The sequence below is a fragment of the Arctopsyche grandis genome, chromosome 8 (assembly GCF_051622035.1).
Source record: "Arctopsyche grandis isolate Sample6627 chromosome 8, ASM5162203v2, whole genome shotgun sequence".
In the NCBI taxonomy this organism is placed as follows: Eukaryota; Metazoa; Arthropoda; class Insecta; order Trichoptera; family Hydropsychidae; genus Arctopsyche; species Arctopsyche grandis.
Window position 1 is genome coordinate 6,723,870 of NC_135362.1, and position 103,693 is coordinate 6,827,562.

Here is a 103,693-nt window from a genome sequence, read left to right on the forward strand (position 1 = left end):
ATATATATACACAAACAACTAAAAATAATAATTATTATTATTATATATCGTTTATCGTCTTGAATTCATTCTATGTTTACAAGGTTTTTGTTTTTCGTAATATTCTTTCTCGATTATGATTTTCAAGTTATGAATTCTATAAGTCCTCACCAGATAGAGTTTCAAAATTTGTCATATATATATGTGTATGTAATTACATTTGCAATAACAAATTTCATGAAATACAATAAATTTTATATGGTGGTTATAATTGAGCGTAAATTACTGCCAAGTGGTACGCGAGTCAATATATGTACATAGTTAAGTTAAGAAAATTGAATACACGTTTTATTACATCGAAAAGTTGTGCCTGAGGAGGCGATATATTACATATAAAGAGAAGACTTACGTTGAAGGTTGATGGGCGGGAAGATGGGCGCCCTGTGCGAGTCGAGAGTGCGCGCGCAGTGCGGCGCAGCGTGCGCAGGCGCATGCGCAGCGGCATGCGCAGGAGGCGCATACGGACGCGAATATCTGTACTGCGCCTGCGCACACGACGCCAACTCGCCATATCCACATCCGGCGAGCTCGCCGCCCTCCAGGCCCGGGCTCAGCACCCCGTATCCGTACTCCATGCCCCACGGCGCGCCGTCCTCGGCCGCCGCGCCCCCAGCGCCGCCCCACCCGTAAATGGTTGCAGCTTCACGACTTCACCGCACGTCTTCACCGCTACTTCACCGTCGGCATTGCCTCGCGAAACCGGCCAAAACCAAACAACAAAACAAACCAAAAGCACTGAGTGTCATTCGCGGCCAGTGCGGTGCATGGCGGGTGGGCGGCCTCATCGGCGGCAAATCGAATCATACAATTAATCGATTTGAGACGGAGAGAGAGAGGGGCGACAAGACGGTGGGTAATTGAATAAGCGCGCGCAATATCGGATTAGCGATGTGGCGCGCGACTTCCGTGCAGGTCCGCGCACCAACCCGACTCGCAATCAAATGATAACACTAATTCAATAAGGGCTAGCGCCGAGGGGCGCCAGGCGGGGCTCCGTTGGCCAATCGGCGCGCGCCGTTCGCTCACCACTCCCCCCATTGGACCGGGGGTGGATCCTCCCCCGGCCGAAACCTCCCCTACCCGAAGGCTTTCACACGCCGACTGAGCGTTCACCATTGCACTACTGCCTCGCACTGACGCTTCTTTCTCCGAACTTACCCATACTGACGTTCAAATCTTTTTTCATTTTTATATTTGATTTTTAAATGCTTTTTATTATTACTAAATTATGTTCACAACACATCTTGAATCTATTGCTGCGTAGGGGTGGGTGGAGGATCCAAGTAAAAGGCCAACAGTCGTTTCACAGCATTTATTGATGATTAAGGAGATACACGCAGTATCACTGCTAAGTCCAGAATGCCCTGATATCGCCTACGTACCACCTTATAAAGGGTAGATCTCTCAGGACGCCTAATCTGTTTACCTGTTGTATATTCACGTATTCGGATATGTGTTTCCACGACATTAGGTCTTCCCGTACCGATTCTGAGAAATAACTAATAACGGTCATTGTTTAGCCAAAATGCACTTAGAGTCCAGATATAATATTTGGAAGTAAGTGCATGCATTTAGTTAATCCGATAACAGATATCCGTTGGTCTAAGTGCAATTCGCTCAATCCGCGGCGTACGTAACACTATTTTAATAGCTACTGATCTACTGATCATTTTTATTTTACTTTTTTAATTTAATTATGTTAGCAATCATCTTATATGTATATGCGAAAATTCTTAATGGTTTTAGTTAAAATAATTATGTTTTTTTATTATCAATTTATGTAATTAATAAACTGTCAATTTTCCAAACAAAACAAATAAAAATAAATATTTGCAGTGGCGGACTGGGACTGAAATCAGTGCATGCCAGGAGTCAAAGGGGGCCCCACCCAGGGTTAAAAAAATTTGTCCCCCCCCCCATATAACAAAATTTTCTTCTTTCCATCACGCTAAAAATCAAGGGAAAAAAAAAAAAATTTTCAATAATGGGAATAAACAAATTTAGGTACAAGAAAAATGGCAAAAACAAAATAGATCCATAAATTACATTGTATATTTCGTTTTAGCCCTTGCTGTACCGCCGTTGTCTTCTGACAACCAGATCGTACTTTATTGTGTATATGTATGTACATACATATGTATATTTATTTTATTTTCCTATTTATGTATGTGTGCAGTGGCGGACTGGGACTGAAATCAGTGCATGCCAGGAGTCAAAGGGGGCCCCACCCAGGGTTAAAAAAATTTGTCCCCCCCCCCCCCATATAACAAAATTTTCTTCTTTCCATCACGCTAAAAATCAAGGGCAAAAAATAAATAAAATTTTCAAAAATGGGAATAAACAAATTTAGGTACAAGAAAAATGGCAAAAGCAAAATAGATCCATAAATTACATTGTATATTTCGTTTTAACCCTTGTCCTAGGTAAATAGAATTCATCATTAAATAATGCGGCATAAAAGCGGCTTTTACTTTCGGTAAAAAAACAATAAAGGACGTCATTTCAGATTTTTCTTGGGGGGAGAGGGTCAGGCAAAGATTGGTCAAACTGAATTTTTTTTCAAAAAATCTTTTTTATATCGGAATAAAAATGGAAAATATTATTTGCATACACCTTATGGAGTTATAAAATATGAAAAAAATAAGGTTATTTTTAAAAAAATAATTATAAAAAAATATTATGTAAAAAGAGAAGAAAGCGCCGCAGGCGAAAATTTTTTTCCAAAAATCTTCACATGGTCAACAAAAATCGACCATCAAACTGAGTCACTAAAAAACTATCAATTAACTTAATTTCTACCGACTTTCTACTTTCTTTTCACTTTATCTACGTACATACGTACATCCACTTTAATTATGTCTGCTCTTCACGATTTTATGTATAATTCCTTGTATCAATGTGATGAAAATATAATAAAAAAAATCATTAAATTTAATTAACCAGAAGTGGGATGTATATCGTAAGAAATTTGTTTTGTTGAAATACCCAAACTTTAGGTCCCAAAGTGCAATATCCTATAAATTTTAACACACGTGAAATAGTTAAAAAGTTATTTAATTTTACTGAGGGCCCATATTTTCTAACAGATAGTGGGGCCCACATGCCATCGGGCATGGTCGCTTGTATGGCCAGTCCGCCACTGAATATATGTATATAAAAATGAATGTATGTGTGTGTGTGTCTCGAATAGGCTCCTAACTGAACCGATTACGGTTGAACTTTCAGCATTTGTTGTATGCATGTTCGGGAAGATTACTGTGAAAAAAAAGGGAAAACACGGGAAAAACGGGAATGGGTGTCATTGCAACCATTGATGTATAATACACATAGATGGGCCCTGACGTGTGATTTTGGTCGGAGATCTTGTCCTCACTAACTGAGGGGTGCGGGGGGTTGAACTAGCGGGGAAGTTGGGTTTTTTCCCTACGATGTAGTGGTACCTACCTACCTACTAAGAGAAACTGTGCATGCGCCATGTATTTTGCATGCGCCAAAAGGGAGACCAGTATAGCACGTGAGGGCGGATCTAGTGTATTATACATCAATGCATTGCAACGCTATAATTTCAAATGTTTTCGCGTCGCGACCAACATGTTCGCTGCCTGCGTTTTCCCGACAAATGGGAACGAGAACGGGATAGGGAACGGGAACGGGAATTGCATGCGTTATTGTGACGTTGCAACGTTTGCCGAGTTCAGCTAGTTGTATTATATTATTTTAATGTTAAGGTAAAAGTTGGAATTCTCGACAGGGCGGATCCTCTAGGCTCGGGAGCGAGGCTCGGTCGACCGAATTCATTTAATTTTTAAATTCTGAAAGAAATTCTAATACATAAAAACAAAATATCGGAGCAGTGGAGCACTATATATTTTCGTGCTCCGGCTCCGCTCCTGCTCCGTGCAAAAACTCGTTGCTCCGCGCTCCTGCTCCACGCTCCGATCCAGATCTCTGATACAAAATATTGTGAGCAGACTCTTGTTCTACTATTTGGTGACCACAACCAAATAGTAGTCTGAGCATATTCAAAACTTAAAAGACGTTTTGATGAAATTTATGGGCATTTTTTTTATCAAAATCCACCCAAAATTTTGAAAGAAAACATTCTTTTCACATGAGGACAGATATAATAAGGGAACTCGGCTAAAATAAACAGTCATCTCTAAATTCACATGTTAAAATTTGATAGTTTTTTGACATATAGGTATATTCAAATATGTATATTATAGGTTTTATATGGTTTTAGCATTGCCAAAAGCAAATTTTGCTATTGACACACATACACGGGTTTGAAAAATAAAAGATGTTGAAGAGGATGCAGTATTTTTATTTTTAAATGCTTTTTATTATTACTAAATTATGTTCACAATACATATTATGTATATCTATTTTAATAGCTACTGATCTACTGATCATTTTCTATTTTACAATTTTAATTTAATTTTGTTAGTAATCATAGTATTATATTATTCTAATGTTAATGTACAGCATAATAGGAAAAAGATCTCAAAAACTATGTACAAGAGGATGCATTATGGAAGTTCTTATAAAATATAATAAAAAAACATCATAATTTCAACAAGTATTAGGAATATTAGGATACATCTTTTTAAGTAACGAAAAAAGTGGGAGAAGGGCACATGTGTACCTATGTACATATTTTAAAACATTTACTTTGTTGTGTTTTTTTTTATTTATTTTATTTACAAATTTGCCATAGTGACTTTACAGATTAACTCCAAGTCGTCACTATTGGCTACATAAAAAGAAAATTAATTATTATTATATTATATCATTATTATATATTAATTAAAAAACAAATATGGATAAAACAAATATAAAATATAAAACAAATATAAAAATATAATATATTGTTATACATATTTTAAAAAGTGTAATTTTTAAATTAAAAAATGTAATTTAGTATATATATTATAAATATTGTACACATATTATATGACATACATATGTCATACTAACTCATTTTTTTTTTATTTTTCCTTCGGGGGTTTAGAATAAACATAATGTTTTTGAAGAAAGTTTGATGTTAATACATTTTTTTTTGTTTGCTTATTCTATTTACATATGTGTTTGCACATACACGTATGTACGTCCCCAAAGAAAATAATGAAATCATAGTATGTAAATACTTACGTATATACATACATATATATTTCAAAATTTTTAATGTACTTTAATTTTTGTATTTCATTTTATTGTCAGCTAAAAAAAATCATTTTTATGTCATCGGAAATCATCAAACACTATAAAGAAATTTTTAAAATTCTCGTTAAAAAATATTTATATTATGAAAATGTACGATATATTTTCACAACTCTACTTAAAAATTTTCTTCAGATAAAACGTGTCTATCCTACAAACGCAGATTTTTTTACACAACCGTCGATTTATAATATATTAAATTGATATTTGAATGTTAGTCATTTATATTAAACTAAATGACTAACCCACAAATAAGTTTTCTAATATAATTTCATAAATTTAAAGTGATTTTACTCCGATGGGGTCTACTTACCTTCTAGAAAGAAATAAAGGAAAAGTGATCCAAGAAACTTTAGAAATTTAAAAGTAAAGTATTTGTATGGAAAACCGACGAAATTTGATTCAAATATCATCACTTCAATTAGAATTTGAATCATGAAATTAAAATTAGTTAAAATACCGATAGAATATTGATAGAAAAAAAAAGAATTTTCCGATTCCAATTGGATTCTTATACATTTTCTTAAAGTTTTCCACTTAATAAAAATATATTTATTTAATCTACTTTAAACACACCGATATCCAAATTCCGTCAAAACTAATATTCACCTTTTACTTACATATATGAGTCAGATAATTGCTTATAAATTAAAATTAAGACCTCTAAGCATATAGAGTATTATTACAATAGTGTGGAATCTATTGTCGATTTGGGTATCACTTTTGATCCTCAGCTCACCTTTCACAACCATATCAAAAAAGTCGCTGACGTTTCCTTTCGTCGACTTGGATTTGTTTTGAGATATGCAAGATTATTCTCCAATCCTTTGTCTTCTCGCTTGCTTTTCAATTCGCTTGTGAGAAGTAAGCTAGAGTATAATGCGATTGTGTGGAATCCGCATGAAGCAAATTACTCTCTGATGATTGAGAAAGTGCAAAAAGCATTTCTTCGTTTCCTATATAGGAAAGAATATGGGTATTACCCATATCTCTACCCCACTCCTTTCCTTTTGGGCATGCTTGGGTATAATTCCCTTGAACTTCGGAGAAACTTCTCATTAATTCGTTTCGTTCTCCTGCTCTTACGTGGTAATACGTCATGCCCGTTGTTGCTGGAGCAGTTGGGGCTTTATGTCCCTATTCACTATGTGCGTGGTAGACATCATCATTTGCTGGCTGTACCTCCTGCCCGCACAGTCCTTTTTCGAATGGCTCCTATTCCAAGAGCTATCCGACTTCTTAATGAAATCGTTGCTGCCGAGACTGAATGTGATATTTTCCACCTTAGTGAGCGTAAATTGTCGGAAATTACTCTAACCCATTTATCTGGTAGTCTGCGCTCATCATTGTTTTCATGATTGATTGTGATTTATGAGTGAAATTTTGATTAACTCTCTTCCATTTGGGCCTTACAGGGATGTTTTGTATTTGTAGTTGTTTCTTACATATTTATTGAAACTGGCTGTAGGTGCAAGGCATTCCTTATGCTATATTTTATTTGATATTTTTACTTTATCTGTTATTATAAATGCTATTTTTTATGTATGTAGATGTATTTATGTTTATGTTTAATTGTTATTTTGTTTTTTTTCTTTTTTGTGTTATATTTTTTGACCATTGTGGCGCTTTAGGAATTCCTGTTATGCCACAATGGTCTGTTTAAAATAAATAAATAAATAAATAAATAATAATAAACTACAATAGAAATACCGTCGAAATTCATTTCATTCATTTTTTATGAAACTTATGAATCAACTTCAAGGCCATGTCCTTTCTTTTGCAAAATCGATGTAGTACTTATATATTTACTATTTTTTTTATTCGAATACACAAAAAGAGACTTCACCTTAAAAAAATGTATGGGATGGGCATCACAGTCGCCAATGTGGAATGGGATGGGATTGGCAATACATTATGGCGCAGGTGGCTTGTCACTCAGCGGTGACAGCAAACCACCACCTCACACACCCCCATACCAATATTACGCCAGATGACATCTGGAAAAACAATTTATTCAATATCTTCGATTGCTCATTATTCTTTATTCGGCAATGTATCAACGATTCAAAACCCATTCCAGACTTTTTTACCCAATGAGACATATAATTTTGCATTTTTGATGTAGTGGAAGGAGGGGTGGGGGTCTCCCACAGAACGCGGGACACCTTAATGGTGATTGTAGCTTGCATTAAAAATTAATGTTGGGAATTGAACCGAACGTCGGTTGACACAATCCCTAGGGATGCAGAGCTCGCTCGGTGGGAAACGAACGATTTTAAAAACCCACAATTTTACAATTCGCGTATTGAACCACGATACAGTTGTAGCTACGCTCATAAATCAGTTTGTTGTGAAATACAAGGTTCATAGTTTGTATCCCAATTAAAATTCAAAAATTTATTCGCCTTTATGTACGACTTTTGTTTTGTACTGAGGCTACTGGAAAATTTCTGATATTATTTTAATCCAACTTTACGTCCGTTGTGTTTTATTCTGAATAGAACCACAAATTCTAAGAAATGGACTATGCCCGGAATTTCTCGATGGATCATTTTAAAAATTTCCTTTGGAATTTATTTAAATTTTTATTGGTCTGTACATATTTATTTGTTCGGTAACTTCATTTTATTTGGTCAGTAAAAATATGATCAGTAAGTAAAAAAAAAATCACCCAAAAATGGGAACGGGAACAGGAACGAGAACGGGAATTCCATGCATATCATTCAATCGATTGCGATGAAACTTACATGAGTTATCGTGTGCATGCCCGCGATGGTTTCTGTAAAAGAAATCGCCTAAAAACGGGAACGGGAACGGAAATTGCATGCGTTATTATGGCATTTGCGTAAAAGTTACTGACCGTTTATTGAAATAATGTGACCATTTTTTAACTTAGTAAAACAGTTCAAAACATGATGTATTGTATTTGCTTAGGAAATTAATTGATTTATGTATCTCTGATTCTTTCTATTCCTTCTAGAAGTTAACTGAAAAGAACCACGAAAATCCATAGCCAGATATTTTAAGTCAATAAACTGGGCTTATGAGCAGCAACAGCATCAATACACCAAGAAATTGGGTAAATCATTTTCGGACTAATTATAATATGTACATACATATGTATATCAACGGTCTCCGAGACGAGCCAGTTAATGTTAAATTACAGAAAACACAAATATCGGAAGGCAAAGATCAAAAATCGAAAGATCTTTAGTCGAAAGATCAAAATAAAAGGGTGCATGGTAAGCGGTACATACTCACTTAATTTGCGCGAGCAGGGTACAACAGGAACAAGAGGAACAGGCTTTTCCTCCCGTATTCTGCGCGCGCACATTAATACGGGAGGAAAAGCCTGTTCCTCTTGTTCCTGTTGTATCCTGCTTGCGCAAATTAAGTGAGTATGTACCGTTTACCATGCACCCGTTTTTTTTTTGATCTTTCGACTTAAGATCTTTCGATTTTCGATCTTTTCCTTCCGATATTTGTGTTTTCTGTAATTTAAAATTCTGGACCCCGTATATCAAACTTATATTAAATTCTAAAATAGTTTCAAAAGAAAAGTCTCGATCTATTGTAATATTGTATGTACACATATAAAGCAACAAGATATCACTAGAAAATATTGTGAGGTAAACAATGTGGTTGTATAAAAATAAAATAATAAGAAATTTAATATTAAATAATAAATCCAACGATAAGTACCTTACATTCCGAGGAATTTGTGCAAGTGCATTATTTTGCTATCGATCACGTAAATAATGCAGTCGAGCACGTTCTAAATCAAATTGCGAGAAAACCATAGGGGGTGAAATCTATGGGAGGAAGAGCAAAAATCGGTCAAATGGGTCTCGCAGGACACCAGCGCGTGGGAACATTGTCTGACCCCACTACACAACAATATCATATTTAGGGGGGGAGTCGAGACTGCAAGTGCACCGTCAAACTGAACAATGACATGTACCAAATGTGTGTAATGTTTTTATGGGAAATAATTAAACATCATGGTTTTTATTAGGTTCGATTTTATTGTACTGTGTGCTCTTTTTCAAAGTAGGCGCTCTTAGACAGCGCAGTGGTTCGAAACTGGCAATACGTGAGCCATTTTATTTTGCTATAGCGTACAAATAAATTATAAATATTAAATCGATGCATAATTTCAATTGTTGAGTAGTTGCTTGCTTTCAGCTACATTATTATTTCAGACAGAAAACTATTTTTAAAATATTTTTGCGTAGGGGTGGGTGGGTTTAGGATCCAAATTAAAGACCAAAGTCGCTATGTCCACTATGTAAATCCACAGTTTTCAACTTAAGAACGACAAATTTGATAAACTATCAAACAGTTGCTATCGCATGGTACCCCAACTAAAACCGTAGTCAGATCAAAGTCTTTAGATCAAAGGTCAATGGGCAAATAGTATGGGAGGAAAACCCACGGCGGACAGAAATTAAATTGTGAGTGTATCATGGTAAGTGTCGCTTTCTTGTGGGTTGTGGGAATATTGAAAAACGAGCGAAAAAATATTGCAACGAGCGAGACGCGACCCTATACTTGCACGTGAGAGAGAGGGAGCGAACGTATACCTGCCGATTTGATCACGCGGGACGTACATCAACTCGCCAAAACCCTTTACTTACTAAAGTTTTGTAAGCGTCGAATGGTAGCTACCCGTGGAGAAGAAACCAAAACAAACCCGGAAGAAAAAAAAACTGAGTATGGCCGCTTTAGTAGCTATTTAACAGAACGACAACTTATATTTAATAGTAGTATTCGATTTTTTGAATAAATATATTTTTGGTTCAAACTTTGTTCTCCCATGGATTCTAAATAAAATAACCATATATAATGTTAAGTGAATTTATACTCTTTCATTTCATATCATTTTCATTCATGTCCGCGACCGGGTTGGATTGCGCCCAATGACCTTTCATTCACCTGAACAATGCCGGGCAACACTGGCTAGTCTTCTTCTATCTATGTATCTATGTATGCACTTAATATTTTTGCGTAAGGGTGGGTTTAGGATGCAAATAAAATGCCAAAGTCACTTCACAACATTCATTTAACGACTCAGGAGGTTCACACGTAACCACCGCTTACTCTAGAATAATCTGATCTACCGTGTTTACCTCCTTATGTAGGACAAGTTGCCCATTACAGCTTCCCCGATCCAATAATGTTTCTATTGTCTAGGCATTTAAAGATCTACCCTAGCGAGTCCACTATTTACGCATGCTCTCGACCATGTTAATGCGAACAATGCAAGTGAAAGGCCACAGTCACAGCATGTATTCAAGAATTCAAGAGGTCCACACGGAACCACCGCTCACTCTAAAATAATCTGATCTACCGTGTGTACCTCGTTATAAAGGAAAAGTTGCTTCCGCGATCCATGAATGTATCTATTGTCTAGGCACGTAGTCTACCCTGGCGAGTATATTGCTTACGCACGCTCTCACCCGGGTCTGTGAGAACTCCAGCGTGTACTTTATTCGGACACTTACTGAGTCTCGTTAACCTAATCTGGGGTCCTCAACACAGTGAGGTGGGATACTCTCAACACAGTGAGGCCATTGGCCGATGGGATACGAGACCTCATTGACTGTTGTACATATAGGTACATATGTACATACATAGTTTATTCATACATCAAAGTTACGTTTTTGGCGCGAACGGGAGATCAGGCGATTAGCGATAGTAAATCAGTTCTAAAAACTGTTGATGGTTGGTTTTTTTTTATATTTACAAGGTTTATTTATTTACTTATATAATACATTAACAAGCAAACATACATATCATACATACATATCAGTGGTTAACGCGTAGTGTTTTAGATTATCTGGTCACGGGTTCTATTCCTGGCTTTGTTGCTGGTCAGACCTTGAATATGTGATTCCAAGATCGATTATTTCCTTTCAAAAGTTGCCAATCTATCTGATTTCGTTGGAATCGGTACCAAAATATTGGCAATCCTGTCCTATTTTCTGGCAAAACTTGAGTTTGTTGATATTTAAAAATGCTGCGAAATTTTGGCCATAGATGCCTCTATGATGATTGTGATGTTTGGTGATCGATGTTTGTTATTGGCCTTGAATAATACTTATGTACAATGTTGACCATAGGTGTCATGTTAATAAAAATGGGTCTACCTGTATTAATTAATAGTTTAATTAAATAATAATCATATATTGTATTTATATTTTTTTTTTCATAAAAATAACCAATAGTACGCTTATTTATAAGCTGAAATATCCTTGAACTGAATCTTATCGATACAATATTTTGATGAACTTCATCTTGTGTCCTACACGCTACCAACGATAGCAACGAGTTCAGGGACATTCGTCTCTCCAAAAAATACAAAAAATTAAGAATTCATTCGTAGTAAACATAAAAATAATGAAAAATGAAAAATAATATCCAAATATTCTTTTTTTTCTTTAACATGTCCCCAAATTTAAATCAAACCATTATATTAACCCTTTGACTGCTACAACAACGATAAATCGTTGTTTTGAAATCGGCGAAGATTGCTACGACGATCGTTGTTGACGTCATTAATTGTCGTATTTCAATACTTTCTTTGAGCCACCAGCGCATCAGTGGCACGAAACATTTTTTTTATATACGTATTTATATTTATTTTTCAACCAAGCTTTATAAATATTTATCAATTTTTTAAATAAAAGCTCTTCAATTTCGGGTTCATCATCAAAGTAAATTTCGGGTTCGTTGTCAATGTCATATAAGGAGTTATTACTTGGGAATTGATTATTGTCGATAAATTCATTTTCAGAATCAGTAGAGCTGCTGATTTGTCGAGTTCCTCGGCGAGGAGCTATTATTTCGCTTTCATCACTTTCACTGTCCGATATCATTTTGCAGAGTTAAAATAAATGGCAAAAAACAATAGAAATCCGCTTTCAATTATATAGGTCACGAGACGTCACGAATTCATGCAATCAATCAAATGCAACTGAAATGCATACAAAATGTTTATGATACATGTTGAAAAATTATTTGATTATTAGAAACTTCGCATCCTTGTGTGTCTCGCTCACACGTACACAATTAAAACCAAGAAAGAAAGAGAGAAAGACCGCTACCTGTTTCGAATATATCGCATGTTATAAGGATACATCGATATCTAAAAATAGATTATTGAAAAGAATAAAGCGTCGGAAAAAAATCGTCAAAACTTATTTAGTGTATATATGTAGGTATCTCTTTCGCACGCACGCATGTAAAAGCAAGACAGAAAGAGAGAGCACGAGTCCACGACTGCTTCTTAAAAACGTATATAAAGTATTATAAAAATTACGAGTGTTCGGCGAAGTAAGTATGTAAAAAAAAATATTATATTTTTTTTTTTTCAAAATAATTACAAAAGCATTTTTCGCTTGGACATTGAAAAACCTCGTAGCAGCCAAAGGGTTAAGAGGGCTGTACACCCGAAACCTTAATTTTGTTACCGTTCCTTTCTTCGATATATATATTGAGTGTATGTATATATTGAGTGAATGCGACAATATATATATATCAATATATATATTGAGTGAATGCTACAGTTGCGCTTCGATCAGATAAAACGTGTTTTAAATTGAAAAAATCGAGGGTTCGTATTCTACTATTTTCTCCTCCAAAACTGGACCAATTTTTAAAAAAAATTCATCATCGGTATGAGAAAGATATTTTCTGTGCATCTATCGACGTATTTTTTAAAAAATCGACCGTTAAATAACCACGCTAGACTCTTTTCGTGGGTGTAAAAAAAAGGCGATTTTATAGATGTTTGGCGGCTCCTAGCTCCTATAAAAAATAATTAATTAAAAAAATAAAACGATAGATGCACCCCATTGGTGGATATCCATAACATATTAAAAAATAATTTCTCTAGTGCCATAATTGAGGTAGGGAGAAGTAAAGTACGTTTGTATGGACAAGGCGCTGCTGTCCAGCCCTCTTAAGATTCCTCCAAAAGTACGAATCTTTTCAAGTACAACTACAACTTTCTACATTTAGTAAACAACCAAAATGATAGTGTCAGACTATAATCACGTAATATTACCTGAAAAATGAAAGCCCATCGACAGAACTAAAACTAGTTTATGACCACTGCTCGGAAGAAAGAACAGTAGGTATCTACGCGAATAGAGACGCCAAAGAAGAGGTAGGAGGGGGAGAGGGGGGGGTGGAAGTAAAGTCGAACCGGATAGGGATGTGACACTGGAGCCATCAAGGCGATTGGTTTCTCATGTTTAGAGACACTCGCCGCTCCTGCTACTAAACGTCAATGAATATGTCCCAAATAAATAAACGCTTTAAATATAAACACACTGGGTACTTACTTTGTAGTATACTTGATAGTATGATACATCGTCATTGCACTTGTCCCGTCGGTAATGCGAAATAATGGGTGGTGTATAATAACAGATCGGTCGGTTGCCGCAATCGTATGATTACATTAGCGTACCGGAGTGGGACACGTGTCCCGGCACGTAGCGGACACGTGCCGTCCCACTAGCGACACTTGTACTAGCTCGGATCAAAACGCGCGATTAACGCGTCGCGACAAACCCCCAAAGGGATTCTGTGACTCATCCCTAATGTTGTTATCATTTTTTTACTGTTGCTATTATTTGCGTATTTTCTTCCATTTGAAAGTGGGGGTTTGCATCGGTTTTGGAGACTTTTTTTATATTTCTCACAATTGAAATTCTCTCTCTTGATAGAGAAAACTTGAAATTTTGACTGATACGAATCAATGATCACGCTTTCATGATCTAGAAAAAATGTGTGTATAGTATTTTGGGGATTTTTTGAATACCGTTAGTCCTATCGAACTGAAACTCAGTATCTGTTTCTGAAATGCACATTCGATACAATGTTAATTTTTTAAGTTGACTGGAAATGGTACCCCCCTTGTACTTTTTTAAGTTTTTGAATTCAATTATCTCCCAAACTGCTCAATGAATCAGACTGAATTTTTTTTACATGTAATAGGAATTAAAATAAAGTTTAAGTTTATTATCAATTTTTATATAAAATTTGGTGAGCACCCGTCAACCGGAAGTGGCAGTTTACTCTTGATTTTTATTCCACTGTTTTTTTTTTCAAATAGTTGTAATTAAATATGAGTGCTATTCACGAGAAAATTCAAGCACAATCCTTGTATCAATATGAAAATAAAAAAATTATTAAATTTAATTAACTTGAAGTCGGATTTTTTCTTCTTAGAAAAGTCAAAAATGTTGTGACCACACCACTGAATCTTCTTCATATGTTATTAATATGTTTATAATATCTATAGTAATATTAATTAATTTTTTTTTTTAATCCGACAACCGGAAGTAGAACTTTTGTCCTGTGTAAGTTTCCGTACATTTTCGCTCAATTTGTATCGAAAATGCTGTTATGGCCGGTATGTGTGAACATGAATGATCATATTTCATTATCGAATGTAAAAATATACATACATATGTATGTAAGTACATACACGTACATATGCACGTGTATGTACATATGTTTCATTATAGAATTTTGTTTTTTATTCATATGTACTTCTTATATTCCTCAAATACATAAATTAAGTAATTGTTTTATCACATCCGCATTTTTTACAAGATATCGTAGACTTCGACTCACTATCTTCGAGAAGGATCATTACCATATGCAAATACTTCTTTGGAGTATTAAAGGGAAGTACATATTGACAACTCTTCGATTTTATCGGAGCTTATATTTTGGGCTCCTGAATGTCGTAGAGGTTTGCGTCATCGACAAATTTTCCAACAAATTGTTGTGAGAACGTTCCTTATAGTGATAGGTGAGCATTTAGACCTGTTTGATTGTCGTCGTGTTCATAAACTGGTCGAAATGTCGTTTATTTCTTGTCGATGAAGAGATCATAGTCGGGGTGCTTATTGACCGAGCGGAAAAGTCAAGGTAATTTATGTACATTATTTAATCTTTTTTTTACTAATTTAATATATTTTTTCAAACCTTGACCTCACTCCTAAATATTGAGAAAATTTAACCTTGAAAATTTAATTTCCATTATTCATTTCATTAAGCTAAATGGAATAATCCAAATACAATTAATAAACAAAAATATTCACATTGCATGCAAATTCACCCTCACGAGTTTAATTAATTAAACCGAGGAGAGAGTCGTATCAAGTTATGGCGGAGGTCTGCGTTCGCTTGATTTATTGTGGTCGTTTAATTATAATTCGAGGAATTCCTCCAAGATGGCTCCTTGATTGTCGCACACGGAGATGAGGAGGGAGAAGACGCACCCTTGCGAAAGGGAAAGTCGTGTGCGAGACGAGCAAATAACAATCTCGTAATTAATACACCTCAACAACAAAAACATTCAAACTACATATATATTACATCATATATACACAGGGCTTTTTTTTGAAAATTAAGTATTAAGCTTAAACTTCTACATACATACATATGTAGATATGAAATTTCAGTTCAATAAACCAAAAGGTTTTTGAGAAAAACATAAAAAACCTCGATTATCTAGAGTAAAAGTACTACTTCCGGTGTAGGAAAAAATATTGGGGTATAAAATTTATAATTTCTATTACATTTAAAAAAATTTCAGTCCGATTCAATTAGCGATTTGTAAGATAATTGAATTCGAAAACTTAAAAAAGAGGACACCTATAAGGGGAGGTACCATTTCCGGTCAACTTAAAAATTTGAAAAAAATTTACGTCGTATCGACAAGAATTTTAGTAACCGATACTAAGTTTCAGTTCGATAGGACTACGGGCCGGGCCGCACTATGCGACTTGCAAGCGACTTGGTTGAGGGCGACCAGACCAATGCATGCAGGTAGATGAGACATGCTACACCCGTCAACTTAATTGTCGCACACATTTTTTCGTGTCGCGCAACTAGTCGGCCAACGAAGTTGCACGGTGCGGCCCGGCCCTAACGGTGTTCAAAAAATCCCCAAAATAAACAGACACACACACACATACACATTTTTTCTAGATCATGAAAACGTGATCAGTGATCGATTCTGCGTTCAAATCAGTCAAAATCTCGAGTTCGAATTTTCGCATGATCACAAAACTTCATCTATTGTTACTACGTACATACATACATAGATAAAGTAAAAAATTCGACTGCGTGCGGATCGAAATTCGACCGACACATTTTCATTTAATAACTTAAGAGGGCTGGACACCAGTGCCTTGTCCATACAAACGTATTAGACTTCTCCCTTCCTCAATTATGGCACTAGAGAAATTATTTTTTAATATGCTATGGATATCCACCATTGGGTTGCATCTATCGTTTTATTTTTTTGATTAGTTATTTTTTATAGGAGCTAGGAGCCACCAAACATCAATAAAATCGCCTTTTTTTACACCCACGAAAAGAGTCCAGCGTGCTTATTTAACGGTCGATTTAAAAAAAAAAAGCGCATAGTTGCACAGAAAATATTTTTCTCATACTGATAATGATTTTTTTTTTAAATTGGTCCAGTTTCGGAGGAGAAAATAGGAGAATACGAAACCTCGATTCTGTCAATTTAAAATACGTTTTATTTGGTCGAAGCGCAACTGTTGCATTCACTCAATATATATATATATATATCATCATCATCATCATTTACAGCCATTCGCCATCCACTGCTGGATGAAGGCCTCTCCAACACGCTTCCACTCGTCTCTGTTTTGCGCAACACTCATCCATCTCATTCCGCACATTTTCCTAATTTCGTTCACCCATCTTCCTTGCGGTCTTCCTTTTACTCTTTTGCCTTCTCTCGGGTACCATTCAAGCACTTCTTTTGTCCACCTTTCGTCCATCCTCCTAGCTACGTGACCCGCCCATTGCCATTTCAATCTCTTCACTCTATCCACTATGTCCACTACCCTTGTCATATTTCTCACCCACGTGTTCCGCTTCCTGTCTTTCCTCGTTATGCCAAGCATACAGCGTTCCATACTTCTTTGAGTGCATTGGATTTTATTTTGCATCTTGGCGTTCAGTGTCCAAGTTTCACATCCATACGTCATCACTGGCAAAACGCATTGATCAAAGATCCTTTTCTTCAGGCAGAGTGGCATTTTTGATTTAAAAACAGCATTCATCCGTCCAAATGCACTCCACCCCAATTTCATACGTCTCTTTATCTCTTCATTTTTACTACCAGACATGTCAATTATTTGACCTAAATATAAATAATTATTTACTACTTCTACTGGTTTATCATCTAAGGGGATGCTATCAGGCATGCAATAACTATTGAACATTAGTTTAGTCTTATCTACGTTAATTTTTAATCCTACTTTTCTACTTTCCCTGTCCAGCTGTGTTAGTCTGATAAGTAGGTCAGCTGAATCACGAGCTACTAAAACTATATCGTCTGCGAACCGAAGGTGACTCAAAAAGCGACCATTGATGCTTACTCCGGCTGTATCCCAATCCAATTTCCTGAAAACTCCCTCAAGCACCGCATTGAATAACTTGGGCGAGATTGTATCTCCTTGTCTTACTCCTTTTCCTATGCTAAATCTATCTGTACCTGAAAAAATTTTAACTGAAGCTGTGGCATTCTTATATATTGTAGCTAACAGTCCCACATAGGGTTCCGGCACTCCCTGTGTTTTTAGAGCGTTAAGTACTGCATTATGACTAACTGTATCGAAGGCTTTCTCATAATCGACGAAACCTAGGCACAGTGGCCGTTGATATTCGTTGGCGCGCTCGATTAGTTCGCCAACTACTTGGAGGTGGTCCATTGTGCTGAAATTTGCCCTAAACCCTGCCTGCTCTATAGGTTGGTTCTCGTCGAGGATATTCTTCAGCCTTTCTGTAATAACCTTCGTGAAGAGCTTGTAGACCGCTGAAAGTAGACTAATGGGTCGGTAGTTCTTGATATCGCTTTTGTCGCCTTTTTTGTGTATTAAAATGATAGTTGCGTTATTCCATCCTTCTGGTATAGCTTGGTTCTGGATGCATTTGCTGAAAAGCCTAGCTAAGATATTAATTAGGGGGGGGCCGCCACATTTTAGTAAGTCGATGGGAATATTATCTTCCCCTGGGGTTTTACCATTCTTTGCAGTTTTTAGCGCGGCCTCTACTTCACTAGGCAATACTGCAGGAACCCTTTGGCCGTGTGTCGATTCCAGAGTGGGGAATTGGCCGTTGTCGTTCTCGTATAGTTTTGCATAGAACGTGTAAACTCTGTCTATGATTTCTTCTCTATTCCTAATTATTACTCCGCTCTCTGATCTGATTGCGATCATTTGGTTTTTGCCTAAGAAAAGATCCTGTTTGCACTTTTTCAGGCTACGGTTATTCTTAATGGTATTTTCTATTAGCTTGCTGTTAAAATCCCTGACATCCCTGACTATTCTCTTCTTAATTTCCTTATTTACTAGATTGTATTCTTGCTTATTATTATCCCTATCTAAATTCCTTTTATGCTTAATTAGGTTTTTTGTTTCCGCTGAAATTTTGCTTAATTTAATCTGTTTCCTGAAACCACCTAATTTCTTACCTGTTGAGGTTAGAACCGAACTAATTACAGTGTTCAATTCCTCGATGTCTGCTTCTGGGTTTAATTTCCCGTATCGATTTCCAAGTTCGAGTTCGAATTCCTTTTTCCTAGACCTTAGTTGAGCGAAATCTGGAGAGTTACTGCATCCTTTTATTAATTTCCTACGTTCGCAATTTATATTAATGGCCATCTTGGCACGGACTAATCTGTGATCGCTGCCTATATCTACTTTACTTAAAACACTAACGTCTTTAACGGAGTGCAGGGCATTTGTTAGGATGAAATCGATCTCGTTTCTGTCTCCTTTAGGACTCTCCCAAGTCCACTTATTGTTGGTGTTTTTCCTGAAAAATGAATTAGTGATGAAGAGCCTGTTGTGTTCTGCGAATTCTATGAGGCGATCGCCTCTGTCGTTTCTTTGGCCGGTACCAAAATTGCCTACTGCTCTTTCTGTGTTTGCCTTTTGTCCTATTTTTGCGTTAAAGTCGCCCATGATTATTTTAAAGTGGTGGCGGCTATTATCGTATGCGCCCTGTAGTTTTTCGTAGAAGTCTTCTATTTCCTCGTCTGGGTGGCTAGATGTGGGGGCGTACACTTGGAAGATTTGACAAGTGTACCTGCTCGAGATTCTTAATACTACATAGCATATACGTTCCGATATGTCGTTTATTTCTATAATATTTCTTTCTATTCTCTTATTGATAAGAAACCCTACTCCTCCTATTCTACCATTTGGTAGCCCTCTCCAGTAGAGACAGTTACCACTTTTTAGGATTATTTGGTTTTCCTGTTTTCGTCTTACTTCGCTAAGTCCTACTAAATCCCATTTGATACTTTCTAGTTCATTCTCTAATGCAAGCACACTTCCTTCACTCGATAACGTTCTTACATTGTACGTGGCTAAATACAGGTTTCTATTAGCTAAGCTATCATCCATCGTCACTCTTACCTTGTTGGAGGTTTGGATATTATTTTTCTCGCATTTATCCAAGATGTGTTGAGAAAAAGGCGGTACTTGAGAGAGATTTCCATTCAAGGAGTGAGTTCTTACCGCCATAAACTCTTCTCTGTGGTCAGCTTTGACATATAGTCATCCTAGGTATCACTTGGATCACTTATGAGTTATTACATGCCATTTAACAGGGTTACTTTGTAAGTGAAAGTAGTTAGTTATGATAATAATAGATTAGCAATTGTTATACTACTTTTTTACAGATCTTTATCGTGAGACGCCTCTTTGGAGACAACGGATTTATATATGTGAGTGCGGTTTGCAATTTAATATTTTAATAATAACTTTAGTAAAGTATATAAAATTACACGAATTACTTTAATATAATTTAAATATGAAAAAGAACTGATAGACAGTTGGGAAACACCGTTTCTGTTTGCTATTATTCTATTAAGTAAAGTTCGTTAAAGATTTTTGGCTGGAAGCAATTATGTGGAAGATTTATTGCTTCTGTGGGACCGACTTGGCTGGCGAAGGACCCTTTTTTTGTATTCAGGTAGGGAGATGTATCTCGTTTGACACCGATTTGACACAAAAATTAGCACAAAATTTTTCGAAATAACTGATATAAAACCGCTTTTTACGACCGATTTGCTGTTTATTTTTACACTTAAATTATACTAGGATGCAATTAGTAAAATAAGTGATTAGATGGTTAAGTTAAATTTCGTGCAATAGCCGGGTTTAAGCGAGTAATAGCGGGAGGAACGCAGAAGCACGTCCTCCTCACATGACACGAAAGACCGAACTCATATATATATATATATATATATATATATATATATATATATATATATATATATATATATATATATATATATATATATATATATATATATATATATATATATATATATATATATATATATATATATATATATATATATATATATATATGTATATATATATATATATATATATATATATATATATATATATATATATATATTGAGTGAATGCAACAGTTGCGCTTCGACCAAATAAAACGTATTTTAAATTGACAGAATCGAGGTTTCGTATTCTCCTATTTTCTCCTCCGAAACTGGACCAATTTTAAAAAAAAATCATTATCAGTATGAGAAAAATATTTTCTGTGCAACTATGCGCTTTTTTTTTTTAAATCGACCGTTAAATAAGCACGCTGGACTCTTTTCGTGTATAATATATATATATATATATATATATATATATATATATATATATATATATATATATATATATATATATATATATATATATATATATATATATATATATATTTATATTGTCGCATTCACTCAATATATGTTTATATACTCAATAGCCAGCAGTTTGGCTTAGTGGTAGCGTATATATTTAGCACCACTGAGGTCAAAGGTTCGAGTCCTCGCCACTGCTGGTTAGATTTGGCGGTTTTGTGACTCCAAATCGATCGTTTCTCTATCAGAGTTTGCCAATTGTATCTGATCATTGCTGAAACGGTTCCTGAAAATTGGTATTAGATCTAATCCTGTTGTCACAAAATTGGCCTGTGTATAATTTGTAATAATTATACACAGTAATCTGAAATCTATAGATATCTCTATAATTTCGTATTTATTATATGTATAAAAATTGTATACAAAAAAAAAATCTAAAAATAATCCATAGATGTCTCTATGATTATTATTTCTGATTAATTGTTATATGCTATATATTCTGATTGTATATGTATGTATTACTGTATTTCTGATTTCTGATTGTTTATGTATTCTGTATTTCGTTAACGTACATCCGTCGCATTGGAGCAAATCTGTTATGGCGAGTGTATATTGATTTGTAACAATAAAATAAAATTAAATATGTATATATCGAAGAAAGGAACGGCAACAAAATTAAGGTTTCGGGTGTACAGCCCTCTTAATATTCCAACACACATGCGATGATATTTCATCGGATAGGTACAAGACTAGTATATGATATGAGTACATTTTATATACGTTTACGTAGTTGTATGTAATAGTATATTATCTGGAAAATAAATAGTGTTTTCGCTTAAAAGCGTGCCCTTTGGTAATGAGCGAGGTAACATTTGAGAGGGTCCTCGTGCACAGAAGGTCCTCTGTTCAGCGTCAAACGGGAGTGTATTCGTCCCCGAAAATCCGTACAATTCCAAGATAGGAGGAGGACATTTGAAGTAAACAGTGGAACTAGCGGCGACCGTCCCTCGGATAACTTGATTAAGGCCCTCCCACGGCCCTCCCGCACCACCGACCAACCTACCAACCGACCTCTTGTTCTCTGACTTCTCTGCTTAATTTTGTTGCTTTATTCTGACGATCCCAGCTCTCTAAAAGCATTCGCATTGGACACTCTCTCTCTGTTTGTCTCTTTTATAAATTTAAATTCGTACGAATACATATAAATATATCGAAAAATGTAAACTTTACACACACCCATATTTATACTAGCCGAAATATTCGGCATTTTTTTAGGAAGAAAAACTTTTTGAAACCGGTGACCGTAAAAAAGTTGAAAATGTTCGTTTACCATGCATCATATGAAAAACGGTTTTTAACTGTGTTATAGAACACGTTTTTAAATCTGTTATAGTCGATCGAATTTATTGTGAGATTTACGAGAACCGAGCATGCTGTCGCATTCGTGGAATGTATGGTAACATTTTGAGGACGTATATATTATATATTAGTGTTTCTACCCGGCTGCAATGTCGTCATATAAACTTTGATTTGTTTTCGATACTCCCAACCATTATATTTCCATACATACTTTCATAGTTACGTAGTCTCTTTCGAAATTACACATATATTAGATTACAATTATAATTTCTTTATTTTTTTATCACTTCTTCTATAATATAACTATAAAATATTGTTACAATATAATTCAATGCAAGGTCTTTAATAATATTACTGTAAGTTTTGCTGTACATATCATGACGTTAACAATTACTTTTACCGTCGATAAAATATAAATTTCCATTAATATAAAATACTAGTGGTTTTACCCGGCATCGCTTGGTATTTGTAATGTAAACCGCTTAAACATGAATAATCTAATTGTAAACATTTTCTTAAATTTATTTGAATAGTTTTATTTTATATAAATTTATTTGAATACTTTTGTTTTTTTTTTTTATTAAATTGACTGTCACGAACAAACAAACATATATACTGTCTCTTTCAAAATTATATATATACCAGAATCCGGCGCCTGCGCTCCCGGAGCTTTCGCCCCCAGAAGCTTCGCCCTCGGTGGCTGAGCCCCTGGAGGCTTCGCCCTTGACGGCTGCGCCCCCAGAGACTTCGCCCCCGGGGACTTCGAATCCTTTGAATCGAAAAAAATCGAATCGGCGCCTATGAATCGAAATAAAAATAAAACGAACGAAGGTTACATAACATACATACATACGAATGAGATGGGCACCTCACATTGAGGCAGCGAAATGCAAGGCGATGCGGGGTATATCCTCAATATATCCAATATTTAATCGCCATAGTTCTTTATCAACGCTAAATAAAATAAAATTATATCGCGCGCTCATATTACCATTATTAACCTATGCTTCACCTGTATGGAATAACGCCTCGAATACTAACCTTTCCAAGCTCCAAGTAATACAAAATAAATCCCTAAAAATAATTTATAATACACCCATATATACTAACCTGAAAAAACTGCATGCCATATATAATATTCCGTTTGTTACAGACATTACTAACAAACTAACCAGTAGATTCTATGACAGAATCACTAATAACCGTTCTAACACACTTGTGAAGAGTCTCGGTGTTTACAACAAAATGTCTATACCCTTCAGGTATAAACACAGATTACCTAAACACAATCTGCTTTAAGTCATCGACTTTAGAGAGTCTTTAATTAATATTATGTATTAGATGTATTATGAACATTTATAAGGATTGTAAATAGGTTTTTGAGCTCTTTTTCCTATTATGCTTTAGATTAACATTAGAATAATATAATACTGTGATTAATAACCAAATTAAATTAAATTATAAAATAGAAAATGATCAGTAGATCAGTAGCTATTAAAATAGATATAAGATGTATTGTGAACATAATTTCGTAATCATAAAAAGCATTTAAAAATAAAAAATACATACATACATACATTTATACAAAGTCTCTTTCCAAATTATATATTAGATATACGTATTCCATAAATCATATATTTTTGTATTGGTGTTATTAAAAAAAAAAACCACATTACAACGTTGCTATAATTCCCGTTTCCGCTAATATTATAAATATTGCAACCCAGGGTAAGCACATATATGTACGTATGTACATTGAGGATGGGATGAACGAATGAGAATACTTAAACTTATGCCTGATAGTTTGTGCATGAACATACTAATTCGTTTGTCAAATTGTTCATTTATATACACACACTAAAACTGTCCAGATTGACTCGTGTATGAACAAACTAGTATAGCATGTTAATGAACGAACGAAATGTACACTTGGACTGTAACATAGTTTTTGTACTAAAACTTTATTATATGAATTAAATATTTAATTTAAAAATTCTCACTTAATTTCACAAAGACGTTGTAAATTACACCGAATAGCATTATCATTATCAGTGCGTATGGTAATCCAGTGGATAGCATTCAATTCACTTAAGAATAAGTTTATAGCGAATGTGGCAGCTGCGTCCGCCATCGTGATGGAGTGCTTTTCTCAATTTGATCGCAAAACGGAAAAGGGCGAGATTGAAAAAGCTCCATCCTTCAGGCTTCAGCCGCGTCATCTCTCACGCATCACGATATACCCACCTCCGTTAAGTATATAAAAGAATAAAGTAAAAAAAAAAAATAGAACATCGTACGCGAAAGGAAAAAAACCGCGCGTAATTCAATTTAACCGGGGTTTCCGGAAAAAAATATAAAATAAAATAAAGAAACAGAACAAGGCAGTGCCGAGGTATCTATGCGAAATTCAAATGACGTCTCGTTAAAGTGTATAAGAAGGGGGTTGAGTATAGGGGGGGGGGGGGGCAGGTGTAGAAAAGTTACCGCTGCGGTGGTCTAAATCCCCGTAGTACCTAGATACGACGCTGGACTTTAAATATGGCAAATTCAGAGAACGAGGGGTGAAGATACCGCGGTGGACAAGGGGCTAGAGGGGGAGGGTTGGCCGCTCATTAGTTCTTCAAACAGCCAGGGGGTGGATAGGAGGAGACGGGAATCAGCTCTTCCCTCTCATCCTCCCCTTCTTCCATGTTGGGGGATAGAAATATCCCGGTTGTCCTTCTCCATCGTGAGGCGACGCGTATCAAATTCACGTCCTGCCGCCGCCGGTGGCCATGGCCGAAAAATACCTAATGCGGCCCTGGACGAGCGGAATAAAACAAAAAAAGCACGAGGTTAAAGCTCGTTTGTCTCCTTCGTATTTTTTTTTTTTTTTTTGTTCAGAGGGATCGTTCGCACAAAAGGGTTCTGAATAAAAAACTGCAACTTTCAATACTCGGCTCTGTCGAAATGTGGAGGGTTCTGAAGAAAAGTGGTGTAAGTCTGTTTAAAAAATATATGTACATATGTTGAGATTGTTCGTAGCAATTCAGGCTTCTTTCATAGTAATATAAAGGTTTTGTATATATAATATATGTATATATAACATATATACATATATTAACCAGCAGCGTGGTCTAGTGGTGAATGTTGAATTATTTGGTACTTGATGTTACGAGTTCGATTCCCCGCTATGTCTCGCTGTTGGCCAGACCTTGATTTGTCTAGGTCGATCGTTTCTTATCAGAATTTGCCAATTTTTCTGATTTTCATTGAAACGATTCCTGTAAATTTGGCGTTTCCTTTCCAATTTTCTGTTGCGAACCTTTAGTTATTGTTATATCTTAGGATTCGCCATATTGCTCACCATAGATGTCTCTGTGGTTGTTTATCGAATATAAAATTCGTATTGTTACATGAAAGTTTTTCATCGTTATTTATCGTATTAATACGATGTTTGTAATATATGTATACTGACCATAGATGTCAGATATTTAGATTTACATGTATCTATGTAATAATTATGTGGACCAGGAAGGCGCATTTGGGGTTTACCTGTTAAGCCTTCCTGGTATATTTGTATATATGTATGTAAAAATAAAAATAAATAAATAAAAATAAATATAAACTCAATCAGATACGTACATACACGCAAACTTCGACCTGTACACCCACACGCCTTTGCTAAGAAAAAAAAAGATAAAGCTTTCACAAACGAGATTTACGTGCATTTAAAATAAGCAGTATTACGAGAAAAACAGTATATGTATAAGGTAAAATGAGAATATGCATTAAAAAGTATAGTCTGTATACAATCATACATACCAGTGGACTAGTGGTTAGCATATTATGCTTTCACGGGTTCGAGTCCCACTAGAGTCCCGCTGCTGGCCAGGTCTTGGTTTGTGACCCCAGGTCGATCGTTTCTCACCAGAGTTTGCCAATTTTTCTGATTTTCATTGAAACGGTTCCTGTAAAAAAAATTGCATCTCCTTTACTATCTATCTTGCTACTCTAAAGATATTCAGCGTTTTGAGGTTCGCCAATTAGATCATAAAATGCTGCAAACATTTTTCCAAAGATGTCACTGAGGATTTTTATATGAATTCTCATTGTATAAAATTCTAATTTATATTGATTATATTGTATCTGTTAAGTGCACTCGTTGCTTTGGAGCGATCTATAAAAGCGAGTGTTCATGTTCTATGAAATAAAATAAAATACATAGCTGCGTTGAAAAAATTAAATGAAATGAACAAAAATCACAGATAAATCTCAGATTCCCTCTTCGGTTTATGAATTCGCCAAAAAAAAAAATCGATTACAGTAAAAATTGTATGTGTGAGACACACACGGTAAAATTGAAGCTTATCAAATTCTAATCTCTAAGCTGCTCAACCGAATTGCCATAAACGTGGATTTGTTTAATCTAAAAAATGTTGAAGGATTGTTGAATTATATTTTGTATATTGTATATCGTCATATATATATGTGGGACATAACCTAGAAGAATTCATATAATGAATGATTAAGTTGGCACGAGTCGAATGAATGATGAGGTTGGTAACATGTAATTTAACGCTTAGATCGTTGTGGTTCTCCGAGTAGTAAACAATGTTTTGATTACCCAATGAGTCTCAATGTTTTGATTACCCAATATATATATATATATATATATATATATATATATAGCCTCGCTGTGATTTTATTTTTTATTCATATTTTGTTTTATTTTATTTTATTTTTTCTTTCTCTTTTGTACATTTTTATATACTATTTTAATTTTGCTCAGTGTAAACAAAGAATGGGATTTATGGATTTTATTTTTAATTTTTACACTTTTGTTATTTTTTTTTTCTCTCTGAATGATGTATTATTTTCCTTTTGTTACTTTTTTTATTATTTTATTTTACCATGTTTTCTGCTTTTGCTTTTTTCCTTTATTTACAGTTTACTTGTTTTTATATCATGTTTTTATATCTTTTTCAAATGTAGGCCATTGTGGCGCATTAGGTTCTTCCTGTAATGCCACAATGGTCCAAAACTATTAAATAAATAAATAAATAAATAAATAACGAATATATATATATATATATATATATATATATATATATATATATATATATGTATATTTTATTTTCCTATTTATGTATGTGTGTATATAATTAACCATAGTGACGCCCCAGAGTAAATGAGAAATGATGTGTCGGCTACGATTAGAATTTTACTGTTTGTCAAACATATATGAACGAGATGCACTGCATAAAAGCGCGTGGCGAGTTTTGTTTCACTTTTGGTGACGCTCGTGCTATATAAAGTTACTGTAAAAATGAAGTCCACAGCTACAGTTCTAGTTAGATTCTAGTTCCAGCTCCGACTACGACTTTGATCGTAGTTTTATCCCTTTGAGTGCTGACATCTTTTCTGTTGAAAGTCCGCCACGCTGAAAATTTCGCCAACATTTCCAACTAGAATTATTTAGAAATCCAAAATAGAAAGCAGGTATAAAAATTGAAACTAATCCAAACAAACCCTAGATAACTACCGCCGAGGATTTCGAGCTTTGTAAAAATGTGTTTAGACTCTCTAATATATCTTGCAACAATATAAAATAAACAAAAGAAGTCTATTAATGAATATATTTTTTCAAAAACTAGTTCCATCTTCATTGTTGTTAAAATGTGCTCACAATCTAAATTCCAAGCCTCAATCTAAAATACTCAGCAGTTAAGGATTTCCATCGGGCAATTCTGCTATGCTTATAAATTCAGAAATTCCGGTGTAAGTGAGTCTTTATAAACGTTGACAAATGAATGACAAGGATTACACGATCCATGTTCAATGCATTTTTTTTCAATGCTACCTTTAAAGGCTTAGCAGGTAATATTCTTGTTTACTTGGTACATGCAAAATTTACAACGCCTTTCGGCGTTTTGCAGGCCCATGGACTTGTCAGCAAAACGCCGATCGGCGTTGGTCAGCATTCAAAGGACTAATTTGAGATCTAACTGCAATGAAAGTGACTACAAAAACAATTTGGATTGATATAATTTATCAACAACGAAAGACAATCATATATATATACTCAGAGTCGGTCTCTGTGACGAGCCAGAATGTTAAATTACAGAACACGCAAATATCGGAAGGCAAAGATCGAAAATCGAAAGATCTTAAGTCGAAAGATCAAAAAAAAAGGGTGCATGGTAAACGGTACATACTCACTTAATTTGCGGGAGCAGGATACAACAGGAACAAGAGGAACAGGCTTTTCCTCCCGTATTAATGTGGGCGCGCAGAATACGGGAGGAAAAGCCTGTTCCTCTTGTTCCTGTTGTACCCTGCTCGCGCAAATTAAGTGAGTATGTACCGTTTACCATGCACCCTTTTTTTTTTTTGATCTTTCGATTTTCAATCTTTGCCTTCCGATATTTGTGTTTTCTGTAATTTAACATTCTGGCTCGTCACGTAGACCCACTCAGAATGTACACATGTGTCCCTAAGCTCACAGTGTACCAACCAATAAAATATGAAATTCCACCTGTGAAAAAAACCTAGTCTTTCTCTCTCTCTCTCTCTCTCTCTCTCTCTCTCTCTGTGAGAAAAATGGCGAAAGTTGTGCATAGTTTGAAGGACGATTTAAATGAAGGCGAGGTGAAGGGGGGCACCAATCCGATTAGGTTAATGTTCGCGCGTCCGTCAGCGCGGGCCGAACTGTCGGCGGGGGCGCAGCCCGTCGGGGGCCCCCTCGTACAAATGGGGGTCATTCCGATGACGACTTTGACAAAGCGGCCTCCCACCCCACTCCCACTCCCCACACCCCGCAACCCCACATCCACGGACTCGCATTAACCGTCATCCCGCCAAATCTTCCACTTAACCTTTTATGGGCCATCGCTCAACCTGTTGTTGGCCAAACTCGCCCGAACACGACACGCTCGCCTATCCCTCAAAATTAGCCTCACGAAAAATGGCGCAAAATGGGAAAACTTTTTTCATCTCCTTTTTTCAGTATAATAGTAATCGCATGTACCTATGTAGAAGACGTGTGCTGAAATGACTTTTTCCAGTTAAATAATTGGGGAGCATACGTTCCGTAGTATTCATAGAATAGACTGAATCTTAAATACTTAACAATTCCAAATGTACAAAATAGACTCATTTGGAAAATCATAAACCAGGCATTGTGAATTTGATTCATTTTTAAACTAAATGAATAGAGTATTTTACTATTTTTTTATACTTAGAACACTTAGATAGAGTAAGTCCGTTTACACGGAAAGGATGGATTAGACCGCGATTGTGCCGGGTACTAGGCTCAGTGTTGTATGGGTAATAGGATTATTAGTCACATTGCGGTGGTCACAAAGACAATTTTTGCCATTAAAATCGCGAATACGCAATATTTTGCACTCAAGTTCACGTTAGTATGATGGACCTTTCGGCTGCCAGATGTTCCGCTATAGAGATTTTAGTGACTTTGTGACCAGTGCTTTGTGACCGGTGGATTCATCTGAACGTGTGAAACATTGCATACCCACTCATACAACATAGCGACTAGTACTCGGCGCAGGCACGGTGCCGGTCTAATCCATCCTTCATACATATACATACATACTTCATACTGTAGGAATCTCGTCGTCGTCATCGTCATCGAAACCTTCGAGAATATTCCGCAACAACAAAATACATCGAGCGGAACAGCATCAAGCATTCCAGAAAATACTACGCCTCGACAAAAGTGCATTCCTTTCGTACGCATCAACAAACTAAATGCTCGTACGACCACTTCCACCAAGCATTCCAGAAAATTCGACGCCTCGACGAAAGCAAATTCCTTTCGTACGCATCAACAAACTAAATGCTCGTACGACCACTTCCACCAAGCATTCCAGAAAATTCGACGCCTCGACGAAAGCAAATTCCTTTCGTACGCATCAATAACCACTTCCACCAAGCATTCCAGAAACACTATAAAAGGAGGTACAACCCAAACAACGCCAGTCGACCCACAGCAGCAAGCGTCGACATACAGCTCCTGACCAGCCACCACTTCACTACACGGACTTGGAAGATCAACCAGCCGACCGAGCCAGCAACACACTGCCGTATTCAGAGACTTGCTGAACATAGCCGAATGCCGAGCCAGCGACACTCTACCGTATCCAGAGACTAGCCGGACATAGCCGAATGCCGAGCCAGCGACACTCTACCACATCCAGAGACCTCTGAACGACATACTTTTACCAACAATTAACCATACTTGTGTATACGTGTTACTACCAAATAAATACCACATTCAACATATAGTTGTATTAATACCGAACACAGACGAATCTGTCTACAATACATGGCGGACTGGTGGTGAAGAAGACCTTCACAATAAGACTAGTTCCCATAATACTTTTACATATTTTTAGGATATGTGACAAAAACAGGACATTTTTTTCAAAAGAATGTTTCTAAATACATACTTGGATTATTAAAAACGTTGATGAACATTAGAAAATCATCGATTTCAATATTTATAAACAGACCCAACCCAAGGATTGGGACAGGTCAGCTACCCAAAAAACTGGTAAACGGATTATTTCGCACATTACGACCGCACACACGAAAATCGTTGCCACGAAAATTGCGAATACGGAATATTTGACATTCGACTTTCGTTAGTATGATAGTTCACGTGAGTTACGGTTGGATTTTTTGGGTGCCAAATGTTCCGTGATAGAAATTTTAGTGACTTTTATGGGATCGTTTTGTGCGGTATAATCGCTGAACCAAAAAATCAGTACCGTACTGGTAAAACCAGTACATTTGTTATCTCTCTAACTCTGTGACGTTACTAAGAAAATTTTAAATCCTCAATGATGCTCTTGGTTATTACTAACTGATACCAATTTCTTATATTGCAATCCATTGGCATCAGCTTGTTGTTTTAGTTCACGTGCCCAAAAACTGTACGTTTATATTTGAAATGAAGAATTAACAAAAAGCTGTATATACAGTACATTGTGGCAACCCCGAGGTACTGGCCGTAAAACGATCGGTTGGCCAGCGTTTAGCTGGAAGCAACCATTCCCTTCCCGGCTGTCGAAATAAATAGTTGTGCATTACCAACACAGTGGTCTCACTCGCCTTATCCTCATATAAGCCCACTTTAGAGGTCAAAGAAGTTAGCCAATAAAGCCCTCTATATGAGGCCACCCCATCCCCCCCTCATTCCGAACGTATACAGTGTGAGAGACCCTTTCGTCGGAGAACGAGACGGCTGTCCGGCAATAGCACTAGAGCAACCGCACATTACTGTTCTATAAAAAAAAGGAACCTTACCCCCACAGCATCATAGTTCAAATAAATTTATAATAACTATAATTAACTAATATAATGAATTAATTTCGATAACATTTGAATTTCAATTGTTATAGCTTTACAAACAAATTTGCCGAATTGGCATCAAAACGAACTTTTTTAAATACGATCTAAAAACTACATATGTATAAACTAATAGCTTGCAAATGTTACATATATGCAAAACTCAAATTGGGATAATACTTCATCCAAGCTTACATATATATTTTTAAACTGATTTTGAAGTAAGTAATTAAACATGTGCTGATTTCTGAATATACAAAAAATTGGAAAATATGAAATGAATTCCCATCGCAAGTTTAATGACCTATAGCCCCATCTGCTGTAAGGTGACACATGGGTAAAACGCACATGCTGTCCTTTACACCCCTATTTCGTGCTGACAGTAGAGCATTTTACATGCCAGAAACATTGAAAAGAATGACGACATTTAAATTCAATTAACAATGACGACTGTATGAACGGATTTGGCGACTTTTCCGAAATTGTATTCAATAAATTCAGCCGTAACATAAGTTGCTACGACCAATCCGTTTTATTTTCTACAGTGGCAACATTTATAACCTCTCCAAACGTCAATGTGTTGAAGTTTCTCCGCAACTGTTGCAAACAAAACAAACTACGAAAGTTCGAATTACTTCAATTGAAACGTGACTTCTACTTATGTACAAGGTAATAATCTAAAAAATACACAGCCAAAACCTTATTTACATTTAAAATAATTACAAATAAAACCTATAAATGTATATAACCTATAAATGTTTACACCACAGAAAAATGGCAGGAAAAGACGATAAAAACTTGCCCATCACCGTAAAATTCACCGGTGGAGCTGAATTACTTTTCAATAACGTCAAAACACAAAAAGTGGAACTTCCACCAATGAGCGTTTGGAAAAAAGACCTCATCGGATGCAGTTGGAGTATCAAACACTTACTATCTTGGCTATGCGATAATCTTTTAACACAAAGACCTGAAATGTTCATACAAGAAGGATCAGTACGACCAGGAATCTTAGTACTAGTCAACGAAACCGATTGGGAACTCGTTGGCCAACTCGACTACAATCTACAACCGAACGATAGCATACTATTCATGTCTACATTACATGGAGGATAATAAACACTTATTTATAAATCGTTAAAACGAATGATTCCACTTGATTAATCGAAGTATGTAACGACTGATTATTTGTGATAAATATTTTATGTATATTTTGGATTTGATTCATCTTCATTATAAATATATACGGGAAAATAAAAGGCGATAAATGTGTGTAAAAATGTATTGATTACAAATAAGTTTATTCAATTGATTTTTTTTATATTATATATTTGTATTTCTAACAACAATTATTCCAAAAAATCTTACAACTATTGAATGCAAATTGGAAAATACGTCAGTCGACAAAGGATATGAGGTAAAACAACCTCGTAAAGGATGGATCAAACGCTACCGGATTACATATAATACTGAATTGATTCGACGTGTGAATGTATTTGATATTTGTAAGATGTAACATTGACGACAATTACCAATCCTTCAAAAGCTCATAATATACGCGCTACGAAACAAACAAAAAATTGCATCTATGCATAATTAAACGAGTCAAATAAAAACACGGAAATAACTATTGCATTACTTCTATCGTTATGAATAGTTCTAGTAAACATTTTATAAAAATAAATATTTACTAGCATGTAGTATGTTGTATATAATATTCAAAACCCACTACACATATAAAGGTAAGAACTTGTTTAAAAATATATAAACGAATATATAAAATATTAGATTTTTTGTAGTGAAATTCGATTTTAGATAATTGATCTTTTCAATATGTATAATTTTATCTCCTCGATGGTGTGCCCAACTCGAGTGTTTTCAAATTACAAAAAGGAACTTTCTTCCGACAAACCGAACCACCTTTGAAATAACCTTCGGGAATGCTCAATATAAGGCGATTCGTACTATTTAAACACAACACATTGACCATTTTTTTTCCTACTAATTTGCATCTTTTATTCTTCAACTCTAGCAACTCGCACTACAATCAAGTCTAATTGGCAACCACAAACACTATCCATAACACCTCTACCCTGCACAAATATCAACGGATATCGTGTGGCGAGTCACTAGGTTCGGAATTGACCCATCAATGTATTATTTAATCGGAGAGGAACAACCTAAATCTAATTAAATTAAATCATATTGTATAGGTATAATTGGAGTGTTGTTAATAGCTCCGTAGAAGAACTTCTAACATGGAATACGTTATCAAAAAAAGAAATATTTTCAAAAGCTCAACGAAGAAGCCAATGGATTCAATATAGTAAAATGCAATTTTAATACTTTTTGATTCAGTCTATGTTTTATACAACAAACGAGAGGCTAATTTATATGAAAGAAACAGCCGCAAGTTATTTAAAAAGTCCCAATATATGTTTTAATTCATCTTTATAGGAATGTTGACCTATAGAACAGCGATACACTCAAAAGCGCATCATAAACAAATCCGATTCCGTTGAAGATTTCATCTCTCACCATCATTGATGTATAATACACTAGATCCGCCCTTACGCTTTATACTGGTCTCCCTTTTGGCGCATGCAAAATACATGGGGCATGCACAGTTTCTCTCAGTAGGTAGGTAGGTACCGCTGCGTCGTAGGGAAAAAAACCTTTGTTTTTTCCAACTTCCCCGCTAGTTAAACCCCCCGCACCCCTCAGTTAGTGAAGACAAGATCTCCGACCAAAATCACACGTCAGGGCCCATCTATGTGTATTATATATCTATGCTCACCATTCTAAAATCATACTTTGGCATGTAAACGTTGATCGACGTCTATAATACGCTCTCGAATACACCTCTGCTATAAAATATATATATATATAGTATATAAGTAGAAACATACAAAAGTCATATCTAACGAAATAAATCAAGATTTTTCATTATCCACCTTGCACCTTCGTCATAAAATAAATTATGTTGATTACATTAACACTACACACTTAATTACTAAAGATGCCGAACATTAAAGAATATTCATTTTTTTATATAATTTTACAATAGCGCAAATGAACGGTAAGCCGTATTTATGGTATATGTATTTTAATAATCGATGAATATATGTATTTATTACGGGTGATATCTTTACGTACTTATTACATACAATATTGTATAGGGAACAGTGAAATTTTATAAATCCTAACATTATTTATCCATCGCTAAAATTTATATAAAAATTCGACACAGACTGTATGTAAATGTTGGCACTGAAAACTATATAAGAAATAAAAAAAAAACAGAAACATACATACATACATAATATAACTATTCTGAACGAATATATTTTCCTTTTGCTAATTTCTTGCAAGGAATTCATATAAATATCATCATATTGTAAATACTATAATTGTATTCAATATAAAACGTCAAGTTGTTGTTGAAATGGCGTGTTTAAACGCTCTCTGTCGGACTTTGGAATTCGCTGAGAGCGTGAATGGGACTCGGCTGTTTCTTTTGCGAACCTCGGCGTACTTTGGCACGCACTTCTTCCGGTTTCTCAGGTCTAACCAACGGCTTCTTCTCGGGCGCTTTCATCCTCCAAACAACGATCGGCGACTGAAATCATGCAAAGCATTACAAACAATTCGAAACTTCATAACCTAAAAAAAAACACTACACGCTAACAAAGAACTTTGCATAAATATTCCATCGGAATACTTACATACTGATTCTGAAATAATTCCAGAAGCAAAGTGTAAAATGTAAATGTTAGAATAAAAATACGAATTGTATGTATTTTTATTATCTCATTTATAGCACGACAAATACATACCACTATTGTTCCTTGTCGAGTATACTTCGTACTTGCAACGTACGAAGATTTAACTGTCAACACGACAGCATTCATTAAATTCTTAGCTGCTTGGATGAGAGACGTTGCACTGTCCAACTGAAAAAATTAACAACGTAAACATACGATACATTTATACTGAGTTATTGATCCATTTAAACACTCACCCCACTGACGATCAATTCTCCGCTAATATTTTGCACATCTGCCTTCACTTTAGAAGTGATGTTCATTTGATGACAGTATAGAGCAATACGTTGTAAATAAGCGAGCAAATCTTGTTTAGTAGATGATTCCGGGCACTGTTTTGAAACAAACAAAAATTGATCAACACTTTAATTTACACATACATACATCTTGAATTATAAATCAAAAAATCGTTAAACCTGTTCAGCAATCTCCCTGGTTAATTTATCCAACTTAGTACCGGCTTCTGAAATCTTCTTAGCTGCATTAATAACATCCATCGTAGTCTTCAACGGACCACGACCCCTAAAATAAAATTAAATTACAGCGAAACAGTAACAAAACAATAATTTAATATGGGTGCGTTTTAACTGTACATTGAGAAAAATGTTTTGTATATTAAAAAATTGTTTGTGCATTAAAAATTTGCATTATTTTCGTTGCATTAAGCAATCTCGTATCGTGCATCGAATAAAATATTTTGGCATTATAAAGTGACCTTTAAAAAATATGAAACGATCATTCGAAAAGATAGATTTTAGCATTAGAATAGATAAAAAAAAAGTGGCAACATTGCAGTCTTCCGCTATTGACAACTGTCAACTGTCAAAAGAGTTTACGTATGAATATGAATGATGATGTCAGGTTGTAGAGTCGTAGGTGTCGAAGGTTGCAAGCCGAAGAGTAAAAAAGAAGGAATCCAGTAGAAAGAAGCGTTGATCGTTGTCGGTTAATATTTTGGTCATTGTAATACACATTTAAATAGCAAACATCTGATTTTTATCAAATATTGACATTTCAATGATCAAAGCAAAGTTTCTAATGCAATCTGTATCCGTCATTTAGAAATGTACACAATTTTTTTGTAATATACAAATTTTTTAAATACACATTTATTTAATAAAATGGACGTTTAAATTGTTCCCATAATACACACAAAAATAGCTTACCTAGTAAAATCTGTCATCTCCATCATAATCATACACATGTGTTTAGCCAAGACGATTATATCGTTACCGGCATCGTCCCACTTGGCGACTTCGGAATCGAATGTCATCTTCTCCCGTCGGAACAGCTCGACCTGTTGCAAGATCTTCTGCTTGTCTTCATCGGTCATCTTACGCATAGCTTCCTGAAATTTCACACACACACACATTTAAGCCACCTTTTCATCACAATGAACCCAGTTTCAGAAGTAATTGTGAAATTATATACCCTAGCATTGGTAATTCCGCTGATATCCGGATATTCATCAACTCCCAGCTCTCCTGTATGTGCACTCGCTGAAACGGAATATATCATTGAAACAACTTGATACAGTTGAAAATTAAAATAAAATTCACAAGGCAAACACAACAAAGCACATGCTACGGCGATAATTTAATGTTAATGAACACTCGATACATACATTTAATTCCTACATGCAGATTATTAATTAAAATAATAATAAATTCATCAACAATTAGTATGAAAAATATTATATCAATTTGTATATACTAATTTGGATCACTAACATTTCAAAAAATAAATAAAATACTAGCACGGAAACGAATCAATTGATATAAAGTACCATCTACATATATTATACGTTACCATTATTCTAATTGTAGTTTATAAAAAAAAACCAATAGATGTCACTACTAAATAATATCGAACAAAATTTAAATTCAAATTTACTAAACAAAAACGACATTTAAAACCCGTACAAAAATATTATCGTAACCCATCTCGTATACAATTGATATTTATATCTAAATAATACTGTTAGTAAATATTAATTACATTAACAGGTTAGTGCAACATATGAAATTTCATTCAACATGTCGATTAGAAGTGTTAGTAATTTCGTTAGATCGGAAATTCTACAAAAATTCAGAACGACCATCCTCACATCTACTTCTCGTGTCGATGGTCATGTCTTCGACGGGCTCGAATTCGGTGTCAGTGTCCAGGTCTTCGCTGGTCTACGAGCAATACACATTGATACAAAATTAGACAACAACACATAAAGCCGTGCAGACATAAAAAAAAAATGGAAACCATTCAACAAAATTGACTCGTGCAATTCTTATAAATTATCGAAATGAAAAACAATGATCCCGATGAACGTTTCAGAGTGCTTTCCGAGTTTGATAATGAAACATTCAACATAATGAGCAACTAAAAAAGCGCAAGCGACACATATTATTATAAACATCGGCGTTGCTCTTACACTTGCTCCTAGTCTCCAGAGTGTAATGATCGTCCAACTCAACATCCTCCGGATCCAATTCCTCATCCTCCTATTTTATTATTATTGTAAAAAAGGGATTTAAACATAATTCATTACATTCCACGTTAACCATAGATCAATATAAATATTTTATTAATTTAAAACCATACCCTATTCATCAATACGGCACGCCTGATCTCCCTTACGGCATCGTACACCAAACGAGAAGCATCGATGAAATCATTTTCATCTACGTCAGACGGAGCACCGCTACCCAGGGCCTGAACGGCAACTTCGACACGAGCGGCAAACTTTCCCATAACTGAAATCAAAACGATACATATAAATATGACATTGGAAAAATACAAAATGTCTGCCTGTTTGCTTACATGACACATTCCCAAACCATTTCCCTTTCCGGGACCACATAAACATTGTTGAGATACAATATTTGTAGTAGACTACATATTTATCTAACAAAACAAATTTACAATACATGATATATAGACAGGACTAAAAACACTAAAATATCGCAACTCCTGAAGGACTATAATGATTGAAATAATACAGTGGTGTTCTTAATTAATGGAAATATGAGGAAATATGATATATCTTTTTTCCAAAGCTGTGGAGTCAAAATCGTAAAAGGTCGACCGACCCTAAATCTTATTAGTATTTTATTTAATTAATAGTATTTTATCAACTATAGTCTCCAAACTTATTAAGTAACTAATAAATTTAAATTTAATAATTGCTTTATATAATATCTCTATTCCGTCAATCTGTCTGTCTGAGATAACGCTCGCTGTACTATAATAGTCGTTTCGATTCGACATACATACATATGTACGTCACTGCTAAAACGTATACGAAAATATGTACATATAATAACAAAATAAAAAAGCTTCTATATATACTAATCGATGCCAATCTTTCCGCTCGGCTGAGAATTTACCGCCATCTATTGAAAATTTATTTAACTAATTAATTAATTTTTCTATTGGTGTTTTATATTGTTTACATGTAGGTAGGTAGGTAGTTATTACCTTTTTTTTCATATTAAAAAATTAAATATAAATATTAAATTAATTATATTTAAAAGTTATTTGAAAAAAATTCGACCGCATACCGATCGAACAGACACATTTCTTTAATTTTTTTTATTTAATAACTTAATATGCCAATACCCATGCAATGATATGTCATCGGGTACAACACTAGTTGCTTTATAAAAATCATGAATTAAAATTATATTATAAATAAAATTGTTGAATTGCACGTATTTTGATTTGTTGTGGCTTTTGTGAATGAAATTCATACACATATACTATTAATGTACTTACTTTTTATTTATACCTATTTAATTACCAATAATTCAACAAATTGAGTTAAATGTTAATTTTTATTGATTTTTTTAATTTCATTTAATTTTTCATATTTTGAAAATCGCTACTATTTTTATTACTAACAATTTTAAACGTTGGCAAGAATAGTCCATATTACTCAAATCATTCAAGTTGGAGTCAGAGTCTGATCAGAAACTGACTTCAACAGCACAAGGTTTTATTTACCTAGTTTCACTTTTTACATTGTTTTGGTCAAACCTCCTAAAATCGCTCTGAAACTTTGCCATTTTGCGAGGTTTGGCACCCCATAAAGATTTCAATCGTTTTCCTTCGATAGTGAAATATAATCTTCATAGACATGTTTATTTCTTTAATATCCAAATAGCCAATTAATACGAGACATACATGTTGTTTGTTCAGTTGGTTGTAAAAGCAATATAAAGGATTTGAAAATAGAATATTACAAAAAGCTATAGGTCAGGTTTAGTCGGATAATTAAAAAAAAAACATCTTCGAGCAGAGCATGAAGAAAAAGTTAACGACATTGCATAAGAATAAAAAAAGACGTGTAAAGATTTTGTCACCGATCGCCAAATTTAAATATTGCCCGTTTGTGATCATCTTACGCACGAATGATCGGTTATATAATGGATCAGAATATTTTTGAATACGAATGTAAAATTTGACTATCAATAGAAACTTGTCCACATAAATGTCCTACTGATTTATTCAGACGACGGCGCTCTTCCACACGTCGGAAAGAGACGAGAAAAAAATAAAAACGAAAGGGAATCTGACCTTTCGCTTTTCAATAGAAGATCCCTGCCGTCGATTGAATATTCATATATATATGTATATAAAAAAAAATGTTTAACAAAAACACCGTATGGATCAAAGTAAAACATAAATCTATCTAAAATGTACGATACATAACTTTCATATTTAAAAATGTTTTTTTTTTTTTTGATTAGTATGTATTGAAAAAAAATTGTATAAAATAATGAATTCTACACGTGTGTGTGTGTGATCTTACAATAAAAATTTCGTTTCCTCATACGCAGGTGGTATACTGTTGAATTTCTATGTAAATTTATATTCGGTAATATGTCAACTGGCCAACATCACACGAGTCAGTTGACCTGACACACAAAAACTTCAACATTTTAAAACCCCTCAGTTGAAAATTTTCATTAAAATTATTAATCGTACACATATATTTCGCAAGACGCGCAAAAATTGTTACATCACAGACACTGGCATTTATTCTGAGCGCCAGCTAATTTTTTATCGCGTTTAAAAATCGCTAATCTAAAATTCCGCAACGAGCATCTTCACATCCTCCGTACTAACTGTATTGAAAAAATATTAAATTACCTTTTTTTTCACACACACACACACACACATACAATCAATTTCGCTAGCTTATTAGTTCTCTATTCATAACATTCACGCGAAATCAAAACCATTATGAGTTTCATTCGAGGCTTATAGCTCAATTCCGATACGAACAGACGGCTATAATGCCAAACACTGTGTCATGTTTGCCATAATTTATTACTCTGCTACTATAAAATCTGCAAATGGACAATAAAATTACACACCCGAGACTATCATCGCTAGATTTGCATCATCAATGAAGAATATGATTTGCTATACAATACTATTATACTTTCCTGGGTGCAATTTCTTCACGGTGAACTAAAAGCATGGCGATAGTTTGCATCACATACTCTTATGCAAAATGTGTAATGAATATCACACACACACACACACACACACACACACACACACACACCGTTGCTTACCCGGGTGAACTTTACTGAAGGAAATGACCACAGCGCACTATTCATACTCTTCGAAGATGATTGCCTAATGAAAGTCATCGAGATGATTTCTTACAAAACCGCGTCTACGTTAAATGCTCACCATTCATCAATCAGACGGTCGGGGCAAATCTAAGAAGAAACTGTTAATTCATTAAACCATTTTTTTTTTTGCTCTCCTACTTTCTCAGACAATGGAGAGGTCTATTGTTATTTTATGGCGGCATCTCAGCCACCGAAGTTTGATAATGAATAAAGATCAGCGTTCGAAAAGTGCTTTTAGCACAAAAAATAGTTAACTATTGTCAATTTCTTAGAAAAACCATGCTTTTTGCTATCTTGGTTTGAACACTAATGCAGCGGTATATTTATATTTGAAAACCATACATCGACCACCGAAGACTAGTCATTATTTCTATTGTGAATTTACTCCAACTGGCTTATCTCTTTTAATATTTAGGAATTGAAACTGTATAAATGACCACGTGTACATTTCCGACACTAAATTAGGCAAAATTAATTATCTTTAAATCTTGGATGATTTGTGGACTTATATGTCTAGTGACAGTTCTCATATCACAAGATAAAGCCCGCCAACATTTCCAACTAAAATTATTTAGAAATTGTAACTAATCCAAACAAACCCTAGATAACTACCCCCGAGGATTTTGCGTTTTGTGAAGGTGTGCTTAGACTCTCTAATATATCTTGCAACAATATAAAATAAACAAAAGAAGTCTATTAATGAATGTATTTTTCCAAAACTAGCTCCATCTTCTTCATTGTTGTTCAAATGTAATTAATGCCCACAATCTAAATGCCAAGCCACAATCTAAATGCCAAGCCACAATCTGAAAAATACTCAGCAGTTAGAGATTTCCGTCGTGAAATTCTGCTATGGTTATAAATTCAGAAATTCCGGTGTAAACCAGTCTTTACAAAAATTGACATGGATTACACGACCCATGTTCAATGCATATTTGTTTCAATGCTACTTGGAAAGGCTTAGCGGGTAGTATTCTTGTTTACTTTGTACATGCTCAAAATACAACGCCTATCGGCATTTTTCAGCCCTATGGACTTGTTGGAAAAACGCCGATCGGCGTTGGTTTCAATTGGCATTCAAAGGGTAAATCGGGGATTTGACTTGGGAGATGATTACGCTGTAAAGACAAAAAGAATCCGCCGCTAACATTAATCTAGCGTACAAAGAATCGACAAAATAGACGATGGCGTAAATTAAATTGTACAAAAAGGTCACGGAGAAGACGCGACGTAGATAAGACGGTGAGAAAAAAATCACCGATGACAAAAAAGTGACGTAACGACGGACAGACAGATAGATAGGTGGGTAAACAGATGAGCCGGGCGCTAAATACGCAACGGTTGCGGCAAGTGGCCTCGTTATATGGCGCGCGTGCCCCGAACGACGCGCGCCGCCATTTTGGAGCGCGAAAACGCGGGAAAGCGCGTAATGGCGGCCGCGACTACGAATTTTCGGCAGCTACGACTACGACCCTATTCGAAAGCAATTACGGCCGATACCGATTATATTCCGGCGTGAACTTTACGACGGTCTACCTGTCGACCGGTCGGCCGTGACATTTAACAGGTAGCGCCCGAGACGCCCAAAGCCCCCCCGAGGATGTTTCACCATATTCTTCTCGGTCGTCTAATCCAGACGAGAAGGGCGTTGCGCAATCGCCTCATAGTCGTTTAGCCGCGTAATTGTAATAATGAGGTACATATAATATATATGTACTCCTCAAGTACCTGAGGCTCGGCCGTGCGAATCGAGTGATTTACAAGTTCGCGCGCTTCTGCATATTATGCCTTATTTATTACTAGCAGCAGTGATAGGCCCGATGAAATATCTTCGGATACATTATTAGAATTATATTTATTTTATAGGTCAATGGGCAAATAGTATGGAAGAAAAACCCACGGCGGACAGAAATGAAATTGTGAGGATATATAGATAAATGTCTCTAGTTTATCATGGTAAGGGTCGCTCTCTTGTGGGTTGTGGGAATATTGAAAAACGAGCGAAAAAATATTGCAACGAGCGAGACGCGACCCTATACTTGCGTGTGAGAGAGAGGGAGCGAACGTATACCTGCCGATTTGATCACGCGGGACGTACATCAACTCGCCAAAACCCTTTACTTACTAAAGTTTTGTAAGCGTCAAAGGGTAGCTACCCGTGGAGAAGAAACCAAAACAAACCCGGAAGAAAAAAAAATCTGAGTATGGCTGCTTTAGTAGCTATTTAACAGAACGACAACTTATATTTAATAGTATTCGATTTTTTGAATAAATATATTTTTGGTTCAAACTTTGTTCTCCCATAGATTCTAAATAAAATAACCATATATAATGTTAAGTGAATTTATACTCTTTCATTTCATATCATTTTCATTCATGTCCGCGACCGGGTCGGATTGCGCCCAATGACCTTTAAATTCACACGAAAAAACAACCTCTTAAAACTTAAAGGGATAACATTTTTGGCACGGCTGTAACATAAATTACACGACAAATGTCAATACGAAATTTAATGTCATATTAACACCTCTAAAATAGCTCGCACGACAGAATCGGCGTTCGCCTGGAAAATCAAACTTCAAACGGGTTGCCAGTAATCAGTTTTCACTGGGTAATCGTAATATCTTAGCAGCCAACACTTATTTATTTAAGGGTTAGGTTAGGTTAGGTTAAGTTAGGGTTGGTCGTATTCATTTAAGATTAGGTTGTTAGGGTCGGTATTTATTTTTGTTACTGGCATTAAATTTGACGTTTGAAAACCGAATATGTCGTGCGAGCTATTTTAGAAAGGGGCATTCTTATTATTTGTCGGACCGATAAATGGTACCCAAACTTAAAATCGGAAAATGTAATGCAGTTGCAGTCGATCCGATGTAGCGTCAGACTTACGAGTACCGAGCATGCTGTCGCATTCGTACAATGTTTTAATTTTACGTCCTTACAATGTTATTGGAAGGACGTAAAATATTTTTTTTGTTTTTAATTATTTCTTATTTAACTATATAATATGATTACAATATAATACAATGCAAGGTCTTTAGTAATATTACTGTAAGTTTTGCTGTCCATAACATGACGTTGACATTTACTTTTATCGTCTAAAACATATAAATTTCCATTAACATAAAATATATATGTATGTATTCCATAAATAAATTAATAGTATCAACAACTTGCTTATTTTATATTAATAAATGTAATTATTTTATATTAATATTTTATATGTAAATATTTCAAAATACGAAACAAGAAATCAAAATTAGCAAACAATATTTAAAATGTAATGCTCACAATCTAAATGCCAAGCCACAATCTAAAATCTCAATCTCAGCAGTTAGGGATTTCCATCGGGAAATTCTGCTATAGTTATAAATTCAGAAATTCCAGTGTAAACCAGTCTTTATAAACATTAACACGGATTACACGACCCATGTTCAATGCGTTTTTCTTCAATGCTACCTTTAAAGGCTTAGCAGGTAGTATTTTTGTTTACTTTGTACATGCTCAATATACAACGCCTATCACCGTTTTGCAGGCCCACGGCGTTGGTCAGCATTCAAAGGGTTGAGTGGATTAGCTTTAATAAATCAGCAACCAATAAATAAATCATATTTAACATATTCTTAGCATCACTTCGGCAATCGATGTTTATTCAAAAGGTAGAGGAAAAGCCAAGCTTGAGCAAAACGATCATAGTGCAGCAGCAAGGATCGAAACGAGTATGCCATTTTAATTTATGTATAGTTGCTCCAATAGCATGTGAAGATTTGTTTTAGGTAGATATTACGAAATTAGATGTACAACACCTGTTCAATAATAGTTCAATGCACTGTTTATACTTGCGTAGTAACCGCCTACTGATTAGAGGAATCGGTTGTATGTATGTAGCTATAGCATGAACCACCTACTCGCAGAAACATTTCCAATCAATGAAATACCATCGATCTGGCGCTTATGATGCTTACATTTCTATTAATTTATGCTAACCAGTACGTAACAGCATATTATCATTTAAATGCATATGCATACTTGTTTAAGTTTAAAACCTATGTAAGACTTTAACCCTTTTGAGTGCTGACGTCTTTTCTATTGGAAGCCCGCCACGCTAAAAATTTCGCCAATATTTCCAATTAGAATTATTTAGAAATACAATATAAAGATGTCTTTAGACTATTATATCTTGCAACAATATAAAATAAACAAAATAAGTCTATCAACGTATTTTTCAATCAAAACTAGTTCCATCTTCTTCATTGTTGTTATAATGTGATGCTCACAATCTAAATTCCAAGCCTTAATCTAAAGTACTCAGCAATTAGAGATTTAGCCAGCAATATGGCTTAACCTTTCCACCGCGTACGACTACTATACATGTCCTAGCGAACATGCCCTCAGCGCGTGAGACACGCATAGATGTCTTGGAAGTTCCAACCTGTATAAGAGCCGTCTATTGTGTTAAAATTTTATAACTTGGTTGAAAATATTACTAAATGTATACTTTACCAAATTCAATAGATGACAGTAGTCAAAAAAAATTCAATATAGGCTAAAATAATTTATAAAATATTACAACCTATATTTATAGTCAAAAACGCGATAGCAAAATCCGCAAAAAAGCAGCCGCGTACAGGGCATGTTCGCTAAATTTGGTGACGCGGGCAAAGGGTTAATGGTAGCGTGTATGTTTAGCACTAAGTGATCAGTGGGTTCGATCAGCCATACTGCTGGTTAGATTTGGGGGTATTTGTGACTCCAAATCGATCGTTTCTTATCAGAGTTTGCCAATTTTATCTGATCATTGTTTAAACGGTTCCTCAAAATTGGCAAAAAATCAACTTTCCTGTTGTCACAAATCTTCTGTATTTATTGTGTGTATAATTTGTAAAAATGATGTACAAAATCTAATCCATAAATGTCTCTATGGATTAATTCTGTACTTAATTAATTAATTAATTGTTATTTCGTGTTCTTCAGCTTCTGGAAATATAGTGATTTATGTGATTATCCAGGAAGGCGCACTGGGGTCTTCCTGTCAAGCCTTCCTGGTATATATCTATGTAAAAATAAAATAAATAATAAAAATTTCCATCGGGAAATTCTGCTATGGTTATAAATTAAGAAATTCCGTTGTAAACCGGTCTCTATAAACGTTGAACAATGAATGACACGAATTACACGACCCATGTTCAATGCATTTTTTTTTCAATGCTACCTGGAAAGGCTTAGTGGGTAGTTTTCTTGTTTACTTTCTACATGCTCAAAATAAAACGCCTATCGGCGGTTTTCAGGCTCTTAGACTTGTTGGCAGAACGTCGATCGACGTTGGTCTTCATTCAAAGGGTTAAAGTGGGTAAAAAACAGGGTAATTTGGCAATTTTTTTATTTGTTCAAATAAAAAAAATATGAGGAAAAACATAAAACAGAAGCAGCAATCGATAAAATATTTTACTGCTCGTTACTAATAATAACTAAGGTATGGCGATAAATTATGTTATGTTATAGAACTCGTGTCGAACGTTTTTTCATTACAATATACTATTGACATTCATAACTAGGATGTAAAGTCCTTGTAAATTTATTCAGTCAGAAAAAAAGTCTAATTACACGCTTTTTCCGGACAGCTCGAGACCCTCAAAATACATCGAAACCAATTTCAACTAATCCCAAGATGGTTTCAGCGCTCGATCTGATCCGGCTCTCGAGCAACTGCCAGCGACAAACAAAAATCTTGCAATCTTAATTATGCACACAAATGCATAATAATTCGTCTGACATTTTGTGAACTGGCCATTATGTGCGCACACAATAGGTCAATCGAAAAAAATCGAAAGTTAAATACTGCAGCGTAAAAATCAATAATGATAAATACAACATAAAAAAGAGCATTAACTGAAATGCCCCCGACTCGAATGTCGAGATGTATCGACACGTACTTGTGCAGGAAATGATCGTGCAACTTAAGGTCGAGATGTGTTTGCGTGCGTATATGTCAAAAAAACAAACAAAAAAATCTATATGATATTTGATTTGATGAATCTAAGTGGATCGTTCTTGAGAAAAAGTTGGAGCACCCTTGATGATGGGAACCGTCTATTGTAAAAACAAACACATAATCGTATTTGAGGTGGCTTAAGATTTTCCACTTCAAACGCACACTTCGACTGACAAATGAAAGGTTAAATCGCGATCTCTTTCACTTCAGTGTTTGTCAACGTATGGAGCCGACAATTCATTACTAAGTTACATAATTCCTAACAGTATATGTATATACATTTTGTTCAGTCGAGTAATAACTAAATTTTAGAAATCAATATACACCAATTATAAGTCAAGTTAAGTCGAATGATTTAGTACGACTCGGATTAATCAGATTGCATAAAGATCGCTCAAAAAGGCAAAATAATTTAATCAGATCAATTTTTAATGCAGAATAATTCCATTTAGCATCATTACCAAACGTAGTATAAATATATGACACCAATTTTTATTGATTCGTAACATTTTACGCAAACATACAATCAACCCTCTTATAACCCGCTCAATCGATCCGGCAAAAATGCGTAATAAATGTAAAAAAAAGACAGAATAAATAAATAAAAAAGTGAAACTGTAAAAGGGCTTTATAAGATATATCATATTATCTTACATTTTCATTGATTTCGTTTTTTTGCAGAACAGATTTAGCGGGTTATAAGAGGGTGTACTCAATTTAACCATAGGATTAGTAAAAGAACACTAAGATATCCAAACAGTATTTTATGAGCATAATATATTATTAATGAACCGCCAGTTTTATACTTTTATCTCATGGAAGTCATGGAACATCCCCCCCCCCCCTCCCCCCAAAATAAAACCTTTTGTTTTTCGAAAAATATACAATAGAAGTTTTCAATGTCTTACATTAAGAAAATATATTTTTTTAAATTACTTGAAATTTATTTGAATTTTCAAAAATATTTTTATTCGTTTATAAACCCACCCCCACCTGAAGTTAAGTCCTAAGTGCCCCACTAGAGAGCATTTTTAAGAGGAAAAAAAGGGGGGGTCTGAGTATAATGCGATTGTGTGGAATCCGCATGAAGCAAATTACTCTCTGATGATTGAGAAAGTGCAAAAAGCATTTCTTCGTTTCCTATATAGGAAAGAATATGGGTATTACCCATATCTCTACCCCACTCCTTTCCTTTTGGGCATGCTTGGGTATAATTCCCTTGAACTTCGGAGAAACTTCTCATTAATTCGTTTCGTTCTCCTGCTCTTACGTGGTAATACGTCATGCCCGTTGTTGCTGGAGCAGTTGGGGCTTTATGTCCCTAATCACTATGTGCGTGGTAGACATCATCATTTGCTGGCTGTACCTCCTGCCCGCACAGTCCTTTTTCGAATGGCTCCTATTCCAAGAGCTATCCGACTTCTTAATGAAATCGTTGCTGCCGAGACTGAATGTGATATTTTCCACCTTAGTGAGCGTAAATTGTCGGAAATTACTCTAACCCATTTATCTGGTAGTCTGCGCTCATCATTGTTTTCATGATTGATTGTGATTTATGAGTGAAATTTTGATTAACTCTCTTCCATTTGGGCCTTACAGGGATGTTTTGTATTTGTAGTTGTTTCTTACATATTTATTGAAACTGGCTGTAGGTGCAAGGCATTCCTTATGCTATATTTTATTTGATATTTTTACTTTATCTGTTATTATTAAATGCTATTTTTTATGTATGTATGGATGTATTATGTTTATGTTTAATTGTTATTTTGTTTTTTTTCTTTTTTGTGTTATATTTTTTGACCATTGTGGCGCTTTAGGAATTCCTGTTATGCCACAATGGTCTGTTTAAAAAATAAATAAAATAAATAATGCGATGATTTTGAATATAGAGGCAGGAATTCACCACTTAGCGCGTTTGTAGAAACCGATTCGATTATTTTATTGTGTTTAATGCCAACTCTTGACACCACAAACTAACGAAAAATATTGACTTTTTTCAATAAAATTAGTATCACAGGATATTTTAAGATGTCACTGTGAAGAAACCAAAATTAATATCGAGTCATAGCCTTAAATACGAAGGAACGCGCACCGGTGCGCTTATGGCGATGAAGTGGTTAAAAGAAAAAATACGTCACAAAACCATGTCATTTGAGGGGGGGGGGGGAGAGAAGAATCTCACCTCCTCCCTAAATATTTCCAGGCCAGAAACATGCATGTCATTTGATGAAATACTTTGAATCAAATCGATAAGTTCAGGCCAGCAGAAGCTTCTTCCAAAAAAAAAAAAAACAAACCCAACCTAACCAACTCTCCTCATCCCTGGAAAAAGCTGAAATGAAGTCCCATTTATTTATTACAAGCTTTTTATTATTCATTTAGACACCAAAAGAAATCTTTTGGTTTGCCATTTAAAGCCCGTTTTATAGGTCAAATAATTCGACCCTTAAAGCCCTCATGAGACCACCCCTCTCCCCCCACAAAGAATACAGCCCGCGAGACCCTTTCATCGGAGAACGAGACGTTTGTCGAGCAATATTGCACAAAAACAACCGCACATCACTACTCTATGAACAAAAACCACAATGTACCTATAAGTTTTCCATTGAGATGATTCAATATATGTAATTAGACATTGAATGGAAAGAATAATCCAATTTGGTAGATTAATTCAGCTTCCGATCCCAGAACAATTCGACAAAAGACGTTCACAACATTTGTATCATTTTACCGAAGCCATACAATTATTACATCAAAGCGTATAAAAGGAAAAAAAAACTAATTAGACATAATGCGATCGATTAAATATAGCCGTGAACCTCCACGTACCAAGTAAGGTTATCCACACAAATATGTACGTGTTTTGGCACGCCAAATTCTCCTTCTTCTACAAAATGTAATACTTTAAAGATACGCATCGTATTGCACTCACGGGCAGCAATTATCCGTTCACTTCTCGTGAAAACACGACACAAAATAAGATGAAACAAAACGGTCGCTCGATTGTTAGCGAACAGCGAAACGAGCAAAAAGGAAATATTTGGATATAATAGAAACGAGATTTTAATGCGTCGAACATGATTTTTGATTTTCCTATTTAGAGAGATACACACTTTGGCGGAGATACACAATTCTCGACCATCCATTTTCGAGGTCTTCTCCTTTCACACACACAAACACACCGTGTTTTATTACGATTTTATTAGAATAATACAACATATAGTAATAAATAAATACATACATCTGAGTCAAATCAGATAAAAAATTGTCTATCTTCAATTTATTTATTGTACCTATATATAATCAACATCGCAATATCTCATAAATATAATTGAGGAAATTTATAAGCACAAATTCGAACGATTCAATTCAGTTCAAAACTTTTAATATGCATCTCACAAGGCTAAAGCTGCATACATTCAGAGCGGCACGTGTTTATTTGTTTAGATAGTTTTGCACATGCTAAAAAAATGCTGCTAGGTCAAATCTGTACCATCACGTTTCTTCGACCTCATCAACCCTGGAGTGTTTTCGGTGATATTTTTTTTCTTTGTATTGACATAATTTTGATGGTGATCGATAATGGCGATTTCCATATTTGAATAAATGTCGGAATAAGAAGATACACCTCCCATTGCTGGAGTACACGTACGTGTTCCATGCCGTACTTTTGATTGTGTTTTTACCATCTAAAACGAAGCTCAGTGATAAGGTTATAATCAACTGAGCGATCATGGGTTCAATCCTTGTTCCAGTGTTGCTGGTCAGACCTTAAATATATGTCACTCCCGGTCGATTGTTTCCAGTCGGAATTTGCCAATTTATCTGATTTAATTATTGAAACGGTTCCAAACAAATTGGCAAACTATCCTCATCTGTCACAATTATTTGAATATAATTTCAAACTTATAATAATAATTTTATAAATTTATATATAGTATATGAGTCTACCTCGTTCCATTAACTTGCAATATCTCAAAAATCGTTTTGATAAATTTTTCGGTGTATTTCGTCGTCGACTTTTTATATACATATATGTTACAGTGAAAGCAATTTCAAGTGAAAATATATTTTCACCAAATCAAGCAGTGAAAATGTATCAAACAATGAATTTACAACGTTTAACTCTATAAATTTAACCCTAACAAACCAATCTTAAATAAATAGGGCAACCCTTACTCAACCTAAACTATCCTAACTCTTAAATAATACCAACCCTATCAATTTAATCTTAAAAGAAAAAAACCAACCCTGAAAATGTAAATGGTTATGATTTCAGTGAAACGTCAGTGAAAATATATTTTCACTTGAAATATAATTTCACTGTGACATATACCAAACAACAAACTAAAGATATTACATACATGTTTACAAAAAAAAATCATTTTTGTACACAATATACAAACTTTTGTTTAAGAAGACTAAAAGTTGAGAAAACGAGTTTCAACATATTGTAAGTTGATAGAACGGAGCGCACTAACAGTACATATGTATGTAAGTACAAATTTGGCTATAGATGTCACCATGGAAAATATAGTTTTAAAATATTATAATATGTTTATGAAACATCTCAATTATAATTTAAAGTTTAGTATATAATTTAAAAAAATGTCTGCAGTGCATGATTTAAGTTAAGATTCCATAGCTCAAAACGATTTTGTGGTTATTTCGCACACGTCACTAGTATCTCGATCACGTAATATCTGGCCCTCAAAAATTCCATCCATCGAGAGTCACGCACGCCAACTAAGCCAGATATTCACGATTTTCGTGGCTGATTGTCATGATTATCCAGACGTTTACTGGTTAAAACATTGTATTCGTGGAAAAATATAAAAACGCTTCCTAGCCCGAAAAAATGCGCCGCGTAAAAAAATATCACAGTGGAAATTTCTCACTAAAACACCACGATATCTATCGATACTTCGTACAGTATACATACATAGATGAGTTAAAAAAAATTACGTATCACAAACTCACATTGCGTAACCCAAAACCTAAAAACGACACTTGAGCAACATCAATCGAAATCTCACGGTCAAAATTTTTTAACATTTGAAAGTTAACTTATTAAGTAGCCGATGAAGTTAAGTAGCTAGTAGAGGATACGCCCATACATACATACGTACGTATCGGAAACGACCCACTCACACAGAAACGACAGACAGCATATTTCAAACAGTAATGTAATCTGGAGAAGATTGTCGTCGAATTTCGCAATATATGGTCCACTACCAGATTTCGGTGTCATCGAGGTCGCGGACTCGTTCTTTCATCATCCACACTCACACATACGAAACATTTAATAATCTTGGGTAACTTCGCCTATAATATAAGTAAACAAACGCACACGTTTTCCCAAGAAAGAAGAAAACATCGTAAAACGAAATTCTAATGTGAAAATCTTTCACACATACGCACCATCGCCAACGCAGAAATCAGAGAGATTCCGACAAAAATCAACATAAAACAGAGAGATTCCGACCTGACGAAACATCTCACATACATATACCTATAATATCGAATAAGTCGAATATCGCGTGACGGAAAATTATACATATCACTTTTCCCGTCCGCGAAATCCATATCCTCGAGAGTTGCACAATTGCAGCAAGTGCTGACTGCAGTCAATGTTGTGCATATACTAAATAAAATAGAAAATTTCGCTCGAATCGATAAAATTTAACTTTTAAATATTACAATATGTATGAAATCGAATTTTGGTATTTTAGACGCGACGGTGATGATTATGATGAGACGCTTTGACGTTCATCCTTGACACTTTTCAATCGAGGAAAAGACATGACACGTCTGAAAGGTGAATGCGATAATCGCGCATCGTAACGAATTTGATTGACATTATTAAATATCGACAAACTAGTTTCGAACACCTAAATATTTAACATTTTGAAATGAAGATCGCATTGAACGTTTATGTGCGTGCCCTACAGCAACTTCTCAATGCAACGAACTGGATTTCGAACGTAGTGCATAGCTGTGCCTTTTTACTGCATTATTCCGATGATGGTATTCACCCAATGGTTAAATGATAATGATTGAAATTACTGGACGTGGGATGATCAGTTGTCGGTCCATTTACGAAGACCCAGCCCGACACTCCACGGAAAAGATGCGCACGTTAAGTCCTGAATTATATCTGTAATATCATTATGGCTTAATTGTAGTAAATAAATAAATAATGAAATACATATTAAGAATCCTAAACAAGAGCCTGCATTATTCTAACTAAGAAAAAAGGCTCAAACTCCCGCGAACGAGCATTAATACAAACTCAAATCTACATATATCTAAATAAATCCGGTCTCCGTGACGAGCCAGAATGTTAAATTACAGAAAACACAAATATCGGAAGGCAAAGATCGAAAATCGAAATATCTTAAGTCGAAAGATCAAAAAAAAATGGTGCATGGTAAACGGTACATACTCACTTAATTTGCGCGAGCAGGATACAACAGGAACAAAAGGAACAGGCTTTTCCTCCCGTATTAATGTGCGCGCGCAGAATACGGGCGGCATTTTAAACAATTCAGCGAAATTCGAGATTGTTGACAACTTGAGATTTTGTGAGAAAATGGGTAAGGTTGTCAATTTGTTGGAACCGTTTCAATGAAAATCAGATAAATCGGCAAACTCTGATAGGAAACGATCGACCTGGAGTCACAAATCCAAGGTCTGGCCAGCAGAAACCAGTGGAATTTGAACCCGTGACTCTGTTCTGCGCGCGCACATTTATACAGGAGGAAAAGCCTGTTCCTCTTGTTCCTGTTGTACCCTGCTCGCGCAAATTGAGTGAGTATGTACCGTTTACCATGCACCCTTTTTTTTTTGATCTTTCGACTTAAGATCTTTCGATTTTCGATATTTGTCTTCCGATATTTGTGTTTTCTGTAATTTAACATTCTGGCTCGTCACGTAGACCCAAATAAATCATACATCCTGTTCAAATTATACAGATTTAGAATAAGATCTGACATTCTTTCCCATCGTTTTTTTATTTATTTATTATATTTTTATTTTATACTACGCTGACCTCTATACTATTTTTTATACATTATTGTTATACAACACTGTCTGACCAGTTCCAAAAGTATGGTGAATAATATAATGGCCGATTAACGAGCGTCTTCCACGCAGAGTGCAACGAATATGCGATGACACCAAATCAAAGACATTCAAATGACAATGACTATGAATAATAATAAATCGATACTCGAAGCTAATGTCAAACTATCGAAAAAAATCACTTTCGATATCGGCGATGACAAGGCAAACTGAAAAAAAAATGATTAGTAGAAGAGTCAGAAAATTTCGAAAGCGATCCTCAAAAAAATGAATATATGTACGACAGTACAATATCGCCAGATAAAGCCGACCTTGAGAATTTCGCGGATTGGCGTCCTGTCTCCGTGAATGATTGCATCCAAAGTAAAAATAATAATCAATCGGACTTTTCATCAATTATGGATTCCTAACGATGATGGTAACGCGTTACATGGCCGTAACCTAGAGGTCGGTTCACATCGCACACCTGAAGGTCTCCGGCTCGAATTCCGAACGGGTCATGATTTCCATTTCGATGATCTGAACCGAGGAGTGACCGATGCGAAAAAATAAGCACATGTCCATCTATGTACCGACGAACTGGCTGAGCGAGCTCTATGCGTATCAGTGCCTGGTATTGACGCTTGATGGTGATGATGAACTTGCGTTTTGTACCTATAGATAAGAATGAAACGGCTAAAACTACTGAAAATTCAGCATCAAAATCCCACACCTTAACAAGTTGACTTTCACTGCTTGAAACTGATTTAAGAATTATTAATCGCCAAGATCTGGATAGATTGGTGGTGACCGAAATTGTGAAGGGACGAAGAGAAAGAGAAACGTCGACGAATCAATAGATTAGTAAGCTAAAAAGAATGTGTCAAGATAAAATCATCAATGAAAGGGAAAACGGTACTGTTATGAATAGACCAAGTATGCATGCATTTTACTCAAGATTTGCCTTTTTCAAGAAGATCGAGAAAGATACAGTTTAAATTCGATTTGATGAATATTTCCAATATAAAAATATCTACCAAACATTAAACCAGCAACATATCTAAGTTGTTGCGTGTAATTTTTTTAACTGAGGGGTCATAGGTTCATTCTCTGGCCCGTTGTTGCTGGCCATAACTTGGATATATGTGACTCCAGGTCGATAGTGTCCTATTTTGCCAATTTATCTGATTTCATTGTTGAAACGGTTCCACCGAAATTGACAACCTATCCTGTCTCTCGCAAATCATCTCGGATTTATTTATTATGATAGAAAAAATATGCTACCCACTCTGTAAAATGTGTTTCTCGAAATATTAGTAATATCGAATTTGTCCATAGATGTCTCTATGTACTTGTATAAATAATTTTTTTAGCGATGTTTGTAATTGGCCAGGAAAAGCGCATTGGGTTTACCTGTTAGGCCTTCCTGGTATATGTGTATATATAATAAAAATAAAATTGTACGTAGCGACTTTATGAAATAATAAACCACTCTTGTTGATTCGTTATCTAAGAAACTCTTCAGCGGTATATATTTCATTTCTTTGAAGCTTTATCAGCTGCAGATCAGCTCAAATATATAGGTTAAAACTAGTGATAATTCTAAGCTAAATTTATACTATACATTGGTTAGGTATTGGTTGAGTTTCAATTTCGATTTGAAACACACTTGAAAAAGCAATAAAAACCATTGTATTATATGATATTCCCTAAGAAAATTAATTTTTATAAGTAAGCTGAAGCGTTTTTTCTAAATTAAAATATCCACAGATGTATATATTGATCGGAAAACTTGTAATTTGTTTACAGATAGGGCTGTCTTTGTTCGCAACAAAATATTTACAATCAGAAAATAGACAGGAAAACAGAATGAACAGGACAATGTTTTAGCTTTATTAGTCGATTCCATGCACGAGAAGGAATTGAAGAAGTAGCAGTAACAATTTCAATTAAAATATGTACGACACTTGAATAGAAAAAGAACAAACGATTGAAAATTTAAATAATTACATTTAAAAAATCAAGCGTGGCAAAATTGCATCAGACACCCAGAACTTTTACCTGCAAATTTGCATACAAAAACTCCTCAAGATGGAAATTTCAGATAGAATGACCTTTTGAAGCTGGAGAATTCTATTAAATTAACACACTTACACACATGCATACGTACATTTAGGTACACGAGCGTATGTTACGCCAAAAAATGCAACACACAAATATGGACAAAGTCACATTGACGCATGAATAGAGAGGCGCCGAAACTCGCTTCAGCACACATTTCTAGCGCGGTCATCTTTCAACCTTTCATATTAAAGGCTATTCCGCTAATGTCAAAAGATCAAACATAATATTATTCAATATTATTATTATTATATAGGCGACACGACACAAAAAAAAGATCGCACAATCGATTGCATCAGTAGTCAGTACCATTCTTCAAATCCATTTTTCCCCTAAAAAAAAATTAACGACAATTCACACATTTACAAACGTGCATGCAAGGAGGTAACAAACGAGTTCCAATCTTAAGAGGGAAAGTCGAACTTTTACTCGATTTAAAGAATTAGCACGATCGAGATATCGGAATGCTATTTTATGTCATAGGAGTTTTCAGAAGATCTCCAATACATAATATAACGTAATCGGGCGAGCAAAGGTCGTGAACGAGTCACGGAAGAGACTCAACCCACTCGAAACGAGATGAAACTAAATACAATGTAGTCATCGAAGTGCAGAAATTATAATCCGTAATAAAGGTTTCCTATTCTATTCAACGAATACTCACGTTGCATTGCATGAAGCAGTCACATTGGTTGATTTCGTCGTTGCGTGCGGTCCAATCTCTAATAGTTACTATTTGAATATATGTTAATTGAGATAAACACTTCCGGACAATAAAGAAGACGATGCTGGAGAAAATGTCGTTTCTAATATAAAATGTAATGCGATAAAACAGGTGCTCCTTGAAATATAAACGTATGAAGTCTCGTAGAAGTGTCGCGGAAATGATGAGAGATGCTGTAAAATTTTAATTGGGTAGCATATTCGATTCATTTAAACTTGAAATTTGCAAACATATTTCGCAAAAACATGAAACGTGTTGCTTGCAATAAAATGAAGTTGATAGAAGGGAAGGAGTTTAAAATGTTCCAGAATGTTCCGATAAGTCGACTTCAGAATTGCAAACATCCAAAGAATCGATGGAAATTTTAGAAAACTAAAATAAAAATCACTATATTAAGCAGTGCTAAGTATAATAGTATGTAAAGAATTAAAAATGGGTACCATTTATCGGCCCGACAAAAAAAAAATGCCACTCTAAAATAGCTCGCACGACAGATTCGTTTTCGCCCAGCAAATCAAACAAATGTAATGCCAGTAACAAAAATAAATACCGACCCTAACAACCTAATCTTAAAATAATAGGGCCAACCCTAACTTAACCTAACCTAACCTAACCCTTAAATAAATAAGTGTTGACTGCTAAGATATTACGATTACCCAGTGAAAATGTAACTGATTACTGGCAACCTGTTTGACGTTGGATTTGCCGGGCGAACGCCGATTCTGTCGTGCGAGTTATTTAAGAGATGTTGATTTGACATTAAATGTCGTTTTGACATTTGTCGTGTAATTTATTTTACAGCCGTGCCAAAAATATTATCCCATTAAAAATCTACTTAAAATTCGCATTGATTGAACCAGTCGCATTTCGAAGAATTTAGCAAGTCTATTTATTACGGTTCGCCGAAACTTCACAACGAATAGTATTCCTGATTTGATTACAGTATAATTTTCCTTGTCTAATCCTCGCCTATGACAATCTATCGACACATTTTGCATCACACCGATCATCACGTGATTCATATAAATTATATGAAAAATGTCATGTGCAACTTTCACGTTCCTTAACCTTGGCCACTTCTACGACGATTTCAAAGATTCACCTTAGAAATCGAAATAAAAATTCATCCAATTTGAGGGAATATCGTCTAGAATCGGGAACAGACTAGGCACAAGCTGAAAGATCGGTCTGAAAAGCGGCTGGAGCGTCAGCGAGACGGTCCTCAGAGAGTCAGAAGGAGGAGGGTCGGAGGTCAAGACATCTTCGCCGCTGGACCGCAGCAGAGGTGGCCGTTGTCGGCGGCTATAAATGCGGCTGATCTGCCAACGGTTAAGACAGTTCGCTAGCGCAACAAACGCAACCGACCAAATAGCAAAGTGAGTCCGCAACCGTCGACTTTTCAGCTTCAGCTGTGAGACCCAAAACTTCCAACACGACTAACTGAAACGGTTTTTTCCAGATGAAATTCCTTTTGGCATTCCTCTTCGTCGCGGCCGTGTCCGCCGACGTCTCCCACATCTTGAAGGGAGGACCAGACGCCGATGCTCCAATCCTGAAGCAGAGCCTCGACATCGGAGTCGACGGCAGCTACCAATTCAACTACGAAACCGGAAACGGAATCTCCGCCCAAGAAACTGGATCCCTCAAGAACGTTGGCGCAGTAAGTAACACACATAACATCCCCCAAACTAACAAACCAAAGGAAATGTTTCAAAACCACAGAAAAAATCGCTCCTGAACCCAGAAATACACATTAAAAATCGAAATCCTTGCAGACGAAATACATCAAAAATAGTAGATTCAACAATAACACAGTACAAAAACTGCATACTAGTACAAGGAATTGCCAGAAGTTCAGTACGATATGATTTTAGTCTGGATTAAGTTGCTTAGAATCGTTTATAATGCAAGATTGAATTTCGACCGAAACAATCACATATATGTAGACTACAAATGTACCATTTTGTTTAGGAAAACGAAGCCCAAGTCGCCCAAGGATCTGCCCAATGGACCGCCCCTGATGGCACACCCATCCAGCTGACATACATCGCTGACGAAAACGGATTCCAGCCACAGGTAACAAACCAACGTTCAAAAGTCGTGATTCTTCGATTGCGCAAACCCACTATACGAAATGTCAAATTGTGAAACGTATGCACATATATCTCTAAATCTGAAAAATTTCAATTTCAGGGCGCACATTTGCCAACACCACCACCAGTCCCAGAAGCGATCTTGAGGGCTCTCGAATACATCAGACAACACCCACCCAAGCCCGACACCCGTCGTTAAGAAGTCCAACAACCTAGATCTATTACATCTTAATCACTGCCATAATATATTACATCCAACGTCAACGAGATTTTTACTAAATGTATATTTATGAAAATGTAACGTATTATTACATATGTGTAAAGTGTGCGAGTGTAGTATTACATATTTTACACTTGCACGCTAAAAGAAGCAAGTTGTGTTATACACAACCGTGCCCCCACCATGTATAAATATATTATATAGATCTTTTTATATATATATATACAAATTGTACATTATGAATATTTTCCTTTCATTTCTTTGTGTACATCGTCTATTCTAAACTGTCTACCTTTGATCTTTCACATTGTTATGTGTTACTTTCCACTTTTTTTATATGCCTATAAATAATATGTTATATAAAAAGAGCATACCGAGAGTATGTCAATAAAATTTGTGATATATATAAACATATTTACTTTTATTTGAAGATACATGCTCGCTAATTAGATCCGATGAATGAATTTGAATTGAATAACCGCACGATACTGCTTATGCAAAGCCGTATTAAAATTTATATAATATACAAAGTTGAATACATCGATGCATTTCAGACACCGTACAATATGTATATAGGTCGTTCGGTGTCATCTTAATAATATTGAATTATATTATGATTATGGTAAAGCTAGAGAATGACAAGGTCAAACATGCCTTTTACCAGCATAGGTTAATGTTTTTTAGATAATTGAGAATACATAATGTTTAACGCCGAACGAAGCATCCGCCGACTATTGTAAATTGCTTTGTTAATACGTTTCAACATTTGCCTTAGGCGGAGTTTGAATTTAGATGAAATTGGGTTAATTTAATACCAAACGAAAGATAACTCATTACAAAAAATACAAAAGAGTATCATTAATATCAAAAGTCCTTAAGGAATACACGTGACATAATGATACAAATTCTGGTACTAAAACTAACTGGAAAAAAAAATTTAAAAAAAAAAAACAATCTGTTGGCTAATCAAAGACGCTAATGTGTGTAAATAAAAATTTTATGGACATTTTGCACAGAGACACGAATATTAAGAAAAATGTCATGGTCAAAGGCGTAATAAAAATAATAGAAAAAAATATATAAAATGAATATTGATGAGTTGACCATCAAATTAAGAAAAATCTAAAGTGTGCAAATTTATAATAGCAAAGGTGAACGACAAATAAATATATTACAATATATAAAGCATACATAAAATAGTGAATAATATTAATTAAGCTCATCATTAAAATGACAAATTCAATTTTAATGCACTTCAAGAACATGTGTTCATAATATTAAATAAAAAATTTCCAATGAGGAAAATTTGCGTATATATGTGTATATGCAAAATACTTGAGTGCCTTTTCCAGTTTAAATTTTCCACACTACAGTTCAAATTAAAAATAGCCGACCTTTTAATAACGAATAAAAAAAGCATAAAAAGACATTTGAATATTACTAAGACTAAAACAGTAAAAATAAAAGTTAAATTAAAAAAAAACAACAACATTAAACAGTCGAAAAATTTTTTTTAAATAGAATGGCAACTATAAAAAAAATGTCGGCAAAAGAGTTGCAAAAAAAATTATTCATTTCTGATGAATATTACTCGATTACCTTGTACAAAATTGAGATCTTTTGTATAAATTTAAGATGAACTATTGTATTTAATACCCATATACATACATGCATATGTAGATATGTACATGCCATCTTTTTTTGCATTTATTATTAATATTTATGATAATTAATTTTGAATATCTGAAACTTTCCCTTCACCCCTCCCCCCTCACGCCTATAATTTTGTAACATATCAGAAAATTGACCACTGGAATTTGAACTTGTTTGTAATTTCAATTTCTAAATATATTACGTGCGTATTTGTAGTTATTTATTAAAATAAGTCTACAAAATGTATTTATAAATACTACATAATATAAAAGAACATATAATTGAACTTTTGGATAGTATTCACTTAGTACACTGAGCTTTAATTCGTCTACTTTACACTTAAAATTAGATACTGTTCACTTGGTACTTCCTTCATTTCGAATACTTTTAATTTTAAAATAGACACTATTCACGGTAATTGGATTAATAGTCACATTGCGGTGGTCACAAAAACAATTTTTGCTATGAAAACCGCGAATGCGCAATATTTGGCACTCGAGTTCTCGTTAGTATGATAGTTATCGTTACTAATGCGTTGGAGGGGTGGTGGCCTCATGTTGAGGGCTTTAAGGGTCAAATTCCTTGGCCTTTAAAGTGGGCTTAGAAAGTTATCGTCAGTATGATGGACTTTTCGGCTGCCAGATAGAGATTTTAGTGACTTTTGTGACCAATGATCACCGAACCACTATTCACTCGGTACACCTTAACTTATAAAAACTATTATTAGAAAAAATATTAAATTTAAAAAAAAATAGACAAATAAAAAATTACTTTTGTCACAAATAAAAACAAGCGCGGTATAAGTAGATATTACAAAAAATAATTTTAGTAGAGAAAATAAAAACATGATTAAAATAAACGACTTTGTATGATTTAGTGATTTTTAAGTGTAAATAAATTCCAGTGAAAATAATTTTTCTCATGTGCAATACATTTGTTGAATGTTTAGAATAACTTATTTAATGTTGAATACATTTAACTAAAGTTGAATTTTTTTTCGTGCAATATATTTGTTATGAGTATTTTTTCATTATTTTAATGAAAGTGAATATGGTCAAAATTAAATTTCAATTAATTAGCACCCCATAATATTTGGAACACGAATATGTTCATTAAAGTACTGGCATTTATTACGTACTAGTGGTTTTACACCGCTTCGCTCGGTATTTGTAATATAATTTGTAATATAAACCGCTTAAACATGGTTAATCTAATAGTAAACATTAATTTGTTACACTTACAAAGTCTCATTCGTAATTATATATTAAAGGTTTTCATTCCTTTTTACATTTGTGAACAATGATCTCATTACACATACTAGTTCTACAAAAAGAATTTAACCCACATGAGTAATATTTTCACAATCACAAATTCGTGAATATTTTTTATTAACTTTCGCAACAGATTTGCGTTTATTGTATAAAAAAATTCATAAAATTACATCCATATATTAATTGTAAAAGGCTCAATGCCGATAATAATGACTCGCAAGAATGCATTTTTTATTATAATCTTTTTTTATTGCAAAAGTAATTAAAAATGTATTTATAGACTGTGAAATTAAATATATGTACGTAGAAAAATAGAAAAAAAAAAAAGCGATGACACCGAAAACTTTTATCTATTTTGAAAAGTTCTAATATTATCTGACCAGGCAACAAAAATTATAATGAATGACACTCGACAACCTTGATCAGTACCCAACAAACGGGCTCATCATAGAGAAAAAAACCGATCTATGAATGCGAATTCAGCGAAGATTTCACATTAAGTCTTAAATTTATTTTGTACAACATTCGAGGCGACAAAAATCGATCGGCGAATATTCATACCGAATCTAGCGTATAAAAGGAACGAGTGGCTACACCATACCACAGTCTATCTAACAGATTTGATCCTGCAAGGTGAGTTCAGCATTTCAAAGCACACACTGAATCGTACCACCGATTAATATTAACACTGCAATCGTACTTTTGATCCAGATGAAATTCTTCGTGTGTGCATTCCTCCTGATCGCGTCAGCCTGCGCTGACGTATCGCACCTCACGGGACCTCAGATCCCGATCCTGAAACAGGCCAACGATGTCGGCACCGACGGATCATACGCATGGAACTTCGAATCCGCTAACGGCATTGTAGCCCAAGAACAAGGAGCCCTCAAGAACGCAGGATCGGTAAGCAACCCCGGATAAACGCTCAACACAAAACGTACATATATCCTTTACTAAATAATTTTATATAAATATGTAGAAGGACGAAGCTCAAGAAGCCAGAGGATCAGCCGGATGGACCGCACCCGACGGAACCCCAATCCAGCTTACTTACATCGCTGATGAAAACGGATACCAACCACAGGTAAATTTCCACAATTTAAACATTTTACATAAAACATGAATGGGAAACTAATTCAGCGTCGATCTTTTTAGGGAGCACATATTCCAACTCCACCTCCAGTGCCACAAGCCATTCTCCGAGCTTTGGAATACATCAGAAGCAACCCCCCACACCCTGACACCAAAAATTAAATCAACAACTAAACGAAAATTTGGCAATAACGGATTGAAAAATGCAACTGCTTGTAAATATTATTTATAATGAATATTTACTAATTTAAAAATTAAACAGTGATCAAACAAACAGGCATGACATATTTATTTATCGACTCCCTTCCTTTCAATGTATTTTTATTGACTAAAAACCAACTATATATGTACATACCTTGATCGCACAGTACGTTGACCGCTTCGAGGACTCTCTTAGTGTAAATGCATGGTTCGTAGTTGTCCATTTCTTGGGTGACGACAGAACATACCCTGTATCGAAACAGTTAAACTCTCATTATTTAAATAAATCATTATTGTGGTAAAGTTTGCATAAAGACACCAAATCATACCTGGCTGCACGTCCACGAATGGCACCGGCAGTTCGATCCAACGAATCAGCATCACCTTCTTGCAGAGCAACCACGCACTTATTGACATCCTCAAGAATATGATTTTCTACATAAAAAAAAAACATAAAAAATTCAATTGAATTAACCAACACAAAGGTCAAATAGAAAATGTTATAATAGATATGAGGGATGCCAAACCAAGTGTCATTATTAAAACGTTGTGTGTACCACTTTCATAATAGTAAATGAACATCTTTTAAAGCATCATCTCTCTGAACTCTCAGATGTTACCCTAATTATGGTGTCTGAAGGTTTACATCAGTATTCATCCAGTTAAGGAATGTCATAGGACTCACTAAATATTCTGATATACACTACCGTCCATATGTTTAAGACCAGAAGGAGAGGTAATTTTCAAAGCTTCGTAAAACTTAATTACCGTGAAATAATTTGGCAAAATGTTTGCTTCTTTGTTGCACACATGCTTAAATATCATTTTAACAAAAAAATAAGGAGTTAGCCCATTGGATTGTTGTTTTTTGGGGAAACGCTCAAAATAGATTCAAAGACGAAATTGACAAATTGACACATTTCGGGATCACGGCCTTGTCTTTACGTTGCTTGTATTCCAACCTTTTTTTTCGTACTATTCCATTGAAATGACATCAAAACGGTTTAAATTAAGAAACCTTTAATGAATTTGGTTCAGTTTTAAACGATCAGTCCGACTTTGAATTCGTACTAGTGAAGAAATTATCTATCCCAGTAATTTTTGTAGACATTCTAACGTAGTATTTTGAAGAATCATTATTTCACTTCATAATGAAAAGAAAACCAGATATATAGCCAAGAAACTTCATGTTTCAAAGATTGCAGTACAGCAAACAATAAAAAAATTACAAAATTCGAACAGTACAATCCAGATAAGGACGACCCAGAATCACGAACGAAGGACTGTATCAACTTATCGTGCTATCAACCAAACATAATCAAAAGTTAACAGCACCAGATATCGCCTCTGATATGGCAACGGAATTAGTCAATTAAGATTGGTTAAAAGTGTTTCGGTAGACGAATTGAAATTCGGTTCGAAAATATGTACGTTTTTACGTCCGGCGTATACCCCGCGAAAAATAAAGCTTTTTCAGCATGCTTCCAAAAATCAAGTATGAAAGTGGATCCATAATGGTATGGGGATGTTTATCGAGAGCTGGAATTAGAAATTTGGTTAAAATCAATGGAATTTCATGAAAAGATAGGTACCCGAAGGTTTAAAAAAATAAAGTTTTGCAGCGCCGCCTGAAGTTATATGGTCCCAGCTTTATCTTTCAACAAGATAATGACCCGGAACACACGTCAAAGTTTTGTTAGGACTTCTAACGATAAGAAAAATAAAAAAAAATGTTTTGAAAAATAAGATTTGGCCACCTCAATCGGCCGATCTAAATCCGTTAGTTTTTGTAGGACCAGTTGAACAGAAAAATCGCGATACATCGATCAAAACCAATAAATGAATATTTAAATCATCTAAAATAATCCTGGAAGTCTATACCTACCATCAGAATTCAAAATTTTATTAATAGAATGCCAAAATTATATACAGCAGCTATTTCAAGTGAATGTGCTTTTTTCGATGAAAGTTTCGTTTGATGTTTTTGTTTTTTTACTACTTTGTTTCAAGTAGTTTTTAAAATCTGTTTAGTAATTTTAATAGATATATAATTTCTGAATAAAACTGCGTTTATTTTTTTTAAATTGACGCAAAATTGGATAAGTAATGCTCAAAAAACGTTTTGGTCTTAAACATATGGACGGTAGTGTGTGTACATATGTATATCCATATTTACGATACTGACAGTACAAGTGACAGTGCAACTAATACTAAAAACGTTATGACTTGCCACTTCAAGTTTCTACCCCTAGGAGGCAGCATTTCAAAATTGTTTTGAGGGTGTAAGTAAAGGTCGGCACTTATATATGTACATACACCGCAAATTACGAATAAAACGCATTTGGGCCTATGTGGCACTTACGACGTTATGGTTTGCCACCCCTCATATATTCTAGGACTGTGGAGTCGTTAAAAAAAACAAGACTCATGACAAGACTCCACAACCCTGATAAATTCATAAAATGTATTATAATAGATGAGATATGTGAAAAAATGTCTCCCGATTTATTTAATAGGAGTTATCGATTATTCCTATTGATACTGGCAAGACTTAGATATGACTAACGATCCAACTGGCAATACAATTTATCGATTTTATCACACCTTATTGGGATGGTTCCATGTAAAATGGACAATGTAACATACAAACACTATTGGAAAAATTGCCTTTCTAGACACTAAAGCTGAACTACCCAAGTGCATGGACCGTTTTAAGAAAAAGCATATTATTTAGAGGTAATTACATATGTACATAACGACGACAGTAGAAAAATGTTATTAAGGACAATTAATAATTAATTCAAAACCTAGCCTAAGATATGTAGAAGTACAAAAAAAAATGTAAAAGTTCCATGACCCACTCAAGGTTATCACACCTAAGATTATTAAATTTTAATACTTCAATCTAAAAATATTTTCAAAACTAGTTTGCAGTATTTGTTAAGCACAATCCTTTTCCGCAGATCGCCTTATAACACTGAGCAACAAAAATCACATTTTTTACTTACCGAAGCGGAAACTAATCAATCTTTACTAAGTTTGACCCACTGAATTCGAATAGGACAATAATTTTTGTTGGCTTGTTTAAAACGTGTATAATTTTTAGATTTTTGGCTTTTGCAGTCTTTAATTAAAATTTTAGTATTGCTGTGCCATAAGTGAGTATTGGAATCATCAATGAATCAGATGTTTTTTTTCTATTGATTGTGATTTTTAATTGCTTTAAAATACGTATAACTAATTATCTAGCGAATTTGAAGTCAAAAATTTTCAAAAAAGTCAAAACATTTTTTTTTTCTGTAATATTATGAGCTAATTTCGCTAATTATTTTTCACTTAACTTACACTTTTGGCACAGCAATACTAGTTTTTGAATTAAAGACTGTAAAATCCAAAAAAAATTTAATCGCCCATATCAAAAATAATTTTCATATTCGAATTCAGTGCGTCAAACTTAGAAAAGATTGATAATTTTCCGCTCCATTAATTTTTTTTGTTGATCAGTGTAATTAATACTAAATTATAAAAAATTTACTATAAAAAGGCAACCAAAAATTATCTATATAGTGCACTCAATATTCAACAGGAAAAAATATCATCAAAATTATATTAATAAACTGAAGAATTTAAATTAGATTCCAACAAGCTTCGACGATAAATTACAATCCTAAAATTTAAAAAATACATATAAAACACCAATTACCGCTGACAGCGAGGAAATCATCAATGGTAGTAATATCATCAACAGCCTCAGTAAGAAGACGTACTCCGAGCTCCCAAGCCCTAGCAAACACTTCAGCATTTTCTTGAGCAACGCGAGAGCGAGCTCGAGCGGCCAAAACGCGAGCTGCATTGATCACCTACAAGAAACAAGAAATCATCAAATCTCATTTGAAACCGCATCAAATAATAACAATCACACACGAGCACACACCTGTGGGCACAGATTTTCAATCTGGCTGGCTGCGTGACGAACCATCTTCACACCGTCTTCATTATTCGACATTGAACAGACAAGATTAGCCACCTAAAAACGAAACACACACACACATTACAAAAGACATTGATTAGGAATTCTTTTCACAAGAAAAATAAACGATGATAACCTCAACAAGTTTGTTGGCATGCTCGGTGAAAACTACAGCATATTCTTCGACTTCTTTCTCTTGGCCGTTACGTGCGGCTTCCATCAAAACGAGCAGCGGAACGTTGGTCTCCAGAAAACTACAAAAGTAAATACATTATTAAAATACATAAACACCATCGATAAAACACCGTTGTTAGTATTTGTAATATGTATACCTATCAGAGACATGATCGACAACAGCTTTACGCAACTGACGGCGAAGATCGCGAGTTTTGCGACACATTTGATCGATAGCACGTTCAAGTCCATCAGACTGCTCCTTATTTCCAGCCTAAAATACACACAAATCGATTTAAATTAAATAAATAATAATGAAATCTCCAAAAGAATCCATCTATTATAGTTAAAATACATACATATTTTAAAATTCAATACATGGGAAATGGAACGAACAAAATAAATATACGAATACGTTCTCGGATTCAACGTAAAAAATAATACAAAGACATGTATGTATGTTTCAGTGGAAATTACAACTGTAAAACATGCTGGGAAGAAAGTTTCAGTGCGACGAGTGTGCTATAATTATGATTACAGAATCACGTGTGCTATAAAAGGTGTGTAATGCGGCAATATAAAGGGTGACACCGTCCAACTAATTTACCGTCACTCCTGATCGCAGTGCCTGCAGCTGATGTACGAGCCATGTTAAGCAAAACAAGTCAAACGATAATTACGATTAAAATAAAATGAAACAAATCACCACAATATTGTACAAGAACAATAGCAAAGTATCATATGTAGAACTCTACGAGCGAACGCGATATGCGTTTAAAACCAGTCCAATAAAAAAATGAAGACTATCAAATCGTTAACTGCTCATTTTTCTCAATATAGGTAGGAATATCAGTACAAAAATAAAATATTACATTGGTCATGTATTCTTGGAGGAGATCCTGAAGAGCTTGACGAACAGCGTTGCACTCGGCGACAATCCTTTCTCGACGCTCATCTCTGTCGAAAGCAATACAAACGTTAATTCAAATCTGACCTACATCATATACAATACAAATTTACTAATTTTAACACTTGAAATCTTAAAAAAGTTAAATTACCGTGTGCAAGAAGAATCTGCCATGAGAGCTGCTCCTGATATTATGGATTCCAATCGTTCTTCAAGCGAAGGTCTAGTTCTAACCTCGCTGTAAGCCAACGGCTCCATAACCATTCTTTCCTAAAAAAAAAAAAAACAATATAAATATGTAATTCAATTTAAAACTTCTCAATCATTATATTATTTATATGTATGTATTACATCGAAATCATCAAGAGCATGTGCCAACTCTCCGGGTCCGTGACGAGGAGTAGACGCAGTTGGTGTACGACCCTGAGCTACGCTAGCAATGGCTCCGACAGCAGCGCACACAGCTCGTAGAACATAGTCTCTGTTGGCTTTAGCGGCAGCCAATTCCGGATGACGAACGTACACCTGAAACAAATACCGATAGTAATATTCGTACTAATTTCAATTGTTATATGTACATAGTATAATTATAGGATAAAAAATTACTTTAGAAGCAGTAAGCAACATGGTTGAGTGTTTTTTAAGAACGGCCCTGGCTGAAGCGAGATCGTCTCTCATTTGAGAATCCTTCAATTCCAATTGACGCTTTGCGGCTTGATTCATCAACTCGTCTGAAACAATTCCGTCATTAGTAGGGTTTCCAATTAGAGTAATCGAGTAATGGACTACTCGATACTCGAGTATTCGTCCTTTTTTAAGCTTTCAATAATCGAATTACTCGATTAATACTCGCAAATCAAAAATTTTTAAATATGCTTTCGGCGTTAATGCACAAGATAAAGCTTAACCCTTTGAATGCTGACCAACGCCGATCGGCGTTTTGCCAATAAGTCCATGGGCCTAAAAAACGCCGATAGTCGTAGTATTTTGAGCATGTACAAAGTAAACAAGAATACTACCCGCCAAGCCTTTCCAGGTAGCATTAAAAAAAAACGGCATTGAACATGGATCGTGTAATCCATGTCATTCATTTGTCAAGGTTTATAAAGACTGGTTTACACCGGAATTACAGAATTTATAACCATAGCAGAATTTCCTGATGGAAATCCCTACCTGCCGAGTATTTTCGATTGTGGCTTGGAATTTAGATTGTGAGCATTACATTTTAACAACAATGAAGAACATGGAACTAGTTTCGGAATAATAAATTCATTAAAAGACTTCTTTTGATTTATTTTAAATTGTGACGATATATATCAGCGAGTATAAACAACCCTTTACAAAACTCGAAATCCTCGGCGGTAGTTATCTGGGGTTTGTTTGGATTAGCTACAATTTTTATACCTGCTTTCTATTGAATTTCTAAATAATTCTAGTTGGAAATGTTGGCGAAATTTCCATCGCGGCAGGCTCCCAAAGGGTTAAAGCGGTACAATCAGATAATGATTTTTTTTTGCACAGTTTCAGTCGTCGGCTATGCTAATGGGGTTTGATGGAAAGATTTCTTTGGTGTATTTGTGTCCTCCCAACTTATTTTATCAACGGCGACAAACAATATGAATTATCAAAAAATATATTTTAGATTTGCCAACTAATGGATGCAGTTGTTGCGTAAACTGTTGTAGAACTAAGAAATTGTTCGCACCAATCTGTCAGCGGAAATTATGAACCAAAACATCTGTATATTTTTAAAGGCGTTCAAAGAAAAATCAGTTATTTGCAAATCAAAAAGAAGAGGGTGTGTGAAATTTTCTGTGTTTTGCGTGTGGTGGCCTGGACTTGATGATTAATATTAGGTGAGACAATTCAAAACTAATTTGAAATGATTAATTAAATGATAACTAACGTATTGTGTATATTTTAGTTATTTACGTGAAAAATTTCTAAAAATCGATGTAATTGACCTGTTAGGGTTTCAATTTTTAATTCCCCTGTGCAAGCTATAGCCAGTAATAAGTGATTTGCTGAATACATTTACTTACATACAAAATAATAGAAAACAAATTAATGTATAATATTTTAGCCATGTCAAAGCAATCAGAAGTTTGGGCTTATTTAAGAAAGGAGCACATGTCACCCCTCGCCGTATGTAATAAATGTGGTAAAAGCATTGGATGCAAAAGATCGACAGCTACTGGGCTAATAAATCATTTGAAATGTCATGATTAATAGCTATTTTTAAACATTTGGTAAATTCTCGAGTACACGAGTATTTTAAGATTTTACTATTCAATACTCAAGTAGCTGATGATATTGAGTAATTGGAGACTCTATTCATTAGTACGATGTAAGAAATGATAGTATGATAGTATCACTCATGCACTTACTTGCATTCCTGCCGAATTGTTTGATATTTTCAATGAGTTCACCCTGTGATGAAGCGTTTTTCAAATTGTCGAGATCATTTTCGACCTAAAAATTTTAAATATTGTTAGTACAAAATTAATTCCATACTAAGATTAGCACTTTAAAACAATTCTCACCACACGCAAGCTCTTCAGCAGAAGATGAACGTCAACCATATCGGCGAGTACGAGTAAATGAGTTACAGCGGAGAGCAAATTCCTTGCTGCTCGTACCATAGCTCCTCTTTTGGAGGACGCACAAGGTTCTTCAGAGAACTCTCTAGCGGCTAAAGACATGGCTGTGCCTATAAAAACAGTCCAGAATTAGGTCACAATATATATTTGATGTAAAGCTTATTTACTAATATATTTACCAGTCTTTCTAACGTCTTCGACAGCGGCAAGCATCTCTTGCGTAATATCTGGATTTTCATAAGCGATGATTTCTCCTTTTTCAATGAAATTTTCAGTCGCTTTCTCGACAGTCCCAACGAGAGCACTCGCTCTTTTAGATTTTCCTAAAACGATATGTTACATTGTATATTAAACTCAAATATCATATAGATATGATTTATAATACACTGAAGGAATAAAAGCACACCTTTCTTTTTCTTGCTGGGGCCCTTGGTGTTGACGAGAGTCGTAACTTGTAGAACCAAAGGTTCCAAAGTTTTTTCGACTGACATTGTTTTGATCTCCAAATTTTTCGGATCCCATTTCAAAGATAAGGTCCCGAAATCGGACATCTTCGATACTGTTTATATTTGGCGATGTATCTAAAAAAGTAAAAATTATAAATACAAATTATAAATTGAAATTAATAAATACAAAAAATACTAATTGAAAATATTTTAAGTTATAAATAAATTGTTTCATGAAGATAAGATTACTACTCGTATATGAAATTGAAAATTAATTTGTATATTCGTATTTATCCAACAGATTTATATATCACTTTTATCATCACATTTATCACTATGATTAAACAAAATCAACAATACAATAATAAGAATAAAAATAAATATGAAATAATGTTTCATGTTTAATTTCACTTCCAAGTTCAACATATTTGTCATAACCCAGAAAGGTATTAAACATATAAGTATGTCAATAGTGTCACTCTAATTGTTTCCATGGGTTTCCGGAAACCTGCTGTCAAAAATCAAAAGTTTCCGGAAATCCGCTGTTAGAATTCTAAAAATTCAAATCATTTTTATTAAAAAATAATAAAAATCTTCAAAATTGTTATCGACGGTTATCTAAAAAGATGACAGTCGATTATACATAGCAGGTAAAGAGAAAAGACCTTATTACAAGCCTCTTCTTACTTTCATTTTCCGTTATACACAAGCAAAATTAACTGTTGGCCGTTCAATGTGTCTGCAGAATAGATATAGAATAACTTATTATGTTTTTCTGTATCTCTGGTCAGTAGTCTGCACTCGGAATCATCCTTCCTAGTAAAAGTCATAAACTTGATTACGTCGTTCTGTAAATACCCAAAGAAAGCTGAAGGCTCCAATTTGTAAATATACACAATACTTCATCTATTGACACTTCGTATATACATACGTACATACATACGTAGATAAAGTAACAACAACTATCAAGACCAATCCATTACTTGACAATGGATTAAATTTGGTATATAATGTATGTGATTTCGTCCAAACCAAAATTAGACATTTAAAAATCAAATATAAGAAATTTATATTTAGCCAGCAGTTTGGCTTAATGGTAGCGTATATATTTAGCACCACTGAGGTCAAAGGTTCGAGTCCTCGCCAAATCTGATCGTTTCTTTATCAGAGTTTGCCAATTTTATCTGATCATTGCTGAAACGGTTCCTGGAAATTGGTATTAGATCTATTCCTGTTGTCACAAAAATCTGCCTGTGTTCAATTTGTAATAATTATGCACAGTAGTCTAATCTAGTAATCATAGATGTCTCTATGATTATTATTTCTGATTAATTGTTATATGCTATATATTCTGATTGTATATGTATTACTGTATTTCTGATTTCTGATTGTTTAAGTATTCTGTATTTCGTTAACGTACACACGTCGCATTGAAGAAATCTGTAATGACGAGTGTATATTGATTTGTAACAATAAAATATAGATGATGGAACAATGATAAAACCAATATAAAAATAAACTGAATTCATGGATTTTATCTCAAAAATATTGCCAATTTAATCCTTTCTTTTTAAGATTAGACATCGAAAAATGTGATTTTTTTTTTTAACATATAAAATCTACAATCTTTATATTTGCTTGTAAACAAAAATGATTATAAAAAAATATATACGAAAGCATATCAAATCAATTTTACACATCAACATATGACCTGTTATATTTCAATGTGACTAAGTCCACATTTCTTCATTTCGAGAAATATTTCAGTTTAACAATATGTAAAAATACTGGTAATAATAATACGTTAATTCTGCTTTTCCGAGATTCTGAACATATCGAATTAAAAGTGATTAATATTTTTGAATTAAGTCAAACATAAATAGTTTTTGGAACTGAAAATTTAGTTTTCCGCTACTTTGGCAGCACTTGAAAGAATGAATCACAATTTGAAACGAACGATACAAGATGTAGACCACACCCAGAGATGAACAGCTCTAATGTTTTGATTGTGACACTTGACGGATTTCGAAGCGGAAATTACACACACACACTCGTAAGATAGAACACGGTTAAGACATGTTACGTACGGAATGAAAGAACATGAAGGACGAAGGTAAAGAGATTGTGGAATGGAATGGAGTGGAGTGGAGAGTCAGGTAAATGCGATGCGATGCGTCACTACATTCGGTCGTAGTCGTAGTCGTGTCGTATGTGACAGATAACAAAGGGGAGGGGTGTGACTCACCGTGAAAGTGGGGGCGTAGCCGTTGGGGCGGGGCTGCGGGGGCTGCGGGGGCTGCGGGGGCTGACGAGCGGGGCGCAGGCTCGAGCGGGGGCTCCGCTATCGATTGGTTGGTTGACCGTTCGGATTGTTGTTGAGCGTTCGAAATGCTTCTGGCGAGCAAACTCCGACGACAGCAACCCCAACTGACGGTCACTGTAGCGGTGTTGAAGAACTGCTGCCAACTTAAACCTTATCGCGAAAAACACTACCAATCTATTTGCACAATTTCATTATCGATTTCAATCGTTTATAATATAAACTGTATAAACTTTATATCATTGTTTAAAATCATATTTTTATTTTTCTCGTTTCAAATACCACACTTTTCCATCTATTCTATATTCTAATTTAATCTAATATATAATTTGGAAAGAGACTTTGTATGTAACTATGTAAGTTTTAATGTAAGGTTTGGGTAGTAGAAGCAATAAAAACCCTGTATATATATTTTTTGTTATCGATATTTCCTCCGCCATTCATTGAAAATTAATTTCATTTTAATAAAATGATTTTAATTAATTAATTTTTCTATGGTTTTTTTAAATTGTTTATATACATATAGTTAGGTAAGTAGTTTTTACTTATAATTAAAGATAGGCGCTCGGGTTCTATTTCCCAGGAAAGAGGGGTTGCCTATTGTCAACCTTTTCTAACTTTTTAGGACAATATACAATATATAAACCCGAGCGCTTATAATACACCCGATAATTTCATCGAGTCTATCGCTAGTATTTTATATTTAAAGCTTGTCCATAAATTGTCATACTATTTTAGTTATTTAAAATAACAAAAAAGTATGACAAAATGGGGAGAGGTCAAAAATAAGTTGTTTTTGACCCCTTTCCGAAATCATTACAATTTTTCTTCCCCATCCCTTCATCCAAAATTTTTACATACCTCTTCTTATTTTTAAATATTATTCATTCAAGGATATCATTACAGACTGCTCAGGGACGTGATTTCAGCTTTTTCAAAATGTTACAGTTTCTGCTGGCTCAAACTTTTAGTAACGAATAATCGTCTCGATTAAAATTCATAATATTTCATCAAATGATACGTATGTTTCTGAGTAAACGGATTATTCCGCAAAAAATGATCTCGCGCAAGTCACTAAAATCTCAATCACGGAAAATCTGGTACTCGAGTTATAGTTAGTACAATATTTCGCGTTGTAGCTTTCAATTGATGGAGTTTTTGGGTGCCAGAAGTTTCGTGATCGAGATTTTAGTAACTTGCGCGAGATCGCTTTTTGCGGAATAATGTTTCTGGCCTGGCCATTTCTCAGCCGGGAAGAAAATGCCCCCCCCCCTGCCCCCCCCCCCCCCCCAATGGCATATCTGATATTGCTGACAATTATCGTTCCAATATAGTATGTAATTCATAATGAAAAAATAATTGCTTCTTTTTGTAGGTTTTGTGACGTATTTTTTTAGTATTCCTACCCCTACATTAAAAATCATTGCATTATATCAGATCCTCCTTTTATTTTTTAAAAACGCAACCAGAATTTAATTTTAGAAATACTTCTGTTGTATATTTTTTTGAAAATAAGAAAAAAAAATAAGGGCAGTGTCCCTTCCCTTTCCTGGGTGCAACATTGATGATACCCTAATTGTATTTTTAAATATTATTAATATTTATTACCCAACTTCGTGCGTTGGCGGTAAATTATTGCGTGATAATAAGAAGCCGTTACAATGACTCACGCTCGGCTGTGGAATGGTCTAGTCTAGAATTTTCGATACATGTTCGTGTTAACCCTTTTATTAATTCAACCACCTAATTTTATTTCGTTATTTATTTTTCTTGTTTACTGGCTCGTCCCTTATTTATTTTTATTTTATTATTGTTATCTTGAAAATTTTATTTATTTTTATTTTATCATTCAATTAATATAAATATTTACATGTCAGTGTAATACTCTTTCTAATAATATGAGATTTACTTAATAATATGAGAGATTTATTTATAATATGAGAGACAACCAAAATGCATATACCAACCCATTATATGTATAATCAATGATGTAGTGCTAAAAAAAGTTTTTTTAGTGAGCTTTTTTTTTTAATTAAAATTATAGTTTGTATAATGTAAGGAAAACAGGTGTCGCGGGTGAAAATTTTATTTCAAAAAATACATCGGAAATTGATAGCTAGGTACGAAAAGCGTTTATTTTTCCTTGTTCTAATAAATTTATTGTAACTTGTTTTTTCAAATTTTGAAAAAATATCTATAGAAGTTAGAAGAAGAAATATCTATGACTGCATGCAGCTAGTTGTAGATCAAGGAAGTATAGATGTGTGTTGGTGAGCACGATGAACAGAGTGTAATTTTGACGAAGTTGTTTATTTAATATTGTAAATTGTATATGAAAGTTGAGCCAATGAGCATAGCGCGAGTCTTTAGAGCTCGCTGGATCTAACTGTGGTTGAATAGAAACTCTGCTTGTTGAGGAAAAAATCTGGTGCATAGGGGTTATTGTAGGACGTGTGGGGATCGGCAGGGCCGCATCTAGGAGTGCAGCCGCCTGTGTGCAAACTTATATCTTTAATTTTATCAGCATTTGTATACATATGTACATCATATTAATAAATAAAAAAAAATTAAGTGCATGCGAGTAGTGCAAAAAACTTATCTTGTGATAAATATTATGTAAGAAATATAGTGTTGAAATTTTTAATCACTATAAAAATTAACCACAAAAACAGAAAGAAAACCAAAACGTTCAGTTCTGAACAGGATCAGACAACAAGAGAGACTGAACGTTTTCAAGTTCATTCATGAAAATAGTGTTTTTACCCCTCAACCCCACATTAAGGACCTTGTTCTTTCGATGACCAACCGATACTCACCATCCTTGAAGAAATACATCTGGAAGTCGCAAAGATAATTTTAGGTAAGACTCTGAGCATTTATTAATAAATACGTTTTTCTATTGGTGTTTCATATTGTTTGTATGTATGTAGGTAGGTAGGTATTTTTAGCATTTTTTCATATTAAACAATTAAATATAAATATTAAATTAAATATATTTAAAAGGTATTTGAAAAGAATACGACCGCGTGCGGATTGAACACAGGACCGACACATTTCTTTTAATTTTTTTTTATTTAATAACTTAATATGCCAACATATTTTAACATTTTAGCATATTTTAGTTGTTTTTCAGATATACATATGTATACCTAAAAAGGCCAAATCTTTTATTAATACTACTTCAGCTATTCACCTCTCTTCCTATAATTAATTAATAAACTTACAATATATTTCAATTTAAAAAAAGTGCATCGATATTTCTTCTCAAAATTTCCATTTTCGTGAAAAAGGTTGGTTTTCCAAATTTAAATCGTTGCAACAAGTAACGTAATTATTGATTCTATATCATTTTAAATATTTTCATTTATCGACAAATAAAGTGATAAAGTAAATTTCATTATTAGGACACCAAAAAGATTATCTGGCAAGTAAACCATAAAGATAACATCTATAAGTTATTTTATTTTTTTTTATTTTTTTTTTTTATTGTCACAAATCAATACACACTCGCCATTACAGAATTGCTCCAATGCGACGGGTGTACGTTAATGAAATACATAAACAATCAGAAATCAGAAATACAGTAATACATACATATACAATCCGAATATATAGAATATAACAATTAATCAGAAATAATAATCATAGTGACATCTATGGATTTCAGATTACTGTGTATAATTAATACAAATTATACACAGGCAGATTTTTGTGACAACAGGATTAGATTTAATACCAATTTTCAGGAACCGTTTCAGCAATGATCAGATAAAATTGGCAAACTCTGATAGAGAAACGATCGATTTGGAGTCACAAAACCCCCAAATCTAACCAGCAGTGGCGAGGACACGAACCTATGACCTCAGTGATGCTAAATATATACGCTATCACTAAGCCAAACTGCTGGCTATACTGCTGGCTGATAACATCGATATTAACCATCTAAAAAATCATATTTCAACAATAATTTTTAATCACTCAATTTTAAAGACACCGCAAATATGTATATACCAGCGATTCTAAATATGTATCAACTAAAATATTTTATCATTTTCAACACACCACTGGCGAGCACACGACTTGTGGCGCAGAACGTTAAAAGATTGATTGAATGTAATAAGCTCGTTCAAGGACGGGGAGTTGAATTAAAACTTAATTGAAAATAAGCTTTGGAATCGAATTCGAAGTTAAATTAAATTATTGTACTTTAGATTGAGATTGCAATAATGAAATAAATAGGTATGACGCCATTTTGACAATAACATCCGCCCCCTCCTTTATAGGAATTGCATTTAATCCACTGAACGTTGAAGTGTCCCATATATATTCACACGTGTAATCAAAAAAACACTCGTGAGAAATTTGAAAGCAAAACTTCATATATAAAAAAAAATCAATCTAAATGCCAGTGAACCTGTCCAACGGAAGCGATGAGGCACAACAAGAAAAAGTAGCACAAAAACCAAATGTAACCAAACGGAACGTTGAATTTATGCATTTTCAACACGAATTAATATTATACTATTTTTTAGAAAATATGCGATTTCGTTGGCACGAAATGGCCGATGAATCAAACGCGTCAATTCATGCGAAAAAAAATGTCGCTTTAACTGAAAACAAATACGGAGTGTTTTATCTAACGACAGCGTATTTTACAAATTCTATTAGGCTGATTTAAAAAATGCTCATAAGAAACAAATAGATATGTATACATTCGCATTGGTAAAAGGGGATATAATAATCCCAATGGAGAAGATTTTTACAATTCTTGGTCCTAAAAGACATATTATATTTACTTTATCTATGTATGTACGTAGTAACAATAGATGAATTTTTGTGATGCGAAAATTTGAACTCGAGATTTTGACTGATTCCAACTCAGAATCAATTACTGATCACGTTTTCATGATCTAGAAAAAATGTGTGTGTGTCTGTGTATTTTGGGGATTTTTTGAACACCGTTAGTCCTATCGAACTGAAACTTAGTATCGGTTACTGAAATTCTTGTCGACACGACGTAAATTTTTTTGAAATTTTTAAATTGACCGGAAATGGTACCTCCCCTTATACATAGGTGTCCTCTTTTTTTTTGTTTTTGAATTCAATTATCTCCCAAACCGCTAACTGAATCGGACTGAAATTTGTTACATGTAATAGAAATAATAATCTTTATAACCATATATTTTTTTAATATTTTTATTTGAACCGGAAGTAGTACTGTAGTATTCTGGAGAATCGAGGTTTTTTAATGTTTTTCTCAGAAACCTTTTCGTTTATTGAACTGAAATTTCATATCTAAAAGGTTATGCTTAATATCAACTTATTTATAAAATTTGGTAGACATCCGTCAACCGGAATTGGCAGTTTACTCTTGTTCAATTTTTCTTCCACTATTTTTTTCAACCCCTTATTAAACGGTTCGGTGATTACTGGTCACAAATTACTCATCACAAAATCACTAAAATCTATATAACGGAACATCTGGCAGCCGAAAAGTCCATCATACTAACGATAACTATCATAGTAACGAGAACTTGAGTGCCAAATATTGTGTATTCGCGATTTTCATGGCAAAAATTGTCTTTGTGACCACCCCAATGTGACGAATAGTCCAATTACCTATTAAACATGTGTGCTCGTCACGAAAAAATTCAAGTATTATTCTTGTATCAATGTAATGAAAAGTCAAAAATGTTGTGACTACGATTTCTTCCCCACCCCTGAACGAATTAAGCTGAAAATTTATATTTGTATTCTTTATGTACTGACCAAGAGTTGCTAAGGTTTTGGTCAGAATTCGTAAACCGGAAGTAGTATTTTTTTTAAACAATATTTCATTATTTTATTTTGACCTTTTAAATTATTTTTACTGTCTTGATATTTAATGTGCATAATAAGTATAGTGATTTGAAGTAATAAAAAAAATTTGAACAAAATCCGATAACCGGAAGTAGAAATTTTGTCTTGTGTAAGTTTACCTACATTTGCGCTCAATTTGTATCGAAAATGCTCTCATAACCGGTACGTGTGAACGTGTATGTACATTTGTTTAATTATCGAATTTTGTGACCTTCTTATATTCCTCAAATACATGGATAAAGTCATGGGTTGGTCACATCCGATTTTTTTATTTTATTTACACTTATTAGTTATTACTTGACAAATAGAATGAATAAAATACGGCTTCTTGAGATAAAAGCACCGTACATCGAATGAAATAAACTTATTTACGTCTTCGATTTATTGCAGAAGTAATTTTTGTGAGCTGATTTTTGGCTCGTTGCGTATAATTGATGTCTTTCGGTCGCACGGTACTTTCGACGATGCCAGCGCTTCTCAATCTTTTCACAGCCACCGCTCAACCTTTCACATTTCTACATTCATACACGTGTAAGTACTTACATTCTGTATATACATATATAGACGACTGATGTGTTTTTTTTTTTCATTTTATTTAGCACGCCAATGGCTTGTTTACATGACACTTCCTATATAATCGTTGTATTAAATTACCGACAATTATTTTTGAATTATTGAAACAGTGATATATAAAAAATAAAACGCGATAAGAGAATAAAGTCAGCCGAACGAAAATATCAAATACACTCATTTTCTTCTTTGCAATTGCGTCATTTAGTTCACAAACAGTATTAATTTATGTACTTGCATGCACATACTCGCGTCATTTGTATAAAAAAATTATGAACGCCATCACTGCCTACTCAATATTTTATGATAAGTTCGCCATTTTGTATCTTATTAAAAACCGGATCAATTAAAGTATACATATACGTTTTTATATTTACCTCAACGTGAACTATCGTCTGCATAAATTATTTCTAGCATTGATTGGTACTATTTTTACGGAAAACGTCGTGCGTGTACCGAAGCCAGAGACATATCGATTCCTGAAATTTCGCAAATTACGTACAGCGGTTATCAGATTGAATGAAAAAAAACGTTGAAAGTAGTGCAGAAAGTAAATCAATATAAACCGTATTTTAGCTACTTTCACATACATACGTTGGACGACAATGCGCCATAAACGAGTTCTTTTATAACGTGGTAGTATTCAAATGTGTTATTGTTGAAGTTGCAGCATCTGAAGGAGGAGACCTCTGGACTCCTACGTTCAATAAACACGCGTCCTTGATCCGACAAACGCCCACTAAAAAAACATGTCCTAAAATTTCAAGTGAAAGCGGTAAACATGGCACGAAATTCTAAAGTATTAATTAATTGGGCACAAGACGCAGCGTCCATTTCGAATTTTAAAAATTCCAAGGGCTTAACCATTGTACATATTTAATCGCAGAACACATCCTAGCTTATGATTTCGAGCAAAAATCAAAATACAACAATTTATTTCATCATTGGGATCAACAATAGTGTCGTTTCTTATGTTCACTTACGAAACTCAATACATTTTTCGCGTAGCTTTGATGCAATACTGCGGACTGGCTGTTAAGTCACTAAACTGAATTGTTTTTACTAATTAAAAAAATATGTTATTTTTACTCTATCATATCATATATATAATATCGCTATTATGTGTGTTGTGCATCTGCATTAACGCTCGCTGTACTATAATAGTCGTTTCGATTCGACATTCATATGTATGTACATCACAGCTAAAACACTGCTAACAAAATGTACGAATACATTATCAAAAGAAAAAAACTATATATATACTGTTTGCTACTAATGTTTGAATATTCAAATAAATTTAAATAAAATAAAACTATTCAAACAAATTTAATAAAATGCTTACTATTAGATTGGCCATGTTTAAGCGGATTATATTACAAATAACGAGCGAAGCCGAGTAAAAACACTAGTTGCGTATAATAATAAGTAATCGAAATCAAGACTGAAACAGGAATCGGAGCTGAAAACGGGACTCGGAATCGGAGCCGAAACCGAAACCGGAATCAAAAGCGAAATCGCAGTCGATATCGATGCACATAATAACTAGTTTTTTTTTTAAATCTCCATACTTTTCGATGCACTTGCAAATTCGTACATACATACATCCAGTATGTTTTTATGGTTCGGTGATTACTAGTCAAATGTGAACCGGTCACAGGACAACTGGTCGCTCTAGATCGGTCACTCGTGATCATCCGTCACGCTAAAACTGGTCACACCCGAAAATTGGTCACGAAAAAACTGGTCACACCCAAAAATTCGAGCAATTTTTAATTTTTGGGTGTGACCAGTTTTTTCGTGACCAGTTTTCTTGTGACCAGTTTTAGTGTGACGGGTGATCACGAGTGACCGATCTAGAGCGACCGGTTGTCCTGTGCCTGGTTCACATATGGATATGACTAGTAGTCCGTTTACCGTTTTTATATACATTATTTTAAATTGGACTCTTTTTGCAAGGCTTTTTTTTCCTTACCTCCTTTACGTTTCACATGGCTTTCGTGTCAGTTGTCATTTTTATCTCTTATCCGATCGTTTTCATACTTTGCCATATTGCTCATTTTGGTCATCAATACACGTTAATGTATCGTCTGCCATTATTCTATATTTCACTTCGATCATTACATGTCCGCAGCTGGTTAACATTGATTGTTAACCAGCTGCGGACAATGCTTAGACGAGATTTGACGTGTTAGAACCTACAGGATAATATCGTCGAGAGCAAAATTTTGAATTGAAAAATTGTGAGTGTGTAGTGTTCGAAATAGTCAGTGGCCTCGGTCCGCAGTAATAACGGGACTGTGCGGTGGACAAGTCGCCTCTCGCTCCCGCCACTCTCTTTCTTCCGCAACGTTCCACGCTCTTCCATACGCAGAGCGCACAGCGAGGAGCGCAGAGGCTGCTTTCGATTCGTTACCCCAGTTCACACTCGTCGCTCGACTATGAGGGAGATAGTCCACTTGCAGGTGGGGCAGTGCGGCAACCAGATCGGATCGAAGGTAAGAAACGCCTATTTGCCTATTCGCCCAATCGCCCATTTGCCCGGTGGCAATACGAATGCCATACCCATACCCATACCCATACCCACACTGCTCTGCGCGCGGCTATTTATATATCTGTTTTTGTCGTTACGTGCGCAACACACCGACTGGCGACCTACTTCCTCGTGTTTTCATCTGCAAACGTACACATCATCAGTTCGCATTTTCGAATTGTTACATTATTTTACGTAACGGTTTTTATCTTTGCCGCGCGTAATCTCATAATCTAAGTTTCGAGGCACGCGCGCACCCTCAACGTGGGAATTATTTCGTTCACCTAATTGAACGCTAGGGTGCGCTCGCATCGCGCGCTTTGTTCAAATTCAAAAAACAATCGAAATTGAATAATTAAAAAAAATATATTCTTTTATTTTTTTTCTTCGAAATTAATAACTGTTGTATGTGTGCGACGAAGGATGTAATTTTCAGCAATGGCCGTTTATGTGCATATTTCCTGTTTTTTTCACGTTCGTTTAAATACGTATAAGGAAACGAATGACGCTATCCCGCCTCGCCCACTTCTGTAGCGCAAAATTCGTCTTAGTCACGAACCGGCGTTAAATTCAATTAAACTTAATCTCAATTGAACATAACCTAGCTTTGAGACGACATACCAACGAACGCGGTCGGCGCATATAACCGGCGAAAAAATATTTTTTTATGTCATCATTGCATATCGCAATACCATTTTAGGTGTGATCGATCGTCTTTTGAAAAAATATCCCGATGACCTTGAATAGACCACTCGGTATTGAACCACAGTCTACATGACCAAAATGATTCCATATAAGTGCTCTTCAAAGGCTATCTTTTTTAAATGCAAAAATACAATTTCTATATCGAATCAATGCAGCTATCGAACCATACTTTCAGTCAATACGTTAAAAATTTTGAAATTATTTACATTACACATTATGTACACATGTATTTCCCCGAACAACGTGTACATTTGTTTCAACATCGTTGATTTTTTTATTATTTATCTTCATATTTATAAAAGCGGCAGAGGTAAAAAAGATTTTCAAACCTATTATAATCTTTCATTAAGATAGTGGTAATGTATTTAATTTGAATTTCATGTACATAATTAGTATAAAAGGATTTCTACATTTATGCTCATAATCGGCACAGCAATGTTTAACAAGTAATTTTGTTTATTCAATTGCTATAAAGCGTTTTTTAACGGTGATGTCTATTTATTTTAATTTATATCAGGAAGGAATAACAGGTAACTCCAAGGGGCCTTTGTACATTTGATACAAGTATACAAAGTAAATATATATCAATTAACATCCACGGAGACATCTATGGTCAAATTTGTAAATTTGCGGCATTTTATACAGTTCCGAGAAATTCGAGATTGCTGAAAACTCAATGTTTGCGAGAAAATGGATAAGGTTGCCAATTTTTTGGAACTGTTTCAATGAAAATCAGATAAATTGACAAACTCTGATAGAAAACCAGTGGGATTTGAACCCGTGATCATTTTGTTCAAAGCCTTATATGCTACCATAAAAGTCAAGACAGGTTCAGTAATGTTTTCTTGACGGTTGAGTTGGTTTTTTTTTTTTTTAATATTTTGAAGAGGTCTTTGACCTTTGAGTTATTTAGGCCTACAAATGCATGTTTTCTATCTTGCAGTACGATCAAAACGAACCTATTGTACTTTGTATTTTACCGACGCAATAATGAAAATAAAACAATGGCAATGGAACAATTGATGTTTCCCAATCTGCATAATGTTGTAATTTTAATTTTGACTATACGCTTTATTTTGAAACATTATTTTTTTTTTGTTTAGTTTTGGGAAATCATATCGGATGAGCATGGAATTGATCCCAATGGATACTACGTTGGAGATAATGATCTTCAGTTGGAGAGGATCAACGTGTATTACACGGAAGCGAATGGAGGTAAGCTTATTTTTCATGCCAAATGATGTTGTATAGAAGCGGAAATTATTTATTAATTTTTACTTTTACAATTTTAGGCAAATATGTGCCCAGAGCCATATTAGTCGACTTGGAACCTGGCACGATGGATGCTGCAAAGTCGGGTCCATTCGGAAATCTATTCAGACCGGATAATTTCGTATTCGGACAGAGCGGAGCCGGTTAATATAATAATATAAGAAAATTATGCATAAGATTATACGTGAGAATTGGGTCGTCAGTGTTATTTTTATATTCTGTAGGCAACAATTGGGCCAAAGGTCACTATACCGAAGGTGCAGAATTGATCGAATCTGTTATGGACATCATGAGGAAAGAGGCCGAAAATTGTGATTGCTTACAAGGTAAATTTGAAGTTTTAACTGTGACTGAGACTTAAAAAATAACTGTCGGTATTTATCGTGTGATATTTTTTAGGATTCCAAATAGCTCATTCTTTGGGCGGCGGTACCGGTTCAGGAATGGGTACATTACTTCTCAGCAAAATCAGAGAAGAATATCCCGATAGAATTATAAACACATTTTCAATTTTTCCATCACCCAAAGTAAGTCGATGAGTCATACAAGGTCAATAGTTTACCTTGTAATAATAATGATATTGATTAATAAACCTTCTTTGTAGGTATCCGATACGGTAGTAGAACCATATAACGCGACACTTTCAGTACATCAATTAGTTGAAAATACTGATGAGACGTTCTGCATTGACAACGAAGCTCTGTATGATATTTGTTTCAGAACTTTGAAATTAGCTTCACCAACATATGGCGATTTGAATCACCTTGTTTCGGTAAGAAGCTTAAATATTAGTTTTGAAATTCAAGGCTTTCATTGTTGCGTAAAGGATTTCTACTTATACATGTGTGTAATTTGTAGATGTGTATGTCAGGAGTTACGACATGTCTACGATTCCCTGGACAATTAAATGCCGATTTGAGAAAGTTGGCTGTCAATATGGTCCCATTCCCTAGACTTCACTTCTTCATGCCAGGTCATTACTTTTTACTATTATATGAAAGCAACTTAATGATCATTTAAAATTGAAAATTAACAGTTTTGTTTGTTACTCAGGTTTCGCCCCATTGACGGCGAGGGGTCTACAACAATATAGAGCGTTGACAATTCCAGAATTAACATATCAAGTGAGTAAAAAATTTATAATGTTATATATGCACCTCATTCTTGCAAGTATATTAAATGTTTCCGTTATTAATTTTAGATGTTCGACGCAAAGAATATGATGACAGCCTGCGATCCCAGGCATGGTAGATATCTCACCGTTGCTACAATATTCCGTGGTCAAATGTCAATGAAAGAAGTCGACACACAAATGCTCAATGTTCAAAATAAGAATTCTGCGTAAGTGTTTTATCAGAAAACGAAAATTTATAAAAAAAAAATCGTTTTAATGAAACTATTTTATATATTTTATAGATACTTCGTTGAATGGATTCCGAATAACGTTAAGGTAGCTGTATGTGACATTCCTCCCCGTGGTCTAAAAATGTCAGCAACATTCATTGGAAACAGCACTGCCATTCAAGAAATATTCAAAAGGATATCTGAACAGTTCAATGCCATGTTCAGAAGGAAGGTAAATGGTTTTCCTTAGTGATAGATAAAAAAAATACTATTCAATTAATCATTCGATTGCTTTAGAATAAAAATAATAACTATACCAAGAAAAATTTCACAGACGTTTGCCACTTTCAAGTTTCAAAGTTATTTATAGTTTTAATACAACTCTAATTGGAAACTGTTTCTTTGAAGCTGTATTATAATGTTCAAAGTCATTAATGAGACGTACGTCTTGTAAAATTTTTTAGGGTGTACGTCGCTCTGTCGATCGGTCTCTCCTCGTGCTCGTCCCCGGGGCAGGGTAGAGGTGAGCCGTCGTATGAGAAAAGTGGTTTAATTCGAATAAATTTTTTTAAGGCTTTCCTCCATTGGTATACGAAAGAAGGCATGGATGAAATGGAATTCACTGAAGCCGAGAGTAACATGAACGATTTAGTTTCTGAATATCAACAGTATCAGGTATAAAAAAAAATTCTCTCAACATTGAATACTATATGCAAATGCCAAGTGTGTTTCGATTATTAAACGCGTTATATATTATGCAGGATGCACCGGCAGAGTATGACGAACAATTCGAAGAGGAAGAGTACATCGAAGAAGGTGCATGAGAAGTGATTTTTTAGCCTATGTGACTATGTATAATTAATGTATTGTAATTATCCTTTAGTTTAACTGCTTAAGAAAACAAATAAATACGCAAACATTTTTCATTAATTGCTTATTAATATAAAATAATTTAATTTAATACCTTTAAAATCTCAATAATAAAAAATAATTAAACATAAAAAAACATATTATTCTTTGCCCGTCATGATTTTAAATTCTTCATAGCTTATGAAACCATCTTTGTTTAAATCGATCGTTTCCAGCGATTGATCAGCTACACTTGCGAGTTCTTCATCAGTGTGAATATTCTCCATTTCTTTCACTTCTCCCGCTTCATCTGTGAAGTAAACATTGGATAAAATGCACACCATCTTGATTAATACCACAATAAGTATGGACAGACAATCTGAAGACGTAAACATAAACTGGAGATAGTTAAAAAGCGATACTATACATGCACAAAACAAAATACACTATCTACGTATATACTACAACGGAAAATTGATTATTCGGATGTGTTGAGTTGTTTTTCACGTTTCTTCGATCTCCTTCTCTTCTTCGTCACTTTCTCCACTGATACTTCAGGGTTGTCTTCGGTTTCTTGAGCATTCCGCACCATCACATTGTACTCGATCCAATCTACATAACCGTCTGAATCCAAATCGGATTCGATCAATATGTTGTCGACGAGATTGGCGAGGGTCTCATCAGTCATCGGAGTGTTTTCCTTCTCTTCTTCACCTAATTACACATTGTAAATTTAATTTGACCCATTTGAGAAGAATAATATTGGAAAGCGTAAGCGTCAGAGGTTTAACGCGATATAAAAACTCACCATTAAAGCGCAATCTTAAAGCTATCCATTATCCTCGTTAATAGTAAAACGATTAAATAAATGTAAAAAAAAAAGCTTAACTATTTCGATGTATACAAATTGTGATTATAATCATTTATTTTTGCACCAATATTCTATTATTGCTCGCTGATATGATTAGTAAGTAATATAAAAATTTAATCATTAGTTGGAACTATTTCCCAGTCTATCCATTGCAATTCTAAACTCTTCATATGTTATGAAACCATCATCGTTGAAATCGGCCTTCTTCAAACCTTCGTCAGCCCTCTCCGAAAAATATTCATCTGTAGCAACCGCAATTTTATTATCTTCACCTGCGGATTGTGAAACAGGGCAACAGATAAATATTGCACAATTGATCTCAAGTGTGCAAACAAACAAAGTGCAAAAATTGATTCTTATGATGTTCCTTCAGTTTATTTACGAATGATATTTTAACAAACATTTCCAAAGTTTACATGTATTTGTAAAATATTGAAAAACCAACCTATGAACGTAAAAGGTTAAAAAAAAAAACAACAGAAATCGTGAGATTAGTACATACATACATACATACATATGTAGATGACTGGCCACTGTATTCGTTGATAAAAATTTGTGTTAGAATTTCGTCTGAGATACAATACAATTTCAAGATAAAATTAATGAATATTACAATCTCAAAAATCATTATATGAATATAAAACAATGTTAAAAATTTGTGACTCATATTGACGAACAGGAATGTTACTTTTAAACATTAGAAATAAATTCATAATTCACTACTAAATCATTTTGTAATAAAATTACGGTCAATATGTTTTATACTGTGGATCAATTTGTCTAAAATCCTCATTTTCATCACAACACATTAACCGCAACATTTACACAACACATACATACTCAGTCTTAGAAATTACAATGGAATTATATAGAAATTACAAACATGTGATGTATTCTTGAACACGAGTAAAAACTATTTAGTATTTGAACAATTTGGCAATTATTTTCATTAAATTTGATAATACGTATTTGCATTTTTTTTTCTCTTTAAGGATAGCTTAACTATGGAAAACCTTATATTTTAATTGATAAATATTTAAGAATATGCACTTTCAACTAAAAAATGTATCGAATACTATAAATTTGACAATATCTGAGTGGATTTATAGCAATAATTTACATAACATCGGAAGACTAATAAATAGTATTGCAATATAGACAATTTTACACCAAACTGTTTTAACATAGTAAAATAAAAAATAAATCAACAACACCTACATTTACAACTTAATATACATACATAAAATAAAACAAATATGTCATAAAAAAAACTTTTTCACAACCAAAAGTAGTCGATGAAAAGAAATAATGTATTCCTATATATTATATATCTTTTGAATCCTTTAATGAAAATAAATAAACAAATGAAAAAAATTTGAAATTAAAATCAAACAAAAAAATCTTACAATAATAACAATCGCCAGTAAATTTCTTTACTGGCAAGTTTAATAAAATTTGTTCCCAGAAAAAGTTGACGATTTTTGAATAAAGAAAAGATATGATAAAAATCGCAGTGTACTTCAATATCATCTACAGAAAAAAATTATCTCAACCATAATAGAGATCAACAAAACGGATTTAATCTTAAAATAGATATTTTTCAAATAGCAATTACAACTTCGTAAATGTACATAAAAAAATAAATGCCTGTATGTATGTCAAATAACTTCACTCTGAATCGTAACGTACATAGAAATGACGTTTTATTTAACAAGGTTCCAAAAGGAGCCTATTCTGAAACCTCGCTAGACAACACAGCATTAATATCACACACTAGTATTACACACCCGTTCACGAAATTTGCTAATATGTACACATCGAGAAACAGTTGATCACATTTTATAAATTGAGTTGAGATTTAATCAGATCGTCGACTAGTTCTTTCCAGTTTGTTGAGCTTGAGCCTTCTGTTGCGCCCTGACAAACTCCGGATAGTCAATGTAGCCGTCTTTGTTTCCGTCGTCCATGTTTAAGATCGGATCTATCAAACCGATCAGTTCTTCGTCTGCGAATATTTTCTCTTCGACCGTGGGCGGCTTAGTTTCAGATTCGTGGTCGTGCTTTGAACCTTGTTCTGATCGTGAGGATATAAAACCAAACCCAAAATTCGCAGTGATTAATGTAAACAAACAATACATAAAATGGAGCCATACATTACCAACGTTCCATGATTATATGGTTTAGTTCAAACGGGGCGAGGTTGAAAAGCGGGCAATCAGCCGATTAAAGATTCCACAGCGATTACCACGAATAGGATTGCAATAAAGAAAAACAACACACATAAATAACACGGGAGCAAAAAACAAATAAAAATTAAAACATGTCAAAATATTAACCACAACCAAGAGTTAAACAAACATTAAAACAACATTATTTTAGGACTAAAATTTATCTTTTTATACATATATAAAGACTATGACAGAATGGCTAAGAAAATCAGAGAACGTATGCACCAAGTGACGCATAAATTTATTAAATTGCATGTTATATATTATCATTGTAACAAAGTTATTGTAGATTGCTTCAGCAATCGTATATATATATAATATCGCTGTACTGTCTGTCTGAAATAATGCTCGCCGTACTATAATAGTCGTTTCGATTCGACATACATATGTAAGTCACAGCAAAACCTCTGCCAAAACGTATATACGAATACAAAAACAAAAGAAAAAACCTCTATATATACTATTTGCTACCAATTTTTCCTCTTGGCAGAGAATTAACCGCCATATATTGAAAATTTATTTTTTATATTGTTTACATGTAGGTAGGTAGGTGGTTTATACTTTTTTTTTCATATGAAACAATTAAAAATTCTACCGCGTGGGGATCGAACACTTGACCGACGACACATTTCTTTTAATTTTTTTTATTTAATAACTTAATATGCCAACACCCATGCGTTGATGTCATCGGGTACAACACTAGTTATATATAAAATTACAATTCAATCAATAGTCGAAATATGATTTTTCTGTGGAATTTTATTTAATTTTCATATGAAGACAATTTAATATACTATCCTTATTAATTCAATTCAGATTCGTGTAAATACGAGTAAATAATAGTACGAGATTTTAGCTCGCAATTTTACTGATTTAAAATTCAGCACACTTCCAACTAATCCTTTTAAACGAAAACAAACAATAGTGTGGCCAGAACACTATCCTAATAAACATGTTTCAATAGAAAATACTCAATGTAAAATAGTATTAACAGTGGGAAAAAATCCCAAATGAAGATACGTAATTTTGGCTTTGGATTTGAACTGGACGACTACTTAAGAGAGATTTGAAAGCTGAAAAGTACTACAAATGAAAGATAAAATACCCGACTATAGATTCCAATATTCATTTTAGACAGGAAATTGACAAATTTTGAGATGTCGACTGAACAACACCAAGATATAGAAAAATCGCTCGATTTAAAAAAAAACATATCTCCGAATCTCGAGCCAATCAACATTTTTTATTACCAGATTCGTGTTCACTGGGCATAGATCTATAAGAAAAGTCATATCTCGTCTCTGAACCAAAAAAAAGTGGACATTTGTCGAACAGTGTAATCTATCAGAATACTAAATAACACATCTGAATTTTTCGAATTTATGATGACCTTTACTTTCAAATCACTCTCATTAGCAATATTACCATTACAGACGTGTCACCTTTGAATTTGAGTCGATTAATTTAAATGTTGTGAAAGTCTGTCAATAATGAATCCAGTATTTACTTTCAATAGAAATAAAATACATATACAGCCATGGACAAATGTATTAGGCCACTTGTAAAAAAATGTACAATCCTCTGAATTTTTCTTAGCCAATACTAAATATCACAATTCAAATTCAGTCCATGTCTTACCGTGCCAATGAATCAACGATTTGATCAATTCACATCCATCTAACTTATTATTGTTATCAGCGTCGTGCATTTTGAAATAGTGGAATTGTAACTCTTGTTCAGACATTTTACTCGTGTCTATAGGAACGTCCATATGTTCTTGTATATGTCTATAAAATAACAATATAGTGAAATAAATATAATATAATGAATACCATTTTAATTTTCAAGCCGAACACTCACTGTTTTTCGTGTTCAATATTTCCCGGATTCAAGAGCTGAGGATTATGATGACCGGACTGGTGGCCTTGGTGTTGGTGCATTTCTAAAACAGTACAGATAATTAGTGACGAGGCGAGACAGCGAGCATTTGAATAATTTAGTCGCACTTAATATTCTTTTGTATATGCAAATGCAAATTACGTTGATGAGGCTGTTGCTGCTGTGGGGGCATTTGTTGCTGCTGCTGTGGGGGCATTTGTTGCTGCTGCTGTGGAGGCATTTGTTGCTGATGAATCTGTTGTTGTTGTTGTTGGGGTATTTGTTGCTGTTGCTGATACTGCGGCTGTACGGGAACCTATTGAAAATTTTATTTCATTTGATTGTGAAACAATCCAATTGCACATGAAGTGTATACTTAACCTCGATTACCCGGATTGTTAACAACAAAAACAAATTTTACTGCTTTGAAATGGATACCATAAAAATTCGAAAATAAAACAGAAAAATGAGTCGGTTGTACTCAAAGGACGTTTATTTCTTGAAAATTTGATTGCGATTTTAATATTTATTTTTAATATCACCAATATGGAAAAGAAAACGTATTTTATTATCATTAAAAGACAAATTAGATATAATCAATGCTTTAAAAATCTGATATGGCCATATCACGGCGAAAAGGTTGAAGATAGATTATGGTAGCTTGCAAGACGTCACCGTACCCAAAATTGTGGATATTTGATACGCATTGAATACGATATTTTATCTCCAACGTAATGGCAGACGATACATTAACGTATATTGATGACCAAAATGAGCAATATTGCAAAGTATGAAAACGATCGGATAAGAGATAAGAGATATAAAAAATGACCCCTTACACGAAAACCATGTGAACTGTATAAGAGGTAAGTAATAAAAAGCGGTATCTTAGGTCGTTTTTTGTCGAATAAATATGGTTTTGGATTAAAAATGGTCAACGATCTCAAAGTGAAAAAAATATAAAGTTTACTGATATACTTATGGAAGCTGAGAGGATAACGTTATGAAAAAATAAGGATATGAAGGAGTCGAAGAGTGGATTTTTATGTGGTTCGTTCAAAGACGATCGTCTGGATGGCCAATATCTGGTCCATTATTGTATGAAAAGTATTCGCGATTTGGCAGCTTCAAAATGAACGGTTACACGACAATTGCTGCAAGTCCAAAATTTTCAACGACAAAATGTACCCGAAAATTAGCGAAAGTCAATGAAGAGTGAAGGCGAGAGAAGAACGGATGAAATAAAATGTTTAGATAATCTGCAGTTCATACGCTTAGAAAGTATTTTTTTTTCAATTTGAATAAGTAAATATTGGATACGGTTGAGAACAACTGTCATATATACTAATTTAATAACGCCCGCGATGTATACGATAAAAAGTAAATAATTCATTTGAAATAAAGAAAATTTTGGAGACGGTTGAGAAGCCCTGACATATAAACTAATTCAATGTAATCTGCAGTTCATACGCTTAAAAAGTTTTTTTTTTCGATTTAAATAAGTAAATATTGGATATGGCTAAGAACCCCTAACATTTAAACTAATTCAATGACATCTTAAAATGCGGTCTCCGTTTTGTTTTTTGACATTTTGTCGCTTGAACATTATTTCCGTGGACATTTTGTCGCGTGAACATTTTGTCGCGGGTACATTTTGTCGCGTGAACGTTTTGTCGTGGGTACATTTCGTCAGTGCACTAATTTTAGGGTACATTTTGTCGTTGAACCTTTTGGACTTGCATCAATTGTCGCGTCCCCAAAAAGAACAGCTAACTTTAAGCAAAAATCCATAATTGAATTTCTTAATAAAGAATAATTTAATAGTAATATATATGTAGGTAAATGTAGACAAATAAAAATTATTAGTGATTTTTTCGATTATCCGGATTTTTCATTATCCAGACTACCTTCATCCCCAATTAGTCCGGATAATTGAGGTTTTACTGTAATTATATACCTGATGGTGCTGCACCGGTACTTGGTGTTGCTGTTGGATTGGCACATGTTGCTGTGGCTAAAATGCGAACAAAGAAATGAATAAATATTACAATCATTGCATTTCCATACCAATTATATTTCAATAATCTTGATATTATGGACAAACACACGAAAACATAAAATTGGATTAAAACATATAGATTTCTAAACTACATCCTATTACAATATCTAAATATCCCTGATAGTCTGATTTTTTATTAGCTGTTGCTTGATGAGATTCTTATTGGATCCAATTTATCTATACTCACTTAAGTTGTATAGATACGGACATGGCATAAGCCGTTTAGGGTAACAAATAAACATGTATACCTACAATGTCCTACTTAACTTACATACACGGCTTTTGCTTTTGCTTTAGGTCATCGACTTTAGAGAGTCTTTAATTAATATTATGTATTAGATGAATTATGAACATTCATATGGATTGTAAATAGGTTTTTGAGCTCTTTTTCCTATTATGCTGTAGATTAACATTAGAATAATATAATACTATGATTACTAACCAAATTAAATTAAATTGTAAAATTGAAAAAATGATCAGTAGATCAGTAGCTATTAAAATAGATATAAGATGTATTGTGAACATAATTTCGTAATAATAAAAAGCATTTAAAAATCAAAAAAAAAAAAAAATACACGGCTTCATAAAAATATCACATTATAAATAAATCAAAAAACACATTGCTGGAAAGTGAAAGTTTATTTGTATAAAAACATTTTCCAACAGGATAAATAAATTTTTAAATTTTAGATGAAAGGTTTTCGTGAATCCTAGGAAACATATTGAACGACAGTACTGGTCACAAGAGGGTAAAATCGTCGAGAGAATAAAATTGTCACCTGATAGTGCTGTGGTGGAACTCCCGGAGCCACTCTCTGACTTAGACTCCCCACGAATAGGCTTGCAAATATTACTAAAGCGAATTCCACGTTCATTGTGAAAGTGCTATCTGAAAATATACACATATGTGTGTATTATTTCGTGCGTGAAGTACGAACATAGGAAAAATAATATATCTGACAGGTGAAACGATCAACATGCGAATGTTACATACGTTGATGAGTATGACGAGAGGGGAATCAAACTCGAGCCTCCTGCGAGGAGTAGAATAGAATGGGGACGATCCACACGTCAAATATTTTGTAAACAGATGCTGCTCGCACGCCACCGGCACACGTGGCCGTCAGGTGCGACAGGTACACGTCACCTGCATCTGTCTCGCTCTTATCGCCGTCAACGTCACGCGAATGAATGAAACAAAACATACGGCGCGTTTTCAGTGCTGCCAGTGCGAATAATTTTTTATTAAAAAATACATCCATTTTTTGTGCAAATGAACCGTCAATTGATTCGCGATTCACCCCTCATTTGGGTTCAGACAGATATTTTGTATGCGTATTCGCGATTTTCGTGGCAATTATCATTATTTTTCTTGATAATTCTTGGCCTGCTGGTGTTCATTTTGGTAGATTTAAAGATTGGGGAATGAGCATTAAGAATAAAAAATCGAATACTAATACTACTTCTATGTCTGCCACAGACGTTGTTTCATCAGAGCTGCGCCCAAGTGTTTCATTTGCTGATGTTTGTACGGGAGCTGCTAGATGTTTGAAGCCTGATATTAAAACTACGTCTGCAAGTATTAGTGAATCTTCTATGGAAACGGTCGCAGTGACGTCGATGTTTGCCTCTTCTCCTACATCTGCCTGCTCAAATGGTCCTGATAGTCGTGATTCTGTTGTGACTGTGTTGGCTTCTTCTTCTGCTTCCTCTTCCGTTTCGTCTCCATTGGCTCAACCTCCGTTGGCTCAATCAAAACTGCCATTTCTTGTCTCAAAGAAAGTCACGCGCCAAACTGGGAGACCGAAAATTGGTAATTTATTACCAAAATGTACGAGGTCTCAGGACAAAGCTGGCTGCGTTTAATTCAGCCGTTTCTACTATTTGTGATGATATGGTAGCACTAACGGAAACATGGTTGACTTCATCATTTTTTGATGTTTAACTTTTTGATTCTTCCTGGAGGGTGCATCGTCGCGATAGAGTAGATCGACGTGGTGGTGGTGTATTATTTGCTTGTCGTGATTGGTTTCGGTCAGTCCGGATGACAAATTTTGAAACTCTATCTGGTGAGGACTTATGGAATTCATAACTTGAAAATCATAATCGAGAAAGAATATTACGAAATACAAATACCTTGTAAACATAGAATGAATTCAAGACGATATACGATATATAGTAATAATAATTATTATTTTTAGTTGTTTGTGTATATATATGTTTGGTTTTTGTTATGTCTAATTTATTATTTTGTTTCTTGTCTTTTCTGTTATATTTTTGACCATTGTGGCGCATTAGGAATTCCTGTAATGCTACAACGGTCCAAACTTTAAATAAATAAATAAATAAATTATGCTGAATGTGGTTTTTTCATTTTTAATAAAATGCCCCGTGAAAAATGTTTTACTTTGATGGCAAATGAGGGTGAATGGACTACTAGTCATATGTGAACCAGGGTTCGGTGATTACTGGTCACAAATTACTCGTCACAAAGTCACTAAAATCTCTATAACGGAACATCTGGCAGCCGAAAAGTCCATCATACTAACGATAACTATCATAGTAACGAGAACTTGAGTGCCAAATATTATGTATTCGCGATTTTCATGGCAAAAATTGTCTTTGTGACCACCCCAATGTGAAGAATAGTCCAATTACCGTGAACCAGTCACAGGACAACCGGTCGCTCACACCCGAAAATTGGTCTCGAAAAAACTGGGCACACCCAAAAATTCGACCAATTTTTAATTTTTGGGTGTGACCAGTCTTAGTGTGACGGGTGATCACGTGTGACCGATCTAGAGCGACTGGTTTACATATGACTAGTAGTCCGTTTACCCTCATTTGCCATCAAAGTAAAACATTTTTCACGGGGCCTTTTATTAAAAATGAAAAAACCACATTCAGTATAATGATAATTGCCACGAAAATCGCGAATACGCATACAAAATATCTGTCTAATAGTTACTCTTGATAAATAATAATAATCGGTAATAGCTCCCGATATATGGAATTTTCGGGTGCTAGATGTTCTGTGATCGAAATTTTAGTGACAAGTGCGAGATCACTTTGTGCGGAATAATCACCGAACCATAAAAAGAACAATCAATGGTGAATAAGCAGAGCAATTTTTACGTTTTGGAAGGGTTTGTAGTAAAAAGCAGCCAATCATACAGCGAATCAAACGAATAAATTTATTATTCAGTAGATTGTATATTGAAACATTTTTATTTGTATATGTAATTCTGTGCATTCTGGGCAGTAAACGGACTATTGCGCACATTGCGATAGCGCGCACGACAATCGTTGCCACAAAAATCGCGAATACGGAATATCTGGCACTCGAATTCTCGTTAGTACAATATTTCGCGATTGATAGAATTTTTGGGTGTCAGACGTTCCATGATCAAGATTAAAGTCATTCTATTTCATTTTCTTATTAGTCACTCGCTACCATTGTGTAGATTAATTTAACTTAAATGAAATAAATAAAACATTGTTTTAAAGCAATATTATATTTTGTAAGATTTTTTTCATGTCAACAAAATAGAATTTCAATTATAAAAAAAATATACGAAAATGAAACATAACATCAACAATAACAAAAACGTCAAGACCAGACATTATTATTTCAACAAGAATAAATATAATATATGTAAGACATTTTTCCAATTTGAATCTGTCTTTACTTAAATGAACATAGTATGTAATTAATATAAATTAAATACGAACATGCTTTCATAAGCCTTATAACCACTATGCCAACATTTCATTCTAAATTTCCCTACTAACGATAAACTTTAGCTTTCATTTCCTAATACTATTTGTCAACATACAAATATATTTGATAAAATCTTTTGCCATGCATATAATAAATTTTGATAAAATGCATTGTGAATTTTTAAAAAAAAGCAAATAAAATGAACATTTCAAATTTCATTCAATAATATAATTACGTTATAGTTTAGAGACATAAATCAATTACAACAATTTCTTTAAAAAATTCGCATTACACTACTTTTAAATATGATACTAAAATATCTTTCATATTATTTCATCAACGTAAACTAGTTATATCACAGAAATATGTGTTTTGTTTTAATTTACCGAGCACTATATTTGGTTTTGAACAAGTATTGTACATACATATTATTTATTATTAGTAATAATACGGTACAAAATTGCAAATGAGGTAACAGCGTAAATATCTAATGTGTAAATATCTAATGTGTAAACATTATTCATACCTTATTTGTAACTATTATTGCTGCATTAAATGAACAGATTTGCGATATTTATCAATTTGCTTACAAATTCAAATATCACATTAAACATTTTCACTATGATTATATGGTAGATTTAGCATAATATATTTTACAACATTATAGTTTGCTACGCTTTTCGATTTACTAGACGCTAACAATAAATAAATAACACCGTTATAAATATACGCAATGTATGCTCAATGTAAATATATGTATATAAATTTAATGTGTGCATTAATTTAAGTATTTGTTTTAAGTCACCCGTCAATGATTGAGTGACGGGTTTCATTGAGCACTGAATTTAATGCACTTTTGTGAATTGGCCGTTTCGTTACGGTATCACCATCGAACGAGCAAACGATACTGATCGTTGACGGCTAGTCTTTTGATAGTTTCGTAACCGAGGATAATGCTGAAGGAGAAACTAGCAGATTGAACTAAACGGGCCGAGATTCCTTTGGCAAAAATACCATTCGCACCTTCTTCGGCCCACAATTCTTTAAAAGCGGTGCGCATCGAATCCAAACGTTGGACCTGAAAATGTGCAGAAGTTTTTAAATTATTGATGCATGTGGATATAAACACTCTTACACTATTCATATTAAAATGAACAGCACGTACTTGCAATCTAGCTCTAATTATATCTAAGGGATTAGTTAATATTGTCGTTGTGAATCCTCCGAGAGTACCCGATATACATTGAATAAATAGGTAAGAGAACCAATCAGGACAAACCGTGAGTAATTTTTCTGAAAAAAAAAAGATGTACATATATACATAATTCATATATTCTAACAATAGGTATGTAATAATAGGGATACCAGAAAATTCGCCATTATTCTCAGTCAACTTTGAATCAGTCTACTTACATCCGTGGTCGAAGAAACATCTTGGTGACTTATTTTTTTTGTAGAGCGGTTTGTTGTCTTTATATTTTGACCATAAAATATATATTTTTTTAAAAGGTAAAAATGTCTAAGCCCGAAATCGACGACAAACATATGCACTACACCATGTTGTTGTTTTTTGACAAAGGATTGAACGCAATCAAAGCCACGGAAGCCATCAACGAAATTTATGGCGATGTTCTTACAGTGAATAGATGTCAATCCTGGTTTCGAAAATTCAAATCGGGTAATTGGAGCCTGCAGGACCTCTCTCAAAGCGGAAGACGTCCAAATTAAAAGCACTAGTTGAATCTAATCCATGTCAAACCATTGAAGAATTAAGCCAGACACTTGAAGCTTCATGGTCATCGGTGCAATTTTATTTGAAAAATATTGGAAAAGTAAATAGAGCTGATGTTTGGGTTCCGCACGAACTCTCCCCGGCTAACAAAGAAGCGCGCATCAATACGTGCAGCCCTTTGCTTTCGCGACAACGAATCCGCCCTTTTTTGCATCAACTTGTAACGGGAGACGAAAAATGGGTCAGCTACGACAACATGAGAAACAAAAAACAATGGCTTGCGAAAAATCAAACACCGATACCAATACCGAAAAGAGGATTTATTTTACACAAGGTCTAGTTGTGTGTATGGTGGGATATTAATGGGATCAATCACTTCGAATTATTAAAACCCGGTGAAACAATAACGGCTGAAGTCTACTGTCAACAATTAGATGGATTAAACCAAAAATTAAAATCAAAACGTTCGAGTTTTTCAAAATTTTTCAAATAATGGTTTACTTCCCGGTACCCTAATATAAGGAATAAATAAACAAAATTATTCAGAAAGAATCCAACTCGCACAAGTAAGGTATCAACAATACAGTTACTTTATACTATTATTTTGATTGTTTTTTTTTTTGATAAAAAAGATTCTGGAAGTCGTTATGGTACAAACATTGATGTGCACTTTTCTGTAGTACTAGGTCTGATTATAAATGTTAAAATTCAACTTACCCTGATACATATGGTAAAACACCCACCACAAAGCAGAATTAGGAACGTAAGCTACTAAAGATGCGAAATATCCACGATAGAATCCTCGGAATCCGTCTTGTTCGTATATTTTAGTTGCAATATCACACGTCAGTCGTAATTTGGACTGACCTGGATATAGTTTTATACCGAGAGGATTCATACCCATCTGAAAGAAAGCCGAACATAAATGTAATACGAATTGTAGTTTATAAGGAAATATGTTTTTTGCACAATGGATTAAAAGAGGTAACTATTTCGATTGTTTCAGTTGCATTAATACTGACTATATTTGCATTGTATTTAATATATTGTATAATTGAAAAAAAACTTCTACATTCGTATGTACTTACACCACCATTAGATTTATTATTTGCGAGGCCTAATACCATGATGTGCTGACTGAGTACATCAAAAGGAACGATGATTGTTTGGCTCACTAGAGATGCACATCCACCAGCAACAAATGTCTAAAATTATAAATATAATATAAAATAAAATTCTAATTACATTATGTATGTAAGTCTTAATAAATACATATTTGACATACTTTTATTTGAAGATTGAAATCCCTGAGGCCGAGTACATGTCTGACACCTTCGTACGTAGATATATAAAATATTCCGGAAACTATTTGGGGCTGTAAATGGCGATAAATATGAATAAATAAAAGTAAAACATAAAATTTCACTAATACAAAAAATTGGGACTCACTGAAGAAACCCAAAATCCTCGATAAAGAGCACCAACTCCACCGCTTGCATATATTTTTCTGGCCGCATCGATCATACCAGAATATGCATCTCTTCTTCTTTGTATTTGAAGTTGAGTTTTAATTAATGTCAAAGGGTAAAGTGCACATCTAACTGCAACCGTTAAACGTGTTCATTAAGACTGTCGTTCTATTTAAATTATAGTACAATTAGAAATTACCAGAAAAACTGCTCAACATTGACAACGGGAAGAATTTTCTTTTATCCATCATGTCCCATTCGATCGTTGTGATCATTTGAGGTGGAGGAGTATCTACAGTCGCCATAGTGACTTTATTCACATGCCGATTTGACAACGGGCTGTTGAATTTATTCACGATCATCGGTTATAAAAAACGGAAGGTTTTTGTGAAAAATAATAATAAATTATAGCGATACGGCAAATATCCCATCTGAAAAATGAAAAATATCGAACATAGATAATTTTAATTAGTGAACACAAGCACATGCATGATCTTGAATGAGTGCCAATAATCAAGAATTTCAATTGAATATGATGACTTAAGATGTAATGCAAGTTAACACAATATCTATCGCTTACTTTATGTTGTGAAATGGATATTTACAATGAGTCATTTGAGTGGCTGCAATATGTGACAATAGCGAAATTTAGGCGACGCATTGAAAGAGATCTCTATTGTTGTTTGCACAACTTAAAAGTACGTCATACTACAAAAAATGAAGATAACAATATAAATAGTGTGACAGATAATACTGATGTGTGAGTGTAGTTAGGTTAAGGTCGTGGCCTTACTTTAAGGTTACGAGCGAGAGCGATCGAAAGCGAGAGCGAAATCCCTCAGCGGGACAATGAGATGACGAAGGGGTGCGACATAGTCGAGGGCACAGCCCCTTCCACGCTGAAATCACAAAACACCACAAAGAACAAGCGCTCGACGACACAACTCACAAGTCCTTCCACTGACAGTTGGCCCCTACTTTTACACACACACTCTCATACCACATGACGTACGCGCCTAATCAAAACGACCATCTATACGTGCATGACAATTATCATTTGTAGTTTGAAGGTTTCAAAATTCAAGATTCCTTATCCATCTATAATCCATCCACTGTTTATATTACTTCATACTTCTGTAGAGATATAGCACGACTTGTGATATCACCTATTTCCCTCATCGAACTTAATCTGTACAAATGACATCATCGTGTCCTCTTCTCGTACACGAAAGTTAGCCGTGGCCGAAATACTTCGTCCAGCTTACCCATAAAGGCGATTCGACTCGCTCCAGATACGCAATCACGAGTACACGGGAAATCCCAAGGAGCTACGCAACTACGCATCAAACATCGAACACAAAGGAAGACCTCGACCCCGTCAGAATCTTCCAGAACGTGATCTCACCAGCCCAGCTACGCGTTGCTCAAGCAACACCTTTATAAACCAGTGCATCATCCCCAGATGCCAGTGAGCTTCAGGAACTCGACCTAGCTCGTTCCAGTGAATCCTTTACCTACTTCGCTGTACATACAAATACACCTGTATTAATCGAGTAATAAAGATCCTCTTCAAAATTCAACTAAATTTCCATAGGCTGACCAGCGGTCCAAAACCTTCAACCCCCCTATACTTCTATGTTCACATTTACATTACTTCCTTCACATATTTAATTTGTAGTCTATTTAATTAATACTTTCTTAGGTTCCATTATTTATTCTTGTTTATACTTTTTCTAGCTACATTAGCATTTCATTATTTTTGAATTTACTCTGTAGGAATACAATACAGCTTGTACGAGCTTTCAGCAAAGCCAAAGCAATCATCTATTCGCTCCAGATAAACAAACCTTGAGTTCAAGAGAACAACCGAAATAGCATAAATCCTATTACCCCATAAAACACAAGGCACGCAACCACACAAAGGATACCCTTGAGCCTGGAAGAATCTTCGAGAACGAGATGACATCACCTCACCCATATCCAGACCACCGACAAAGGCGATTAGACTCGCTCCAGATAAATAATCATCAAGCAACCTTGAGGCACAGCCACACAAAGGATACCCTTGAGCCTGGAGGAATCCCCGGAACAAGATGACATCACCGTGCCCATATATAAACCAGTACAGCAGCCACAGACGGCAGTTCAGTCAGGTTTTCCCCTAATGCGGGCAACTAGCCCACTTCCCCGTGAATTTTCTGTACTGAAAATAAACTTGTATACTGAAGAAAATAAATTTTCTCTGTTATCTACAACGAGTTTCCATAGGCCGGGTTATGGTCACAACATAACCTCCTGTCCTATAACTCTATGTACTATACCAGCTACTGTATATATATCTTTCACCCATAAACATATAATGTTACCGAGAAAAATTGTTGTACCTAGTTATCAAGTTCCATAGGTTTGTGAGTGCAAAATACGATGATAAAAGTTCCTTCTGTAGATATTCAATTGGTAAATGGATTATTGCGCAAATTGCGATCGCACACATGACAATCGTTGCCACAAAAATCGCAAATACGGAATATCTGGCACTCGAGTTCTCGTTAGCACAATATTTCGCGTGGATAGCTTTCGATTGATGGAATTTTTGGGTGCCAG

General features: G+C 34.5%; 7 protein-coding genes across 12 annotated transcripts; 4 read left to right on the forward strand and 3 right to left on the reverse strand.

The window, feature by feature from the left end:
* Positions 1-32,242: 32,242 nt before the first annotated feature.
* On the forward strand, positions 32,243-34,973 carry Urm1 (Ubiquitin-related modifier 1). Its single transcript, XM_077435646.1, has 2 exons — positions 32,243-32,359; positions 32,461-34,973. Exon 2 carries the CDS (start codon positions 32,465-32,467, stop codon positions 32,804-32,806), a length of 342 nt encoding a protein of 113 aa, XP_077291772.1. The 5' UTR covers positions 32,243-32,359; positions 32,461-32,464; the 3' UTR covers positions 32,807-34,973.
* On the reverse strand, positions 32,959-74,139 carry alpha-Cat (catenin alpha). Of its 3 annotated transcripts, none has more exons than XM_077435643.1 (23): positions 73,928-74,139; positions 71,643-71,817; positions 71,416-71,559; positions 71,180-71,346; positions 71,024-71,108; positions 69,243-69,367; positions 68,988-69,161; positions 68,788-68,906; positions 68,602-68,686; positions 67,888-68,003; positions 67,692-67,809; positions 67,520-67,612; positions 67,289-67,445; positions 63,915-64,020; positions 63,740-63,834; positions 38,113-38,264; positions 37,943-38,012; positions 36,946-37,013; positions 36,681-36,862; positions 35,931-36,036; positions 35,712-35,846; positions 35,527-35,643; positions 32,959-35,309 (listed from the first exon to the last, which is right to left on the reverse strand). In XM_077435643.1, the coding sequence occupies exons 2-23, from the start codon at positions 71,785-71,787 to the stop codon at positions 35,145-35,147; spliced, it is 2,724 nt and encodes a 907-aa protein (XP_077291769.1). In that variant the 5' UTR covers positions 71,788-71,817; positions 73,928-74,139; the 3' UTR covers positions 32,959-35,144. The 3 variants fall into 3 exon arrangements, with proteins under 3 accessions (XP_077291769.1, XP_077291767.1, XP_077291768.1); XM_077435641.1 differs by lacking the exon at positions 37,943-38,012 and adding an exon at positions 37,622-37,694 and having other exon boundaries at positions 73,928-74,136; XM_077435642.1 differs by lacking the exons at positions 37,943-38,012; positions 73,928-74,139 and adding exons at positions 37,622-37,694; positions 73,640-73,878.
* LOC143915170 (larval cuticle protein LCP-17-like) lies at positions 58,387-59,776 on the forward strand. The gene is made up of 4 exons (XM_077435644.1): positions 58,387-58,431; positions 58,515-58,715; positions 59,027-59,131; positions 59,249-59,776. The coding sequence occupies exons 2-4, from the start codon at positions 58,515-58,517 to the stop codon at positions 59,345-59,347; spliced, it is 405 nt and encodes a 134-aa protein (XP_077291770.1). The 5' UTR covers positions 58,387-58,431; the 3' UTR covers positions 59,348-59,776.
* Positions 62,791-63,662, forward strand: LOC143915171 (larval cuticle protein LCP-17-like). The gene is made up of 4 exons (XM_077435645.1): positions 62,791-62,925; positions 63,004-63,195; positions 63,272-63,376; positions 63,448-63,662. The coding sequence occupies exons 2-4, from the start codon at positions 63,004-63,006 to the stop codon at positions 63,544-63,546; spliced, it is 396 nt and encodes a 131-aa protein (XP_077291771.1). The 5' UTR covers positions 62,791-62,925; the 3' UTR covers positions 63,547-63,662.
* An 8,273-nt stretch (positions 74,140-82,412) lies between the features above and the next one.
* Positions 82,413-87,221, forward strand: LOC143915173 (tubulin beta-4B chain-like). Its single transcript, XM_077435648.1, has 12 exons — positions 82,413-82,926; positions 84,770-84,881; positions 84,959-85,081; positions 85,163-85,264; positions 85,338-85,465; positions 85,543-85,710; positions 85,797-85,911; positions 85,992-86,062; positions 86,140-86,279; positions 86,355-86,514; positions 86,856-86,957; positions 87,044-87,221. The coding sequence occupies exons 1-12, from the start codon at positions 82,870-82,872 to the stop codon at positions 87,104-87,106; spliced, it is 1,341 nt and encodes a 446-aa protein (XP_077291774.1). The 5' UTR covers positions 82,413-82,869; the 3' UTR covers positions 87,107-87,221.
* Positions 87,120-95,372, reverse strand: LOC143915174 (uncharacterized). 3 transcript variants are annotated; one of them, XM_077435649.1, is made up of 7 exons: positions 95,162-95,363; positions 94,947-95,056; positions 94,066-94,122; positions 92,271-92,424; positions 92,091-92,172; positions 91,869-92,017; positions 87,120-87,845 (listed from the first exon to the last, which is right to left on the reverse strand). In XM_077435649.1, exons 2-7 carry the CDS (start codon positions 95,040-95,042, stop codon positions 87,610-87,612), a joined length of 774 nt encoding a protein of 257 aa, XP_077291775.1. In that variant the 5' UTR covers positions 95,043-95,056; positions 95,162-95,363; the 3' UTR covers positions 87,120-87,609. The 3 variants fall into 3 exon arrangements, with proteins under 3 accessions (XP_077291775.1, XP_077291777.1, XP_077291776.1); XM_077435651.1 differs by having other exon boundaries at positions 87,193-87,441; positions 95,162-95,348; XM_077435650.1 differs by lacking the exon at positions 87,120-87,845 and adding an exon at positions 88,026-90,076 and having other exon boundaries at positions 95,162-95,372.
* Positions 95,373-97,669: 2,297 nt separating this feature from the next.
* LOC143915332 (solute carrier family 25 member 44) lies at positions 97,670-102,107 on the reverse strand. Of its 2 annotated transcripts, XM_077435938.1 has the most exons (9): positions 101,883-102,107; positions 101,670-101,797; positions 101,289-101,520; positions 101,070-101,221; positions 100,906-100,995; positions 100,709-100,825; positions 100,338-100,524; positions 99,054-99,181; positions 97,670-98,966 (listed from the first exon to the last, which is right to left on the reverse strand). In XM_077435938.1, exons 3-9 carry the CDS (start codon positions 101,449-101,451, stop codon positions 98,772-98,774), a joined length of 1,032 nt encoding a protein of 343 aa, XP_077292064.1. In that variant the 5' UTR covers positions 101,452-101,520; positions 101,670-101,797; positions 101,883-102,107; the 3' UTR covers positions 97,670-98,771. The 2 variants fall into 2 exon arrangements, with proteins under 2 accessions (XP_077292064.1, XP_077292065.1); XM_077435939.1 differs by lacking the exon at positions 101,670-101,797.
* Positions 102,108-103,693: the final 1,586 nt, after the last annotated feature.

Coding starts and splice junctions, on each gene's coding strand:
- alpha-Cat (XM_077435641.1), bottom strand. CDS start 71,787: ATGTCCGATTTCGGGACCTTATCTTTGAAATGGGATCCGAAAAATTTG. Junction 63,835..63,914: donor ATTCGTGGACGTGCAGCCAG/GTATGATTTGGT, acceptor GTTTCGATACAG/GGTATGTTCTGTCGTCACCC. Junction 37,695..38,112: donor GTGCCGTATTGATGAATAGG/GTATGGTTTTAA, acceptor TATTGCTCGTAG/ACCAGCGAAGACCTGGACAC.
- LOC143915170 (XM_077435644.1), top strand. CDS start 58,515: ATGAAATTCCTTTTGGCATTCCTCTTCGTCGCGGCCGTGTCCGCCGAC. Junction 58,716..59,026: donor CCCTCAAGAACGTTGGCGCA/GTAAGTAACACA, acceptor CATTTTGTTTAG/GAAAACGAAGCCCAAGTCGC. Junction 59,132..59,248: donor AAAACGGATTCCAGCCACAG/GTAACAAACCAA, acceptor TTTCAATTTCAG/GGCGCACATTTGCCAACACC.
- Urm1 (XM_077435646.1), top strand. CDS start 32,465: ATGGCAGGAAAAGACGATAAAAACTTGCCCATCACCGTAAAATTCACC.
- LOC143915171 (XM_077435645.1), top strand. CDS start 63,004: ATGAAATTCTTCGTGTGTGCATTCCTCCTGATCGCGTCAGCCTGCGCT. Junction 63,196..63,271: donor CCCTCAAGAACGCAGGATCG/GTAAGCAACCCC, acceptor ATAAATATGTAG/AAGGACGAAGCTCAAGAAGC. Junction 63,377..63,447: donor AAAACGGATACCAACCACAG/GTAAATTTCCAC, acceptor CGATCTTTTTAG/GGAGCACATATTCCAACTCC.
- LOC143915174 (XM_077435649.1), bottom strand. CDS start 95,042: ATGAACGTGGAATTCGCTTTAGTAATATTTGCAAGCCTATTCGTGGGG. Junction 94,123..94,946: donor TTCCACCACAGCACTATCAG/GTGACAATTTTA, acceptor TTCGCATTTTAG/CCACAGCAACATGTGCCAAT. Junction 92,425..94,065: donor TACCGGTGCAGCACCATCAG/GTATATAATTAC, acceptor AATTTTCAATAG/GTTCCCGTACAGCCGCAGTA.
- LOC143915173 (XM_077435648.1), top strand. CDS start 82,870: ATGAGGGAGATAGTCCACTTGCAGGTGGGGCAGTGCGGCAACCAGATC. Junction 85,711..85,796: donor ATTTGAATCACCTTGTTTCG/GTAAGAAGCTTA, acceptor TGTAATTTGTAG/ATGTGTATGTCAGGAGTTAC. Junction 86,063..86,139: donor TTCCAGAATTAACATATCAA/GTGAGTAAAAAA, acceptor TATTAATTTTAG/ATGTTCGACGCAAAGAATAT.
- LOC143915332 (XM_077435939.1), bottom strand. CDS start 101,451: ATGATCGTGAATAAATTCAACAGCCCGTTGTCAAATCGGCATGTGAAT. Junction 101,222..101,288: donor AATGTTGAGCAGTTTTTCTG/GTAATTTCTAAT, acceptor TAACGGTTGCAG/TTAGATGTGCACTTTACCCT. Junction 100,826..100,905: donor ATTTCAATCTTCAAATAAAA/GTATGTCAAATA, acceptor TTATAATTTTAG/ACATTTGTTGCTGGTGGATG.